This window comes from Trichoplax adhaerens, genomic scaffold (assembly GCF_000150275.1).
Source record: "Trichoplax adhaerens TRIADscaffold_3 genomic scaffold, whole genome shotgun sequence".
In the NCBI taxonomy this organism is placed as follows: domain Eukaryota; kingdom Metazoa; phylum Placozoa; class Uniplacotomia; order Trichoplacea; family Trichoplacidae; genus Trichoplax; species Trichoplax adhaerens.
The window spans coordinates 4,764,292-4,886,246 of record NW_002060945.1 but is presented as its reverse complement, the minus strand read 5'-3'; the positions used below and the strand labels follow the sequence as shown (position 1 = coordinate 4,886,246).

The following is a 121,955-nucleotide window of genomic DNA, read 5'->3' as shown; positions in this document are numbered from 1 at the left end:
TCTTGAAAGTTTGTTAACGAATCGCCTCAAGTCGTCCTGGTATCATTTGGTACTATATTAGACAGTCTATCTGACGAAAAAATTGCTATATTGCTTGAAGCTTTCAATAAACTACCCTATAAGATCTTATGGAAAAGTAAGAATGTTGATTTAAAAACTGGTAAAAACGTTAAAATCGTCAAATGGTTTCCTCAAAATGATTTACTTGGTCATAACAATGTTGTCGCTTTCGTAACACATTGTGGTCATAATAGCATGTACGAAGCTGCGTATCATGGCGTTCCAGTTATTGGTATGCCAGTATTTGGTGATCAACCCGATAATTTACAGCAACTGTTACGAAGAGGAGTAGCAGTCGGATTAAATACTGGTAATTTGACTGTCGATGGAGTTATAAATGCTATTAAAACAGTCGTTACAGACGATCGGTAAGCATTTATGATAAGCATTGTTAAGTGTGATTTATTATGTAATTATTTATGGATTGAATTATAATAGAAATTTTTATTAGCTTATTAACAATATTTTTGTTAGTTAAAAACTAAAAACTATGATTCATTATCTTCATGTAGATATAGTCGGAAAATGAAGGAACTATCGGTGGTAATTAAGAGTCGTCCTAGAACACCTTTACAGACAGCAGCAGATTGGATCGACTACGTATTAATTAGCAATGGTGCTAAACATTTAAGAGTAGAGAAATATAATCTCAATTTTATACAATACTACTTAATCGACGTTTGTTTTGTTATTTTATCTATAGTATACATTATTTTTAAGATATTTCAGTTTATTTGTCGTAAATGTTGTAGACGACAGTCAAAAAGTAAAAAGGATTAACAATGTAATTGTAATATTATAATTTGTGACTGTATTAGATAGATTAATATCTAGATTTATACATTATATGTAGATTTTATGATAGTTTCAAATATATTTGTTATAAGTACGCATAGATACGATTCTTGTAATCTTCGAGTTGTATTTTAGTATTTGATAGATTAAGTAATAGCCAAGTTATATAAACTAATGCACATCACGAATAGTGACTATAGTACATAACATAATACAATATACTATAAACCATAGCATAACATAATCGAAACCCATTTGAAGGAGGTTTTAAATCCTAATCCTAGCCCTATTTGATAGACTGTGTGATAAATAAAGTTCACTATGAAATAAATATTAAGGATTAAATAGAGTAATAGTAACATAGCCTTCAACCTCTTACATACGTAATTATAATACATTTCTTCGTATTTCTATTCTAACTTCACAGAAGTAAACAAATTTTATGATGATCTTGTTAGAACACCCAATGCTATCTGTTTCTCTAACACAAATATTACTTGGAAGTAGGGATTTTTAATCTTTTTTAGCTGTCCCTGATTGTAGTTTATTCTCAAATCTAACAATAGTACTTATCGATACGCTTTAAAGCTTTATATGAGCGAATATTAAATAGTTGTAACTCCTTTTTAAGTCTCATTAGACGTCTACAAGCCTCCTTTCATTTCACGAGAACTGATACCGTGTCATTATATACGAAGACAAAATTGCATTTAGTACAACTCTTACCGCTTATACAGCGATCAGAATACCGTATATCGTTATGCTAGACACAATAGATAGAATTAAATATTGCAATCTCCTGGCCGTATAATAGGTTGTCAGAACTTCTAAAATACAGTATTTACTTAAAACACCAATTCCATTAAGTACTGTGATTACATATTTAAGGAATGTTTACAACTACAATGATTACTCAATTTTACTTTACTATAATATCACATTTAATATGTCCACCACAATAATTATAATTTAAAACTTTAAAACTGGCATTAGACTGTATATTACATTGAATAATGAATGATTTTCCATTCCGTACAAATTTACAAGCCAGTGATAAGGTATAAACAACCCTAAAATCACATATTTTCCATTTAACATACAGTTGATTAGTAGCTAGATTTTAGTCAACAAACGGTAAAATTTTCGCAGTCAAAATACTCGTATTTCTATCACCGTGTCAAATTTGATAAAAGAATAGAATCAATAGCATTCTAATACGATGCAGTCATGTTACAATTCACTTTTAAGATTTTCTGTAAGAGGTACTAATACTGTAGCAACAGCACATGGGTTAACTGGAAAGTATAATTTCTAGAATATTCGATATAGTGAAAATTACGAATAAATGACAAAATTATTACTACAGTAAACTGTTGTTTAAGTTGATTAAAAGACTTAATAAAGATTATCCAAAATTTCTAGCTTTCTATGATATGATAGAAAATATCGTATTAATTTACAACGAATCAGGCATGATGCCTTAATTATTTACTAAGCCTGGGCATCAGTGTTACAAATCACCATCTCCAATATCAGCCAATGCACTCGGCTTCGTTAGTTTTTTAGCTGAGGGCTTTTCAGACGCAGTAACAGCAGCAACGTTCTCCGTAGGCTTAACATCAATTTGCTATAATACAGATATAAAGTGTAACAATTTAAGTTTTTTTCTTTGATGTTTAGGTTTTCATCACACGTATTTATCGACAGTTAACCTCTCTTTCCCATTCCAGTTCTGCTATAACTCGATCAAAGCATTCTTTCATATACATGTCCTAAGCATTTATTAGAAGTATTACAAATAGGTTAATCAGCTAGAATGAAGGACTCAAATATTCTAAAATCGAAGTAAGGTACTTCATCCACTTACATAATCTGTATAAAGTTTGACTAGTCTAGGAGGCATATTTTCACGATTATATCGAAAATTAAATGATGCCTCATCTTCGTCTGTTTCCCATTCAATGATACTATCCCAATTAAATTTATGTTCTTGTTCCTATTTGATTCAGAGTTTACATTATCTATAGCAAAGTTGCTTAATAAGATATAGTTTATGAGTATTACAACCGCATACCTCTAATTCCCCAGTATTTGTACAAGCTGTTAAAGCTAAGCCTGATTTAGAAATGCTAACAATTACATTGCCATTTTTACGGACATTGGAAGCACAGTGCGGAAATACTACTGTATTATATCCACGTAATGTTTGAGCTAGTTCCACAAACTGAAATTAAGTGACAAGTTAGCACAGACGAATTTTCAGTTGAATAAATTGATGACTAAAGAAATAAATATACCAGAGCCTTCTTGCCAGAATTTTGCGCCGCCTTCAGATCATTTATTTTTTCTTGCGATGATAACTTTCCAGATTTTATTTCGTTGGCAGCCTATAATAGGATTAAGTATTTACTTATTGATGAATTTAGCGATTATGCTTTTCGTTGCAACTATCGCGTTTGTTACCGATAGTACTGTATAAATAGTAGCACTTTCAGCATTTCAGTAAAATACCGTAAATTCATAATTTAGAAGATACCTCATGATATATATAGTTTAAGACGGTATCATCGGATACAAGGGTTTTCTCCTATAAATAACAATGGAAATTGACATTATAATTGTCTATCCATTCCTGAAAGAACTTAATAAATGTCACGATATCTAAATTGGCTGACCTTATCTTCAGAAAATGTCCATTTCTTGATTGCCAAATTTCTATTAGAAGATGATCTGTAAATTACAGCGTACGGCATTTCATTGTCTTGTAGTTTTCTCCCTAGATCGTTTGTAAATCACTAGTCATTAAAGTCTGCTTAAAAGCGTATTATAGGTTTGACGCTAGCTTACGTTCAATGAGTATATAATTAGCTGTCAAAGTGCTGAAAGTCTACTCACAAAAGTTTTCACTAATATGTTCAAACATTGCAAAATACTTCATATTGGATTTGCCAATTCCAGCTTTCTTAGCAGCAATCTAGTAGAGGAGAGATTTAACGAAATATCACTTATAAGTTACAGCAAATATGGCGTATTCGATATCATTACTTGTCCAATAAGCATAAGTATAATTTTTACCTGGTAAACATCTTCCACGATATCACTCTTACGAATTGATATTGCTATCGTCTTCGCATCTGGTAACGATATTTCGATCGAGGTGTTGTTGTCATCTGTAGGTTCTGTATTAGTTTTCTAATAAAATATAGGTATTAATTCGAATGTTGGCTTAGCCAGCATTTCTAATATAGTATAAAAGAAAGCAACGAGATGGTACACTTCGTATAAATCGACATATGAGTATGTCATAGTCTTCAACAGGAGATTGGTTAATTATTTCTATAATGACAGCGACTGCAGAAAATACTGTATATTATGATCTGATACAGACGATTAAAAACAGTAACACTATACCTTGCTTTCATCGTTTATACATAAAAATTCTTGGATAGTTTTTGAGTCGTAAATGGCACAGACAGAAGTTACTTCAAGAAAACAAAAAGAAAACCTTTCAAATCTATGCTATTAGGGTATTTTTTAATCGCGATTATAACAGGGTTATTAAAGAGAACTGGTTAGGGTCAAGATATGGTATCATTTTATAAAATATTACGATATTTAAAGTTGCATATAGGTAATCTTGCTTTAAAAAATACATCTGGTACAGTATAAGCTCTTTTAATATTTCGATCCCTGAATCAGTACTACTAAAATTGAGAAGACCAGGATTTCTATTTAAGTATTCTTTCTACCTTGACATAAGTAGGACTCCAAACTGCGTCTTCTTTGATCGATTTGTGGTTCAGATAAGCTAAATGGCCACTTGCCGGGAAATTTTGGAAAGTTGTATTCTCTGTGCTCTCTTTTAAGCTGCGGATTATGGAATTACAATATCGAAATTAATAGATATTTCATTTATGAACAATAAGACATGATTTTCGATTGCATACAGGCGTTATAAATACTTAAGAAAGTTTTCTAACTATTCCGTATATTATGATAATTTTTACCGCGCTATGGAGTGTGGAGAATTCACTGTATCTTTTGGAACACAACAGCTTCTTACTCATGTAGACATTGTACGCCTATTTGTAAAATTAAAGGCTTCAGAATGAACAGCGATATTTTTAGGAGGATTACTTCATTATTTGGTAACAAGCAAGTGTAATTGTAAGGTCGCTAAAAGGAGCATTAAAAGTATATGCAAAATTTACTGTGTAGCGTTCGCCATTTCGATCGATATTTGTCCAATCTGGTATAGTTATAGGTAAAGCGTTCTTTTCTGTATAATCAGGTGGATAGTCATGGTGTGCAGATCCTCTGCCACGACCATCCAATCTTTTGGCTTCGTCATCTGTTACTGGTAATAACAATAATTCACATACTTGGCTATTTTGTTTAATCAGGTCGACTACAGCTTGATGAGAGGATCCTTCGACGCTAATTCCATTTCTATTAGATAAATGTAATACACAAACAGTTAACGATACAGAAGGTTAGAAAACTTATAGCCATCCATTCTGTTCATCTACTAGCTATTGAGATAGCAATATTTGAAAGCTAGCTCAATGCGTTATTAAATCGAAAGTAGATTACAATTACGTATGTATTTTGATAGTATTTCATTTAAAACAACAAAGGCAGTTTTAAGCTCAGGATATATCTGATTGTATTTAAAGGAGTTACACGCAGAAAATCTGTTATTTAGAATAATATTGTAAAAGATTTAATAACTTTTAATTACAGTAACCAGTCAGTACAGCACCGCTAGCTCACAAAGCAACACACGCGCTTTGCACAGTTTGCGAGTTTATACTACCGCATATGTACAATCGATAACGAACTAGGCCCGTGTAAATTTATAGCACTAACTAATATCACGAGAATAAATTTATGTAACAGGGCATCCAAAATAAAGGCTTTAAAACAGTAATATGCAATTTATGCTAAATGTAGACTAATCTACTGATATACTAAGTACGATGGGATGAAGTCCTAGTGTTGTTTGACATCATTAATTCAAGCGTGTTTTATTACATTCATACATGATTTGGTGTGACAACAGTAAAAATAAATTGTATACTGTGTTTAGCAGTATACTTAACTCTAAATATCACGGAATGAAAGCAATGTGTTATTTACGTATAATGAAAGCTGAAAGCTGGGAATCGACTGAAGTAAGAAGATAACCTCTGTATTCCTGCCTCTCATTTCCTTGGTGTTAGCTGTAGGATACCGTGTTAATAGTAACATCTTACAGGAATATGTGAAATACGAATATATAGGCTGACAGTATCATTAGTTTATATTACAGTATAGTATTCGTAATTTAAGTACTGTAAAGTTATAAATTTTTTGACTTACTGTTTCTATAATCTATTGTCACTTGTCATAGCTGTAAATTAGCTAGTCATTGAAGTGACCACCAAGATCGAAAATTGTAGTCAAAAACATTTCAACATAGCAATCCCTACTCGTAACAACGTACTGTATTGAAATAGCGTACTAAATAGCCCGTTGTGGTATAGACTATGAAGTACAGTAATTCAGGTTTATGGTTGCTGTTAGATACAAGTGAATAGAACGGACACTTGCTGAATTTTGATAATATAATTGATAAATTTACGGTAGTTTTATAATTTATAAAGTACTGTACGAACAGCAGATATTAATTATTTACGTTTTATTGTAGCTCATATACTACAGTACATCATATCATTTACGCACAATTGTTAATACCATGTACACTGAGTGAATAATTTCACATTTATAGTCTACACAAAATTCTAGCATTAATCATCACTAGGCTACGAGATTAATATGAAAGTACATTTATTAGTGCGTATTGAGTGCAGTTCACACTAACATCACATTAAGAATTTAGATGGTAAGATTCAGGATGAAAATCCGGTGCGAATTACATTAATAAACCGTGACTATTGCCTGTTGATCAATACGGACTAATGCACCGAGTCGTTGAGATAGTGGTATTTTTGCGCGAGTACATAGTTAATACAGTAAGTCCATAATAAATATTAAGGGAATTTAAATTATCCACGTACAGTATTTCAATAAATCATAAGCTATGGCGAGTGAAGAAGGGTCTTAGGAAAAGTAGAATTACAGTATCAAATTATGTCAAGAAGATTTTTGTTCGGTATGGCACAATAAGTATTTTTAAGTACTAGTTCAAGAGTGTACAGTAGATTGTAGGTTGATTAATATTGATAATAGATATCCCAAATTTATTGATGAAATGTCTCAAATAATGGTACTAATTTAGTACTTCCTTCCATCATGTCAAGGCTTTAATCAACTTAATTAACGTGAAGGTGCATGACAGCTGCAATAAATAAGTTGTATAATTCGAGTAGGGGTACATTTAAGACGTTTCATCAATACATCATTTTAACAGATTACTGCAGTGTTATACAGTAAGTACTATATACGTAAATACGAGTTTGCATATTGCCGTTTACTTTTCAGTTAGTTGTGCCACCATGTTGCCTGTGACATTATAGGTAAGTAGTCCTTCGTAAGTTGCAATTGCAGAGGTTTCCAGATACTGTACAAGTGTACAGTACAGTACATACAGTATCGTCAAGGGATCAATAAAGATCTTGAAAGATCTTTGATAGACTAAGCAACCCAGTGTCGTGATCGTGACTGCAGATTGGGGTGAAAACGGTTAATCGAGTGTGCTAATCCGAAAGTAGTACAAAAGCAGTCACGGCAGTACAGTACAGTATATTGTATTACAGTACTGTATGTAAATACTGTAAATTGTACGGTGCTGCCGATACTACAGTACTGTACTGTAATAACAGGTTTACAGTAAAGTGACTGGTTCATTCGTACAGCACTGTAGAGTGACGTATAGTTCGAGTGTAATAACCGTACTAAACGATACTGCATCAGGCAATGAGCAACGAGCACTTTCTTGGGATCGGTAGGCTTAGGCAAGTGGCCTTAAGCATAGGTGTGTTTCTTGTTTCTTGCGTAGGTTTTTACTTTGTTCGTGTTATTAATGTACACACACAAAAACTGTAATGTAATTACAATAAAAGTATAACACTACATCTCGAAATCACAAATTAGTCTTTAGTGGCAGATAATTTGAATACATATTGCATGCGATGCCGGTCAGTTGAACAGAGTTCTCAACTTTGAATCAGTTCTATAGTAAGAATCTTTCTTCTCAGCAGGGTCAATTTTTGCATTGAAAGCAGAAAAGTTGAGCACCATCATTTTATCACGACTGGAACTGCATTCAGTACACAGATCACGCGTTTAATCAGTTTTAACAGAATTTTAGATTTAACTTTGAAAAGCAGTACTGGAACAGCAAATGTTTGAAATATTCTAGTTTGTTGTCAATACTACAGTGTGGTTAAATGTAAATAATGTGACGAAAAGTTGCCCTATATAGCAGATTCTTTTTAACTTACACAGCTAATATTCTGTCTCCAACTCGCACACCCGCTTGCTTGGCTGAACCACCGTCAATAACAGCACTAACATGTTGGAGTGGTGGATATAGCTTTCCATTAATAGCTCTTAACTGGCCACCTTCACTGACTTGGCCTCTGACATTAAAGCCGAAGCCTTTCTGACTTTTGCGAATTGTAACCGATTTGCTGTTTTCGACAGAAAGTGATTGGGCGTCCGATTCAGTGTGTCTATCACCATTAGTGGTTTTAGGACTATCAACTGTTTCTTCTCCATCCGACATATTTTTTTAGAACTATTAAACTTTCACGTCTACAATGTGATGTATCTGTGAAGCAACGAGATTACGTATGTTAACTTCAAGTTCAGCCTTGTGATTCTTGTAAGGAGTTTACTTTTCCAGTGCTGAAGTTTATTACTGTACTCAACGTACTGTACTGTACTGCACCGTACTCGATGCCAACGAACTCCACGCAGTCACACGGTAGTAATCACTGTAAGATACTGTGGTGCGCATGTACAGTACTACAGTACATTGTACAGTACAGCGCGTTACGATTGTGATCCTAAAATCACAATGTCATTAGCAGAGATGACGTCACTCATAACGCTTCTCACAAATTTGCGGTGGTGAGTACTCTACTGTACGCACTCTCGTACTGATGCTGGTAGTCTGATACTCTCTCAGGCCTTTATTTTAAGGAGAAAAGGTTAAAAGTTTGTATTGCTTTGTTTTTACTATTCAGCGCTCAGCCCTGGTTGCATCTACTGTATATTTTAGATCCTTTCCATATTGCCGTGTTGCAATGGCGAATGATTTAATTTTAGTGACAGGTAAGAAAGATATAAGCATCATCGTTAATGATTTACCCATGATTAGCAATATGTAGACTAGCCAATTAACGTACTGTACAATAATTTAATTCTATTCTAGTACAATAAGATTACATACCGTAGAGGGCTAATGTTAGTTAGTTTTACATTTCTATAGCATATATATATATATGTATGTATTTTTTTTTGGACGATTTCGTTTCATTACAAGCTAGAAGTGAGACTTTTCCATTAAAAATTAGTTTTAGAATCGTTGACATTACAATTTCCTTAATAATATATTGCATGATTCATTGGTGCACATCATTTGTCATCGAGTATTGTTTATAAATTAATCAAGCGTTTAGTATCATCGATCATTCATTTATCATTGATTATATATATATATTATTTTATAATTATATGAGATGAGTGATTGAGATTAATACATGACTACAATATGAGCACAACAGCAGTAATCGATATAAATTAACAAGATATTATTTTTGTTTCGAATTGAAGAATTAAATTTGATATTTCCAACTTTACGAAAACAATAAAGTGAAACGTAGGACCATATCTATGCTGACTGTACGACCTACTGTATATTTTTGCTACTATAGTGATAATTTCATTAATTAATGGAAAAATTTGATTAGATCTTGTCAATTATTACAATTTTATTTTATATCGGATTCACTAAATATGAATCACTATAATACTGTAGTTCATAAGACGGATCACTGATGTGTTATCGAGGAATATATCCTGTATACAGTACTGTAGTACAGTATTACTTCTCAGTAAATTTGCGAATAAATCATATTGATGCCCAGAATTGAATTAATTAAATAGACATTGATTTTAGATCGATAAGGGTAATAACTCTTCAGTTTCCTAATGTAATTGTAATGCTAAGATATCATTTACTATTCAATAATTTTTTGTAGGTTTTGGTCCATTCGCTCATTTTCATACCAATGCCAGCTGGGAGGCAGTGAAGGTACCGATTGTCTTTATTCGCTTATTATATTCTACAATGCATCGCTACCAGACTACGATATTAAATTTAAATTTAATTTAACTTTAATCTAATAGTTGCTCCAAAATTTCAATGATAAAAACGCTATTACAAGAACTGCACAGAGTAGCAAGTGTAGTGTACTGTATTTGTTGATTTAATGTAGAGATAGAAAGCGTAGAAGTTTAGAGATAATATCGCATGTTTTACTGTTTTGCTGTTGTAGACTAGCTTACACGGACCTTTTAAATATTGTAATAAAGTAGATTTTTATCTTAAGTTTTCGTAGGCCTAAATTTATTACGATTTAGTAAAGTTATACATAGTAAGATATAGTCTGCTGTATTACATGACTGTGAACAAAGTTATTTATGAGCCCCAAATACTTATTGTTATAGATTAGTAACTTATTATAATCGCTATCCTATCAGCTATTCTGATATTAAAATAAATCCTCATTTACTCAAAATATCATTGACGCCTAGAAATGACTGTATTAGTTTAGCTTATAAAACTATAAATCCTGATTTAATCAATTTTTTGTTAGTAATAATAACAGAAAGTGGGTACAGTACAGCAGGGGTACTCATTTTACCGATTAGTAACCCATAAACGCGTGTATATCCTGCATCGTATACTGATAAATACGTAGAATCAAGGGATTAACATCTATCGTACGTATTTCAATAAATTTGGGCTTTACGTAAATTTCAAATCATGTCAAGTTTCATGCTGTCTTTACAAAATAAATCCATATCTGAGACTAACCTTAATATCTTGTACTGTACAGTACTGTATAAGAATTATGTTAACTTTGATAAAATTTTCTAGATGGTATTTCTATGATTATCAAATCTTTTCAAATAGCAGTTTCTAGTAGTTCCCTTTACTAAAATCGTATTCGTGTTTGTTCTCTATTTAATGTTGGGGATCGATAGAATCTGGCTCATGACGATTTTCAGAATAAACAAGTAGAATTGGACGTGAGACAGCTATCCGTTGACTATAATTTCATCTCGGAGACATTGCCAGGAATCCTTCAAAGTGAAAATCTATTGGTAAGTTTATTCAATGTATGTACCATCACAAGAACTTATTTCTGTTAATCATAATGTCTCCGAATACCAACTGATTCTAATTCGCAATGTAATTGATGCATTACATTATGTTCACACTCATAATATCGACTTTAAATCTGATGTATATCTTTCATATCGTAGCTTTACAATGTAGGTAGAATTCACTATTATTAACTTAACTGCAACGCAATTTCATTGAAACGCATAAATTTGATTTTTCTACAGTAGAAAGGGAAAAAACTGATCTGCGTTGCTTTAGCCTGCACTTTTGTTATATTCGATTCAGGCTTTAAGCCGTTGACAGTTTAGTGTCGCTTAAAATTATCATGCCAGCAGTTCACGATAGTTAACTACTTGGAATCTTTATTGTTCCGTCACAGCCCATTTTAAACGTTAAAAAAGAACGTGATAAAAATTTTTAATTGCTTACGCATAATGCTTACTTACTTATTTAACGGCAGAGCTGCAATGTTATAGTGCCATGAATAGGTTACTATATCGTAGACAAGTCAAGGAAATAAGGTCTATAGTAAACAACCTGTATTTTAATTACGTAACATGCCGACGTTATTTATAATTATATTTACCTTTCTATTAAACAATGACAAAGTTGTATTCTACTTTATACGCTTTTAGATCTTTAATTCTATAGAATTTTATTTGATAGCTTTGTGTCTACGTTGGAGTCCATGGTACCGCTGAGACCATTTTATTAGAGAGTCGCGCTTTTTGTAACAATTACGTACTTCCAGATGTTTCAGGCCGTTGTCCAGCTGATAACTGCTGTATAGATAAAGGTATCTAATTGGGCTATTCGTATGTTACTGATTAAGATAACCTCGAATTTTTCGCGTTAATTTTCACTGCCGGTAATAACTTTTGTTAAAATTATACCGCTATATTGTAAGCCTACCTTAAGTTATGTCTAATAATACTTTTATTCTGATTAAGCTACTGTTGATAATATAATTAATTATCACCTTAGATGGCCCAGCAGAGTTAAATACAAGTTTGAATCTCAAGGCTGTTGCCGATGAGGTCAATAAGTCCCTTACTGATGGAAAAGTCGAGCTTTCTGATGACCCTGGAAGGTAAGACAATGTCAGCACGACTGGTTAGGCAGTTTAGGCTTCATATCAGCAGCTACTGTAGGGATAATTGATTTATTTAAACATCTTGTTATTCTTAGAACGTGTGTATCTTCTAATAAATAAATATTCATATTATTTTTACTAAATGCTGTTAATCATTTAATATACGGGCAGGTATCTTTGCGGATTCACCTATTATACTTCTCTCAAACTTGCAAAATGTCCATCAATATTTATCCACGCTCCAGTTACGGAAATTTACGACAGCAATACAACAGCTGCCGCCATAAAATTAATAATGCCCCATTTGATTGATCAAGCACGAAAGCTTAAAAATATTTAAATATTGTAGAACTCAAGATTCGAACAGCTAATTTACTCGAGACTGCGTTTATTTTAGAAATTATTCCCTTATTTAAGTGACAGATCTCTATGATTAAGATAAATTCTAACTACATTTATTAGCGAAATAGAAGTATCATGTATAACCCAATATTAATCAATTTTGCGGAAATGATCAGTATATAATGCTCTAATTATAACTATTAACCCAGTAATAAAAAATTCATCATTGGTAAAAGTATGATGTTATTGAAAAGGAAACCAATAAACTAGAAATTTGATTTTTCAATACCATGACAAAATTTAACCTATCAGTGCAATCTCTCCATTATATTAGAGGACGGTATTCCAAATAGGAATTTTGTTATTATTCAACCGAAGGGAGTTGATAGATCAGCCAGCGTTACAGGGTACACCTGCCTGTGTTCGGGTATCAATGTCAGCTTCAACCAATCAAAAAACTTGATAGATCAGCCAGCGTTCAACCAATCAAAAGCTAATGATCGGCCTTCGGTCGATCACTGCTCACTATGTTACTTTTATTATACCTCCGTATATTTGTACAAGACATGATGAAATTTTCTTCTTTGCTTCAGGACTATATAATGTCTGATACACGTACGTATGAGTGCGTATGGTATCTATTGCTGTTATATTTTACTATAACCCTTACGTCTTTGCAGTGTTCTATCCTAATTCTTCAAGAAGTATTTTCGAAGCATATCTGCTTGCGTTTAAGCAATATGTTAATTCGAGGGCAGTAGATTAATTATGCTTAGCCAAGAAGTATGATGCCATAAATGATTTTATTGTAATTAAACTGTGCGTTAAATTGATAAAAGATCGAAAAAACCAGAAGATTAAAGGAAATCGACCAGGCAACTTAACTTCTACCTAACCTTAAACAGATTATGTTATCCACATAAAGTTATCTGCAATGTATTTTCTATTTTTCACTACACTAGGCATGTCTCATATACTTTGATTGTACGTTAACTTAGCACCTAGGGTTGTATTAGCATCTCGTTAATTTACTGCAGTTTATTATATGATTACATTATTGAAAAATTTTTCATTTCTCTTTCATAATTCATAGTAGATTTCGAAGCAAAATTATGCTAGATTCTACGTTTATTTATTCTTAGTTGTTACAAATCAGAAAGATATCTCGATCGCAGTCATCATACTGTAGTGTGTAGCGTATATTACGTTCTAATTTTATTATTTAAATAAAAATTGTGCCATCTTACATACATTAACCATTTCATTCATTTGCCAATTTTAGTTCATTGTGGATATCTGCACTGTATATACAAGCAATTTACCGCAGGTATACAAAAATACCGTTTAAGATGTTACACTATCTTTTCTGACAGTAATATATATATGAGATCATAACTACACATAGATAGCAAATGTCTAGGCGCGGCGCACATAGCCTTTATATACGGTTTTCAACTATAGCAATTAGATTTTATTAAAGTAAACAATAATCTAGCTATCATACCCACGAAGAAGATGCTTGCATAGCAAATTCTAATACTCTCCATGCTGAATGGGCATCATAGATTGATTGATCTCTACACATCGCCCAAACATACTGAACATTTTCAATATGATTCTCATCTCCTTCAACAACTTTACCTGAGCTATCTCGTAAAACTAGAATTTGCTGCGCCTGGAAGGTCATCACTAATACAGGTCCTTGTTCCATAATTTTTGCCATCGCAATCTAATTATTTATGATAATTAAGTTAATATCAGGTAAAAGATAATTAATTACGCTATTACTTAATCATAGCTGAGATTAAGGTCGATATCGAATGCTTACATCTATATCTCTGACATCTAGTACTTTAAAATCTAGTTTTCGGCCCATTCCAGTCAACTGCTTTATTCTAGCCTCCAAAACGCTATAAGCCTATGAAATAATTAAAATCTATCACATTACGGCAACCCATGTAGAGTAAAAAGATCCGCAAAACGCGCCAATAGCAAGCTACAAATTGTATCGGCATACCGATTCGTGGCACCAATCTTTAAGAATAGGTAAATCGCCTCTTAGAAAAGCCTAACACGTACAAATTGTGATCGTAAATATTAGATAGTATGCTACTAATTCTGGATTCCAGTAGAGGTAGTAAATAAGTATATTTATCTTCTGCTAGATAATTTTTAAAGTATTACTTCTAATACAGAGGGCATAATTCGATGTTGGAAATGTAAAAGAAATTTTTCTTTGCTAAAGTTAGGATCAATTTTTGATATTTCGGCTAACGTTTGAGACATTTCCGATGGTGAAAAAATGCCACCTATTGAAATAATTTCGATATGAAATTAATCTATGACATATCAAAAATCCAAGGTAGTAACGTACCACAGTATCATAGACTTACTAAAGGCATCCGATAATCTATCTGTTACAACTCGTGTAGCTCTAATGACGACATTGTCACTTTCATCATACTTCATTTTTAGGTTAAACAGACCTGAATAGAGCAACGCTTACAGGCTATTAGTAATTGATAACGATAATTTAATTCTTGTGAAGTATATATATAGATTATTATCACTTGACTAACCGTTAACGACAGGATTATTATCTTTAAACTGCTTCCATTGCTGATACCACCTAGAATCTTTATGTAGAACAACGCCAGTAGTGTCTCTGTACAAAACGTTCAAATAGGTCGATTACTTTGATACTGGTTTAGCAGAGGCTATGAGAGAATACTGCGATAGAATGCATTTTAAGTGGGGCTTCACGCAGTGTTAAATTAAAATATGATATTTACGTGTCTTCCTGTATTTGTTGCTCATCTTTCATTTTACTTTGTAGATCAGATTCCGTACGTTTATGTAATTTTTCTATAAAGTAATATCCAATGATATTAGCTAGCACGATATAAAAATGAAGAATTTTAAATTTTAATTCTATATTACGGCTATCTGGCTAACCTGGTGATCGATACGGTTGCGCTCTGTTTAAGCCCTCCTCAAATAAATCTTCTTTTATAGTTTTTACACCCTAGCATCACAATAGGCTTTTAAGACTTTGATCATAATAAGAACATTTGTCAAAATACTACAAGTATAACGATCATAAAAATAGATATATCGGACTCGGCTTTACTATTCTTTAAAATGCAATCGTTTAGCTGGTGCATAAGTGTTTATTTTTTATTCCTATTCATAATCACAGTACTAACCTCTGAAAAAGTCTTAAAGGTTTGCGTTTCGCCTACTGATTTACTAGAATCAGAAACCTTCTTAGCAGCTTCCGATGCAACATTTGACAACTATTTGAGAATATTGGAAGTGATAGGACAGAAAAACTAAGTCTATATACATTACAGAAATTGACTTAAAAGCACAACACAATATAACGGGATACTGACATCTTCAGAGACTTCTTTTCCTTTCTTAACGAAATCACTAGAAGAAACATCCTCGTACAGCTAAAAATTGCAATCACAGTATATCAGAACGCGATATCATCCATAGCGTGAATTACCGCTAATTTCTTGATGAAAATGAAGTAATGAAGAAATGTGATCGTATCATCACCTTGCCAGCAGATGTTCTGAATTTGCTAAGAAACGTTCCTAATTTAGCTTTCCGGTCAGCAGCGCCAGATCCCAGATCTTCCTAGTTTGATATAAACGCATAAATTATTTAGCCGGATTGTAGAAATGAAATTTTGTAATTATTATTACAATAATTATAACATAACGACGTAATAGTTCAGCAAGATGAACCGTTATTACACTTCACAAAAATTGAAGAGGTTTGTACATGCACATGTGGTAGGATATTTTAATCTTTTCAGACTACATCTCAATAACCCTAGAAGTCTAAGTACGTAAAATCGGACGTGTTCGATCGTTCACACAAGTACTTCATTCATATAATTTAACGATTGCTATATTATTGGCGAATCATGTCTTTAACTTGTTAAAAAATGTCAGTTATAATATATATTCTATCAGTAGTAGAGCATACCATAATCATAAAGTTGATGTACTAGTAAGGCTCTAGTAATTAATTTAAAATCATACAGTATTTGTATGCATCAAATTTCATATTTCTATTACTATATTGCAGTGTGAGCGATTACAATCGTCATAGCTATTGGTAAAGTACCTTTGAGCTATGTAAATCACTTAAGAAAGCTAGATATTTTATCAATATTCGATTACATTAATAGACGTATCCTATAAATGCATGAGAATTCGTTTTATTAGCAACTTATACGTGAAGTGTCGCATTTTCGTATTCAGAGATTGTAAAACACCAGTAATAGTCAAAATATGTACATGCATGGTAGGATGTTTGTATACTGAGAGAACTTTCAGGGTAAGCGTAGATACGTGCTTATCACAGGTACGAGTATTTGGCATGCTCGTAACCAATACTGTACAGCGTACAACTACACTGATAGAAGAGAACGAATGTTTGCTCAAATGAGAAGGAAAGTGTTATCAATCAATGGGTAAATGAAATTACCCTGTATGATAATAAGCAGGCTGAAGTTTATCAGTTACGTAGGAGAAGGAAAGTACTATAAATCAATGGACAAATGAAGATACCTTGTTTGATAGTAAGCAAATTGAAGTTTATCAGTTATGTACCGTAATGATGGTATTTAAGGTTAAAGAAATAAATTACAAGATAAGCAAGATTATGTTGATCTGCTAAAGTAAACTAATGATATTTCGAAGCCAACTTACTGTTGCATCAGAAATCTTTTTATATGCTTCAGATTGTTCCAATTTAGCAGCCTCTTCTCGGAATTTTTTTATGTTTTCCTAGGATATATTTAGCGCGTTTAGAAATTTTATCTAGTATAATTAGGAAACAAATCACTAGCAGAAGAAATGAGTATTATATTGTACTGTATATTGGATATATTTCACAGTGATTTATAAATATGATCGAGATGATGATTTATTAAGATCATATCATTGGACCGATCTATTATCACCTAAGTAGTACAGCTCAATATTAAATCTTTATGTTAGATAGAATGTACCTGTAATTCTTTATTTTTCGCAAAACCTTCTTTGATATTATCGAAAACTTTACTGAATAATCCTTTCTCTTTTTGGCCTTGATTCGAGAAATTACGACGTATCTGTAAGAGTAAATGGTAGGTTTTAAAACTTTGCTACAGGGTATAGAAAATGTCACATGAGCATGATCGCATATAGACCATTTAGGTTCGAACTCGGAGGAACTGTCTAATACATGAATATCTAATCGAAGAATCCATAACTACCTTAGTACCTTGCAGTTTACTTGCTATATTGATTCATTGCGGCTTACTGAAGTTGAATGCTTCTAATTAATTACCCATCACTAACGTACTGTGCCTCTAATATTGTTATTCCACGATTGAAAAGTGGAATGACCAACTAATTTTAGTGCATGGTGCTGAGCAATGAAAGCATCATGCTGGATTATGAGGATGTATTCGCTATAATATTACTAGGAATATACCAGACTTTTCTCTTGCACCCACCTGAACTGAGTAAGGTAAGATTTTGCTTTGAATATGTGAGCGTTGGATAAATGGAGCAGAAATGGGAATAAGTCTTGATCGCGTCGGCTGTGCCCGATTGGTCAGGCCAATAAGCTAAAAAATGATCGATCACATATTAAATACAAGATTATGCTTTGTTAATCCTTATCTAAGACTATTATAGAATAATAAGAATGGACATGGTTCTTGACAAGCATCTAATTGAAGAAATGACTTTATGTACCAAGCTAATAATTGAGATTAATAAGAAGATCGAAGAGAATAGTTAGCATACCTGGCGAATTGCGGCCATATTCGTATTTTACTCGTACAGTACTACGAATCATTCAAATGGAAATTTCTTGATGTCTGCCCGTAACAGATTACTGTACTGTACTAATACCAATGTGCGCGTGCTTGCGTTTCGCCTGACATGCAGGGACTTTAGCCGGCACGATGCACATACGGTAGTATAGTAACGCATACCAGAACAGATATAACTTGACTTGACCGGTGTTGTTGGCACATTATTCGAACTTCCTTCACTAATACTTGACCTTGGTTTTGCTTATTGGACATTATGCAATGCTGCCTGGTTGTTACGTAGGATCTGTCTGCGCATGCTCGTAGCTTGATGCATGTGTAATTTTGTAACCATGTGTGCATTTTTATTACTAGGGAGGGGATCGCTGGAAAGGTTTTTGGATAGCAAGAGAGTACAATGACTCTAGTACAAAATGTACATCGTACAGTAAAAAGCCCGTTCATTATAACCATCATTACTAGATACTTAGCATAAATACTGTTAGAATAATGAATGCATTATGGTTTAATTAAGCTGTTTACCCTGAGTATCTGAGTAATCAGGGTTATTATGAACGGGCCCCTATTGTACACTCAATAAATGTACAGTACAGTAGTTGTAGCCTAATAATTGTACAGGTATATATCCATAATCTAGAGGAATTTGAACGGAATACAACTTTGATTTTTGAACCAAGGGGTGCCATCGAAAATAATCAGACTGTACTAGTGTACTATACAGTATACAGTATGTAAAAACTTTGTGAATACTGTATGTACTTTACTATCCAACCTACAAATTGCAGATTCTCAGTATAGTACATGTACACTATTGTACAGTACAACAAGTACATACTGTACGTCAATCACGGCGCCATACAGCATGTAAAACGCAACGGGGTTGGAATACGGTAGAGTTTTGTTTTGACTGCAAATGCGTTGATCGTCCAGATCACTAGTCGACACGGAGCTAACTCGCTTTCAGCTACAGGTGGAACTGAATGGCTGAAAGAAAACGGATCGGTTACATTAAGCGAATTGAATCATTCAGTGCAGCTCACAGACTACATAGGTTTGTCCAAAGTTGCTAAGCATAAAATTTAGTATACTGTACTACAGTACTCTGCAAGAGTAACTTTACATTCATGACAGTAATTAAAAGGACGGTGTGGTGGATTTGCTGACAGTCATGAACTATTATGGATTTCAAATACTTTATTGCAGCCAGCTAGTTAGCGTATGAAGTTAACGCATGAACGATGCGAAAATAGACGTAGTTAAGTTCTACTTTAATGGGTATTGATGGATACGACATCATGCTCTTCAATGCGGTAGATACTTGAAGTTTTCCGATATTTACTGTATACTTACGAAATAGAGTCAAATTTCTACCTCTTGAGGTAGACTTATGTATGCGAAATACCTTCCATTCATTTCGCCTGTTTTACGAAGTGACATGCTTTAGAAAATTATTTATTAATGAAGTTGACTTTTATCGCTTATTCTATTCCTACAGTCCATTCTTTACTGATGAAGAGAATCGCGCTTTGTATGGAAAATGCAATCACGAAAATGGACATGGCCACAATTATAAACGTACGTCATGCAGAAAATGGACCACAACGATTTATGTGATCACTTACTTCTTGTCTTTAAATGTGTGCAGTCTTATGGGTTACCAATTATAAAATATTATATTTAGTTCTAAATTATGCGTGTAATAGTGATTGCATGTCATATTATATATAGTAATCAGTATATCCATCGTAATTAAATAATTTTAATTCGTTAAAGCTTTAGTTGATAACATCCAACAGTAGTATATTTACATTCTGTAAATGTTCGGTGTAGTCGTATCCAGTATATTTGTAAACAATTAGGCACTGTATCTTCTCTTATGCTTGATGTGCAATGCTGATTGCTTTTTATTGCATTGTAAATTAATATTCTTTCTGTTACCCCTAGTTGAAGTAACATTGAAAGGAGAGGTAAGGGTTATTGTAGGTTGATTAATGTGTAGTAAATATAAAAATTCAATTGCAGAAAGTAGTAGCCCTAACTATTAGCATTACTTCTGCATACAGTATATTAAATTCTGTTTATCAATGAACCCTGGCAGGTATCTTACCTTCAATTTTGCCTTTGCTGTAGATCGATCTCAAAACAGGAATGGTCATGAATATCGCTGATTTGAAAGTGATTATTAACGAAGTCATTATGAAACAACTAGATCATAAGAATTTGGATAAGGACGTTCCGTACTTTGCAAACTATCCGAGGTAATTCAATACTGTATTAAGCAACTATTAAGATTATATATCGCTATACAGCTTTAATTTTAATTTTGCTGCTACTTTCTATTTGTGATAGCACTGCAGAGAATATTGCTGTCTATATTTGGGATTGTCTAATTGAACATCTTCCAATTCTCTACGAAGTTCTGTTATACGAAACCGATAAAAACGTAGCCATTTACCGAGGCGAAACTAATAACTAATTATAACTATATCTAGACAATTGAAGGAAAGTAGACAGGTTTACATAAGAAAAATTGTTAACACAACAGTTTTATTCACTTTTTTTCTGGAATAACTCTAGCAATAATGGCTAAAATAGTTGCACTCAGTGCTCACATCTGTTCAGTCGACATATATCACTCGCAATAGATAAAAATTTATTACCTAAAGACTTATGGCTTTTTTCCTTGTAAATGGATCACACTGCTTCTAAACATCTTCATAGATAAATACATTTCTATTTCAATTTTTTTCTACCGTGCAGATCAACTTAAATTTTGACAGCGGAGTAAAAATTGATTGATCGTAAACTGCAATGTATTTAGATGTCACTGTAGTCTTACCATATTCTTAATCATGGACATTTTGTACTGTAACTGAATATAGATAGCCTTACAGTCTATTTCTACTATAATCAAAGATAGCTGTTATGTTTAGTTATTTATAGCACTTACAGTCTTCGCTGTTTCCTTTAATCATTTGCTATTACTTTGTCTGTTTATGAATATCTAATTCTACAATCCTGCTCTCTGAATGTGTTCTATCTCTTAATCTATAAATACTGATAATTTCTGCCTCAGATTTGTCAGTTGCATTAGTCGCAGTAGCAGCACTTCCTCACGATCCTTCCACGACAGCTTACACGCTGATCTATCGTAACTACCGCATTGTACCTCCGTTACTACCTACAATAAAATATCCACTGATATTCAAACCCCTTGCATAATTTCTGTGAATGGGCTACTAAGTCCGCAGCCGTTGACCCTTCGAACCCTCCGTCACATAAAACCAAATAAATTTTCTGCTCCAATTTTTTATTATACTAATCAGCTTAAACTTCCGATTGTACAGTAGAATAAAATTGATTACTTCCAGTATACTATATACATTTTTATTATGAAATCAAGTGCGATGATACATTTTTGGTCATAATAAGCACGGATATATTTCACCTCAACGTAGCTACATTTCTACCTTAATATAATGCAAAGCGTTGGATAATATCTCCAAATTTTAATACATTTCGACATAATACTATTCTAATGGTAGTGTGTATTATTTGATCGCAAAAATTAATGACTAATCGATTGCGTCCAAAGGTAACCTTAAAATTTAATTTAACTTAGGGAGCATTAGTAAATAGATTTATTTATTCGTATTTAGGTATTCTACAATGCGGTACGTATTATTTTTATAACTTGCAACGAGACCAGCATTTTTATTCAACTAATGGATAGGGTAGAAATATCGCTACGGGTACTGCAGTAATGCAACTGTTAGATAATATTTCATTTATAAGTACCATCATAGTGTTATATCTTTTTCAGCATGATGCACTGAAAAGTCACAGCTCTTATGATTATATAAAAGTATTATCTACAAAAATCACGTATCAAAACCAAAACAATAATGGAAATTTTTCCTTTTTATTTTAGCAATTTAATTTTAGAAGCATTTCAGCATTGTTATTTGTTTCACAGGTTGAACATTTGTTAATTTGCAAAGGCAATTCATTAGGTATATAGCAAAGATTGAAATTATAAAAGTTCTTAACTTATTCCTGAAATGAATTTATCTAAAATTATAAGTAAATTGCATTTTATATCAGAACAGATAGGTTATAAGGAATCCATGTTCGATGTTACCTGTAGTATTGTAGACGAATTTAAACAAGATATTTATGGAGAATTAATACAATTTCAGCTGTAATTATTATCAAAGAGTGCGTAGGCATAGTTTCTGTATTAATAAAGCATGATATAAAATTCTTACGTAAAAATTTTTGTATTATCCCAGGAACCATTTCATACTCATTTCATAACAGTGCAAATAATATTTTAAATAATTCTTCTATTAAGCTAATTACACACATTGAATTCTTGGAAAGTGATGTTAATGAAAGCCATAATGTAGTATGTTCTCACGAATTTGTTGCGAATAGTGAAAACAACGAATGTTAATCTGTTATGATGATAAAATTAACTGTGACAGCATTGACGAAGTAAAAATAATTCTATCATAAGTTATTTCTACCACCTTCGCTCTGTTTCTACAGCAATACAATATCGCATTTTGTCGTTTGGACTCAAAAATAAAGGTACGTATTGTAAAAAGTATTTCAAAAATTTAGTAATACGGCAAAGTAACTAAAAGATTTGCGATAAAGAAGGTTTTAAGTAAAAACTTTCACATGTATTTCAATTATATGTTCAGAAGATTGCTTTTCACCAATTTGGTTCAATTTTTCCATCTTTTTCAGTAAGGTCAAACAGATATTTTAAGTTAACTGGAGTCATAATATGTATGAAAGAGAAGTTGTATGGGATTATGGATGAAATTATGGAAAACGATGTCGATAATCAAATAACAATATTATTGTAATTACTGTATTACCGAAAATATGACTTCCTAATTGTATGCATATTAATTCCAAAGTGTAGTCAGGTGTATAGTTAATAAAGTTATAAAAGCAAGAATTGTCTCAAAGTTCCTTTGACTATTAAATTAAATTATATTATATTAAATAGCAAGTTTTGGTATGGCCAGGCTTAATTTCCTATATATATACTAAAATTTGTTGTCGTACTGTGTTATTAATTGATGTATGGCAGATTGACGGGATATGATACCCGTTTTAGTAATAAGTGTATCTTACGTATGACAATCTACGCAATTCTGTGATTCGAATAAATAATATTAAAAATGTACATAGTAATTCTTGTTGAAGAATAAATAAATTACTGATATAGATAATTTGCATATGCTATACTAAATTCGATAACGACCGTCTACAACAACAAGCAGCATTGCTTATAAATTTAGTAATTAACGACAACTTGACGTTATTTATCTTCTTGAAGGCAGGGTAATATGGCATAAATTCAAAGATGATTTCTACATATATCAGATTTCCTGTTAATAATAGAATCACAAATAAGAACCTGTATCCTATCCAATAAGCATCTCTTTCATTGCACAATGCTTATAATAATATTTTTGTAATTTTAAAATAGATATATTCAGCTGACGAAAGACTAGTCAGTATAAAACTAAGAATATTTATCTTTGATAGATATTTGTAACAAGTCTTTCGTTATTGGCTATTAAGCTATTATTATAACAAATTAGCAAGAAAAATATGACTTGAATATATGGTATCTATTTTTGATACACTTACATTTCATGTTGTATATTTCATCGTGTTGGTAGCCGCAAATTAATATCAATACGGAGATGATGGAGTTGGAGATTCTACGGGTTCATTTTGATTGGAATTATTAAAGTATGTGTAGTACAGATAGTAAAGTACAGGGGCAACGATGCCAATTATAACAACAACGACCAAAACCCCAACCCAACTTAATCCACAATCTGCGCCTAGTGACTTTTTATCTTCTTTCTTGGGTGTATTACCCAACATTAAAGGTGCTTCAGGATCATCGTCATCCATTTTTTTGATAGTGTTCTGTGTTGCTTCCTTTAATTTTTCTACTTCGATATCTTTTTCTTTAAAGAATTTTTCAGCTTTCTCATCAGGATTAGCTAAATCGCCTTCAATATCATCTGTCTCACTAGTTCCAGGTTCAGCTTCAGTTCCTGCGGAACGATTAAGTTTAAGTTGGGTTTCCTCTTCTGCTTCAGCTAAAACGCCATATTTTTTAATAGGTATTTTTATTGTTTTTAAAGCGTAAAATCCTGCATCGGTATAGAGGTTATTTATCTTCTTTAAATCCGCAACCTAAAATCACAATAGAAAGATCTATGCATTATACTATGCATTATACTTTGTAATTATCAACTTTAAGCATTAATTCTCCAAGTACTATTATGATAATGACGATAAGGATTACGAATTACTGCATATATAAGTGAATTCTATTAATCGATTATATTTTTAATGAAATAATATTAAGTGGTAACATTTCTTAGCAAATTGATATCTATAAACACTTAGCGTGAAGAAATTAAACCAATTATTACAATATTATGCCTTATAACTCTGCATTAATTAATATGGGATTGATCTTAGTAAATATCCGTATAGACCTGATTCACGTCTACAGTATGTAGCCATATTAATAAAAGGTTGGTTAAAATTTAACTTTGTTGCAAGTCTACTTTCAACGGTCATATTTGTTATTATAATGTATTTAAGATTCTTACTTCGTAAGTTATAATAATAGCAACGAACAGACTATCTGTATACAGTAATGAACTGTATAACCTTCTATTCGGAAGTTTCGACTGTAGCATGGTGTTGTTCACCGTTGAGATAGAACTAATAACACGTTTACTCAATAATCAATTTATCTGACTAAATTTTTAGATAGATAGCGTCTGTACCACAGTTATAGCAACGTTATCTAAAAATTTGCTCCAGCAATCCTTAAGGGCTATATGAAGTAGACAAAGCGTTACTGCTGCCTTAACATGGCTAGCTCGTCTAGTAAAATTTAGGATATAACTGTATTTCTTAATGTAGAAATTTAGTGAATGATACAGAACTTTAATTCGAAGCGATGAACTGTTACTACAATACTAATGCCTAGTAATTTCGCACAAGGTACAATCGTATGGCAAAGATGGCAATATGTCACTGTGACAACGTGACAAGGCAACAATGGCGATCATTATGACCTCATTGGAATCGCAATCAAGACGAAGAGATGGTTGAAAAATAGTCTGTGTGGATACCTTCATGTACTACACGAACATAAACTATATTTTCTTTACATCAGTGATACTTTTCATCTGTCATATCATGATTGTAATTAAATGATTTAATTCGTGATTGTAAACACTTCTATAAATTTATCAGTATGGTAATTATTAATGAAATAGCAAGTATGATTTGCAATTGCCATTGTAAAAGTTAGTGTAGCTATGAACATACAGTATAAAGTTAGATATAAATTAATATGAGCTATTACTTTTAAAAGCTTACTAAAACAAAAATAGGAAAATGGTACTTGGAAGTACACAGCATGTGAGCAAAATGACCATTTCTGATGATGTTGGAAGTTATTAGACTTAAAAAATTCAATATGTTGTTAACCACACTTTAAGGTAGTGTACTATCGTGTATTGCTTTTCTTATTTTAAATGGCCAGTACAATAAGGAAATGAATTAAATATTATATGTATACTAGTGTCAATTTCTATCAGCTTGAATGTAGTGTTATTATTGATCGGTTAGGATTATTGAAATCAAATTAACCACATTTTTATACTTGTGGTATGACAATTTTTAATAGGTATTCACATTTATAAATTACACATGAATGGGATATAAGATTTACCGTACAACCGTATTGCAATGCAAAACTTCTTAATGAATCTTCCGGTCGTATCTGGCGTTGGATCACTTTGATGTTATCGTCATCATCAGGACTTTTACCAAACCTTGTTCTAAGCTCTGATGCTTCCGATTCATCATCGCCACCAATACTTGCATCGGTAGCTCCACGATCGCCAAATAAATAAGTTCGGCGTTTACTTCGCACAAATTGAGTCTTACTGCTGCGAGCAGCTTTTCTTTGACCGCTACCATCGGTGATTAATCGCGATTTTTCATCGGTATTGTCTGATTCACCCATTAGGTAAATTTAGTAGTTTTTCCAATTTGCAATTATCAAGTGGTTTAGTCCAATAGATAGATTTTAACAAAATTGCAAATCGAAGGTAATACTGCAAAAGTTTATGATTTTGAGTTAGAAAGACCGTGGCTATATTACTAGTATTCGGCTACCACGGTGGGCTATGATCGTAATAATTAATGATAGCAACTTTTAACTTTTATTATACTGTAGGTTTAGTACCCTGCAGTACCTTATTAGAGTTTAAAAAATCAATTTTTTCTACAGTCTACCAACAATGTGCTATGACAGTAGTCGATAAGTTCAACGTACAAGTTCAATATGTTACTGAGTTTAAAACATTACATCAGTAATGAAAGAAGTGTTCCTTGATTTTGCCAATACATTTATTGTGCTTAATGTTGAATCGATTGTAATCTAAATCAAGGACTTTTCCTACTCGTTGCTGAGATTAGTTAAAGTAAATTGTGAATGAATTTTCCTATATTACTTGCACGATCGATCGAACGTATGCGTCTATCAATAAAGATGTCCTAACACTGTTCTACTGTGTAGTATCACTAGTATGTAATACAAGCTATCGTCTGGTGTCCCAAGTGATCAAGGTATCCGAAGCTCTACGTTTACCGTATGACGTGCAGTATAGTCGATATGAAGCAGATTAGTTTAAAACGTATCTTCTTTTGCAATCCTGTACCAACTTAGTCGATATAGAGGAAAGACTACCAACAGGTAGATGACATTGGATGTTTCTAAAGCCAGTGAGTGATGAGAATAATACAATACATTACAGGATATTTAGTAGAGTATATATATATAACATATACATATACGTACATATAACTATCTTAGAAATCATCTTCAATCGTTGCAACCCGATGAAGTAACAGATTAACATTGCAATTTATGGTATTCATTTCAATATTGATCATAATTGAATCATATCGTATCAATAAGCAAAATTATCTTACTTTACCTCTTTACGTTCACAAAGTAGACGATAAGGCAACTAGTTGTGAATTCAACGTCGACAGCAAAACTAGCAACGATTGAGTAAAGGCATCGATGTTGCACACTACAGTAGAGCACTAAAATGAGTACGATAGCCGCTCTGATAGTATACAGTACTCACTTCAAGGGGGACTTTTGCGCAATAATATACGCAACCTGATTCATGGGGCTGTTAGTAGACAGCCTTCACCATACGCACTGATCAACGATAATTATAGAATTTTATCCAGACAAGGATTGTATAACATAAGGTGAAATGGAAACGTCATTTAGAATCGGATTAAAAAGACGAAAATATTAACTGTGTGGGCTGGTGTGCCGGTTACTGTACTGTACAATAAATTGTATGTACATTCGTTCGCTTTCACCTGCCCCTGTTTGTTCAAACGATAGCACGACAGTGTAATAGCTTTTGCCTGAGTGCTGTTAGATAAGTATACAGACGGACAGAGCTGTCAGATGACTACTGTGGCTACTGGACACTATATTGTACAGTGTATAGTACTCTAAAATACAGTAGTGACTGTACAGTACAGTACTGTACTGTACTGTATGTACTGTATAAGACCACGATTATAGGGGCGTGGCAAGCCCTCGAAAATATTTGAAAGATGTTCAGCTATAGTGTTGCCTTAAATTATATCTTTAAATTGTGAAGAAATATACTTTAAATTGGGCTCAAATTCCATGAAAACAGATTAGTACAACCTTGAGCAATTGGCACTTCATGTATTTATTGCTTTTTATCACAGTATTGAATAATTATATTTCTTTAAAGTTTCTAATACAAAACGATCAGTCACTGTTCGGTCGCTCCAACCATTTTACAAGTCACGTCGTAATAACCGGTCTATACTACTGTACTGCTAACGGTGTGCGTAAAAGCAGTATCAATGATCGAAATTAAATTGCCTATCGTATTAAGTCATAAATTGAACAGATCAAGTCAATTGTAAACATTCATTCATCAATTTACAGCTAAGGACCTATATCAGGGCGTTAGCATTATTGAATAATAACAGAGCTACATTAAAATGTACCCGTATTGCGTCGATTATACTATCGTTCTAACAAGTTATTAAACAACATAGAATAACTAAAAATTCGCCTATAGTGAGTATTGTTACAAATAGCGTAGATATCTGTTCACTATATATATCGTGTACTGTATATTATACAGTATATGCATATAGGTATAGGGACACAGTAAATAATTATCATAAATATACACTGTACGCGTGCTTACATAAAACATAAAAATGATTGATATATTGTACTTTATTATGTTATATATATGTATACACGTACTTATATGAAAAATTTCTAAGATTAATGAATTTTGTAAAATTTAAAGGCTCTATTTATATGTATAATGTACGAGACCTTGCGGAGCAACTTGTATTTTTCTAATTATTATATCTGTACAAAATGCCATATACGATCGAAGATTATTAATTAAATAAAATTGATATTAAACCTTAGGAATTACAATATTCATCTAAAATGCTGTAGATTTTAGTTGAGTAGTTTCTACTACAGCAATAGCACACAGATATCACAGACTTTTATATGTCCTAATCACATCAACATTTGGAGTATATACAATGTTGCGGAAGGTTTGACTAGCATAACCCGCAAGTTTTCATCGATCCGTTTACTGTATAATATAATTTAAATGGATACTATATGCTATATACTAGGTGTATGGATATATTCAAAAGATTAATTGCTTATTTACTTTTGTAAATATATATATGCGCATGCAGTGCACTTTGGATCGCGCACATGTAAGTAAATTTTCTATTTGTGTGCTTTAATATTATAATATATCATATTCTGATATGATTTATAAACTGTACAAAGCGTATTTGCATGTATATAAAGAGAATATCGTAGACTATAATTCAGCATTAAATTATTACAGTACATTGCTTATTTATAAGTGGATATTATATACTTGACAGTTTATGAAGATCTCGCTTATCTTGAGGGTCCTTTATTGATTGGCTTATTATTTCTAGATAACTGATTTTCTATATCCTTATCTTTACAATATACAGGATGCGGTAATAGTATATGAACGGCAGCACCAAGATGATCAAATCAGGAATGAATAAAACATAACAATAAACGACTAAATTATGCGCAACTTCATGATTTGCATAATCTAATCCTTGACCTTTTTGGATTTTACAGATAGAACTACAAGCATTCCTCACTCGATAAATTTCATTCATTTAAATTATTTGAATAAATTATGCACATCTCTATGACGGAATGTAGCATATGTCTATAGATTCTACTATTCGTGCGCATATGTTACATAGATAATAGCATATGTCATACGCAATTACATACAATATACCAATGTGCATTCGTAAGAAAGTACTGATCAATTCATTAATTGTTTGTTGACAATTAGATGATGTAATGATTTAAGACTATTTAATGATATAATCATTGTCGGTCAAAATGTACAGTAGATATTGAATTTGAAGTATGAAATTAATTGTTTAAACATGATATTACGTGAGACTGTGGCAACAAGTAAACATTATTACTACAACTTAGAAATTGAATGGTACAGATTACGATATTTTGCATTAATTTTAACAAAAGGTTGTCATTGACTTAGCACGTATCTTTCTCAGGGTCTCTACCTTGCACACAATGGTAATTTTTATGTAAACGACGAAAGTATAATAGTTTATATGGTATAAGCTATACTGAACTGTAAAGTAGTAATGTCAGTTTAAAGACCAACAAAATAAATATCAAGACTCAAGAGCATTGATAATACAGTATAATTATTATGAGCAATGTAGAATTTGTAGCTTGCTAGTGAAGATATCCCGTGGTTCCATCTTCAAAATAATTCTTCTTTACTTGATTATAAAGTCAATAGTACAACATTTAACGTGTTACTGGTTATGCTCGATATTCAAATCATAGCAATTTTCTACTGAGTACGTCCATATAGTATGTAGTACATTCGTGCATTTTGCATGCTTAAACAAGGATAATCAAGTGTGAAATTACAGACCAGTAATTTCCATTTTAGTCCTTCTATTAGTCAGTCGTATATACAAGTGCGTAACATGAGGATAAAGCAGTTTATCTTAAAATACAATTTTATATTAATGTGACCGTGTATGCGATACAAAAAAGCGAAAAAGACTTGTATACGATAATTTTATGGTACTGTATATTAGCATTAGCAAAAACTTTGCTATCTACTGTATCTTACACTATGAACACTATAAAAGATTGAATATAAAAGGCTCAAAGCCTATGAACATAGTTGCGCATGTTTGTCGTATACCAGTTAGTGTACGTACCTCGTACGTACTGCTATATCATAATGAAGTTATGATATCGAGCCTAAATCGTGCAATATTGTATTGAAATCACTATATTTCACAGCTTAAAGAAATGAAGTCATATTTTATTCGTTAATCAGGCTATTACAGTATTACTATACATAAAAGGCCATAATCTTGCTATCGAAATAAAAATATCTACTGAATGCAAATAAAGCTGATCAGAACCGACAAAAAACTTAGCATTAATTAGGATCACTGTTATGTATAGTACGACATTTGTAGCTTGTATTAGTGTATCTTTGGTATGCGGACCAGGTACAATAAAGGAGTTCTTAATCACCTAAGCTTGTGCGCGTCACTATTCGTAAAGGTTCTACTAGCCTGAGACATAACAATCACATGCACGGAAAGTCTAAGTGTATTATCTCGTACAACATACCTACTCCTAGTTTATAAGCATACAAGTAGGATTGAAAACCTTTCCCACACAGATGAATATTAGTAATCGTGTAATATTACATAGGACAAGGTATTGTGATGGTATAATGTTGAAACGTATACAGAATATACGTATAACCTGATCGTAGGAACGCAATGTTATCAACATTATAGGTGCTGCAATTTCGAAATTTCGGAAAAATTATGCTAGTGTATTTTATTATATCCAATTCCAGAAATAAAAATACGATTACTGTATGGATGTGCTTTCGTCCAACTGATTACATACAGAATTTTCTGATTCAAGAAAATCAGCAGGGGTTGATTATATAATACATTGCCTGTATGTGCTAAAACGCATATGAAATATTGTATAGCATTTATAATTGTTTAGATATGCATATATTAATAAGAATATCATGGCAATTAAATGTTTTATGAATCATAGTTAAGTTGTTATTTTACAATTTATACAGTAACTAGTTGCATATTTTAGTAAGTAGCTTCATTATCCAGATCATCATCTTCCTGGAAACCGTAGTCCTCACCGTTATCAAAGTATGTTAAATTATAATCGGTTTCCTACAACGCAATAGGAATAAATTAATTGTTGAGAAGTAATCTTAAAGTACTAAGCTAGCAAATGCAATACATTTAAGGAAACATTTAATTACATATCGATTCGAATAGAAGGTTGCAGATCGAAAATTTTACTGCAAGCTCTTTTTAAGTTAGTTAAAATAAGGTTACATCAATAGCAATTACTTCGTCTTGGTCTTCTTCCTCCCATTCATCTTCTAACTCTTGTTGTTTCTCATGGTCCTCTTCTTCCTCTTTCTCCAACATTTCCTCAATTTTGGTTAATTTCTATTCAAAGTTGAGGTACATTATGTTATAGATTACTTAATATTATAAAATATGAATAGAATAATACAACGCATTCAATTGTCCTATATGTAATGGGTTAACCTCTAAATGATCTATCTCATTTCTACTAAGTCTAGATTTCATGGAAGGATGGCGTACAGAAATTGGAGCTAGACAGATATGAAATAAAGCCTTTTAAATACTGAGTGATATAAACACGGAACAATTTAAAGGTGTTACCTGCAAAGACCTTCTTGATTCTGCGGCTGATTCTTAGCTCTTTCGGTACATCTTTCCAACCTAGTTAAAGATATGCCAAATTATTGCAATACTGACTTATATGAGTACTAATGTGTTTCATAGTACTAGAATGTTAAGATCTTATTGTCATCATAGCATTTACGTGGTATATTTGAAATAGAATATAACGTATCCATAATACTTCTGCTGATAATAATTGATTGCTCATAAAGATTACAGTATATACAGTAATAAAAATACAATTTTTACATATCTTAACGGCAACTCTCAATTTCAGACGCAATGTCTGAAGGTAATTATACTAAACAGGCTATACGACTCTTTCTGTCCTTACAACATTTTAGGTAAAAAATTTTGCTTTAAATTTTTCAAGTAATTTCGTAAAGTCTTATATAACGTTAGATCATTCATAGCAATACTGTCTATTCTAACTATAGCTATCTATACGGTTTTGCAAGATGAATGTTTTAGTACTTACATAGTTTAAAAGGAATAGCAGAGATGTTTTCGCAATTTTGTCTATACCTGTCGGAGTACCTTCTAATATCTATTTGATTAAAAAGCAATTTGACATTTATTAATATTTGTAATCATTATATACGCCTATATAATTATAATTATCATCAGTGTGTTTAGAATAATGGAGTGATGGTTGCATTTGGTAAACTAAGCACTGTATATCTGATTGAAGCTATAGCATCATAAAATTGATTACTTAAAATTGCAATACGAATAAAAATGCAGTATTCAAGAATATGCAGAATAAATCACTGTTCTAACCATTTGCACGATTTCGGGCCCTTATATAGTAAGGTGACTCTCTTAACGTTTCTCTAAACTCGTTCTTTAATGCATTGATATAAATATCGATCTTGGTCTTATTGCAGGGAACAGGAAGACATTCAAGTTTCTAAAACAAGAGTAACAGTTGAACAATTAGGACATTACTTCGATGAATTACAGTATACAACAATTTGAAATCTAAGATAGTCCTCTATTGCTAATTACAGGCAAGATCCAGCTTCGATTCTGAATTGGAATGACACGATATATTTTACTGCATTATCATTATTAAAAATGGAATTTAAAATAAATTTAATATACACTTAGACTTGATAAAGCGTGCTCAATATAATTTTCTCATAACATGTGTTATTCGTAAGTTCTAGAATTGCCTTATACTGCAATTAATCATGATTTTTGCCTAAAGACACGTGTAGAGTATATGTTAAAGAACAATTTTTTGCTATACTCTACACTAGTCTACAGTGTACAGTATACTTGTACACTTAACATGCGTGTTGCTCCAATTTGTTGAATCACCTCAGGAATATGATATACTAGTAATACAAGCTTACTTTTATGAAATTTAGTCACTTACGTTGTCTATGTAACTATAATCACTATCAACGCTGGCTCCAACTAATTACGACCTGGATTAATTTAATTCTAGGATTCTATAAGCGGCTGCAACCGGTACTTTAGGATCTTTGCATTAGTTAAATACTTTTGTTAAGTGAGTAGTTATTTTCATGCAGTAGTAAAAGCATTTGAATAGACTGTAAGAGTACTGTGCTGAACACTGCGAACAGAGTGCGTTATCACACTGTACAATCCATTTCTTACCGGGTATAAAGGTGGAGGCTGTACTAAAACATCGTCTTTTCTGTTGCCTTTACTAGATACTGGTATGGCTTCCTTCGAAAGATTGCTTAGGATCCTCGGGCCGTTTCGCTTCGACATTATTTTACTGCCCTGCCTACCTCTCTATCTTTGAAACGATTAGGGCTAGACTGCCAGAGCAGAATTATTTACTGTTCCACACGTTACTGCAACCAGGTATGTACTGTACTGTACAGTACAGTACGAGTATTTAGCATAATGTACTGTGCACAGTACGGTATGTTTCTAGTAGCGTACAGTACTTACTGTACAGTGTACAGTCCTTCATTGGGCTTCCTATCGTCACATAACGACTGGGCTGGTTTGGCCAACTCATACCCATACAGTACAGTATATCATATGCGATTCCAGCTGATTTGTACTGTGTGAGTGTTGGTAAGTAGCTGGGAATCTGCTGGGAAAGGCCTTTTCTTCCTTAATTATCACTAACTTACTTTGCTTCAAAAAGTTGCCTAATGAATCGTGGAGAAATTTTATCAATACAGATTGGTCATTATTCCAATTTTGTTGGTGCACACTGGTGGAATTTGCAGGTCGTAAAGAATCCTATCATTCTTGCCGATGCAATGTTATTCATTGATTTGATTGTAAACATTCTAGAAGATGCAAAGAATTGTTTAGTTAAACGTAGAAAATATACAGTACTTTACATTTTTAGATTACTAAAATGAATTTTTCAATGTTATATACTAGGAAGGATCATTTATTTATGATCCATCTAAAGTTACAACGTCGGACATTGATCATGATGTTCTGTTTAGAGAAGGCATGACAAGAAATGTAAGATAGCTAGCTGCACATTTCAATTACTCTGCAGCATGAGGGAATGAATCGTGCAAATCTCAACATGTTGTTATCATCTTTGTAGGGTCAAGTAACTTATACACCAAGATTAATAGCTTTTGACTTGAAAGGTAAAAATAGATATCTATAAATTTATATTAATTCTTATATACTATAAACGGCACCACATCCGATATCCGTTAGCTATGCATAATGACGATATACTGTACTGTTCCCTCCCTTTCTGAAATTGATTGCATTGAAGATGTATAAGATTAGTCTTACATAATTACCTTACAGAAATTGAGCTATATTGTCTACAACCTACTACATATTTCTAAAATGTGTTCTCGTTCATAGTTATCATGCACTACGTACATTATTGCCAGTGTCATTTCATGACTTACACTAGGTTTACACCCTTCGGTATACTGTACGCGGGTGTTTTATTTCATACCAGTGAAAACATTCTTTTCAAATAGTTATAATTTATCATAAGATAAAATAGAAAATGCTGTAGAACGTCTATTGTATTTGTACTTAATCTTTGAGTATAAAGGCATTATTAGAAATAAAGTAAAATGATACTGATTCTTTTGCAAATAAATAAATACAAAATTACTAATTATAATAGACTAATATGAATGGAACATCTATTCCTAATAACGTTGATTATACGGTTATGCTATTATCTGCGCATATAGGTAGCTTGAATAGCTTAAAAGAAGAAGGCAATCTTTATAATACAAAGGAATCTGACTCACAGAATCAATTACCTTCATGGTATGATTCATATTTGAGTAAAAACTAATTGTCGATTTCGATTGAGAAATTAGCCATTACGTTGTGGTATTGCGAAACTTATTATGCCATTTTAGTAATTTTTATAACTGCACTAATAATATTTGAGGATTCCACGAAAAGTAATATGATGCTAATAATAATGTACTCGAAATGAATTGCTTATCCGTACATTACACTACTTAGGTCCGGTTCAACAGAGCAACATTACACAGAACCTGCCTTAAAAAATCAATTTTTGCAAGATTTAGAATATGAAGATAACGTAAGCAGAGTGAATCAATAGGTGTAATTCATACAAGACTTAAACAATTTATAACGCTGTACAGTATTAAACAGCACTTGATAGTTTACTTCAAATAAATCAAAGTAAGTTCAACTAAAATCTCCTGCAACTTAAACGTTATTGATTTTTATTAAACATTGCGATCTTTATGTGATGGATAGTAGGCAGAGGGTACCTTTATTATTTTCGCTATTCAAAACATTTGATTCTTACTACTAGTTAAAACATATAATAAATTTTACTAATAAACTTGACACAGTAGCTGTTATGCAGAATAAAATAAGCAATTTGTAATGAGTTTGTGATAGCTGTTATAGAATATACTGTAGAAGTTTTAATTTTGGGAATGGCATACGAAGGTTAATATTGTATGTTCTTATATGTAGGAAGCTTTGAACTCTGCAAAGGACAAGGATACACTGGGTCAAGCAGAGAATTCGAAGGGTAGTAGTAGTCACAGCAATACTTCTCGAGTTAATCGAGACAGAATATACAATAACTTAGATAGCGAAATATCAGTTTGGTCTGACTTTCTTCGTATACACTGGCACCCCAAGTCATTATGTATTGTGCCACAATTCATGCATAATGCTACATTTGCTCCGTTCGATACCTTCACTTACGGTTTGAATGTTTATGATAAGGTATAGGAAGTCATCTTGCGATGGTCGTTTGGATGTTATTCATTTCATCAATTATAGGGTAAAAATATCTGATAGAAATTATCATTCATTATGCAGATGGCTGAAGAATATGAAGATAAGCTACATTTTTTTACTGAGGAGTGCGATCATCTCCAAGTAATTAGACTTTACTTTAGTTTATTGCAAAAATGATATACTACTATACTACATCAGATTTGCAATTAGTAACTATTGTCTTCTTTCTATTTTGTTCTTTATTAGGGATTTCATATACTTACAGATATTTATGATGGATTTGGTGGACTAGGATACAAAATTATAGAAGACCTTCGAAGCGAATTCCGGTCGAAAGCAATAATAAATATTAACCCATTCCCTGTAGTAAACCATGCAATGGTAAATCCTGCTTATGACTATATCGTGTATTTGGTAAATTATGGTTGATAATTATCAATTTAATACTTAGGACGCATCAACTGATCTTACTATTATAAACACTGTGTTGTCACTGTGCAACTACCACGAATATTGTAATGCAACCCTACCATTGTCACTAAATACATCAGCAGCAGTCGGTTGTATTGAACCAGTAAAATTTAATAGCATAAAATATGATGTAAGTTAATGATATAAAAATTGTATAATCGTTGTATGTATGTATATAATAACAGTAACATTCATTTGTGATATGTAATTATTACAACTCTAATGCATCTTACCTGATTTAAATTTATAGCCATTTTCGATGTATCACACTAGTAGTATCATTGCTGCCTCTTTGGATACCGCTACACTACCCTATCGGTTAGAAAATGATCAAATTATTGAATAAGTAAAAGATATATGCATGATTTCTTCGATTATAATTATACTAAAAAAGAAGATTTGTAGTTCTCTGTCTAGCAATTTTACTGCCGATCATCTTTACGATGCTCTAACGGAAGCTGAGCGCAAGGTTTGAATGATAATATACGTATTAAAATTGAAAAATTTTAATAAAGTATGTGCGATTAGTATTTTAAATTTGATTTTAACCAGCTTATGTGGTAATCTTTCCAAGTGCTCAATTATTACCTTCCATGTTTTAACTATAAACGCGTATATACAGATATTATCGTTATCTACCGGCTTTCCACTGCCGATTGACAATGGTGCTAGCTCGGGTACTTTTTTTGAAAGTCTTAATGGAGATTTGGATTCTATTTTATCGTGCATATCTCCTGAACATAAAGAAAGAGTAAGCATTTACATTGCAATTTAAATACATCGCTTACCGTGACTACCGCTAATAGAATTTTAACTAATTAATATAAACCATTCTTTAGAATGTATCCTTTTCTCGTTATGTTACCTTACGTGGCATTACTACTTCTCCTTTTGAGTAAGTGATGTGATATAGTTTCTTTATACAAGCAACTACAGTTATCATAAAGTATATTTCACTGCTAAATATTAGAGGGAATAGGAGTGTACCATCTCGAGAGATGTCCGAAAGTTTGCAACATAATAATACTCCAAAAACGATGTTACAGAAATTGTTATTTAAATCATATCCTAATTCGTTGAGGTATGTAACAACGAACTAATGAAATTTTACTGTTATATTGGGAAAACGTATAAATATACTTATATCTATGGTAATACATCTATAAGAAGTTAAATATTATTTGCTTATGTGCAGCTTGTGCTCGATTGTTAATGATGCGTGCAACGTCAGTGCACCTTTTCCGTCAATATTTTCAAAGAATAGCACAAAAGAATTCTATAAAAAGGCTAGGTATGATAGCATAGGTTTTGCCTAACTTTCCAATATTTATGAGAATGTTACATTCAATTACTGTATCTTAATTCTTAATTTGGTAGTAAGTACCGCAATGATAGCTAATGCAGCCTTCCTACTTTGACCACTTAACTATTATTATTGCTTACTATCATTTTATTCTTTTTATTCTGATTAGTAACGAAAAAGAGCTACAAAACTTAGGTAATCCTGCACTGTCATATTGCTAGTATAATTATGACGTAGGCATACTTTTTCGAATTAATAAATTAGATGGATGGAAGGTGATCAGAAGTGATATCCTAGATCCTATCTATATCTAAAAATTTATCTTTATATAATTTTCATAGATGCTTGCAATATGGCGGCTATAGCAAGTTTGGAATCGACTTGTGCTAGTCAACATTACCTAAAATCTCTACTCAATCAAGCCGAAAAAGTCGCTTTTCGTCGTTATCATCAGTTTAAAGAAACTGGTATGGAAGAAGACACGTACTCAGAAGCTTTAGATAATCTAGCTAATCTTGCAGAAGCTTATAGCGTTGATAGAAGTATATAAGTTTGTAGAAAAAATCTACATTCTTGCTCTTTACGAAGTAACATTTTAATTGCTAGTGATTATCCACTAGATGTTTTGAATAATACCAACCAGATTGTAATGAATAGTAACCCAATGGTAACGAAGGTTTTAGTAATCTGATTTTTGTTTAAAATACTTTTTGTATCTGATACGACTTTACAACACACGTATAACTGCGAATCAACATATAATTGTAATTATTTGTATTAATAGCCGCTTCTTCGACCTTAATGAAATTTCGTTGCCAAATTTTATTGGATAATGTTCTGTTGACTTAACAGTAGAATTTTAAATTTATGTAGGATACGCATTCGTATTCAAAGTTATTACTAAAGTTAATATATTCTATTTGCATAGACAGTACGGTATCATTTATGAACCTGCATGTTTTACATTTGTAATTTTAAGTGTATTATTGCTATTTATAATAATACAATGAAATTTGTTAAGCCAAATGATTGGCACTGTATAATTACAATTTATGGTTAAAGTTACGAAGTTATGATAATTTTAATAATTATAATTAATCAGAGACTGCAATCCACAATGTATTGATGTGTTGATGCAGAAATCGTTGATACAGAATAGTAGCCGTACAAAGCTATAAATACATTTATCAGATCTGCTATTTAACCTTTTCTCTTATAAGGATCTTGTATGCTAACTGACTAGTTCTTCTATAGACAGCAGTATGACAACTAACCTACTATGTTTTAATTCCTTAGTAAAATACCGACGATACACATATTTAATAACATTTTATAATTTCAATAATTAACAATAAATTGCTAGTGATTCATCACGTCAATGATGGCTGTTTGTGGGAATATTTGTGGAACCTATAGGATTATTGTCCGTTCTAATAAACTTATGCAATTCATAAATTTAGTATTGCCGCATTGGCTACCTTCTTAAGTTTATATCTTAGTAAATATCTGCTATACATTCGGCAATATAAAGTAAAATTATTGCGCTTAAGCCATATTTTGTTGTTAGGAAAAAAGTAAGTCAAAGTTCAACATTTTAAATACTGTTACTAGTGAGGAAATTAAGCAAAGCATCTAAAATAATTCAAATATTAGTTCGAGACAGATGAACAATACGATATTAAATAACAAATGTCAATTTTATATAAATAGCTTATCATTGACATAAACAATGCTGTAGTCTATATCTTTGATGGAAGCCCTGAGTAAAATTTTTTATATTTGAAACCGTGACAAATTAAATAATGCTTATTATATGTTCCCTTCAGTTTCGATGAGCGATTCAATAACTGAATCTGAACCCTTTAAGTTTATTTGAGTTTCGATTATTGCTTCAGCAGTTTCTCTGGCTGAAGCTATTAAATTTTCTAGTGCTTTTCTGTACTCTCCAGCTAAAACGGATGTTGCTATAGCAACAATTTCGTGCAGACTTAATCCAAAAATTTCTTCGTGCCAATCTCCGTCAATATCACGATCAGCCCTAATCAGATGCCCACAAGTTACAGCTAATCCTGACCATCTCAAAGGGTAATCATCAGGTGTTTGCTCTTGTGCTTTCAAAACATATTCAGTAGGAATTCTGGAAGCCTGAGAGAAAGTCTCTAAACAAATATCATGCGCGATATCTTCAAGGGCTACACATGTTATCTCGAACCAACTGTTAAAAAAAGAAAATACTCCTAATTAACATAATTATTCAAAGTATCAGACATTAAGTTATAATCTTTTCAGTTTGTACTGTATACAGCAATATTATCGTTATTGGCCAGTTAATGACCATTATTAATTAAAGGTATGCGTGGCTTCATTTCGTAATAATAAAAAGATTCGGATGTATTTACTGTACTGTAGGTATATAAATAACTGCGATTTAAAAATAAATTTATATTTCACCTTCCGGGTACCACTTCAGCAATAAAGATTGAGACACCAACATACACTATGTCAGGACGATTATTGTTAACATCTTTAGTACGAGCAATCATTTGTTTTGCAGCTTTAAGACCTGCGGAAAAGCCAACCGGTTGTGGTGCCATATTTAAAACGGTTTCTAAAGGTTGATAACTTACAGTGGCATAATAAAAGACTTCCTTAAACGAGTCGTGCACTGCCTGCACGACATAGCCTTTCCTTGCGGACACAATAACCTCGACGGGTAGATTGTCAACATCTAGATTTTTAGTAGAGCATATTGATAGGGTGTTTTTAATAACGCAGTACTACGTAAATTTGCTTCAAGGCTCAATATAATATAGTAGTATAAGAATTAGTATCACTGTAATACTGCCTTATCTATTTTACTAATTGCTTATAGCAATGCAATAACACACATACTTTGATTAGCAGAAAGTCCAGGATCTAATGTCGACATCATCATATCTACTGATTTCTAGAATCCATACATAATTAATTCATAAATTGTTAGAGTATACCGCTGCAAATCAAGAACTTCAACAGCTATAACAATCTTTTTTCTTACATCACTATTGACTTATCACACATGGTACCTCTAGCATGCTCATCAGATAATAAGCAATAGCTTTCTCACCTTTGTAGTTTCAACAACATTGCGCCCGATCGCTTGAGCACCTTCAACTGCACTGCCTTTAACATTAGATAAATTTTCTTTGGCAGTTTTGACAAGACTACTTGCATTGAGTCCTATACTACTTTCAACAGCAGTAGAAATCCAATTCCATACACCTTTATTATTTTCGTTGGTAGCTACCTGCGAATCGGCTAAATTTTGAAAAGTATAACAATTTTTTAAATTAAAGGAAATTAAAGGATAACTCGTTGATCTAGGTACGCGTCAAATGGCTCGCCTACTTTTTTTATCTTATTATAGTGACACGCCTGTACACCGTTATTGAAATCTAAGACAGCTAATTATATAATTATTGCAGGATATACTGTATTTTGCAAGTAGAAATTTTTGAAAGGTGTATTTCTAAACATTTTACGGGTCGATTTGTTTAAGTACACTATTTCAGGTCACTGGTATTAGGTAGTTGGTTAATGAGATGTTTCGATTGAATTTATGTGTGGATCTATGCTGTATAATGCATGCTGTATGTAGAGTACAGTATCATAGAGCGTACGAAATTTCTGAGGATTTCTACCAAACTGTGCTGTGCATATGTCATACATTAAGCTGGCCATAGTGTAATTCAACCCAAGTTGGAGCTGAGATCATCGTATCTGTATGTCAATGTACAGCCATAGTGCTTTACTGGTTGTTCATGAGTAAAGTATAAGTGAACCAAGTTGCTAGAGAAGTCATTTATGAATACATCGTATTGAATCTTAGTCTTTAACCGGCAAATACTGCATGCGTAAGTCTGGCACTACAGTAGGTCAAATTAGTTGAATTACATTATCGTCAAGCTGTGACTAATAACGACATTATACTGTAGTAATTACTGTAGCAAATGCAGTGCCTACTTCTCACAGTATTATTGATCATTAGCTAATGGGTTATTTTCCTAGTTGATCACTTTAAATTGAAAGTGTAAGTAAAATTCAACGTAGTGTACACGAAAATAGCATCTATTTTTTAGGAAAGAGGGGCTGATCATCAGTATATTACCAGCGATTTTTTACTACGATATTGCGTATTACTAATAAAGTTTGTTGAAATGCAGTATATAATGTATACAGTGCAGTGTACGTATGGTGTAAGAGTATCGATGTCACAACATAAATTATCATCGAGAATTTTATTATTACTTGAACATCATTTTTTTGCAAACTAGACTACCTAAAGGTTCTTTCGAATTATCTTGTTCATCCATTGTTTCTGGTTGATTGCTAACAGCATTACCAGAAATTAGATTTCTGTTTCGAATCTGAGCCGCTTCATCCACTGGAGTTGCATTGTTGTGTGGCATCTCTTTTTGGGGAGTATTAAAGGCGTCTTGTGCTTCTGCCATTATTGATCTTGAACTTGAAGTAGACTAGATTAGAACACTCACTGTATTACTCTTCTACAATAACAATAATTAATCTTTAATCTTCGTTGTAGCAAAACGGACTTTTACTTTACTCTATCTTCTATTTTTAGCTAGTCAGGCACTTTGTGCAGAGTGCAGTATTCAAAATTTGGAAACATACGTGGTCTTAAAATGATACTGTTTTCACTTGCTACATTTACAGTACACAGTACAGTAGTGTCCATTTCACAGTACACCGTACTGTACTTTACAGTACATTGTACAGTACAGCTGGCAGTATTGACAAATATTGAATTAGGTGATTTCGTACCGTTGGTAGTTGATAGTGGAAAGCAATGGCCTCCAATTGCTTTTCTTTCTATAGACTGTATCAGTACGTACAGTACTGTACTGTACTGTATACTATACAGTCCAGTTTATCCGTACGGTACGCGTAAGCCAGTAATTGTACCTGTCACGTAAATCTGCACACTCATAGTAAAATGCTTGAGTTACCAGATTGAATGTCGTCATTTTCCGATCGTACTGCACAGACTCCTTGGATAAACTCCCTGATGGATCGGATCGGATCCGATTGGAGTGATGAAGTTACGTAACCATTAAGGACCGTGGTCCACCCGTGATACTGCATGATACACCTACATATCGTGTACTGTACATTGTACAGTGGACAATACCCCAATTTTCCGTCAGTAACCTTTACCAAATTGATCAGTCTCTCTGCAGTAATCCACCATTACCAAGCAGCATGGCCGAACGCGAACAACCTCCACCGGATCTTGATAGTAACAACTCGGATGAAGAAACCACCCAACCAACTAATGTCTCCGATACTAACGATGAATATAGCAATCTAAGCTTTGAACAACCTGAACTAGAAGAGGAGCCTATATTTCTTAATGATCGTCAAGACGCTGATGTCGGTATTAAAACGACTTTAGAAATCCAAGAACCGATTGGCGCTGCTGCTGCAATCGCTGACGCCACTACCACTGAAGTTAAGCAAGAACATCATGAAGAAACCCAAGCAAGTCCACAGATTGCTGCTATTGCAGAACAGGAGGTAGATCATCATGTAGAGATGGAGGAGGATAATCACAGCCAACAGAATCCAGATATTTCTGAGGTAATTATATATAGCCTTTACATTAATGGATATCGAAATACTGTACTCTACTGTTTTGTAACATAGCACTGTACTGGACGAGTGTTCAATATATGGTCATAATAGATACGACAGTCTTTGCTCTTGCTATGAATTATACAAATTGAAGACAGATTTGATTCTACTTTTACTGACTGGAAACATGATAAGTGCGATATTGGATTGTCATATTATGACTTGTTGATAAATTATTTGCTTATTGTTAGTAACTTATCATCGATAGCCTAATTGAACGATCATCTGATATCCGATCTGATCCAAATACGCGCATAGATGCTGGCCACGATCATCAGCATACGTTCTACTACCAGTTTACCATACCACATTCTCCCTTTCGCGTACATCTACAAAGTACGCTCACATGCAAGCAGTTTCGCTATTGATTTTTTCATTTTTCACTTTAGAGATACTATATCGGCCACACTTTCAACATGATTAAATCGTTTCATATAGGGGTAACTCAATACTTTACATTAGTTGAAGTACCGTTGCCATTAAAACTACCATAACAAGAAAGCAACAGTTATGTATCAGCATAGTTATGTTTAAAATCAATTACTTAACCTAATTAATTAATCTACAGTATGTATACGCGTAATTATAATCTTTAGTTAAAAAAACGGGTCGATTAAATAACTAACATATTTCATATCATCAGCCCGAACACACAAAGATAGTAAAGTGTTATCTATCCGCTAGCAATTATACTGTACAGTGCTGTACAGTATTGTATAATTTTATTTTATCAAATGGATGATTACAAAATGCGCAATACGACGATAGAGTCTTTGCGACCACTAGTCTATTGAAAATACACATTCTTTGCCAATGAGATCAAACATAAAATTACTGATTATAATTTTCGAATTACAGCTACAGTAACTACTGTATCTATGCTACTTGGATTATACTGAATGTACTGTACACTATACTGCACAGTAGAGACGAGAGTGTTTGGGTTATTAGATAATTCATTTCTCTCTCTTATAAGATCTCTAGCGCACATTAAATTGTACAATATTGAAAGATGATTTTACGCATAACTATTGGTAGAGCTGCAATCTGAGGGCGAGTCCGTAGACACATAAAAATTGAGCTTACTCGATTGTAGTATTTACAAATTATCGTTTAACTGTAGTTTATGATTGTTAATAATCCCTATTGTAGAATGGTTTACGGCAATGTACTGTACTAAAGATCTCTTTCTAAAATTCTTGATATTACCTTTGTAAAGTTGATAGCAAAAGTAAAACTATGGTGATCGTACTATTTTGGATAGTTAGTACGATTTAATATGCTGCTTTTTCTGAAGTAGTTTTCTCATTTTAAATTGTTTTGCTGCTGTAATTCTCCCTGAATTAAATCTATGAAGGTTCACATTATGGCTGTCTTAGTATTTCACTATGATCTTCAGATAAATGATGCACAATTGTCTATCGGAATCTCAATTGCTTGAATATTTAAACAATCTGGTCACTCTATAGACCTCTAAGGAAGATCAAGATGAAAGTAACGACACTGACCAAGATGCAACTATCGAAATATCGGTTTCGGATCCGGAGAAAGTTGGTCAGTGAATTGCGTCATTGTTTTAGTTTTATAATATTTTATAGTAAGCTGTTCGTCTGTAACGATAGTAATCACATCTAAGTATCTTAAGTATACAATTAGGTTCTATTTGCATTCGGTAGCACATTGCACTAGTGTAATATAACTTTAACTCCATGACTGTTATATTGTTATGCTATCTTTATGGGTTCTATTGAAACGCATTATCAAAATATTGTTTCATACAGGTGACGGAATGAGTTCATATTATAAGTATACCATAACGACAAAGGTATTACTTTTAACGTTAACACTTATTTTTAACCAGATGTTAACTTCTTAGTGTAATTCGACATTCAGTATAGCAATTTGTATCCGTATCCTCCAACCATCCATATCAACAGTAAAAGCTAAATTACTACTTGCAATGACATAACTATTATCGAGTGGCAATTAATTGTATAACACATTTATGCACCATACTGAAAATAAAATATGGCAATCCTTATATTTTTACTCATCCTTATGTACGTGTATAGTAGCAGTCGCGGTGGAGTTACTTAGTTACTTAGTTAATAAAAAGTTTACAGTTCTTTAGAGTTTTATGCTTAAAAGGACTGCTGCATCTGTAACGCTAAGTAATTAATCTATTTGGAATGTATTCCGTATTACTTCCAAATGTTAAACTTTCTGTATTATATACGTGATATCGTGTATATATACCTTACATTTTAGACAAACTTGCCGCTCTTCAAGAAACGCGAATCGAAAGTTAAACGTCGCTTTAGCGACTTTCTAGCCCTATATTCTCGACTCAGCGAGAAGTATACACCGAAAGGAGTGATAGTTCCACCAGCACCGGAAAAGAGTATGATAGGTAAAGTACAACAAAATAGCATACTTTCCTACTAATTTAGAATGATGCTGATAGTACCAGTCATTTACTTTGTATGAATATTCTTATAAAGGTAATACAAAAGCCAAATTCAGTGAAGGAGGCGGTGCTTCGGATTTTGTTGGAAAACGAAGAGCTGCATTGGAGAGGTATTTGCCTTCTACTTCTATTTACAAATTGGACAGAATATCTTTTCTAAAATGCCGCATCACTCTTTATTAAATTATTAGATACATACTGCGTACAGCTTCGCATCCAGTCCTAAGGAAAGATACGGAACTGCGCGAGTTTCTAGAGAACGAGCAAGATGTAAGGCAAATGCCGTAATTTTTACTTGGAAATCTCTTAAGACTTTAACTGTAAGGGGTCTTCATTATAGTTACCACATGCTACGAATATGTCGGCATTAAGCGTTGGAGGATTGAAGCGTTTTGCCAAAACACTTGGCCATCAAGTAGAAAAAATTACGTCTAAATCTCTAGAATCCGATAGAGTATGCAATCTTTCTACTAAGTAGTCTTATATATCTAAGCATAAAATAATATTTTGCGTAATTTATTATGTATTAGTGGTTCGAAGAAAAGTCACATCAATTTGAAAATTTGGAATTACAATTAAAAAAGCTGTATGAATGCGTCATGTCTCTTGTAAATGCCAGAAAAGGTCTTTATTTTAATTATCCTTATTCGAATTATAATACCACTTCAGTAACCTTAAGCTGTTACAGCTATTGTTGCAATACATTGACAGTATGTTTAAATTTCATATGCGATTATCTCATGAAATAGATTCCGCTAAAAATACGGGTGAATTTGCAAAAGCTTGTGCTATGCTTAGTAACGCTGAGGAAAATACAGGTCTATCCCATGCTCTCGTGAAATTAGCAGATGTAGAAGAGAAAATTGATCAGCTAATGCAAAAACAGGTCAGGCTAAAAGTATTTGTTTTGCTAGCTTTAATATTTGCTATCACTAAAAAAAATCATTATGTATTGTGCCACTTGTAGACCCAAAGTGACTTTTTTCTTTTGGCGGAATTACTTAGCGACTACATTCGATTACTAACTCCTGTAAAGGTTAGATTAGATTAGATTCTGCAATTAAACTAATATTCTGCTATCTAAAATAACTATCCTAACCTGTTATTTAAACTACTGGAATTAATATCATTTGCTATGCAGAATGTTTTTCATGAGCGCGTGAAGGTATTTAGTCATTGGCAAAATTGCCAGAATACGCTTACGAAGAAGAGAGAAACTGAAGCTAAGACGCAAGCTGGAGGAAAAACGGAGAAACTGCAACAAATTAGACAAGAAATCAAGGAGGTTAAATATGATAATAGATTTATATTTTACGTGGTTATGGCCAAAGTTTAGTATAATGTGTTGATTCGTAAAATAGTGGGAAACAAAGGTTGAAAATGGACAAAAAGCATTCGAAAAGATTTCTGATGACATTAAAGATGAAATTGAAAGATTTGAGGTAAAGTTACCATTGCTCCTAAATTTATTGTTAAAGAAATGAACAAGCCCAATGTAAGTAACATTTTTGATCCAATGATATCTTCATTACTGTTACAGAAAGTACGAGTGAAAGAATTCCGTGATATAATTATCCGTTATGTTGAATCTTTATTGCATACGCAGGAGGAAGTAAGTGGCATCTTCAAGTTTATGTTTTAAAGTATTATGTCTGATTGATAACAATAACGAAAATCTTTTATTAATAGTTGATCACTTACTGGGAAGGATTTATTCCGGAAGTTCAATCGATTGCCTAAACCTTACTTATGTTATAATTTGCCTATTTCAATATCTTCAAAGTTGTGAGCACGAAATTCCTTATAATGAAAGTATTAGTAGTATTTTTGATGGATCCATATGATAATTCTATAACTCATCTTGATACAGGATATTTCATTATCAATGCATCAGTTTAGATTAATTGAAACAAAGGAAAGATAGGCATTTGATATCATAATTTGATTATACCAATCAGAAATTCGTTATGCTTGGTACAGTATGTCTTCATTATGATAAGCTTTGATATTACTGTAGTTATTAAATTGTGATTGTAAATGTATAATCTTGCACGCAATTTTGTTGGCTATTATTATTCAGTTACTTGGATTCGTTCAGATTCTTTATAATCACTGACATTTCTCATCGTAAAAATAGCGTATTAAACTTAATATCTGATATAAGGTAATGTTTTTTGTTTCTAATTAATTATGAATAGTCTCCAACGGGTAAAGTTTAGATAGAGCAAACTATATCATCGTAGTTCGTTAAGTAAATAGCAGTACAATATAAGTTATATCTTACGGCAAATAGACATTGGCCTCGATAACCGTAGATTTATTTAGTAATGCTATATATTAATGATATGCTGTTTTTATGCTTTATTGTATCCGAATATATAAATAAAAAAAATAAAATGATATTTTCAATGTTATATCTACCGTAAATTTTAATTTATTACGGTAAATACTAGATTCTAATATATGTAGAGACGGTTGAAGGTACTTTATTGAAAGTCAGAAAACTGAGTCTTCTAGGTATTCAGAAAACGGTGCGTTGCATCATATGATCATTCAATCAGCAAATTGCTATGCTATAATACCAATGATAAAATTGTAATCCTCACTTATTTGAATGAATTACAGTATGGATGAACACAAGTGTCACAGATACACCTCCGAGAGTTCCGGTTTCAGTTTGAACCAAAATACTGTAGTACAGTGCAGTAGTATTGTAATGTACAGTACTATTCTGTACCGTACTGTTCAAACTCGCCACGCCCGAGAACCTGTAATTTGTTGTACTGTAGACTATGACGGTTTACTACGGTTTACGGTACTTTATCTGGAAATGATACAGTATAGTGTTCACTCACTGTTCAGTAAACTACGGTATGATACAGTATGTACCAAAGGTGCAATCATATGCAGTACAGTACTACAGCAATAATTAAATTGTAGAAACAAACATTAATACTGTACTGTGTCTAATAATAAATTACGATTGTGCGTGGTTGCTGAGGAACCGTTGGAAGTTGATTTGTTGCCATAGATACGCACTGGGCACAAACAACTCTTTGGAGAAAATTGTTTTATACTGTAGATGATATCTTACATCCAATATAAGCATCGTATCATTCTGGGACTCGAAACTCTCGACTCCCCGTAATATAACACGAATTAGTTTCTAGGTGGCAATCACAAACGTACTCATTTGAAGCAGGCCGTTACTACTTGTCCTCACTAGATAAAAAAACTTCATTATTGTGCGTTGAGTACACATTCTACATTGCAAAGTCAGAAGAACGTTGCAAAGATCGTAAATTTGACAGTTAAGCCGCTTATATTTTGGAGATTACTTAACCCTATTACTACAAAATAATTAAAGCATCGCAGGTATCGAAAACTACTTATTGAATATAATCGCGATGGCAGCAACTACGAATAGATCCAGAGGGCTTCGTGAAATAACAGGACCTACACCTCATAGCGTAGCATTGGTAAGTGAGAAAATTTTTAGAGCGATATATCAGTCATTATTTATCAGTTCCATTCAAAATTTAAAATTTTGTCACGATGTCGTACACTATATTATGATATAATGTATATCAGCTAAATCAGCTATATAAAATGGGATAACGCTAATAAATTGGAACCCTCAATTACTATAAAAATAATCATTACGTTTCCACGTATTAACGTTAGGTCGCTCGTCCTCGCCCTTTTCGTTCATCAGATCATATCGTAATGGCATCACAAAGACGAGAAAACATACGCAATGATGCTTTAGAAATCTTGGCTACTACTAAGAAAACAGATATGAAGGTAACATTGAAAGTTGATTGTATTGGTGGACTTAAGGAATCAGATGTTAACATTCAACCCTTGCCTCTAGCTAGAATTTATAACTGTTATGTTAACTTTATTATTTCGAATTCTAAAATTTCAATTAAATGAGAATGTTGATATTTAACATCAGGCTAACTGGGAAAACAGCACACAAAAGAAGATCATGCGAAATCACATCAATAGAAAAATGGATGAAGCTAGTCAAGAAAGACGCCTTGCTTTAGAGGAAAGACGAGATCACTTACGCGAACTACTTTATTGCGAGGAACAGCAATATTTACAAGAATTAGCTTCATTGGAAGAAACTACAATAGAAAGACAAGCTAAAATGAGGGAAAGAGCCAAATATTTAAGAGAAAAGAGAGAAATAGAAAGGCAAAAGCTGGTTGAAGAAAAATTGGACCAACAATTCAGGTTAGAGAAGAAGTGTGTTAAGCAAACACAGCTGTAAGAGGATCAACTAATATTTATCATTAATGGTCTATTAACACTATTCGGAATTATAGAGAACAGTGCCAAGAACTGAGAACCTTACAGTCCAAGCGAATTGAAGTGGAAGTTGCCAAAGAGAGGCAGTATCAAATAAATGTTAAGGAATTACAAACACAAGAACACAAGAACGGTAAATACTAATGTAAAGTTTCTACTTTTATGTCTAACTAAGTAAACTTTTCATTGAATCTTTGCCTTCCGCTATCTCATATCAACAAATTTTTATATAACAGAAGAAAAAATATACGCGGATTTATGGGAGAAGGACCGTTTAGCTAAATTACAACGAGAAGAAAATGAAGCTATGGAGCTTCATAAGCGAAATAAGCAAATTTTGGAGGTGAGATTGAAAAATCAGCTTTTTTACTTTCAATAATTATAATAAATACACAGAATTACTGAAATTAAACGAAACAGAATACAGTCGTACAATATTTAATTGCTTACGTCAATCATGTTTACTCCAATTTCGTATATGCAATATTTCTTACAATACTATATCACTCTTCAACTCGATGCACAAATAGTTCCATGATTAATACTCACTAATTCTTCGACCATGACAGACTCAAACTATGCAGATGGGAGCATTAGAAGCACGTAAGAAAGAACTGCTTAAACTGAAAGAAGATGAAGCGAAACTGATGGTAAATGCAGCAATATAATTACGTATTCTAAAATATTTTAATTGCTGTTTTGTTGTATGAGGGTTATAATGTTTACATGAATCCATACTTAATGCTTGATACACAATGTTGCTTCGACTTCCTAACGAAATATTTACATAAAACAGGCGGAAGAAGCTAAACTACGAGCCCTAGAAGAAAAAAGAATGTTGCAAGAAAAAATAGCTCGCCAAGCCGAAACTAGGAAGATTCATGAGCAATCATTAAGACTGAAAATGAGAAAACAAGCTAAAGAATTACAGGAAGAGTTAGATACAGACATGAAAATTTTAGAACAATTAATGCAAGAAACAAGAACTGAAGAAAAGCAAGAAAGGGAAAGAAAGGTATGTTAAATATATCTACAACAAAGTATAAGATTGGCTTTCGGTACATACCTCTAAGATCAATATAGCTAACATTAATTTTCTTATATAAAAGTTTCATTCGTAAAAATAACTAATTACTATTTCTCTTGTTGTATTATTTCCTAAAAGACTGCTTTACGCGAAGAAACTATGAGATATCACGAATATCTTAAACAACAAAAATTAGAAGAACAACGAAGAGAGAAGGAATTGGACACATTAGTAAATACTGAGGTAATCATAAAAGATGCTAAAATTCTATTATTGGTTGTCATTTATAAATAGAATTTCTATAAGACATCGGGCTTTGTAGCAAGATTTGCTACTCATAACAATCGTAGATTCGTTGATTTAGAGTATATATGTAGATTAACCATTTGACGTTTTGAAATTTCGACGAAACTTCGTATAATAATATTATAACATGAAAAAATGACGAACTTAATAAAAAAATCTAACTTGTTAGTTATCTAGTAAGCTTCGAACTAAACTTTGATATTCATGTTAGACGAATAACGCCAAAGAAATAAATGAGATAAATATTTTTCTCCGATATTTTCAATTCTCCCTATCATAAGTTATTTCCCACCAGTTAATAAAATTTAATCCTGTAACTTATTCAATTATGGTGTAACTAATCAATCCTGCAACTTATTCAATTAGATTGAAAAACAATGGCAGAAACGAGATCAGCAAAGGCGACGAGAAACTGAAGCTCGTAATAAATTGATGGCTGAAGTATTCGAAACCAGAAGACAACAATTACAAATTAAATGTAAGCTTCTCAAGTATTTACGGATGAACTAATGTTCACTATTCGGTTTATACAGAAGTCATACCATAACCATACGCATGTAGCTCTACAACTGGTAGAACACCTATATCATTGTCTACCATGCCGTACTTACACCACAATTGTAACTAATTAATCAATAATAGTACAAGAAAACCGAGAACGCCAGGCTAAAGAAGCAATTGCCCGTCAGGAGCTACTGGACAGTATGGAGGAGCACAAACGCTTGGAATTACACCAAAAATTAGAAAGAAAAGAGGTATTATTTAATTATCATATGAAGTTTACTACCGCTACTTCGCTATTTATTAATCCGCACTACTGTATTTTTGGTAATACGAATATGTGCTGGGTATGATAATTGTTGGCAATAATGTATATTTTTCGATTTTCCTTTAACAGCATGATTTAGCCTACAGACGTGATTTAGAAATGCAAATCAATTATCAAAGCCGTATCAAAGATACTGAAAGATTACGACAGCGAAAACATGATCAAATTGAAGTTGTAAGTTAATTGTAATGTCTAATCATGTTAAAATTATATAGAGTTGCCTTCCAAGTATTGATAAAATTAAATTCTAAGCAGTTATCTTGATGCACTCAGCGAAAATCTCCGCGTGTATGCAATCTGTACTTCTACATTAAATTTCTATTTTCTATAAAGTTAAAGTAGTTTATAATTACTGTATGTCTAGTAAATCAATGACTTCGCCCGAGATCTTTATATGCTGATTTCGATTCTATGTACCTAGACGGCAGAGGAAAACTATCAACGCAAATTAAACTACGCATTAGACAACGTGCGCCTAGAAAATGAGCATCCTTGGAGAACGATGCTCAGGAATCAATCAAAAGCTACCTAATTTACAGCAAGGCAAAAATTGGCAGATTATGAATTGACTACACAAATAGACTTCATCTTAGCTGACTTGCAACTGAAATAAATATGCAATAAGTATAAGGATCAAAAGAATAACTAATTAAATCAACATGCCGTGTAATGTATATAGTAAATACAAATCTTTCCATATTGTCTGGCTTGCGAACATGTCTTACAGCTAAAGATTGTTAGACTAATGGTTGAAAATAATTATTACTGTACATAATGTAAAAGGATTTCGTTCTTTTGCATCACATGATATCTATTGATTTAACAATAGCCTACAGCCACTTGCTGGATTCGTAAACAGGATATCGATAACATTTTCATACACGCCAAAAGGAAATTCCTTATTGTAAACTATGTCCATGTATCATAGGTGATACGCGTATTGTCGACAAAGCGAAAGCTATTGTTACAGTAGTAATTAATATTTCTTAGCTGGTCACCATGTTAGCTATTAATATTTTTGAAACATTGATAAAATAAATAAATAATCATGGTCATTTGGAGTGCTGTTTGAGTTAATGCATTGAACTTAAATAACTTCTATACTTCAGATGCTAAAAATCTTCGTATGAACTACGACGTTGAAATTTTTACCAACTACATAAACATATATAGGACAAGCGTCTAGCGCTCTACCGTATATGGTGACATCAGCAAAATACTGCAATTAAATATATGTAGTATCCGCATGATATACAATATATCATATTGTACATAACGGTATTTGCCAAGCGAACCAGCTGAATTATCTACATTGCCTTCTGTTCGACTGTAGAGCAGAACGATGTATGATAATCTAATACGATACCCTTTGCGCATACCATTTGTGATTTGCAAAAATATTATACCAACACATAGTATTAACAAACACAAAGCGTTGAATCGCTTTAATATTGATCATTTGCGAAGGTATATAGCGTAGGTGATACTGTACTATCTGTATTAAAACTCGTATTATGATACAAAGCTACACCGTTTACATTAAGTCATTGATATTTATAGGTTACAAAAATAGATGAGTAAACCATCGCCACCAGCGATTATTGTCGAGATAAATAACTATAATGAACAGCAGCAACTAATAAAAACTTGACCGTATTTAAGATCAATAAAAATACTATTTAAAATCGAAAGATTAGACAACGTTATCATAACTAATTATACATCACAATTCCTTTCCAGGATACAATCACCTTCGTGCATAATCATTAGAACAGAGATTAAAGATTCTAAAATATCTACTGCAAACAGCAAACGGGTAGAAAAAGAACTAGTAGCATAATGGCGCTAAAAGTCAGCCGTAGTAACTGCTACGATAAAAATTAGGTTGTTTTAATGTTAACTTCGAATGAAATTAATATAACTATAATGTGAATGTTATACGAGTAAATTGCTCACATACTACTCATTTCAAATCAATTTAGTCGTTAAATAAGTAAAAATATTTTTGACCAAATTGCATGGTATTAGCTAACTGCACTATATTTGCATAAGTGAGAATATATATGATCAGATGAATGAATATTTCTAGTAAGTCTGACAACAACTATATCTGCATATCTGATAGTATTTAAAGTATATCTCCGTTATACTGGTACCGGTGTGGAACGCGTATTTGGGTTATCCGCACAAATAACACTACTAATACCAGGTTCTTGTGAAAAGGCGAAGCCAGAGTGAGTTGATCTTCTACGTTTTACAGTAGCCGAATGTAAAGAGCCATCATCGATGTCTCCATGATTAATTTGTTGCCATCGTATCCGCTCCGTTAACGAAGGCCGAATAGTTGTATTGTAATATTCTTGTAAGACACTTGGTGTTAGAATAAAGACCGTTGCAACTGCAGTAACAAACCAAGCATAAGGATTGGAGAATACTTGAAAGTGAATTCGAACGTAGTTGAATTGTGAAGCGGATAGCGAAAAGAACGCATAGGAATAAAATATAAACGCATACACTACGAATGATAACATGCTGACCCATATAAAAACGTGCATAATAACGTTCCAGTGCTTCGTATACAAAGCAATCTACAAAAATTAAAGCAAGGCTATCAATATACCACTAGTTCTTTAGCAATAGGCACATAATTTTGAGAATATCTTTATTATATTGATTTACCTGTAAATTCACGACTATTACCAATGTAAACGCAATTACAGTTCCAAGAAACTGCAAATTATCTAATGTAATACCATTATAATCAACGCCTCCCATATATAATGCTAGATATGGAATAAAAAATAGCGCCAACGAAGCGCAAACCCCTTGAAATAGAGACGCCATAAATATTTTCTCGTTGAAGAGGACATTTTGTTGGCCTGGGACGTACATTTGAGGATGTCGAATGCTGTATTTATCGTTAACATCCTATTAAGGTAAAATGGTTACATCACAACCGTCAATTTCGAAGTAACTACAACGGCGAATCTATCAATCGTGATGAAAAATCTTAGTAAAAATGCAAGATTTTTTTACCTGCTCAAGAATAGCAAGACCAATGACCGGCAATGATGTAAATACCACGTTATACAATGTAACAAACCAGCTATCATATATAGCCTATAAAATAGATGGTAATATTAGAAATACATGAAATCATATCAATAAATGCAAGTTAAGAATAAACCAGTATGCTACTAGAATGTATAAACTTTTGATTTCTTCGCAAAATACCTGAGCTGAAAAGCCACTGAAAATACCGAACCAGAAATGGCAAAGCGTGAAGGCAAAGTTCTTGTAGAAGAAATAATTCAAAAATTTGCACATTCGCATATAATCCCAACGACCATGAACGAGTAAAAGACGCTCAAGAAATTTAAAATTGTCGTTAAAGAAAAGATCGAAATGTAATGTTTTGAATTTAATATGAAAAAATATAGCTTTTACATCTAAATGAAGTTATTTCAAGGATATCTAAATTGCGCTAATGAATAATCACTCGACATTACAGCTTGCATGCCCTCTTGACCACTGATTCCAACACCAATATGAGCCTCTAAAAATTAGAAGTTGGCCATTAGTTGTAATGGTGACTATCAAACAACGAAGTAGAAGCGACTCAGTACTAACCTTTTATCATGCTGACATCATTTGCACCGTCACCAATAGCTAATGTAACAGCATTTTTATTATCCTTGACAAGCTTTACTACAAGGGCCTACAGTATGCGTTAAAATATTTGCAAAGATCTCAGCGAAGTAGACTTCAAGAAGTAATTAAAATATTCGATAGCTGTCAAACCTTCTGTAAGGGAGTAACTCGACAGCAAATTATTGCATTGCATTGACTTGCTAGATTTAAAAAGGTCAATTTTAAATCGTCTGCTAAAGCGTACGCCTAGGTAATCATAACGAAGGATATATTTTATAGATTGAGATACACTGGATTTTCATGTATGTGAGAATATAACAGAAAAATATTTACCAAACTATCACCGTTGATTACTAATCCAAATACATCCCGCTGAAAATTTTGATAATAGCATTAATAATGCAGTAAAATTTGAAAAAATAGAGATATATCTTGATTAAACAGGTAGCATACATCTTCCTGAGAAGTTTGTGCATTGTTTTCATTTCGCGGTTGCCCTTTGATATCAGTTATTCGCTGCTGAAAATTTTCAATAGATGATCTTACAGAGTCCAAATTATTTCCATTAATAATAAAAACTTCGTCCATGCTCTCCGTCAGTAATCGACAGGAATAACCGATATTTATAGCCGTTTCTGATATTGATAGTCACGAGGTGCAAATTTGAAATGATAAAGAGATTAAAAGATGTTCTATGATTACATTATCACTAAAGTAATGTCTACGATAGATAGGTATCTCCGCAAATGAAATGACTTTATTACAATAATTCGTAATATGCAGTACTGTACCTTGTTTATCTCCAGTCAGGACCCAAATCTTAATATTTGCCTAATAATTTATTTATATTAGTCTGGCAAATACTGTACAAAGCTTACTTATGCTAAAATATCGTATTCAACATTTTTACTTGTGTAAGGTTTGCTATTGTCTCTGGAACGCCATCTTGAAGTTTGTCTTCAATGGCAGTAGCTCCAATTAGAGTTAAGTTTTGCTCAATCTCTTCGTACACCTACGTTGAAAAATTTCGTCGTTAATGTAGTCACAATATTTACAATGCTGCTGGTAGCATCTAATTGCGCCAATTCATCATACTAACCGCGTCTAATTTCTCATCTCTGTCGATAGTCGCAGTGCTAGGATAGTAATAAAATCGAAATCATATTTAATCAGACCTGGTCCGTTCTATTCTGACAAGGTTTACCATTATCTACGCATATTTAAGTTAGTTAAAAATCTATAAATTCTTACTTGGCAGCGTGGTGTCTAACTTTCCACTCAGTGTAAAATTTTGGATCAATTATTTTCTTTGCCAAGCACAAAGTACGGAGACCCTCACCAGCAAAGGACTTAGAATTTAAGCAATAAAGATACGTAAATTAAAAGAATATAAAATGGTTATGATACTAATTTGTAGTAGCATATGTAAGAGATATTGCATTACATTTAAATGATCAGTGGTTTTACTCTGCACGTCAGGACTGGAACCTTCGAGGCGTTCATATATGACAGTATCTACATTGGAGGATTTGAATAAATTAATACATAAGCAGACAAAGTATGAATGTATGATATTCGTCTACTTCTTACCTGCTCCTTTACAATACAACACAATTTCGTTTCCGTGGCGTACGATAACCTAAAAATTTTAATATAGATTTAATATCCTTGAAGAGAAATTATTGGTACTATAGTATCAATTAATTAATAAAGATTGTCATACCGACATTCGCTTTCGAACGTTGTTAAAATCTAATGTACACAAAAGTTCGTATTGTTCCTATGGTGGAAAGATTTTGGTATATAAAATATAAGCCTTATCACATTTTAAATTTTATAATCTAATTTAATCAGAACCTCTTGTCCTAGGCATTCCAAAATCACCATCGAGGAAGATCGTTTCTATAGAAAAATTTCACGGTTACTATTTTATGATATCCTTATAACATTACCAAACTCTCGCACAAGATTGTGAAACTTATAGATACAAGTGACAAAACCTAACTCATTTTTGAAAACTCAAGAATAAGATACATGACATTCAGACAGCGTTGTATAGAAAGAGATTAGCACATCTTGTAACATGGCTCATAAGAATTGATATCATATTAAGACAAAATATTGATTATATTATTAAAATAGATCGATTTAGATTTCCAAGGATCATTTCATTGAATAATAAATAAATCGCGTATTATTTGCAAAGAAGTCGCTATAAATCTTAATATTAAGTCTGCAAAAAACCAAACAATAACTCATAAGTATCGAGCTGCATATAAGCTATAACAAAATTTGAATATCTAGGGCTATTCTAAAGTACCAATAATCGTCATATTATTATCAATGCGTTCTAGTCAGTCAATGTGTCCCATTGGCATTTTCTATATGCCGTTTTAATAAACTAAACCCTAACCTTCCCCTACCTGCCCCAAACTAACCTAACATAAGAGCATCACAAGTCCATCTCGGAATTATTAAAACTACTAACTTAAGAAAAATTAAGTCACGGATAATACTTTGCGTATCAAAATAGTGATCATACCGAAAAATTAAGACATATAGACGGTGACAGTTATATGATATCCCAAAATATCTTAAGTGCCGTATAACATATCGTTGACACAGTCCGCTAGCAGAGCATTACTGGTAAAATGGCAGTACTGTATACACGAAACTCACTACAACGATTGTATGCAGTCAAGCCATATCTGAAGTTATAATGTTTAAGACGAAAGAAAACTGTTGCAGCATAAACAATAAGTTAGACTAAGTTGCTGTATAAACACTAATATGATATACGCAAATATTTACCGTGAAAACAAAGCCGAAATTTCTTGCTGCTTCGACTAAAGCCGCTTCATCTGGTGATTGAGATTTATACACCAATTCTCCTAAACATCGAGCCAAAACATTAGTTGAATCAATATAGATAGTTAGGGATATCACATTTAGCTAAAATTAAAGCAAATGATCATTACCTTCTGACTCCTCAGCCATTACCGTATGGCATAACGCAAGCAAACGAAAAAATTCTTGAACGTCCTACAAAATATGCAACGATACAATCAATACCAGTCAAAAATATTTTCATGTACATGCTAAATTGTTGCATAACATGTATTCGCTAACTTGTGATAGACCACATTACCTTAATACCATCATGACAATCTTGCAACAAATTTTGATCGAAAAATTCAAATTTTGGAGTGCAAAAGCGATTTGCAGAAAAATCAACCTTCTAGAATATTTATGATACCAGTCATAATTAATCGTATTCTACGTTTTAACTGTCATATACAGTAACATTCATATCACACACTAATTAAGTAAATTCTAAAATCTTACTTTATTGGTTGAAAATGATCGCTCAGATAATTCCTGATCACCTAAAATGTAGTAAATTAAGTAAAATGTAAAAAAAAATAACCATCTTCTTTAGTAAATATAACTATAGCTATTAACTGACCATAGACTGTTCCAAGGATAGAGCATCTATTGAATGTCATGACATTTTGCGTTAAAGTACCAGTCTATTAAAGATGAAGAATATCTTTCATTAAAGCCTAAATTAAAAAAGTACAGGCTATTCGATGAATAAACTTACCTTATCCGAAAAAATGTATTCAATCTGCCCTAACTCTTCATTTAAAGTCGTAGTCCTGACGTAGTATTATAATATTTAATATCTTAAATTTTACTATGTTATATCACGTGAATGTAATATGGATATAAACATAAATTAATATTAAAATGTCACTAATTTTAGTTTTTCCAATATTTTTTACCTAGCTTTCGCAGGCGTATCAGTCTTTTCATGATACATCTTAATATCCCAATCAATAGTCCAGCTTTGACCCAATCTGATGATCTCAACACTGTGAAATAGTAATAATATAATTGAGTAAACTGATACGTACTCTAGTATGAGTATAGCAAACAGAGTACAGGTTAATACTTGCCTGACATACAATGATATTGGCACTAAAGTATTCAATAGTATAATGTAAGATAGAAACAACAAAGCTCCGATGCTGGCAGGGTCATGAGTATAAGTTTCCCACGGGAGGTAACGCCTGAAATACTATATAAACGACCCAGCTAAATATTCTATCTTATTTTGCTTTACGCAGTTTATTTCTACTTTTCATTTGCTAGACAACGTACTTGGCCTGTGCTACCTTCCCATAAACCTCCAAGAATTGCACCAATAAGAGAAAAGCAACAAAGTATGACAAAAATCTGCAGAAGTACATTCGTTACATAATAACAAAGCAGGATTAATAATTATTAATGGTAAATAACGTACAAGAAATGGCACAATGTACATGTTATATATAGGTATTAATGTTTGAAATTTCAGCAAGTTTTTACCAGTAAGACTAATGAATTCATGACTCTATCTAAACGGGTGCGCTTGAAACGCGGCGAACCTAGTAATATGAAATACTTAAATTCGTATTCAAATCGAAAAAATATAATACAATGGTTACAACATCACCATTCGATCAGTTGTACGTACCACTGTTTTGCATCAGCTTCGTATCTTTTCCAGTAAACACTACAGTACCATATATCTGCTTTGTATTACGTAAAACACATCCTCTCAATAGTATTTTGTCATTATCAATCGCATAGGTTTCACCATTGTATTCAAGTGTCCCTTGATATTTATTTAGTCGATTATTTGGTAACTCTGATTGCAATGTTGCAGTAAAGTTGACATAAGAGCCTTCGTTTACTCCTATTTTTCCAGTAACGGCAAGTGGTTGACGAATTTTTAAGTTGGTTTCGCTGTATAACACGTAAATGAAGTTAATTTTTGCAAGGCAGATATTATATAACCTACTGAAATACCGCACTTTCAATTACCCACTATCAAATGATCCGTTACGCATGTCAGTGAAAACAGATCGTTTCTATTTATCATTAATGTAGTAGACAGAGTTTTACAGTACTAATTTAAGATGTTTTAAATGATGTTACAATATCTGGACATCAGTAAAGTCGAAATCGGCCCTACAGCCAAATGATAGCTACAGAGCGGAGCTTACTACATAAAGTTCTAAAATGTACCCGTCAAGATCAGCGGTTTCAATAAAGCAGAACATGCTTGCCTCACTTGTCGACAATAATAGTATATCCGCCTAAACAGTTAGAAAATGAATTTAGAAATGTACATACCAAAGCTAGCAAGATATAGTATTATATGCCATTCTACTTACTGGAACGTGCTGATTGTTTTCTATCCGAACAATATCGCCAACTTTTACATCTTTCCATTTTATAGGTTGAAAGCTGTATTTAAAAGAAGCTAAAATTAACTGAAGAGTAATGAGGACACCGACTTAAGTAATTTACTTCAAGTTTTGTAATAAGTAGAAATAACCTTCCATTTTGCAATACTGTTGCTTCTCTATTATTAATTTTCCTATCACTTTGATGCCGCTTCTATTTAGTGAACAGTACAAATACATAACATTTCGATTTTAGTGTTTAAATAAGAAATTGTAAATAAATGACTAATGTAAAGAATCGTAAAATTTTAGTCAGCTTACATAGTCATCTACACCGTCTTTGGCAGCAGTGATTCCTAGCACTATAACCAATGGCACTGCCGTCGATATCGGGTTCAGAGCATTAATTTGTGGTATACACTGTTATTGCAAGTGAGAATGAATGGCATATATATAAGTACATCGAACAAATGTGTATAGCCGATATACAGTTGCAAAGGTCATAATATGTGCTCTAGTAAAATTTAATGACCGTACTAATAAAGATGTCACAGAATCCAGATAATATATCACTCTAAATTGCATTTTTAATAATTTTATCTACAGAACAATTTTAATAGCATTTTTGTCGATTAATATTTGGTATAGCGTTGTTATGCGTAGACACGATATAATATACTACTGCATTGTATGTGATTCTACGGATACAAAATTTTTCGTAATGAACACGTACACCGTAAAAAACATTCAGTACTGCAAAATACTACGAGTTTTTAATAGTCACTTGTTAGATTATAGAGATAATAACATCTTTTTATGGCACTTATGCGATCGTTACTTATTAATATTTATACATTATTTTATAATGACTATTAGTATAACTCACTAGATACGTATTGACACCGACTTAGTAAAAATGTATTTTAACGCAAGACTTACCTGTAAAATTAGTAGAAAAAGAAAATAGGCATTAGCTACACGTCGAAATTGTTCAAACAGGTTGATCGGAAGGAATGTCAATATCGTATACTTCGATGTTGTAATGTCATTTCTCTGCATAGAAGACACCAGAATTAGTAAAAAGCATCATTTCCAATTCCATTATCAGATTTAGCTAACCAATGCTACGATTATCATTGAATTACGTCGATAAAAGGGTAATAGCAATGTGTTGCTGACAGTGAGAGTTAATATGTGTTTGTGTAGATAGTGTGTACGAAATTAAAATAGTCATAAATGGGATAAAGTTATCTTAACAAACAATAAATCTAAATTATAAATATTTAACTACTGCTTGGTTATGTTGTTGAAGACTCTTCTTCAATTGACGTAAATATACGAGAATATATACATATATCAACCTAACATTAACTAGTAACGTCACATCACTGTACTATTATATACAGTTATCCTGGAAATGAACAATGCAATAAAATATAATCTTCCATCTATTAATATCATAATTCTGTCGTATTCAAATTTCACATAACAGCAGAAAGTATACTGGATGAAGTACAAAATTTATGGTTTGCTACTGATTAGTGAATCCAGATATTCTTGATTGGGTTTTACTAAGAACAATAAAAATATTTCCTCCGACTTTGGTTATTACAAGGGTAAGTTACATTTTTTATTCTCTATTAAACAGTTCTGTAGATTTGTTACTTCTAAATCAAGCAAGAAGCAAGCGAAAAGCTACATTAATCAAATCGTAGCTACTTATTCTGTCATAAGCATTGACATATATCTAGTAATTTAATACCTTGTAATAGTAAAGTAATTCTAGTGATCGAGCAATAATATAATCGAACATTTTCCGGCAATAAAAACTAAAGTGCTTACATTGTGTTTACTTTTAATTGCGAAAATTAATTCTGCCCGGATTACCATCAGTTACAGTATATTTACAGAATATGTCACATCTAGTGTTAAAATGTGCTTCTATGAAGAATCTGGTGTTACTTCCAGTAGTCCATAACTATACTAATTGCAGCGTTCAAAGATTAATCATATTATGGTGTTACTTCCAGTAGTCTATAACTAACTATACTAACTGCAGCTTCAAAAGATTAATCACATTATACGTGTAAAGGACATCCTGATCGTCCAAAAAATATATTGTACTGTATAATATTGTAAAATGAATACTGACTGTACTGTAAACAGTATGTAACACACAATATAGTTATGTTATACATTCAACTTCGTCTAGCTTTACGTTTAGGCTATTACTACAATGATTTATAATTCAGACAGAGATTATTCAGTAAGCAGGGTAAACGGAAGCTATTATAATTTACTATATTAAATTGTAATGATCTTCCAAATTGATGTTCTACAGCACTTTTATTACAGGTAACGAATAGTGCCATATATATACTCGTATTACTGTACTGCAAAGGAAAGCAATACCTATAAAATGGATTCATAATTAAATCTCAATTCCCAGGTATGATTACAATTGTGTCTGATAATACAGTCCTATGAATTCTAGTTCATTGTACATTAAATCGATTGAAAAGCCGGAAGATTATACACGTATAATCCTAGGCAAAATCATAACATATGATAAATTAACTATACTTTCAATTTTACAATTTAATATATGTATATCCGCAATGCAATGTAATAACTAATAAAATAAAATATTTAACCAACTAATCGTTTTATCTGTCAGTAATACGGTGACAATGCTATAGAAAATTAAAAAGAAAAAAATTGAATAGTCGTAAATAATCTTTTGTTTGACTGTAGAGAATACGAATTATTTGATCGTATTGTGGTAAGAAAAATAAATCGTTTACAAGATTAAAATTTGAACAATTTTTAATTCTTAAAATGAGAAATTGAATATCCGATATTATTATTATCGGTTTCACTAGCGAATACGAGCACACGTATATTTTAAAAGTCAGTTGAAAGTAATACATTTTAACAGCAAACTAAGTATCTTGGATCATCATCATCAATCAGAGGCACTTTTTGTTCCATGTACGTCGTACGTATAATATTTAATAGAATGTGTACTACACGTATAGCTATCGTCTGTATTAGAAGGGCAAAGTATCAATAAGTGTTAGGTAATAAAAATTAGTAAAGAATAAAGGGATAAATTATAGGCGTAGTTTTCAGAAAATCTCTAATTTCATATTACGTTATGCATTATTATCGAGTCGTTAGCATATTGAAGTGATCACAAATCGACAACAAAACTCTGTCAAATCAGACAGCAACATGGCAGTCGTTGCACTTATTTTTCGCATTGATGACTGGATTATTATCGTCCAACATTACTACCCTAAATCTATCTCTGTGTAATTAGGCATTCGGTACTCGTGTATAAATTTATTTATGAAATAGTATTTTATTTATTTATTTATTACTCAATATGGCTGGCAGCCCGCTTGTGGCCGATTGGAATGAAGATCTAGATATACAGTATGATTTTGTCTATCAATCTGAGAATCTCATGTCATTACGAGTATCTACTGTTGCACTAGACGTAAAATAATAAATATTTTGTCATTATGCATTCAATACTACCCGACTGCAATGTCATCAACATATAAAAGGACAAAGACAATTAAATTATCAAGGCACATAATAATGATCGTACTGGACTCGTCCATTCGCGTGCAAAAACTATATATGCATCAAGGTATTTATTTCCAAGCATACTACATTCAAAATACTGTAATTTAGCAGAGGGTACCACCAATAGATGTACAGTATAGCGAAATAGCGTGGAATCATATGAACAAAATTAATCCCTAATCGTGGTGATAAAATAGAATAAGACACCACCTTAACCTTCATATCAATTTCAATAACGATATCATCAAGACTTTTGCTAGTGCCGTAACGAAAGTGAGAATTTGATATAATAAATCATAATAGTATCGTCTACAAAAGTAATACATCCTAACTATATTAATTAATTCAACATGAAGACTACCGAATGTTAAACAACAAAATAATACGTGTACAGTCGATTAGAATATACCTACTCTGTACTATGATTAAAGTATAGAAATAAGTTTAAGACATTTCTCTATCTTCGAATTCCGGAGTAAATTTCAGAAATTACCGACAAAACTGTAGTTCCAATGAGAACTTTGTAGTTTAGCAAACCATTAGGTATCACCCATGTATTGTAACACTTAACAAGAAAGAAAGAAATCATCGGGTGTGCTGAATTAAAGAAGCCATAAATTATTTAGAAAACACATAGAGCGAGCGGCCTGCTGTAACTCACCAATTAATTTATCAATGTTGCCATGCTAGTACTACCCTCAGTATCACCGAGATAAAATGCAGTAAGAACAATTCTAATGCAACTAGCTGTCAATAAATACCCAGTAAAAACTCATCAATAAGAAGCAATACCATGTCAATGCTAAGTATCCAGGCGCATACTATGCAAATAAAGTCCAGATGGCTATCTATTAAAATATGCAGCTGGTCTACTGTAATTTTATGTTTAGAACTCTCTGCATCAGTAAAACCATTAAAAAGTAATAAAGCTCTTTCTTTCAATTTCCATACACTTCATGCACTATATAGTATGTATTTATCTTCACATAATATCCAAGCCATAGTAAAATTGTACCTTGCTGACTACTAACCGTATGCATATTCTCGCATTCGTATATTAGTAATTTATCATGGATCCATTTCAATCCAATCTACTTATAACAATTATACATGTTAATTATCGATTGATTCAGTGAATTCAGCGTTACTATACTGTACTTGTACGAAATCCTAGAATTTGTTGATTTCATTTCATGACGTAGAATCACATTTTCTACTCAATTGCACATGTAGTAAGTCTATAAATATCTGCAAATTAGATTATTCTTCACAAGGGTCACAACCCATGACTTATAAAGCCTAGAGATCGAATGTTCTAAGAATTACCCTTGCTTGATTTGATGATATTGTACAATATATTATTACTCCTACGTACTGCATAGGTACAGTAATAACTAGGAACAATAAAAAAGCGTCATTGGAAGTTGTCCTAGAACGATAATGTTTGTTATATATATCATAAACTCATCAGAGTATATCACTCGATCCAGTGTACGGTATAATGGCGCAGATGCAACTGTCAAACACTTTCAGAATAGTCAACCAGAATTGAAAGAGAACGACGGGACTAAGATTTAGAATCTATTGTATATGTCATCTATTACTGTATATACCCGCAATATTTATACGTATACTGTTCAATAAATAGTATTTTACTTGCACGTTGCTCTGTTGTACCGAATATGAAATATGGTAGGAAAGTTATCGCAAGGAAATAGCATTTCAAGTCTAAGGTGCTGTGCTATACACACCATTTACTAGAGGTAAAAGGGTTACCCATCATCAGACATATGCGTATAGCCAGTAAGGCAATATAAGAGCTTTTTAAGTACATGTATATTAACTTGAAAAACTATCATTTTTAAAAACAAAAGGACTAACGATAATAAGCGTATTTCAATAGTTTTTTAGTTCCAAATGAACTTAAAAATTATCGAGTCATTAAGTAATTATATATACTGTATATATTTATCGTTGAAATAGACTTTCAGAAGATACAACATACGTATATGCATAGTGCTTTTAACCTTGAAGGTTTATTTCTCCTGCTTCTATGGTAATGTTGATACTTTCTAGCTTTATACTACATGAGCTGTAGTATGCACCAGGCTGTATCTACAATCTAGTCAATGTTAAAATACGGTACATTGTATAAACTACAGATCGATGGAAAAAAATAGTTTCCGATGTCTTATGTGCCGCTATAGTTTTGATCAAATACAGCCACATCTTTATGTATCTAAGCCAATTCGACATTTTAAAGGTACAGTACATAAAACAGATATAAACGATCTGTCCAATCTTTAAAATTGCCTTGTAATTGAGCACAAAGTCTGCAAGGCTAATTATAATTAGTTATTCTACTGTACTTTACAAAGTACAGTAGAGGTATAGTAAGCGAGAAGGATAATGCCTAAGAATGCTGTCGATTAATGAAATACCCATAATCTAGTTTAGCTTATGTAAGCATTTTCTACAGGGAAATACATACAATCAACGCTCGCCATGTGTGTGCATCTCAAATTATAGTTGACTTGTGTGCACCGTCCGTGATCTAGCATAGCGCGAAGACTTTCACTTAATCAGTTCCATAAGTGAAGCGGTAAAATACTAATAACAACCGAAAGATGCGGTTTGAAAAATTATCGAAAAATCAAAAACAAAAACAATTCAACAATAACGATGGGATGTTACTGTATTTTGCAATGAATAAAAGCAGTAAAAGTTTTTGGATACGTTAATTATTCAAATTAAAGAATTGAGACTAAACCTAAATATAGACAAGGAAATTCCAGCAATAAACAATACTGATGTTGTAATGTCGAAAGAAGAGTTCAGAATCGATGCGATATATTTCCATAAAATACACGTAATGACCAATTAATACAAGAAAGATTGAAAGTTAGAGCTGATTTACCGCAAATTTTTGATCCAAATTTCTTGTCCTGTCGTTGATATAGATCGTTCGCACAAAATTATCATCTAACAGATAGATAAATATTGCTGTAGCTTGAATCAAATTTAGCCATTACACTAAAAGATCATCAGGACAGACAGAGCAGTAACGTAATTACGTATTAACTTAAAAGTTATTCTACGATGGATTGTAGTGTGATTGAATTTAGAAATTGTACGCATTAACTGAATATATCCTGGACGCCATTTTCTGATTATTCGAACTAACAGTAATCCTATGCAGACTAGCCAAACGTTAAGTGCTGACATGTTACGCCCATTGGGCTGTATTAAGCAACGCGTTGAAGTTTCAAAACCATGTACAATCCATCGATCACGTAAAAGTTCGCTAACAAAGCGCTAACTCTACTACGTTGTGCATGCTAATTAATGGATAAGATGCCAATCTATCCAGTGAACACCACAAATGAATACTACTTTAAAGCTAACAATGTGTCAAAATAGAGTCGCAGAGTAGGAGAGAATAGTCGATTGATGATGTTGCTGCTGTAAGATATAGTATAGGTACACAGTAGACCAATATAGTGGCAAGCTTTTATTCTACTCTATGCTTTTAAAGCGTTGCCTTAGCGCGCAATATTGTACATGGAAATCATTCGACGAAAAGATACAAGTACACCACAGCGTGCTCGTCTAGTTTAAATTCTAATTCTAGTTATCAATATGATCCACACATCATTTAATTTACAATACAATTCATATATTAAAAAATGGGAGTATTCCACGCGTACCTTCAGTTTGGGCATTCGTAGTTCCATTTTTGCCACTCTTGGTCTCTTCCAGAGGTACTTGTTCTGCACCTTGAGAAGGTACTGACATTCTCGTAAAAATGATGTATAGCTATTTCAACAGTACGATATGAAAAATCTAAGTACACATTGACTGTACTGAAAGCGCAATCGAATCAACACGATCGATGATAAAAGATAGATACAGTTATGCAGGATAAATTTGTCGAAGCGATATTATCGTCAGATTGATTATAAAAATGCCAGACTTCAATGTTATGGATAAAAAATCAATGTTTGACAATCAATACGGTGACATCTACTCAATTGTACACAATTTACTATCGCTATTGGTATATACTACCGGAGCGATTTAACCTTTCCGCTTTCAACTCCACTACTGTACTAGAAAACAACAAGTAAATTGCCTATCGAGATCAATTCTCAACGTGTATCGCGGGTAGTGTGGTTGGATAATATACAGTAGGGTGGAATACTGTAGAATGAGTCAAATAGATATACAGTATAGTGGCATACAGTACCACCGATGCATACAAAGTTGCTATGGCCAACTTTTGATTTGACTAGAATAGTCAAGAACTGGGCTGTTGTTACCTTTGATACCTGCCCATTACTGCCCATGGTGTATCGGGTCCGATCCGTTCCGATCCGTACCGTACCCAACCACAGTACTAGAGGGAAAAAACAATCATCGTTCCTCATACTGAAACACATCGTAAAATACCAGGGACTTGGAAGAGAGTATTTCTCGCCTGACACTCCCTTTAACAGTAACATACTGGATATGGTAATACAGCCACAGCCCGAACGGGAAAAAATGACCCCTATGCACTAACTCGATTCGTAACACGGGGCCCATATTAGCCCATGCAAATAACCCTGTGGTACACAGCAGTGAACTAGTGTGGTGGATAGTACCATAAGACTAGGATGACCCTATTTTACGCCTCCTTGACAACGCCTTAGTTACTTCATCATTGACGTACGTATTTATTTCTTACTAAATGAAATGTAGTTTACTGACTGGGATTCTTTCGTCGAATGGAATAAGCTCAGTAAAGAAAGGGAGCTTATAAAGTCTTCTTTACTACTGTACCACCAATAATTTTGTCCCTGATTGTACTGACTAAACCAAAGCATATTATAGAGAATTATAGTCCTATACAATCAAGGCCTGTAAAAACGCAAACGATATCAATTTGTTGTAAAAACTAACTAATCCATACAATTTAGCCACTTGGCCATACGTCAAATAGTCATTGATCATACTGTCATACTGTATAGAGAGAATCTCCTATACTACAGTGGTAATATTAAACAATTCATATTGTGACTCACTAGTTCATACATTTGTGGTCACTGTGCATCATTTACTACTATTTATTATCAGTCGTAGAGCAGTAGAAATACTCGGCTAATAGCTACCATGAATGCGTGAATTATAATGCCACTCAGTTACAGCAGAATCGTATAACTATCATACAATACATACTCGTATACAGATTAACTGTATATGAAGACTACCTGAGTGAAAATTGTACTATACAGTCCATTGCACTAGCGGAAACTGAATTATGTCATACAACATAACAGGAAAGGATGTTATGAAACACATTATGGTTAAACTTATTTATGATTTACTATAAAATTTGAACTTAGTCATGATCAAGATGTCTCAAAAATTTCAAAACTAGCTCATCTTATTCTTACGTTCTTCCACGATCAAACCCAACGTTACGTTCTTTCGGCCTAGGAGGTAAAACCGGAGATTGCGGAGTACAAACTGCAACTAGTTCTAGTAGCGAATTTATAGATAGATTTAGATTAAGGCTAAAGTTTCCTACTACGATAAAAAGTCAATCGGCAGTTGCAATGGTAAAATTAAACTCGTATGTCTTGCTTCATGTGGATGGAGTAGAGTTGTAGTATGAAGAATATGTAACTATTACTATCGCAATGAAAGTTAATACTCACTGTCAGTAGTCTCAGTACTCTCTAGATTACATCGCTATTGTAATTAAATATAAAATTACATGAATAATTAACCAGTTAATTAAATTAACAGTAAATATTTAAATAAATATAAATAAAATAAGGTGAATAGGAAGCAATGCCACTCCTTTATTAGTCTCTTGTACCGCCCTCACATGGAGGCAACTAGCAGCAAGGACCAGACGTACATACAATCTAGTACATGAGTTTCACTATCTAGTAGTACTGTACGCGTATAACATAAAGTACAGTCGCAATAGCTGGAGGCCATGAAGTTATAGCATAGACTACAGTGCTATATTTTGATTCATTTACTGGTATATACCGCACAAGTATAACAGAATTACAGGCTGCTCGATCAACAAAATTTAAAATTCCATGATAAAGTTAATTTTTGCCTTACTTACTAAGACAATATAACATCATATGTACGTGTATTACGCCTTAAACTTACGACTTATTTGTGAATATTATGTTGTATAGTCCACGATGATCTACAAAATTTGACGTATATCCACTGAACATTAAATTCTCGTTCACGGCCACGATTGAACTCGGTTGTGTGACTTGTGTCAACGAACGGTAAAGTACTGTATTTAGCACATTGTGAACTACTACAAGTCCAATAACGCTGAGCTACCGAGGGGAACTTACCTTTTATTAAATTATGCATTATAAGATTATTAGTCTGCATTACTATCCGGCTATATGTATGCATGCTGCCTACTTCGATTTCAATTAAGAGTATAGATTGCCTATTAAAAACGCTAGAAATAACGAAATTTTTGTTTGAATGTACTTACAGTTGAACTAATTGCATTATCTGCATATTCATCTTGCGACTCCAAATAACAGTGTAAAAGAGTACACAGTCAAATTCTTCTTCTACTAAAGAGCACATTACATATGATCGTAAGATCGTTACAATAAGTAGTAGCGAATATTTATTGAATTTTATACAGAAGCTAATTGCATTAAATATAAACGCAATTTTAGACATGTAAAAGTGCAATATTATAAAATTATAAGAGACAATCCATAACCTTCGTTATGATAAACTATTAACAAATTAATTCGCAAGCTACAATCTTCTTGGATGAACATGTCATTGGTATCCCATATGATATCGTCATAAAATAATAATTTATCGATCGATAGCAGTTAAATTACATTTACTTTATATTATAAAGACTTTCATGATGTAGTTTAGTAACATAAAATTCGCTTTTCTTCGGTTTACTTTCAGCATATACATTTATTAAGAGTATATGTTTACGGCAAGCATTAAATTCAATCAACAAAATCAAGGTATGCATATACTAATATTCTATACGGCTAGCTACATAGTAGCTTTAAATTTTCGCTGATATCCACTCTAAGTTATACAAAACGATTTCACGATAAACCGCAATTATCAACCAAAAGAATCAATTGAACTGACTAAGTTAGTAATACAAATGTTATCACTTTTACTAACATTGATCCATATAAGAAGTCGATCAAATCAATTGTACCAACAGTAAATACTATTTACTGAGCAAGTTACTCCATTAAATATCATCATAAGTCTATTCAAGGAATAATCTTAGTCTTTAATTCATAAATCAGCTTCCTTCTTTTGTACTATCATGAAATCTACGCTTTAAGCTTGAATCGCATCAGCGCTTTTCCTTACGTAGTTTTCGCTCACAATATCATCTGAAAATTGATTATCAGATTCTTCCGTTGAAGGCTTTGAAGCTTGCGAAGAATCGCTTATATACACGGGACTTTTTCTACCGTTGACAACGTCTTCATCAATAATTATCTCTACAATATCCGATCCAGGTACTTCAAACATTGAATCCAAAAGTAGACGTTCCTAAAGAAAAATAAACATGAAATTAGATACTAACATATTCAAACCAGTACTGAAATTAAAACTAAAAATCTTTCTGATTTACCATGATAGAACGAAGACCACGCGCTCCAGTTTTCTTTTGTAGTGCCATTTTGGCGATTGCTAGGCACGCCCCATCTGTAATAGCCAGTTGCACCTACCAAATTAAAGATACAATCAAGATTACAACAGTATTCCAGAATATCTAGCCATATTAAAAACTCCAATAAGATATGCTAAATTACATATATCGCATTAACATAATCTAAGTTATGTAATAGAATAGAGTAAACCTTATCCATTTCAAAAAGAGCCTTGTACTGTCGTAAAAGTGCATTTTCAGGCTCTGTTAAAATTCGCATAAGGGCTTCTTCATCTAGGCTTTCTATGTGACAAAGCACGGGAAAACGTCCAACAAACTCAGGTATTAGCCCAAAATCAATCATATCTTGTGCTTCAACATCAGACAGTAGTAAATCTCTTTCTTTCAAGTCTTCAATCGAACTTTCGATAGGATCAGAAGCAAGACTTGCTTCTGCAGCAGCACGCCTACCAAGTTTCTGTAGCGATGGGGCGCCGAAGCCTAAAAACTATCGCATAAAGTAGATAATGTTTCAGTTATTTATCAATAATTTAGCAGCTGTACCTTCAAAGCACTATCAAATAATTCGTAGCATATTAACCTTTTTATGCTTCCTACGAGAAACTACACGGTCTAAACCATTAAAAGCTCCAGAGGCAACAAACAGGATATGAGTAGTATCGACAGCAAAACTATTAGCATCACCCCTCATCTTTCTTAAACTTTTTTCAGGAACGTTAACGATCGAACCTTCTAACATCTTCAGTAACCCCTAATATTGTAAGATAAAAAAATGGTTATAATTTAATGTTGTCGTAGTCAAAAGTGATTACAGCTTATTGTTCACATATAACTGTATCCAAACATGATATACATAATAGATAACTCAATTTTTGAAGGTGTATTTTCGACTCCTATTATAACAGTACCTGCTGGACACCTTCTCCACCAACATCACGTAACTGATGTATTCCGGGAACACAGCCTATTTTGTCTACTTCATCTAAAAAAACTATACCCTGTTGAGCCCTACTAACGTTATAGTTTGCATCCTAAGAAATTGATAGACAATCGTTAACCATAGTAATAAAGCTATGAATTCATACCTAATACAGTCCATGCAATTAAAATGCACAATGAAATAACCTGTAATAGTTTTCCTATAACTGATTCTATGTCTTCTCCTACGTATCCAGCCTGTGTTAGAGTAGTACAATCACAAATAGCAAAAGGCACATCTAGACATCTAGCCAGAGTCTGAGCTAATAATGTTTTTCCTATCAAAGAGAACGTTAAACACATTCATAAGCTACGAAATTCAATCTAAATAGACAAAAATATTCTTCGTTCCGGAAAATATAACAAGTTCTAAATGAAAATAAGGAGCGTGCATAAACATGCCTGAACCAGTAGGTCCAAATAGAACAATATTACTCTTCTCAAGCTTTAGTGCAGATATATTGTTATCTAATAAATCTGTTCCATTAATTGGAGTCTCTTGTTGTAGCTGATTAGTCTGAGTGGCATTACGTCCTTGTGAAGTATGTTGCATTAAGAAGTTGATGTCTACAAGCAAACGGTAAGGAATTAATGCTAGCTTAAATCCTTCTAAAAATTGAATTCAATGCTAAAAAATAAGCGTGAAGCAATACCTCTAATTTGCATCAAGTTGCCTTGATCTTTAGTTCCGTCAGTTTTTTGCTTCCAGTTTTGTTTATCGAATGCGGGCTTACTTAGTACAGGCAAATTATTGAAATATAAACGCTTGTAATGATTGTAAACTGCTACAGATAATATTCTCTTTGCTCTTTCTTGACCAACAATGTATCGACACAAATAATCATAAATCTGTAGTAAAGCATGTAAGCATATATTACTAGCTAATCTAGTAATCACAATACCGGTATTTTTATTAAAATAACTAAAGGAATTAGTATAAAAATTTTCACTTAACGACGATAATCTACAGCTTCATGACACACTCACACACCTTTCTCGGAGGTGGCGGCTTTTTTAGCATTTCCTCTGGCGGTTTAGCTTTAGCGCGTTCATCATTCACTTTCTGCTGCTGCTGACTATCATTTTGCAGTAAAAACAAATGATTACAGCTGTTGCACTTGACAAATCTATTGGAATCTAAATATAACGATAACGTTGACGAACATCAATAGTAGAAAACCAATTATTAATACAAAAATGTCAAGATCTTATAGATCTGTCTATTAAGTTACTATTATAGCTAGCGCACTCACAACAGTATTTTAATATCACAAAAATCTATCGCTTAATATTTTATGGCTGAAATATGTCGAAAGTGATTATTTCACTTACTGTACTAGATACAGTATTTGAAAATATTGCTATAGCGTATAGCAAATGCCTGTTGACATTTAGAATGAGCTTATCATCATGATTGGTATAGATGAACTATTATACAGTACAAGCTCATAGCTTTTTAGCAACTATAGAGCGCTTTAACAAATCTTACTCCTACTGCTGTAAGCTCCGGAAGGAAATGTATAATGCAATATGTTATAAACGTATTAGAATGTAATACTAAAACAATCATACTAATTTATAGTATATTTGATCTTAAAAAGCCTTTCTTACATATAATGATGTTTTTACAATTGTTGTACATACGTGCATCTATTAAAGCATCTTATCATTGACAGATTACAATCATAAAAGGTGAGATGGTAACACTACGATACAACAGACATCAGGCACTCTAACATCACTTACATGCAAAAGGTTGCATAACTAAGCAAGGATCACCACACTTGGGGCATGTCGTTGTAGTTTTGCCAGAGCCATTGCGACTGTCACTGTTACCTCCGCCACTGCCAGAATGAGAGGAAGACTTGCCAATATTTTCATTGTTTCCACCATCTGTTGCACTCGTCGACTTAGCCGATGTACCCGATAGGAAAAGACGCTGATATTTTGGCAGATCAGTGCTTATGGTGATGTTGCTCTTAAAACCTAAAGTAAGAAGTCATTGGATAAGTATCTACCGTATCGCTAAAAGCTTTTAGCAATGGCATAATGCCTAGTTAATCCAGCCTGATAAAAGCTATCATTTCATTTATTATAAAGTGAACATAGGTAATAATTAATACAATCTTAACCGCTACAAATAAGTTGAATCAAGTCAAATAATATCATACAGTAATTTGTTATTATCATTACTTGACAGCAACGATACGGTAATTCGTAGACGGTTTATTTTAGAGAGAGGGATGGTTCTAGTTCGTACGTATTAACTTCGCAAAAAAATTCTATAATTCAATTCAGTGGGTATTCGTACTTTTCGAATGATTATAAGCATGCAAGGTGAATCAATCATTCACAATATTCGGTAACAACTAAAGTATGGTGGATAGAGCTATCATAGCTTGTGGACAATATCTATAAGCACAGTTTTTAAAGTACATACTTATTGCTAATACACTATTGCATACGTATACTGCAGTAGTCATCCACATAGAAAAATTTTTAGCTTTTAACTCTTAATTCATTCAGCACATGAACCAAGAAATTTTAGTCCATATTAGTATTTAATAAATACAAAGCTTCTAACGATCTAAATGTAATAATTTATATATACAATACAAATTTTATAAGTTATATTGTATTGTTACAGTATCACTCTTAAATCAATAAGAAAACTAATAAACAATTAATTATAAAACTGTAAAATCTCTTGTGCTTTGCTATAGTACTGTATCTTATCGTCACGATTTGCAAAGTACAGTGTTTCGCCATGCCTACTGACTCCGCATATACTGTATATCACCATCATTTATACAGTAGTAAACAACAGATTAGTACAATAAAAACATAGGATTTCGAAAGACGCTGATAAAAGACTTTGGTACGGTGAGTAGTACAGTGTCGTCTTGTTGCCCAGAAAATATGCTTTTAACTGCTATAGCGGCAGAATAGAATATTTTTATCACTGCCACACTTCTTAAATCGCAATATACTGTACCTGTAGTAGAAATTTTAAGGATTATTATTATGATGTGTAAGTAAATCGCAAAGCTACTACCTGCGTAGTGTGAGGAACTGAGGCACGACAACCAATAGTCGTCTGCCTGTCATAACATAACGACAGAACTAGCCAGCTGTACTGTAGATACATCAGTGAAATCAAATCGTTCAACTGTGTGCATGTAATTCCACATTACACATGAACGAGCATGATACAATATAGCTCTAGCTATCTACGGTAGTCCATGCGTATCTTATTCAAATCCGAAACTGCCTGATTCAAACGTCCGTACAGTACTGTATACTATTTCAACTGGCATACAGCTCTTATACTGTAAATTTGTACTTCTGACAGGAATTAATTAATGCATTATTAACTATTATCATCAACATCTCCTACTCTTAGTCTTAGGTTCAATATCCATGTTGACCCTTAGGTTCGATAGATTGTTAGGAGCTAGTTCAAACATTTTACGTAGTCGTTATAAAGATATAGTGCTACTACAATCAGAAATGCTTACTAAGCGCGCGACCCTACGTTAGTTAGTACAGTGCAACCGTTGTGACAAATCGATATTCGTCGATATAAGTTTCTCCGTGCTATATTAATACTTTCTTGGGATCAACTTCTTGTACTACAGTTATGTTATCAACTCACATTAAACTAGATATGTAATTATAATATGGTTACAGAGAATCGAAACATTACTTTGATAGAAATTGCGTAGTCTACAAGATCCGAACTAGGATCACATCGAGTTGTCTGAAAATCATCACTGTACAGTACAGTACTGTACTGAGAACAATATAATAAAGTAGAATACTATTGTATACAGTTCCACAACTTCATCTCTGCATAAACAAGAATCTTAGTAAATAAATTATAAGCTATGGGTAAATCATAATTAAACTTATATATGCTTTCACAGACATCAGCACCGACATTATAAACCAACCTATACGCAATCGATGATGAACAACAGCCGATAGCGTTAAGGATCGTCGAATGATCGAAGAAGTCAACGAAAATTGTTGCATCATACCGCCTTGGCATCTTGCAATCATTAAAATCATACTTTGAGTAGTTTATAGATAATTTTCCTTGTGGTGGCGATTTTCCCTAATAGTATCTTTCGTCCTACTAATAAGAGGATTATAATTTAGCAGAATCGAACTACTTTGTAGTTGACTATATGACTTAAATTAAAAACACTACTAACGACTAAACAGTGCAGAGTATAAATCAAAGTATGACATGAGCGCCAGTGACTATAAACACTGTACAGTACTACTGAATGCTATTTTATCGTGTGCATGCAGCAGTACAGTACTGCACATACAGTATAGTGTACTGTACATGTACTTGGCTAACAAATAACAATAGAAAAAATAATAATAACAAAACTCCACTGTATTGTACAGTACCACGTACTGTACTGTACAGTGTACAGTACAGTGGGACATGGGATAGGTAGCGTCTGCTGCTTCCGGTTCTTGCACACAATGCAGAATCGTAAGCACGCTACTTTCCATAGTTGATATACAAGTATAAAGTGCTGTATGTGCACGTGTACTAATAACATCCATAGAACACCTGGTACAAATAGCTCAGCAAAAGCAGTGTACAGTACAGTACTGTACACTCGTAGACAGTGCTTCGCTGACTGTAAAGTACAGTATAATACAGTATCCTCCATGACGCAAACCATGAACTCTCGTCTCCTTTCATCCAAACAGCCTGCTTAGCACAAGAGATCACAGTTCTTATTCGTGCTCAGCAAAAAGCAGAAGCAGGCTTTACCCTTTCTTCAGATAGCCATATTGTCACGCTCTATCACAACGTCATAAATGCTGACACGATCTCAGTCGAATTCTCCGATGGCACGATTTGTGTACAGCACTCTGTATGACTCGGTGTCGATTTCGGATTGTACAGAAAATCCACAGTGCTGTACAGTACTGTACTGTACTGTACGAGAAGAATAACACAGACAGGATACTCCTTTGGACGGACGGACGTTTAGTCAACAGATTGTGTCCAACGCTTGGTTATGACAGTACAGTACTTTACAGTAGTATGCAGATAGTCCATTCTGAATTAACTGATTTTTTCTAAGTAAAGTAATATTACAGTACATTGTATTCCATTGGCTGTTACTAAGCTCTACAGTATAGTACTGTATTGTAATTGGAACTTTAGATTATAAATGTTATTAAATTAACTTACTGTAACACTGCACGAGTGATTTAGAAAACAGACTCGGAAAATCCACACTGAGTGACTATTTTTTAACATTTTTTAGTACCATTTACTGTACTGTAATATGCATGGTCCGTCCGTCTGAGGAGCGTTCCAGTTCTAGTGGTCCAGTGGATCACCAAGCCAACTTAGGCCAACTTACGGTACAGTACAGTATTACAGACATTTACTGTAAATTTAATACAGTACGGTATAGTGATGCCTGTAATGGCTGCTGGTCGATTCTCCATTAGATTATGGCGAAATTATCAAACGCGCCAATCGCGCGTTCCTCTTATAAAATTTCCTGATCGAAGAAGGCTAATCGCTGATGAAGGTATACAATGTAACTATATGTAAATAATATTTACTGCATATACGCTTGCATGCGTATTTCCTGAATAAAATCTACCTCTGTTGACTGCAACATTCCTGCTTACGTAGGTTGCTATGTGATGGGTAGCACGTTAAGTTAACTTCATCTTGTGTACTGGACAATGCCAAGTTGGCGTGTACTTGATTTAAACGCTTATAAATAAAATCTATTATATTTACTGCGATATAATAACTGTAAAACAATCATTATACATTTGCATACCACTAAAACTGATGACAGTAACTGAACAAATTTCTTTTTACAACACAGATTAAGATTTATACGTACTGTTGTGATCGTCATGAAACCAACCATGATTGCCTATGATATACAGTACAGTACCGTACACCATACAATACAATAGTATGTACAGTATAACACTACAGTGCATTTTTATCAGGATCAAATCTTCGGATAAACTGATCCAAAATATCATTTAACCCTAACGGAATAATCTTCCTGACTTTTACCATTACCAATACATTAATCTTGTAATCTGACATATTTTAATACTTAGCCTCAGGTCAAACAATGAGCAGTATGGTAATGTTATTAGCACTTAGCTGAATAATTAATAATAACTATAATTACATAGTTACAGGAACGTTCACATCGACACAATCATTCGAACATATTGCATACACAGTATTGCATCACCTGTAGGAATGTATGCTCGCTGCTTAAATGTTCCAATTATGCATAAGCATATCATCATAATATTATAGTCCACATTCTGCTGTATATCTCTGGATTACATCTATAATTACAATAGCTACTATAGTAGATATAAGGTACGCGTGCTGTAATTAAACCTACCATTAGAAAAAAGAAGGTACTGGACAGAATATCTGTTACTCAATTACTATACTTGTACTAGAAAGAGATTCCTAGTAGTACTAGCACGATAAAATCCAGGGGTGTCAATAATTCTTATCAAACTAATGGTAGTAAAAATGAAATTTGCTGTAGCATAATGATTCGAAATATACAGAACATATAGAGTGGAACATTTTTCTATCATACATGTGTAATACTTCTGTGAATAAACTGTGCAAATACGGTATACGCGTATCAGTCCCGAAGTATCATATTGTACATTACGCAGCAGACAGGAATACTATTACTAGACTATGACTTTGAAAAGAAGGTCATTACTTCAGCATCCTAGTACTAATTAGTTAAAACGAAGAAACCACGATTTTTCATGTAGCAACAAACATCCAGATATATCATATACCGGTTCATATTTTATCCCAAAGTGTACTCAATCGACCTTACTTGCCATCAGCATCATACCGATTCAACATTAGAACGAGACAAACATTAATTAATTAATGATTAAGAAAGCGCTTGCTTTTTACTGTTAATAGGTAAAACTACTGTAAAAATATCCAACGGTAACAAACCATCGGCAGCTATCTCCCCTTCAGTCACTCCTTCTTCAAGTAGGACTTTAGCGTCAACCATCAGTGTTGATGCAACTTATTCAAGGAAGTTATTGACAGAGGAAGAAATCGACGCAATTGAGGTAATGACGTTCTATCTTAATTATGAAATCTAAGTATATATAAAACTCATTCTCTCATTAATAATTGATTAATCAACAAAAGGAATTATCTAAGCAATGTAACAAACTAGTCATTACAATGACCGTAACCAATTTTGTGGTAAACTTACAGAGCGGAGGTTCCTCTACCGTTTACTAGATGGCAAAAGAAACAAAATCAACTGTTATTAATCATGGTACCCCTCCGAATGTGCAGCAGTCTAAATTCGAGAACAGCAAGCTTTTTATTAATGCGATCACTTCGAATTTTTTGCTCTCAAACTTGATTGTGATACGTATTAAAAATTATGTAGTAATAGTAGAAATAATAAATTATTTGCTACGTTTATGAAGTAATATTTAAAATATAACTAGCGGTATGCGCGTATAGTATAGCCATTGATGCCCAGAGGTAACAAGGTGACCTCAGAAGTGTTTATTTTATATTGTCTTGAAATTTCTATTGTTGTTTATGGATAACCGTAATGTGGAGGATACTGAAACCAATCATATTCGCAGACAACGAAAACTTACGGAAGATCTTATTATTTTTATTAATGCAAACAGTGCAATTTTAAATATCTTCGTACGCTATACAAGCATTCGCCAAAATACGTAGAGCATAAATTTTTATATATCACGATAATAAAGTCTTTAAAATACATTACACAAGAGCTCGTCGCTTCCTATATGCCCTAAACGAGAGCATCAACCGTTTATATTAAAATTTCTATCACCTACTGCAGCATAAGATAATAAAGCAGCTAGGATTATGATCGTTTTTGCATCCACAATAAAACAACTGCAACTATTCTTCGATCAGAAGTATTCATAACATCTATGATAGAGTATCGCTGATGTTCAACCTATATTAAGCTTCGCTTATTTCATTAACTAGACATCTTAAAAGCCCAAGCATGCTAGCTGAGACTTTCATTACATTATACGTATCAGTACAGTCCGTAATATAAACGCTTAATAATTGCTTAATACGCTGTATTACTTTTGTAATTATCATTATTTAAGATAAGATAAATCCTATTAGAAGACGAAGAAGCTACATAATTTTTGATAAATCTAAGCTAGTTTTTTCAGAATCATGCTTACAAATGAGATAAAGCTCTAACGTTACAGTCGGAAAAACCAATTGTTGCTATTAATAATCATTAAATTGATATACACTTATTATAGACAGTATTTTATCAGTACTTAATCGCGACTGAATAGTATACTTATAGTAAAAGATTAGCTGTGAGACGTGCCGGAACCGTCGGAAAAGCCTGTACAGGATTAGTAGCTAAAACTTCAATAGGAAGGTCCCATATTAATGACTCCGTTTCAACTTCACTAGGCCCTTGCCATGCTTCGTCTGGTAAGTGTTTTCTACCATTGTATTCACTGTTAGCTAGGTCATGTACACTGATAATGAATTCGAACCGCAACCTCCAGCGTAAAGTTACTAAAATTGATATGTAAGTAGTCAACACTTTAGTTAGATAATTACCAATAGTAATGATTATGCAATAATATGTGATACTTTACCAAGACTACTATCGAATCCAGGGGTTACGGTCAGAGGAACTGGCAGAATAAAATGTGTATTTACAGTAGATATACAGGCTTCGGAAAATCTAGAGTATGAGGCGTTTACGGATCGACTCTGAGAACTATGCTTTAAACACTCTTTCCTGACCTCCTCCAAACTTTGTAAAACGACGGTATACTGAAAGTACATAGGGTTTGATTGATCAGATAACATTTCAGAGAGTATTGACTAATTATCACATATAATATCAACTTCAAACCTGTAAACAGCTGACTTGAGCCTCAGCAAAATCAAAATAGCCTACAATGTCTTCTCCCAATCGATAAGCTACTTTATAGAGGATAAATTTACCAACCAAACCACTTTTACTAGTTATAGAATAGCATCCTAAAGAGATGATAATTCAATAAAATGAGCAATCAAGATAAAGTAATATCATGGAAATATAAAAAAACAATAAATACATCATAAATTGTCAAATGCAGACTGAAAAATCTAAACGTCCTACCTAAATTTCGTCTAGAAGCTTGAATTGAGAGTACTTCTAGAGCATTATCAAGAAAGGAACTCTCCTTCTTAAGGTGGCTAAGAAATGGATTTGTAGGTATTTCCGTAGGTTCTGTTTCCATGTATTGTTGCATATCATCTACGCCTATGGGATAGTGATAGCCAAAGAATAAGTTTATGGTAATGTAGCCAACACTAACTAGCTCATGTACGTTTTCGGAATACTTATGATCAACTTAAAATATCACTATCACTATAATGATACCACTTGTACCTTTTAATATGACATTACACTACAGTACTAGGTAAGCAACTACCTTACGTATTCATAATATTTACCGTTGATATTTATAACTCTCATAGGTATTCTCAACAATTTCATAGATGAATGTAATTTCTGGAATCCAATGCTCAGTTTGTATGCGTATTTAACATTGTTACCACGATAAGACGGAGGACAATTATAAGGTAATGTTTCTACGTAATGAACTACATACAAAGTCAAGATAGCCATGAGTGATATCAAGTATTACTATTGGTTAAATGAAATAGTCACTTGCTACTTACATGTTTTTGAAACACCTGGTCCCAGGATCAAGTCACAACATAACACCTGTGGTTTACTTAAGTAAGCAGAATGGCCAGCATCACCTACAGAAATTAGTCAGCTACTGTTTAGGTATGCACACCATGAATATAACACTGTACAATCGAATTACACTTTAACGAAATTCGAAATATGACAGCTTATGCAGCACACGCACACAACCACTGGAAGCGTTTAATTACTGTAAGCCAAAGAATTCCATGAATGGAATACTGAAAGCTATATTTAATTAAGGAGTAATAGCTAGCGGAAGCCAAGCTAGAGCTGTAATATAGGCGTTCTTGTGAATGAAGGAAGCGAAATACTTCAGGAATAAATATTCATCTGCTAACTCGTTTCTTATAGTTACTAAACGTAATATCTACCGTACTGTTATCATACTTCAGATTTATCACGTTTTCACTACAATATTAGTATAGTATATAGTTATAAAGAAAGTCAGCCAATAGTAAACTTACTTGAAAATAGCGCATGAAAATCTGTAATGAAACAGCTAAGAATAGAGCAAATTGAATTTGCAGTGTTCAGCGTAAATTATTATGCTTTACTATTATAGTATACTACTACTTATAGCAAGTGGCATGCGATACAGAGATAGAAAATTACGTAGTTAAATTAATGTATGATGGATCAGGCATAATCTGCGTTCCTCTTCATCGCTTTTGTTGCGGTGAAAGCAAGCTACATTGTAATGTTACTGTTGCACTAGTCATAGTGTTGCAGTTCAAACAATACCTTTAGGCAATAACAACTTCCATATGGATGAGCCTTTGGTATTGGAATTAATAAATTAATAAAATCAAGCATTAGATAGGGGAACATCATCATTATTATTGTACCGTATCTGTCAAAAAACTATTACAAAAGTTCGTAGAAACGGTATAAGTAACGCAATTATATTTGGTTAAATCGATGATTCGATCAATTATATAATTCACAGCAAAGTTATCGTACTGTATGAAGTAGCAAAAGTAAGATGTAACACCTACTCAAATGTACAGTATGTAAATAGTACAATGCATGGTGGGCATAGTAAAAATAAAAGTAGTCCTCATTTAGTGCAGACTAAACAAGTGCTTCATAGTTAAATGAATCAAATAGCTGTTGAAGTAATAGTATGGTGTCTTAAGATATCTTATAAGAATCTGTGCTCTCTACCTAAGATTTATTTATTATTATTGCATAGTATAAATGAAGACAAACAGGGATTGCTAAAAAATGCGAGGGACGAAAGCCTGAACAATGCCATACGGTAATTCATACTGTACTGTACAATCATTCAGGTCTCATGCTGAAAATGTCATTGTAAAATACTGCAACAGGAACAGCATCTATTAATAAATACGGCTTTAGGCTTCGTTTTTACGTACTAATGAAACAATTAGCGGTGAATCGGTGTATATGAAACAGTGTAGAATATACAGCATTCATAGGTATGCTGATAAAAATGTATACGTATGGCTTCAAATAACTAGATGTACAGTATTCGTTTGAAGATAGTTATCGTACAATAATGAATTCACCACCTCATAAATCAGCAGCTGTTAAGTAAAGTCACCGTGCCTTATTCAGTCATACAGTATTAATGACATTAAGAGCGTTTGTAAATGTCTTACAATTTACGTCTATACTGTAGAACCAATATCCAATATTGTGCTACACCTTGATTAACAAATGTAGACTAGTCCACAATAAAGCTTACCGCACAGTGTAGTTATTGCTTCTTCTTTGAGTAAGTAGTATAGTACAGTGCAATACCACTATATTTTACACTCACGCTCTTTAATTAATATAGAGAGCATTAGGGCGATTACCTCACTTAGTAGTTTAAAAATAACGTTTCAATTGCTATAATTACTATTTTCTACGTAAAAGGCAATCCTATTTCCTGTGTACGGTAAATGTGCATAAAGCCGTAAACAAAAAGTCCCTTCATCCCAAACTTACGCACTATTTTAAAGGGAGTATCACAGTACAACACGCAACCTTGATCCTTGCAATGCAATATCAACTACTTAAGCAATGCAAGCTGAACTACAATGTAACATACAAATATACGCGTACGTACGTTTTAGTCAAGTAGATCAAAAAATTTACCTCGGTTTGGTGCAAAGTAAGTACCAATATCTACTGCTTGATCTGAATTACGCTGAGTATTTTTGTATTCTTGGGGTACATTAATCCGAGATTCATTAACAACACACTGACAATGAATTTGAGCAGTTGACCAAGCTAATCTTTCAACTCCAGTATCATCCTTATTATCGTTATTGAACAAGTTGATAGTACTTTTAACATTGTCCGATTGAGCCACATTTGTCAAGGTTATAATGCAATGCAACTGCTCTCCAGCTACATACACGTTTCGACCGATCAGAGACGCTTTGACTTCGATCATCTCGTTTCAGGGAAGACGACGTAAATCAACCACAGGAGACATTTTCTACAGTAGCAAAACTAAGCCAAGTTTAAGTATGCTGTAATACCGCTTTACCAAGTCTTCCATACCGAGAAAAAGGAATCAATCCAGTCAAAAAAATTCAGAGATCCCAAGATCCCTGTAAATTAAATTGAATTAATTTTTTCAAAACTGATGCTATACCACGCTACAGTGAAAGAGTTTACAGTTTGTAGCATTAAGGTACAACAACGTAGCCTGTATGTACTTCACCGGCAGTAATATTAAAGCGATTTTACAGATAATATGATAATCACCAGTATACAGCACAGTATACTATATAATGTATATCTACGGTATATGTTACGTATATACTATATAATTAGTGTTTGTTCACTGATTGCTCACTCCTTACGAATCAATCACTCAAGCGAATGCTGTACTATTTCAGTATTTGGCTACTACACTAGTAGAACGAGTCAGTAATGGTAAAATAGTATCAGAAATACGTCTGGAAACCTTCATTAATAATACTGTATACAGTACAGTAAAAGTCTAATGAGAATGGAAAAATAGCTAGACGATCACTGGACCCAGAGTTTTTGTCTTCTTTACTAGTAAGCAAAATCCCAAATAAAATGGAATTCTTTAACCTTGACAACGAGCAAAAATCCACGGATCCGCGCAGCAAAACCTTCTCAATGTCTGATTTATACCGTAGTGATTGACCAACTTTTAGTTTTAGAAATGCAGTCTTTCAAAGACTTTGACTAGGAAAGCACTGTCACTGTGTAAGAGACCCTGAGTCTAGTCTGTGTAAGTACTGTAGGTTTGCCCAATAGACCGACTAACTGTACAGTACTATGCACTGTAGGCCCGCTATTTCCCTCATACAGTACTGCCATGGTCAGTAGAAGACAATCTGTCGAAAGTAGCCTTGATCAGTGTACTGTACTGTACAGTACAGTACAGTATAATACTACTGTACTCCGCCCCATAGGACTTGCATTATTCGATCCATCGGAAATCAGAAACTAGGACCATCTTTGGGCTGGTTGCTGAAAATTATGTTCGTATATTTAAGGATGACTAGTACATATTTATGCTATTTGATAACTAAATTATAAAATGCACCAATAGAATACCGTACCCTATGCTGTCTATGCAGTACTGTTCATGATCTACTAATGTCGTAACAGACTAACAGCTAGAACCGTATCCCATTTGCATTGTTGTAGTTGTAATTGATACAAAAGATACAAAGCTATAGATGAACCTGTTCTACTGTCCTATAGACTGCATGGTATTGTCGAATGAGTCCTTATTTCTACTATCTTGATTCAATTTACTGTTAATAATAAAGATACAGCATTCTTATTACGTATGAATGTAATAAAATAGCTTAGAAACAGCTAATATTTCAATCGTACAGTAATATACGAAATTATTCTGCGACCGAATTTACAAATCAGTCTGTCGACGCGTATAGCTTCCGCCACTCTTTAAAATCCTGCATGAATGTTATTAATTGTAATTAATTATAGAAAAGCTGTAAACTGTCTGTACACAGTAGTATGGCATAGAAGCTACATGCATACTTTGCAAAAGGTACTTTGTGCTTAAAAGTAATGGTATACTGACTGTACTATATACTCGTAAATCACATTGCTGCACGAGTATGAAACTACGAGCTCATACACCCGTACAACAGGTCTTGGACGAAATAGAATGGGCTATGTAGCACTGTAATGCTACCTTGAAATTCTCATCCAGTATCTTCATAAAAGATATACTTTTACCAATTTGTAAACAGTGCTGTATCCTTATCCATCACTGCATAAATACTATACTTATCCGAAAGAGATTTGAATCCTATATCTGAAAAGGAATCATAATAAAGTCCTAATTAAATTATTACATGCCTATCGTTAATGCAATTATTATAATGAATTAATTGTATACTGACTTAAGGTACTGTATACCGATAAAATGATAACAATATTATTCCTATGTTTATACGCAGATTAGTTAATGCAGAAAAATGACGAAAAGACCGAGGACAATGGCTGGCCATTATGGCTGGAAAGTCAACTTAGATCATAAATTTAAGCAAGACGCTTTCCGGTTCGGTGATGTCCGACCGAAACAAGTATTAGTAAGCCTCAAAATGGGTCTCAGGTAGCGATAGTAAAATCAATAACCATACCGTTCGAATGTAAAATTAATTACAATTATTTGCTTAGCCAGCATCGATTGATATACCCCATGTATTTCTTTATAATATTAATTAATTGATTATGACTGTGCTACGAATTATTCGTTAAATTCTGATCGAACTTACATATACGAGTAAATATGCCATGTATTGTACGTATTAGCGAATATTACCGAGAGCGTTGTCTTTACAGTATTAATAATAGATAAGAATAAATAATAAAATTATCTATCTACATTGTTGCTCTAAATGGCAGTACTGTACTTCGGCCTAGCGCGTGTAATTTAAATACATTATCATTTTTGCGTTACAAATATCGATTTAACTTGAGACAAGTAGACATCCTAGAAAGAAGAATATTTTAATGTGCGCGCGCATTAAGTTAGCATATCGGATCATACTAATTACTTGAAAATAAAACAAAACTTTTGTATAGTTAGACGCTAAACCCTGATTCATAATATTATTCAACAGCGTATCGAAAATAAGCTATTATAATTATTAGAGCTAGCCATTACCATATAAATATTTCTGACCCAAACAGCTAGTTTCTATCTGCAGTTTCTCTATTCGATAGCATATTATTTATAATTATCGACTAAATAAGAAAAGCTTGTCTCGCAATCAATTGCATTAGAATGAACCCCAATCTTATTGCGTAGAGTACCATAATTCGGTCTAAACTAAAATCTAAGCTGTCTGCTAATTTTCTTTACTCGGAAAAAGGTATGGTATGTACATTTTACATAACCGATTTCACTCTCGTGAGCCCTTCATCGACTTATTTGGGAAACGCCAAGTCGATCGTTTATACGGTACGTATGTACATGAGATGCAATCATAAAATCCTTAAAGGCTGACACCAATTAGCAATTCATCACAAAGCAATAAATTAAAAGAAAGTTCACAGCTAGATTATCTTGATATAAACTTGGTAACTTAAACAACTAGTTTTGTATATATGTACAATCATACCTTAAGATATGTTTACACCTGCTGCTGTAGAGTTTCACTATTAGTCTAGATTAGAGTGTAAACAGTATGGTATGGATATCACTTACTGACAGAAACCAAACTAAAACTACTGTACAGTATGAGGATACAATCTTATCATTGCTGTGCAGAACATCGTTTACATCTTAAATTCAATTATGCATTTCTACAACTATCTTGTAAATGCATCATGTGAAAGAATGGATCAACTGTTTGAGACAAAATCATTAAACCAATTAAGCAATACTGGCTAGCTAGATAGAGCTTTTTATATTAAACCGATATCGTATACTGGTAAAGTTATACCGGAGTAATATCTCCATAGAATTGCATGCTATTGATGAGTAGGTATTTAAAACAACTGAAGTATTGCATTTTACTCTGCACTAGTACTTATTTAGCCGTTCCTAGTGTGCTGTGTAATTTATTAATTACTCGTAGATGATCTTGCTTATTATTTCTAATAACCTTTAAGGAGTGCCAATTGGCGGCCTTGGATGTGGAACTATCATGCGAGGTTGGAATGGGCAATTTTGCAGATGGCAGCTAAGACCGGGGTGGTATACTTATGATATTGTACATGCTGATCAAGTAAGCAGTAAATTTCAAGAAGAAATTCTTATACTGTACATTAATAGTGATAATTTTATGCAATGCAAATTTATAATTATCGTTGTTAGGTTTATGGATTGTAGTGCATGTATAAACGATTTGTTGCTTCAATGATGTTTCATTACCAAAGGATATTTCTGGTCGTTCTATAGATTTGTAAACATAATAGCAGCTATAAAAATTATCACATGACTAGTTTGATGTAACTGCTACGATTTTTATCTTACTGATAAAAGTTCTATTCTATAAACATTTTACCAGATATTAGTAATATTAATTTGCAATATTTCGTATAATAATATAATGCTTAGGTATAGTAGATTCGTTATGACCATCTAAGGAGCACTACTTAAAATAATCTCTTGTATTTCAGTTCACAGTATCTATTCGTAAAAATGGCGAACCTTCCTATCAGGTTATAATGCAATATTTGATGTACAAACGCTATACCTTTGTAGACTTGTTTGTGAAAGCTACAGTGTGCATCTCGTTACCAGTCAATTCATGCTATGTGTACATATGCATATTTATATACAGCAAGTCTTATCACCATGCCGTCCGTCGTCAGCTCAACTGGGTGACTGGTTTTGGGGATACCATGGATCTCAAGCTACTTATCGTGCCTTGTATCCACGAGCTTGGACAACATACAATTTACCGGGCCAGAATGTGACTTTAACTTGTCGTCAAATATCTCCTATCATACCACACAATTATAAAGTACGTTACTCGAGGACCTTCAATAAAATTTAACAATTTTCACATTCTATTAATCTATTTTATTATGCAAATTATATTACAATACGTTTTATAGGATAGTTGCTTACCAGTTGGTTGCTTTATTTGGGAAATTGACAATCAAAGTGATGACGAGATTGAAGTATCCATCATGTTCACTTTTCAAAATGGAGATGGAAGCGAACACGATAGCGCTGGAGGACATCAGAATGAAACATTCACAAGATCTAGCAATGAAAATATGAATAATTCAAAGATATCTGGAGTGCTTTTACATCATCGTGCCTCTCTCCAACCATGCACTTTTACAATATGCGCTAAAGAATGCCCTGAGGTAAACGAATAAAGATTATCGGATAAATAAATTTTGTAAATTAATTTAAGATCTGATGGTAGACTGGAGACTACCCCGCAGTATCTGTATCAAATTCGGTATCTTTCGATCCGAAAGGATCTGGAAGGGAAATCTCTAGACAGTTATTATCTCATGGTAAATTGGAGAACTCTTCCAATACGAAAGGTAAATAACTTCTGTTATGTAAAGATTGTAAGGTAACTATTTACTCTGTGGCAAATTAGATTATAAATATTCTACTTTCTATGACCGTTTTACTACAATTAGCAACGCAATCGCCAGTATCAAAAAAGGGTGAAATTATTGGAGCTGCTGTAGCTACAACTGCTATTGTTAAACCGCAAGGTAAAGCGAAAATGGAATTTGCTTTAACATGGGATCAACCAGAGGTTTATTTCGATGCGAAAGAAATCAAGTATCGGAGGTACAGAGATTACGCTATATTTGTAGATTGTGTTTGTCTTATAGCCTTATCACCGTGTTATGCTAATGTCTTCTTCTAGAAGGTATACTCGCTTCTTTAATCCAAATGGCAGCCATAGAGCTGCCGATCTAGCGGTTTACGCTCTACAAAACGTTAAAAGTTGGGAAGAAAAAATCGATCAGTGGCAGTCTCCTATACTGGAGAATGAGTTAGCTATAATCTTAGCACTAACACTTTATTGAATCATAACACTAATCATAAGACTAAAGGTGTTGCAATATGTTAGAAAATACCTTAAGACTCTTTCTTCTATTTCTATAGATCCTATCCAGATTGGTATAAATCCGCTATTTTCAATGAATTATATTATATGAGTGACAGTGGATCAATTTGGGCAGAAACGGACGGAGATGAAGATGATGAAACCAATTTAGCAAGTTGCTTGAAGGAAGTACCAGGCAAAGGGAAGCAAATACATAAAGAATATGGACGCTTTGCTTACCTAGAAGGTAGAATATAACTAAAGTATGATACTGAGAATTACTACTTACGCAATGTGATTATATCTGTGAATTTGAGCTATACACTTTACTTAGTAATTCTAGAAACCCTCACTTTTACAGGACATGAATATCTTATGTATAATACCTACGATGTACATTTCTATGCATCATTTGCACTGGCTCAATTGTGGCCTATGATAGAGCTAAGCATACAGTACGATTTCGGTTAGTGCTTTAATAATTATACATATATAATCAAACGGCTAGCGAAGTAAATTACCTAATTGTCGCAATATACGCTAGAATATTTTTATTTTTAATTATAAAACTTATCACCTTACCAGCTGCCTCAATAATGCATGAAGACCCCGAATTAAGATTAATTATGTGGACTGGACTAAGAAAGCCGCGAAAATCATACGGATTTGTTCCTCATGACATTGGCGAGCCATGTAAAAAATCTACATACCTCCTAAACTTGATAGTGGTTTCACTTGACTTGCATTTTTCCATTTTTATTCCAATATCTACTAGGCGATGAACCTTGGAAACGAATTAACGCTTATTGTATATCTGATGTGCAAGATTGGACTGATTTAAATACCAAATTTGTGCTTCAGGTCGATAGATATTAAGTATTTTATCAGCTCATTGCAGTACTTTGGAATACTTTGGAATAGCACTCTTCAAAAATAGTTAACGTATGATTTATTTGTCTATTTGATACCGATTAGATTTATAGAGATTACTGTGCTACTGGAAATTTAGAATTCCTTAAAGACATGTGGCCATGTGCAAAGGTAGTTTCAGATTGATCATTTAAACTGTACCATTCAATAACCAATATGTTCATACCACTTTACCCTTACTATATAGCACGTAATGGAAACCGCAATATCTCAAGATACAGATGGCGATGGTATCATCGACAATAATGGTGCAGACCAAACATACGATGTATGGCGAATGTATGGTGCTAGGTTAGTTCCCATATTTAATAGCTGTTAACATTATAATTAAAATACGTACTCGTATACGACGCATAAATATTTATTGTATAAAAAATATAAAAATTTAGTCTTAAAGAATGCTTATTTTGTCACTAGCGCGTATTGCGGAGGGATCTTTCTGGCTGCTTTATATATCATGTATAAAATAGCTGACTTGATTGGTTGTAAAGAAGATAAAGCCAAATATTCTAAAATTTTACTCCGTGGTCGCGATTCCTTTCAACAGAAGTTATGGAACGGTAAAAAATTGTAATCTGCTGTTTTGAATTTATTAAATACAATTGTATGCTTGGCTGCAACTAAAACTTGCATTGCTGAGATTATACATTAAATATATTTTTCTAATATTCCTTAAACGTAAAGGGGACTACTACCTTTACGATAGTAGTAAAGGTAATCACTCTGATAGCATTATGGCTGATCAAATGTGCGGACATTGGTATCTTCAAGCTTGCGGTTTAGTTAACAATAATGAAGATGATGTAAGTTCTTAATGAATAATTAACTGAAATAACTCACAAGATAGTTATTGAATACACCAATAGCTTATATCATATTGCGGCTGGTATATAAAATTCTCTACTATAACGATCATACACCACATGATCAAAATTTTTTTAACTAGATCTTTCCAAAAAGTCAAGTTGATAAAGCTCTACGAAAGGTTTTCGACTATAACGTTATGAAGTTCATGAATGGAACTTGGGGAGCCGTTAATGGCATGAAACCTAACGGCGAAGTAACTATTAATAATTAAAATTAATTATAATTTTTACTAACTGCTTACGCCTAGTAAATACACTGCTTTTTATCATAAATTGGAGCTATTCAGAAAATGTTACCAATCAGCTACTGTATTAAATAAAATTGCGACTTCACGTCATTAATAAGTGATATTGCGATGCAAGTATTAGCAAATAACGTACCGTCTTTAAAGTCTTTCATAAATCCTTTTCATAAGCGCATTAATAACTGTAACATTCTCATAGATCGATACCTCAAGTGTGCAATCCGAAGAAGTTTGGACAGGAGTTACTTATGCGTTAGCTGCAAATCTTATTCAACAGGTAGCTATCTTAACTAGAAACCCGTGATATTATCGTAATAGTACCATATGATGTATGAAATTAATCAAAGACATGCATACATTTACTCTTTATATACGCAGGGAATGATTAAGGAAGGTTTCAAAGTCGCTGAAGGGATGTACGATACCACATTTAATGTAATGGGCCTTGGATTTCAAACACCAGAAGCGTACTATAAAATAAATCGTTACCGCTGTACCGGATATATGAGGCCTTTGTCCATCTGGGCAATTGAATGGGCTTTCAATCACGTTTTTAAAAAAAATACTAAAAAAATCACGAAATAACTTATTAGTTTCCTCTTGGCAGCCTTAGAAATTGATATTACGATGATTGCCTAAATAGTGAAATTACCCAGTGTTACGTATCGCCAGAGATTTTTAAGACCCTGATATTGCATGTAACATACTAGCTCTCTTATTGAAATCTACAATGTAAGCGTATCTGAGATCACGGAACTACTTCTATTTTTGTATCTTCATTTACCATATTTACCCTATAATACTTGAAAGTGCTGGTCACGTTAGATTTATATTGTTTCATGAAAAACTGATAGATACCTTATTGTAGTCTCGGCCGGTAAATATTACACCATCGTGATAAGAAGCAAGCATAATAACATTGCATTTATCTACAATTGTTAGACTTGGAATCAAAAAATTCGCCTTAATTTTTTGTTATCTTTCCGATTACTCAACCGCAAGATCTGTAACGATGAGAAATATAATAGCCTCCTGTATTGTTATGATAGTAATCTCTTAGACTCTTACTAGCTGAAATATTAGACATTTAATAAATGGCTCTGCAATACTAGTCCGTCATAGTTTACTAAACGTTATTGCTCATGATATCTTCTTAAACTCACAAGTATAGTCTTTTATTTGTTCATGATTTAACATCGTGCATATGGACAGAATAAGAGAATAAATGGACAAAGAGACTTACAGTGTTCCATTAAAATGGTATGCAAGCTGATATAACACGAACCTTATTACTGTACTGTACGCTCGTATGTACTGTTAATCAGTGAACATAATTCGATGAATTTGTAACGAGTTATTGATAGTATATTGTAAAGATAAAAGGTAGACATATAATCCTATCTTTAAATGCATAAAATATATTTACCGTCAGTAATACAGTGGATAAAAAAATGTGTTAATTTGTATAAAAGCTGTTACAAATATAAACACCATCGTACTCGTTTCGAATATTTTCAAATACGCAAAAATTATTGCAAAGTCATTATAAACATCCGACTTTACTCTAGTAGTAAGGTATTTTTAAGCTGTCTACTAAAATTTAAATATATACGCATAACTAGGATATGTGATAAAGCCTCTTGAGTAGCATAGTGTCAATTAAAGATTTTTACTAGTTTACTTCTTACGTATAACATATAAAGATTAGTAATACATGAATGCTATGGTGCAACGTTTAAATATATTGTATGTGAGAAAAACGTAAATTTCTGTTATAATTGAATCCAATTTGAAGGAATCTCAAATTCACTATTGCACAACATTATTTGTTACGACATCATTTTAACAGAACAAAACTGTATCATTGAAGAGAATCGCTCGTATACTATAGCTATAGTAAACGTTCAAGTGTCGACTTCAATCCCTATAACATTAAGTATTTGATTCCAGGCTTTAGAGATGAAACTTAGAGCCATATTTCATCCTATATAGTACTTATTGATACATCAAATCAATTAATATTTTACAAAGCTAATATTGAAAAGGTGCTTCCAGCTATATTTAATAAGACTAGCGAAACAGAATATAACACTGCAGTAATTCTATCACGACAAAAAAGTGATTAATTCAGGATATATGAAAAGTAGCCATGTAAAACTTTATAGTACGAGTATATGCATATTTTACTGTCTAAATAATTTGGATCAATGGAATTTGTAAGTGAATCTATCTAAACTCTGTGTGAATTTAAAACACTATGACGTAAAATATTGAACGATTGATTGATGAAGTAGTCATTAAGAGGTATGAGACATAACTCGAAGATAAACAGAATTCTTGGGTGCTAGCGTGGTTGCTGCTGTAACTTGAATTGGGATTTCTGTCTCTGTACATGTTGCAAATTTAAAACGGCGTAAATTTTGATCAATAATAGCTTAACTTGTAGCATTGCAAAACGCATACCAATACAATTGCGTGGGCCTAAACCGAAAGGCATGTATGCACAAGGATGACGAGCTTCAACGAGGTCTTTGTTAAACCTTTCTGGATTAAACCGATACGGCTCTGGCCAGATATCATTATCATGATGAAGAGCATAAGCAGGAATGAATATGGGAATGCCCTTAGGAAAAGTGTAGCCATTACACTGAAAAGTAGTTGTTGCTTCGCGTAACAGTATGTAACCGGGAGGATACATACGTAGCGATTCATGAATAACCTTATTTAAATAGGTCATTTGGCCGAGCATGTCATACGTAACTTCTTGCTTACCACAAACTTTTGCTATCTCGTGAATTAATTTATCTTGAACCTCGCTATTGTTAGCTAACAAATAAGCCGTAAAAGTAGCACAGCTACTTGTAGTTTCGTAACCAGCCAGCATGATTGTACTCGATTGGGCAATAATTTCGTTATCTGTCAGGCTCTTGTTACTTTCAGCAGCAGCGCTAGCATCTATCATCAGCTGCAATAGATCTTTATAATTTGCTCCGGTAGCACCTTCCTGACGTCGCATCTTGATAATACTAGCAACCGCTTTATCAATGTACTTGACACCATTCATAAATGATTTATCGAAAGCAGCAAATAATGGAGCTAATCTAGGCATCATGAATGACAACGCGATGACAGTAGGATTCATTTTGAAAATTGCCGTTGCACTATTTATTAAACGATCATGTCCACCATTTTGAACGTTACACTTTGCACCAAAAGCACTAGCAGTTATAATTTCTAAGCTAAGTTGTTTCAACCAATCCGATACATCGATTGATTGATTCTTATCAGCTACCCTTTCCATTTTTCTTATGAAAGTATCGACGGAATCATTTACTAAAGGAAACATCTGTTTCATTTTGGACGTTGTATATGTAGGATTCAATACAGTTCTAATGCGTTTCCAATCAGTATCACGTAAATTAGCAAGACTTTTCTCTAACCCAGGAGTTTTAAAGAACATAGCACGATTGGAGAATGCAGGAAACTCTTTAATCAGTATATTCTTAATAATATCTAAATCACCTACAACGTAAGCTGGCATCGATCCAACGAAAAATCCATAAACTCTGCCATACTTCTCCAAGTGAATCTGCTGCACTTCATGATTGCCTTTTCCATCTTTGGTATCAGCTGCTAAAGTGCCAATGATTGGGATAGGAGATGGCCCAGGTATACCCAGACGTTTAAAATATCGTAATGGCACAATAAATTTGACATAAAACCAAAATATTATCAATGCGATAACTGTACACCAAAAAAACGAAACCATGGTAGTATTGAATTGCAGTTTATTTGATTCAATGTAATGTAGGTTGCGCACGATCAGTAAAGAATTAATTTAATTATTTAATTAACAGTGTGCAAAGGTAAAACGTTTTTCTGCAATGTCTTGTGTACAAATATAAGAGTAGTCTAAATTGTAGTACCTTCAAATCGTAATGAACTGTTTAATGATGACTAACTATAATGCAGTGAAGTTGAGAATAAAAACATGATAGAATTGTGCATGACATCATTAATATATACTGTATTCATCCAGCAAATGCCTTTGGTTAGTTACTAATAAACACCATAACGGACTATCGTCTTAGTGGTACGGTACATTATATGATGTCGACGTAGACTATTAGTTTAAAAATGAACTCGTGTACACGTATAAGTATGATGTGCTTTTTATGGGTTGAAATGACGTGATCGGATATTATATATTGCATTATGATGCAATGCTTTGTAACTCGGTACCCATGAATTAATTTATTTATACTTTTTGACAGTTACTAAACAAAAAAAATGAAGTATTTTAATATTTTCTATGTGTAGTAAACACTATAACAGAAAGGGCTGTTATGTCAGTAATCATTATTCATGACTGCACCAATTCGGTCTATTGTAAACACGATTGTAGGCTCGATCCAATCATTAAATGTTACGTTTCCATTTACAGAGAGAAAATGAGATGATATCGATCAATTAACCATTTAACAAATTTACACAAAACCCGTAAACTATATGTATTTATTGAATGCATAGACTACTAGAAAAATATTATTTTTTTCTCGTAGTCCATGTTGAATGCTTGTTACACCTACAATCCTACATGTGTGCGAATACAACAGAGTATCACTGACAGTGGCTACGTTTACTTATATACCTTTACTTCACATTTTGCCTATATAACTACTAGTCTTGATTGCCAGTTTCGCTGTGAGCTAGCCTATTATTCATTTGTGCAATAGTAAATGTAAAGAGATAAAGACAGGTAGTAAATCAATCAACAGAGTCAGAACATGGACTACGTACTAGACATTTTACAGCCATGATCAGAATGTAGCTATCGGCCTAGCCCGACTCGATTAATAAGTTCAACTCTAGGCTGAACGCTGGTCGAGGCTGCCCCTTGAATCTTGAGCTCGAATCGATAGCTGCTCCAGCCACCCAACTCGACACGCAGCCAACTCAAGAGCTTCGACTCAAATTACAGTAAAAGCTTGTCTAGCGTTAATGAGGTGAATCGTTTTAAATTTATTGCGAATATTTTAAGAAAACAAGGTAGCTACACAGTTTAGTTGGCCATTTTACAATGATCATAAATCAATTACGTTATCGAGTGTTGTAAACCAGAGTCAGTCTAGAGTCTTCCTGCAATGTTTTTGAAACTTGAGATATCTGTACTAACAGTATCAATTTTCGAAACTAAAAAAAGAGCGCTTACAACGATTTACGGTTTTACGCATTGCATATTGAGATAGTACAGTATACAAGTAGTACTGTAATTTTAATAAATGTAGACATGGACTACTACGCTGTAGAAGAAGACCTAGTAGTGAATCTTCTTTGAGTCGTCTATGCTGTAGAACTAGGTACATTTTTACAGTCAGTAAAGACTTTCTAGAAATATTAATACGTACATTAGTATACTTATTTGTGTCATTACTAGAATTCTTATTTACTGTATTTTTACTATAGGCCGCTGTGATACCGCCACTAATCAATGTAGACATGGACTACTACGCTGTAGAAGAAGACCTAGTAGTGAATCTTCTTCGAATCGACTATGCTGTAGAACTAGGTACATTCTTACAGTCAGTAAAGACTTTCTAGAAATATTAATACGTATATTAGTATACTTATTTGTGTCATTACTAGAATTCTTATTTACTGTATTTTTACTATAGGCCGCTGTGACACCGCCACTAATAAATGTAGACATGGACTACTACGCTGTAGAAGAAGACCTAGTAGTGAATCTTCTTCGAATCGACTATGCTGTAGAACTAGGTACATTCTTACAGTCAGTAAAGACTTTCTAGAAATATTAATACGTATATTAGACTTATTAGTATACTTATTTGTGTCATTACTAGAGTTCTTATTTAGTGTATTTTTACTACAGACCGGTGTGAAACCGCCACAGTTACGAAGTCGCCATACTGTATAAATGAATCATCTTGCGCATAGTTAGTAAATACTATACTATAAATAAGCTTACAGTATTTCGCGGGCTTTAAATTTTGACTACAGTACACTGTACTGTAGCCAAAATGCAATTCACTGCCCTATACAGCACTGTACACTGTACAGTACAGTATGTACAGTACAGTATGGGAACAGACCAGCCCCGATAAAGTGAAGTCAGCGACTTCTAAGATTAAATACTGTACTGTACAGTACAGTGTACAGTACAGTCCTTGGTATAGTACTGTTTAAATCTACCGAGATAGGTGCAGTCAGTCATTGCCAAGGGAGCTTGCAGTTCTACCAGAATATTATTCGAAGAAAGTACAGTTATTGGTAAAACTTTTCCTTTAAATTTCAATTTAAGAATATTACCATCTCGTCGTATCTTTCTCTTTTGCTACTTATTGCCCTACGCAATCGCCAAATGTTCATGGTTTGTTTAGTCATTCACTTATCAAGCAAAATAACAACAATCACGCTTATTCAAGATCGACCAAAGTATTTAAGAAGGCAATCAGGCAAATGGTGCTTGCGTAAGTAATATCCGTATTATCGGTAACCAACGCTAATCTTTAAACGATGTAACTGTTAAGCAAGACCAAGACTTGCGTTATCCTAGTGAACGTACTGGACACTGTAGCGAGCAGTGTAGTACATAACTGCATTTCAAATACCTTTTCGATCGGAAAGCCGTTCAATCAATTACTGAAATTGACTATACTGACATCGTGGATGGAAACTAAAAGGAAACGAGACGACAACGAATTCGATATCTTAGCGAAAAAGAGAAAAGAAGATCAACCTGAAGGCAGCCCAGTCAATCATTTACAAATTGATGCTGAAGATCAGTTAGACAAACTCAATAATCAGATAAACCAAGCTTTAGAAAATTTCCTTGAAGACAATGCTAGTAGAAGTAACTTGACTGCCCTGAATGTGAAAAGTATTATACGTGTACGTCTGATAACATTCAATCTGTACTCTTATACTTTAAAATAATAATTGTGCTAACTAATATAGATAGCTTCCATAGAACCAGTGACTAGTCAATTCTTACACAACCTATAAGATAAAATTACTACAGTACTGTATATGGTATATGTATAGTGCACCAAAGTAATAAATTTTACTATGAGTCAGCCAATACTTATTTATATTCCTCCCTTAGAATGTAATTGCTGATGAAAGGGTTGTGAAATATGTCCAACAAGCAACCGCTGATAACGGATCAAATGCTACAAAGCCTCTTTCAGAATGTGTAAGTTTATGCATGTATGGCAATAACGTATGTGGATATGAGTATACTTAGTTGAACAAGTCCACTCGACAATATTCACTCTCAAAACAATCTCTAGTCATCAAGAATGACGTATCCGTCACTTCACCAAATTGATAATCTATTGGAATACGCTCTACAATGATTAAAATGTTGTATGATTACGCAATCTCTTTAATAGACATGTGCGTATCGATATGTGTTGCTGCTAACGGGCTTCCGTTATTCATCATGAGCTACTCAATCGATAATAATGATCAACGAAGGAAATCAATTAAAGAAAGAATGTATAGTACTGTAAACAGTACTGAAATCCTTATCATTGCTGTGGTTGAAATGATATTGACTTTTACATTACATGTGTGCTACAAAATAGATATTATAGAACAGTTCTGCAACTATAAATAAGCAGCATAAGTTTTAATAAAGTGCAGATCTACTTTGGTCAAACAGGCTGTTGGTACAGCCCTTAACACATTGTATTGCCGTCAGCAAATCATTGTTCACGTACTTGTTTGTTAGAGCGGTACCGTACTCTGTGCCAACTGCACTTGCCTGTCAATTTGTAGCTTTGATCTATAACAACCTCATATTGGTTTAGATGTTGTGGTACATTGTTCAAAGACTTATAACTCTTTTACTTAATTACTATTAAGTTAGGTTGAAGTAACAGAAATAGAAAGACACCTAGATAACCCTAGTAAACCTTGACATTATATTTCACAATTATTAATAAATAATATTAGTTGTTGCTAAATAAAGTAAGGCAGGTATAATGGCAATAAATGTTCTTCTATAGTAATAAATAAAATTATATTCTTCACGTAGATACTTGTTGAGAATGTTTCGTATTTCTCATCTACGCTATTTTTCTATGTAATTTACGGAATAAATACCCTAATCTGTAAGCTCTTAAACAATACGAAGTTGCTGCAGTAAAGAGTTTTTTTATGTCTTAATTCTGGATCGAGTAAAATATATCTAATGGCATTTATGACTTATTAATTACAGCCAAAATTAACCCGCTCAAAATTGAAAGAATACCTAAGGAGATCCTCTTCACCGGAAATATTGAAACAATATCCAGCTGCTGTTATGCTTGTAAGCCTAATTACCCTATAATACTCCTAAAAGCTTTCAAAGTAGTTGCTTATTGACTAAAATTTTAAAATTCTCAATGGCTACTGCGTCAATATCGATCAACTTTATGATGGGCTTGTATACGATGTCTGATTTGTATTTTTATAAATATCGTATAATAAATTATCTTTTGTAAATATTATTGTATAATTAAAATCTTACAGCATAAAAACTTTTATTCATGGAGTTTTATTTAAGAATCGACTTACCTAAACGGCATAATATTAATGTAATGTTCTAGGCGAAAGAAATTGATATTTTGAAACCGATGGTAAGATACATGTCTTATGTAACATATGTGGTGCATGATTAAATTCTTTGATAAAGTTATGACCAGCTTAATGATTACAATTTTAAATGTGGTAAATACTGCTACACATCGTGTTTTATTTCATGCAATTATGTATACCTGTATAGATCGATTTTAATGAATGGCCTGATAGCTCTTCTGACGAGGATTATAAACCAGATCGAGTCTCAGTCGAAGATGATGAAAATTATGTATGCTACTAGTCGCTTTTCTTGATGATAATTACAATTTAAAAGTACTGTTGGTCACTATCAAAGTCTAAAGTTATGCATTTTTTAATGTTTAGGGTGGCGATAGTAGTGATGAAGAAATGGAAGATTCCTCGCAGAAATTGTGCGATTCCTATAATATGCCATTATATCAAATTATATTGTATCAAATCATTATTATAAGCTGTAGTTAACACATTGTAGTTATAAAAACATTGCAGTATTTTACTAATCTTAAATTACTAAAGAATTTTATTATATATACGGGACGCATTAGCAATCGTACTAATTATGGAAACAACGCACTCAAAAAGATCAATTTATATCATAGGATGGGAGATGATAGCACTATCATGGAAAATGAAGATATCAATTCAAATTCCAATCTCACGAGTATGGAAAATTATGATGGAAATGATGACATGTCACTCTCTCTAGCCGCTCTAGTTCGAGAACATGAACGTGTTACGAAACAGCTACGAGCTGAAAAAGAATGTCCGAAATATTTAAATGATGAAAACAATTCATTCAGAAGTTTAAGTGATAACGATAATTGTAATGAAGATACAATCGCTAAAAGAACTAGATCGCAATGTCCATTAGACGATCTTAGCTTAGAGGAATTGGATGGTAAGAGATTACGGCAAAATTGCTTGATACAGTATACTCGTTATGTTATAGTACACCTTTCCATAACTTTCATCATTTATTAGCTAGCACTGACACACCCGATACTACGCCGGAATTGCCTGTTGTTTACAGCTCCCGAATAAAGGATGAATCTGATGAAGATGACACTTATTGGAGGGAATGGCTGAAAGGAGCAGTTTACCATAACGGTAATCTCATATTTCAGAAGCATTAGGACACTATACTTGCGTACTACGGGCTAATATTAACGAACGGTGATAGTCTGAAAATACGACACATTTTAAATAGTTAATTGTTATAACGTTATATTTTTTATCACCCATTTCTTAGATGATTACCTCATGGATGACAATGAACTGGATGATGTTGAGTATAATTTCCTTACAGAACAAGAGCCAGAGGAAATAGAGGAATTTCGCAACGATAAGGCTGTTCGAATTTCTCGTAAGTCTGATTGTATCACTAGTATACTATATTCCCTTTCAAAAATTTTATCTAACAACGGAAAGAATATAATTTTAAAGAATCTGAACATACATTGTAGAACGAGAAATTGCTGAACTTTTTGACAACTTAGAAGAATTGGTAAGTCAATTGATATCGTAACAGTAAATTTCGATATGCTCGATTTATTTGTAATTGTTTTTTTTTTAGTATGAAATTTCTAATGTACCTGATGTCAGCCTGGTCAATAACAATAGTGAAACTGAACCAATCACGACGTAAGTTCGTTTTTAATTTGCAATTCGACAGAATTTAATTAATCTACATCTCCATACTATCTTTATGCAACTAGTAGTCTATAGTTATTCCCTGTTCTCGTGCTAAACATAGACGTATTGTTAATTATAACGGCACTAACAAATAAATTTTTGTCCAAACAAGAAATTTGAATGAACACGAAATAAAATATTCGGACGAAGCTATTCCAACGCCGATATCTTCAGAATCTATAACTACACGTTCTGCTTTGACAATTCAGCAACGATCTAGACTACAACAACAGCTAAACCAGGTCTGTTCGATACCTATTCTTTAATTGTAATTGTTAGCGCAGCTTAACTTACGTTTTTTCATCCACTAGCATGCTCAGCTATTGCTTCAAAGTTATCTATTATCATCATTCGAGGTTAGTCTAGCTCCTGTCGCAAAGGACTGCCGAAAGCTTCTTGTAAGTAATGTTTCCTGTTTATCATATTTGGAATCAAATAATCTGTTTATATATTCTAATAAGAGCTTTTAACTTTAAGTTGGAACTTGAAGACGGAAAAAGAAAGTCCTATGGTTCGTCCTTAATCATGATTTATTGCTCATTACCTATTTATTCCAAATAATTTTACAATCTTGTAATTGGACAGAACTACATGAAAAGCATGGGTTGAATATTACCGAATCTATTTTCAATAACGAATATTCAAATGAAATAGTACGAATCGGTAACATTCCTTTAGAACCATCAGGTATAGATGGAGTCGCAGATCGTGATCAATCCGATGATGGTAAATCATTTAGATGACAGTGCTAATATAACAAGTGAATAAAGTTTTAATAAATTTTTTTGATTATTCTAAAGGCGAAAATCGAAAAAAGAAGAAGCATTATGATAGTAAGTTTTATAATGCATAATAGAGAATTTTTTGTATCCTAACATCGCCACCTTTTATTAGCTTTGCAACCGGTCCCAAATGAAGTCAAAGAAATAATTCATACTTCCTTCGTATTTTCTCTCAATCCTCATCTAATACCCCAGTGTGGTTTCCGTAAGTGAAGCTTACGTCATTTCTTATATGATAATTTAATAAAGATTTCAGTTTCCAATTGTCTCATCTTTCAATCCCAGTATCAACTGATGAAGTTATGAAACAACAAGAAAAATTTCGTGTTAAGTTTACTACAGCAGAAGATAGGTAGCTGTTATAACAATTAAATACCCATACTTGTCAATAAATATTAATTTTTGCAATGATCGTTTATATTTTATCAGCCTACTAGCAATCGGGTTGTCCAAATTTAACAAGAAATGGAATTTAATACATGAACATCTACTACCAACTAAAACAGCTAAACAAGTAACTACGTTAAATAGAACAACATAATGCTTATGATTTACTCTTTGTTAACCTAAAAACTATCCCAAAAACATAGATTAGGATACGGTGTAAAAACTTAGCTTCTGGACGATCGCCTGATAACATCGTTAAGGTATTAAAAATTAATCAAATCATGCAGTCGTTCCAGAACTACTATTTTTAGAAGTTTTATGTTGAATATTTTTAAATGATCTTGACAGCACTACTACAAGAAAAAGGAATTATTGCCCTTACCAGGTAATTATTAAGTACATTTGAGATTTTTATATAGGAATTTATTACATGCTATTTATTCTTTCTACATTATTAAATGAATAGACGTTCCCACATGTACTAAAAATTTAATACCACAATGGTATCAGGTACGTAGTTCATTTTTATAAAAATATGCAGAGTTGTAACACGAATTTCGTTGCCTATGATTTTTTTTCTCATATAAATATCGTGATGAAGCCAACAAGAATTGCAATATTTATCTTAAAAATTAATACTTGATATTATCGTGATATATATTATAGCAAAAGAATCTAAACATGCAGTGCACTAGAATTCGACGGTTGATGCCATTGTATTCAGATAATGAAGACAACAACACGGTTAATGGCAACAGTTCTGAACCAAATTCGTTAGCAAAACAGAATCATTTGTCTCAGAGAACCATTTCTGACAGTTGCCTATCTGACGATCAAAGAAAATTGAACGATAAGGCACAATCTCTACATGATCAACATAATACACAATCAGTCATCGAAAAGAAGCAACAATCATTGAAATCGAATAAAACGTACGTATCTTAATTAAAGATCACTATTTATGAGCGGTAACAGGATATAGCCTTATTATATCATTACCTGACGTTAATTCCGAAAACCATTTAGGGAAGAAATTCAGATACAGGATAGTAATCTGCTAATCAGTCAAGCTAAGCCTGCCACACAGACCTTTCAAGAGAACGCGTTAAACCTTGGTATGTTGCTATATATCTCATGTAACCTTTTGTTATCTGGTATACGAATGTGCCTTCTAATATTACACCTTTTACATTTACGATATCTGACCTGCATTAAGTAAATAGTAGAATAGTGAAGAATAAACGATAATATATCCGAGTTAACGTAAACACGCCTGTATTTTTAGTCTCTATAGGTACTGCTAAGCCACGATCGCACTATCGTGTCAGTACCACTGGGAATGGTAATCGAAGAGTATCCAACTTAACCGGTGTAATTCAATTGCAACCTGATCCACTGGTAACTTAGTGTTACTGTGTAACAAACTGTTTTTTCAAGTAGTATCTGATTGCTTCAATCTTTCTAGCGAAAACAACGTACGGACAGCTTTGCTTCAGCTTACTTGACTAAAGTCAAGGTATGTAGCATAATAGTACTTTTTTAATGTAGCTATTAATACATTGATAAACTTGCTTTATAACTTGTACAATGTGCAGGCTACCTTACAAAACGATAAGGATTTATACCTACAGTTCTTGGAAACGCTTACAGGATTTACTAGCAGAAATTTATCGCCTAAAGAGGTAAGGAATGCCGTACGTAAAATTCAAATGTATTTTTTTAAAATCATTTTTAACAATAATTTTTAATAGTTATATGATGAAGTGCAATCCCTGTTGCATAAGTACCCGGAACTTTTACAAGATTTTATTGGTTTCCTAGAACCACAAGATGCAAAGGCTGTCGGCATGGTTAGCTTCTAAGTATAATAATATTAAACCAACATTTAATCCATGATAACTATTTTACTCTTTTTTACATGCTTGTAAAGTTTATGGAAAATCTAGACTTTAGCATGGCGCGAAACTTTCTTAGAAAAGTGGAGGTATGGCGCTAAGTAGCTATTAATTTACTTCAAAGCCCAGAAATCAGCGTCTATTTTCTAGAAACAAAATATCTGAATTTGTATATCGCATAATCCATAATAAAAATACACATACATGGTATCTTATGTATCTTATTTTAGATACACTTCGAAAAGAACCCCGTCCACTTTCAAAAAATTATAAAGTGTTTCTCAACTTGGTTACAAAGTGATCAAAATCCATCTAAGGTGACCTTAATCGGATACCTCCTTATTATTATGTAGAATAACACTTAAACTCACACGAATTAGTTAGACGATAATAACATTTTTTACAACTTTGTGAACCACTTCTAGCTACATCAATCAATAATTAATATGTTGAAAGGTCAAAAGTACTTGATAGATGAATTTAACAGATTTTTCAAAGATACATTCCCTCCAGCCAACAATTACAGCGATTTTGAAGAGACAGAAATACTAGATACGTTAAAGGACGAGGAGGTTATTAGTTATAAAATAGAAAATTAAATATTGCCTTAACTTTGGCTTACTCCTTGATGGTAGTACCAAGTTATTTACATTCTTATTGATAACAGGGCGCTTTCACTAATTTGACTTTTCAACTTTTTTTAAATAAAGGATTATTTCGAAGAAGTAGACTTGACGGATGGCCGAGAAGGTGTAAATAAAAATCAAACTATTTGTAATCAGTGTAACCATAGAATTATGGAAAAAAATGGGGTAAAACCTAAATTCAAACAATGCAAGTGCAATTGCCACCGTCAGAATATAGAAAGAAAAAAACAGTCGTATGCCTCTACTGGCAATTATAACTCTATAAAAAATATAACTATAGAATTAAAGAGTACAAATGATGACTGTTTCTGCAATAAATCATCAAAATCAGCTGCGACATCTCCATCAACAAAAATTACTAATAATCATCCACTTGAAATTACGGTCACCGAAAAATCCACTACTGATGAGCGCAACAGTTTTCTCAACGCTGATAAAATTTGTAATTCATCTCAAGAAGTTCATAATCATGATGATGGAAATAATACCGCAACTAAGAATCTTAAAGCCAGTAAATCTAACGGTAATGAATGTGTACAGCGCGAAAATTCGATTAGTTCTGATGAACAAAATACCTCCCAACCAGAAAACAATACGGATGAAACTGATGAAGAAAATCTTATTAATGAAAAACTACATGCCCAAAATCATACTACAACCTCTAATGGAGACATAGTGGTCATGTGGACAAAGTACGTACCTTTACGAAATACTGTTAATTCAAATATTCTCATCCTTATGCACATTATAGCACTCTCGTAAATCCTCTGCTACTTTGTTACGCATATTTAGGGATTGCGATCGAGAAATTTTACGCGCTTGTCAAGGTGGCTTTTCACCAGATATTTTTAACACTCTTGCAATGAAACTCAATCGAACAGAATCTGATGTAAGTAGCGAGTCCCGATAATGTATAGTTTATGTTACTAATGATTTTGACCATGTTAATTTCTAGGTGAAAGACCGATTTAAAGCCCTAATTTCCCTGTATCAGCACAGCTTAAAATGAAGTACTGTATATTGAACATAAATTAACATTTGTATTACATTAATTTGCAATACCAAATACTCTAATCGTTAACAATTTCTGTATATAGACGCACTAATAAAGACTGTGCAGTCCAGTATAAAGAGTATTTGTAAGCCTAATTAAAATTGTTAATTTATTGTAAATATTTATTTACTATAGCTACTGTTGAAGCAACAACTTCAACTTTAAATATAAATTAATGACATGCTGATCCAATTCCAAAGGGATTAAATATATTATTCGATGCAATAAAGATAACTATTTATTAAGACTGATCATGCAGAAGCTACAATAAAAATTTTAACGCAAGGGATTGACTATAAAACTATATGATATTTGTAAATTCTAAATTCTATAATTAATATTGAAATACATATTTCGTTGACTTCTGAAGATATAAATTAACAATAGGTTCAGTATGCAACATTCAAATCTTCTATTCATATCTAAAATTTAATTCACAATCCATAAATCTACAGTATTCCACTTTGCTGCAATCGTTTTACTGCACCATTCATAAAGGCAAGAAATTACGCGTATATGTATGAAGGAGCTTGCAAATAAAAACTAAAGTACTAACTCAGACACTATCCAGATACACTTTATAGCATGATTCATAAACATGAAAGGTAACATTCTCTGCCCAAAAGCTAGGATCACGATAATTTCTAAGCTTTCATTTTCTTTGTTAATTCACTAACCAAATTTCTCCCTAATATCGAGCAAGAACATCCTAATCCGCTCATTAGTGCACCAGTAAAACCATCGATGAAAATATCTTGTCCGGTTAAATAAAGCCCAGGTATGTCAGTTTTAGATCTTAATGACGTTGTGCTCTCCAAAGTAAAGCGACTAATGTCGTGATCAATGCCATAACAGTCGCCTCTATCAGCATTTAAGTAATACTTATGTGTAAGCGGCGAGCTGATATCAAAGTAGTCAACACAATCGCGAAGTTGTGGAAAAAATCTGCATGCCTATAACAACCGAAAAAGAATACATCATTAGAATAAATATATCGATTACACTATAAAATATTTTAATTTTGACTATAGCTATTAATCATTAATTGCTGCACAATTGTTTTAATGAAATAACCTTGTCCCAAATATTTCTACCGAATTCTTCTTTCAAGGAATCGTAATCTTCACCACGATGCATAACCCTTTCCTGTTCCCATTGTTCGAACCACTCGTAATTAGCTAGAGTCACAATTACACAGGCTGACTTATTGGGAAAACGCTCTTGCCATGAAGTATCTTTTGCGGAAGGAAAAGAGACGAACATCATAGGAACATTGCTTGCAGCCTCAGCAGCACTCATTGATAAATACTCTTCCATATCTTCGCTAAGATTATTGCTATCATACGCCCATAAGTTACTATTTGGTAAATTAAGCGTCTTACTGTCTCCCTTTAATCCTACAAATACCGACATGTAGCTGACGCCATGCTTCGCATAATGTAGATGCCCAAATTTTTCTCTAGATCTATCTGTTATAGATTGGGGTAAAAGCTTCTCGAAAGTATTGTAGACACCAGCATCTGCAATTATTTAACATCGAAACAAACTTGGTAAAACATGTACAGTACAGTAGCAAAAACTAAAACATATAAAACTTTATCTCACCCGATACAATGCAAGGTGCATATATACAATGACTTTCTCCTCCTTTAACGACACGAACGCCAACAGCTTTCTGGTTATCATCGAGCAAGATTTCTGATACTTTCGCTCTGACTAGGACTTTACCATGACTTTTATTAATGAACGAAACCATATGATATGTTATCTCCGCAGGACCTCCAAGTGGATAAAACGCTCCCTTCATATAGTGATTAACTAACAGGCCATGTATTGCAAAACTCGAATTTTTAGGCGCAGTACCTGATGATGTAAAAGAATCATTTAATCTAATGTAACTACCAGTAACTTCTAACAATACCATGTCTAAAAACTGACTGCAATTGTAAAAATTGTTACTTTATATCTGATACTTATTAGCAAGAATCTCCTACTCTAGTACCACTATTATGCAGTTTAATAACTATCACTATCATAGATTTGAAAGCTGTCAAGGATTAATATTGTTATCTTACCATAATCGCCATAAATATAACTGAAGACGGCTTGTAGGTCTTTGTTCTTAGTCAATCCTGATACAACTTCCAAAGTGCTCCGATTCGAAGACTTAAAAAATTTTGTAATTACGCCCAACAATCCAGTCGCTGAGAGACCTGATATTACCCATTTTGGAAGTAATTTAACTATAAACATACCAGCACTATTTCTGCTTGTTTCCTATAATCATAACAAAAGACAGTAAGCGATAAAATGTTACAGCGTTTGTAAATTTCATCGATAAAATTTCTACTACTTTTGCAGTAATCATACAAAAAACCACTTCAGTTGAATTATAATTAGAAATATTTCGTTAATGTTTGTCATTTTTATCATTGTAACCGCCCGATTCAACACATATAATTGCTACCTTTACGAGCTGTACATATTTCTCAATAGCATCTTTCTCCTCGGGAAAATACTCTGAGAGCTGTTTCTTGTAAGACTCTACATCTGACAAAATTCGATACTTTCGGCTCTCTTCCGGTTTACCAAAAGATGCGATATCGAATGCTTGATCCATTGGACACCAACCGATTTGACCATCGCTACACTGATCCAAATAGAACTTGCTTAAGCTCTTATTGGAATGCATTTGACCAATGTAATGAATACCGGTATCGAATTCATACCCTAGTTATAAAATGCATCAGCAATAAATAATTATAATTATTAAATCAATATATAGCACTAAATTTTATGTAAATCGTAGAACTGTAAAAATTACAAGCTCAAGGAAGTAACCTTTTTCGTAGAAAGTGTGACAACAACCGCCAGCTTGATCGTGTTGCTCTAATACTAAGACTTTCTTCCCAGCTCGAGCTAAAGTTGCTGCAACAGATAAACCACCAACACCACTACCAATAACAATTGCATCTAAATTTTCGGGTACTTTCTTCAAAGCGAAACCATTCTTTATAAGCTATAAAATATATAATTATCGAAATTCAGAGAATAAAAATACATCTTAATATATGCAGTACGTGTATATACAACTTCCATGTACCTGTATCGAGTACTAAGACTATCACAAACAAGTGAATAAGTTAACTATACAGTAATGTATAATAATTTATATTTGTTTCACGGCAATACCATTACACATCATTGACAAACGACCACAGTACTGTACGAGTATATGAAATTTATCGTTAAACGCAGACGTAAACACAAACTTTTTGATACTTATAATTCACCGTAGTAATGTACTGTAAGTATATTACAATTTTTTCTCTACTTCTTTTACTGATCCGAACAAATACACTTTATAATTTCTAAAATAGTAACAGTATAATATGTAGATAACATGACAAGCTTAATCCACCACACGCCTAACCACTGCCATAGCGATAGATAAACAAGTGTTTCGATACGAACCTTGTCTTTAATCTCTTTCGGAACATGGCGGTATTCGCTAGGGTACGGAAGATTCGCGCTAAACACGTCTTGACTACTGCCACGACGAAGTAAAAGGAAAAATACAACCGGGATTAAAATAAATACCCCGATGGCAATGCTAATTGTAAAGTTGCTCAATATCAAGTTGTCAAGTATCGCTGCCATTGATAGTTTAAAATGAAAGTGTCACCAGCTATCCTCTTGACGTAATACTGTATTCTATTCTATTTAAAACAGCACATATAACAACGTAATTTTAATTGCCTATTAAAAATACGCGTAGTAAGTGACTTTGAAGGCAATTTTAACCAATAGTAACGACAGACTATGAGTACTGATGGTTTAGTCGAGCCTTTCACTGTAATATTTGAGCTTTAACCGGTTTTGCACGTGTTGTTAAACCTCAATTTTAGGCTAGGTCGAATCTAAAACAGCTCCTATCAATCTCGACGGCGAATTAAAGCGTACAGAATGTTGGTAAATACTGGGGATACTGTCGGACCGTACTGTAGAAATGACTGATGACCCCTACAATACAGTATACTGTAGTTGGGTACAGTACTGTACACTGTACCCAACTCGGAGGTACTGTACGGTACAGTACAGTGCTGTACTGTATGTACTGTAGTGAATTACGGAACACTTATTACAGTACAGTACAATAAAAATACTGTAGGAACCAGTGACCCCAGATAAGTAGGCGGTCCTACACATGCAAGAAACAATACGAGCCTATCCAATTAGCGATCATGACGGTGTACTGTACACTATACAGTACAGTACTGTACTGCAGCGTTTCATCATCATTGTACAGTACTGCGGATTGAAAATTAATTTCGTGCAAAATAATTCAGCTTAATTTAAAGTTACAACAAAAAAATGTACCAACGTAAAGTGTGTTGATGTTGTTCTATTAATTATTTATTAATTATAGCAAAGTTATTTTAAAATGCAATAATATTGGTTAAATTAAACGAACGATTGAACCGCATCGAAAATGGCTAGCAAAATTAAAAATTTTTATTTATAGTTAATTTCCCCTTATATTTACACCTGCAAACCCAATGGGACTGATACAAAAGTATGTGATAGAATCATTTCCTTGACAGAAAGTACTTACTTTTACCAATCATGTCAGAAATTTTTGAACGAATCTGTTAACCTTTAGAGGTTTACAATATTGATTTTGACTGGAATGGCCAATTTTGAATATTGTACATGTGTCAGCGTAAATGCTATTACGTACGTATTAAGTATTGCTAACGAATGTGTTTACCTGTTTACTGGAATACTGCTTTATCATATTAGTGTATCATAATCTTATACAATTATGTAATCCGTATTTTAGTATTACACCGCACTATACTGCACAGTATATCACAGTGCAATCGTATGCAAGCGTGTGTTGTTGTTGTTATCGTCGTCCGATCATAGCTGGATATCTTCCACAGTTCTCGATCTAATAAAGTATCTTAAACTACGAGACATTGTACATTATTGCGAGCTACCATAAACTACGAATACCATGCTATAATCGTAAAGTAATATTCATATTGCCAATCTATGACATTGTGTATAAGCAATACTGCTCTTACTTATTTTAATCTAACATCATTAATATTTTACATGTCTCCAACTTTCGATACCCTACGGTAATTTTTAATCTTATAATCTTATCTATTTTAGCTATAGCAGAATATTTATCATTTTCTAAACAATGCATCAAATTCTTCCAACCCAATAAAAAAATCATCTGCTGTAGTTTGTTAGCTAGTAAGCTATTCCGCTAAAAACAATTTCATGATAAAAAGAACAAATTTATTAAATTCCTATTTAGTTCTGTTTTATAACAAAACTTATAGGGCTGTCCTTTAATTCCTCCTTCGCTGTAGCTCGATATATTTAGTAATCCAATATCCATCATACACGTAAGGTATTTATTAATCCTTCAAAGCATACTTACAATATTATACAATAATATCACATGCTGTAGAAATATTTTTTACTATTAGCAGAGTTGACATAGCCATTTTCGCATACATTTGGTGATAAACACATTATCAACATTAATATAAACTTATATCGTATTAACTATAACCTCAGAAATAGTTATAAAAAAATATTAATAAAGATTTATAGTTGACCGGAGCTTGACTTTATGCAACTTTCAGATAATTCTCTTCTTCTATCATGATGAATACATACGAATAGGCTAATTATGTGTATGATAATAAATCACATTTCAGTTTGATTCAATGTAGATGACTCAGTTGATAGCTTAAATTTAAAGAGAAGGCAAAGATTTTTAGGAAATTAGCTATTAAAATTCAGTCAAATTTTTAGAAATAGCTTGCATTTTAAATAGATTACTTGTACGTCGCTAAAATTTTATATGCCATGACTATCTAACGGCACCTTGAACCTTTACTTTGGAAATTAACAGAAAATTAATGAGTGTCGAATCAGCGCTTAGCCTAAAATAGCCATAAAATTTTGTAGGAAAGCATCCTATGAAATAAACTTCTAAAAATCTTCCGATAAGAATTTGTTGTACCCATCGAACATCAGATATATGTTTTACAATACAGTATAAATGCATCTCCTGTTTTTTTAAACGTGATATTCACCGTGCACATGAATAGTTATCAAAATTGAATTATTTATCTTTCGATCTGTCAGGTGCCGAAGTGTGAACTTTACTTCGCTAAATCTACTTACAGCTCGCAGAAAACTATTTGAGATTTTTTGATTGACATTAATGATATAAAGTTGTTTCTATTATCATCGATAAAAACTGCAACTAAAGACTAACATTCTCCATCTAAGCACTGAAAATTGTAATATAATTTACAAATTCAATCTATAGAACTTAATGTAGCTGATAACAATGTTGGTTTCTTTCACTCCCTTAACTATAATGATCTCTTATACGTACATCCATGCCCTAAATGCGTATTAAATATTCTATTTACTAGATAATTCAAACTCTACAGATACTAATGTGTTCCTTTTAAGATATTATCGTTGTTACTCAAGTAACACTAATCTAAATCAATAACCTAAATAGCTGACCGTATTTCTCCTATAAAATTGGATATTTGCTAGTACTCTCATTAAATAATGCCTTCATAAAATAATTCATGCATAAAGCAATCAGAAACTCATTATGTTTGTTTGACTAGTATGAAATAATATAAGTTAATATGATTTGCATGACTTTCTAATAAGCAAAATTTTAATATTAACCCGTAGATCTAACTGAAATTGTCAACATATCATCTACTGACTACAATCTACTGTGCTACTAGAAAATAATAAAGAATAAATAAAAGCTATTGATACGTTTTCTTAATTTAAGTGCAAAAAATCCATAGTTTCACTACAGAATAATATTAAAACCGTATTGAAAAGAAAGGCCGTTCTTATTATAATGATGCCTACATTCTATTATATCTACAAAATGATTAGCTATGGATCAGTTCAGAAATGGTAATTAGATAAAACCCTTTATTGCCGTGATGTTTTGCACGTCTGTTTCAATAGCCTTTTGTTTTAATATTAATAAATAGATGATATTTAACAGATACTTGTAGTTACCGCAATTAAATCTAGATCATAAGCAGACTATTGTTTATTCAAAAAGTGACAATTGTTAAACTATATAATTGAGATGCCGACGCCTAGGATGCCCTATCGTATTTAATAACTCTGCTCTTTCTTTTCAGCGCTTAATGGAATAGTATCGTATATAGCTTTTATTGTTTATTAGCAGTAACCAAATCGTATTTTATCAGAAACTAGACGTTTCAGCAAATCAGTTTGCATCTATCGATTGCAAGCGGAGTGCTAAGTACGCTTATAGTAGAAGATTTTAGTTTTCTTAGTGTTCGATTAAGGTATCTACTAGTCAACCAGAATTGATTAGTTGCCGTTACTTATTTCCTGCGTTACTATTTCATTACTGATTAGTTATATAAAATAGCTTAGAGTTCCAACTTAATAAGGTAAGAAAGAATAAGTATCTGAATTTTCTTTTATCTTCCATTTTAGCTACGGATCATATAACTGATCAACATAGGCTAACAATTATGTTACTTGAAACTTTTACTTCTTACTTAGGAATATTTTCTAAGCGAAGGCATTGGCTATTACCAGCGTAAAAAACTCTCAAACATCATAAAACTTTCTAATAATTATCTCTCCTACTAACAAGCTAAAAAAGAAAATCCTATAATTCGCTTACGCCAGGACTTAAAATTCCAAAGGTAAACTGAGTAAGAACAATCACTTAACAAACTTAAATGTTACCCTTATACCACTACAAAGTATGTTATAGTTGTAAGACCATCAGTCACTGAATCCATCTTTCGCAAGATCCGTGTAAATTAATGAAACAAAATTTTCACTATATCGATTTATATACCAAATGTCAACATTTAATACAACGGTATATATTTGCAAAATTGAATACAAAGTTTTTCTAAGCAGCACTTGATTATAGGAATGCCCCAACTTTTTAATCGATTATATTCGTGATTTTAATACATACAGTCTTTACTAGTGGTTATCGCCCACTGATATGTCTTTGCATTACTTCTTTCGATTTTGACTTGAATACTAACAGTTTTAATAATTAGATATGACATTAATCAACACCTGCTTAGATAGATTTTTGAATAATTATGAATAGAAGCAGCAGGATATACGCGTATATTTGCACAGCGCTAAAATTATATTTTCATATGGTAAGAGAGAAAGTTAATTATTTTTCACACTGCGCTTACATATTAACGGAAACAAAACTTCAGTGGGTACCGATCCGGTATCCCACAGAGTAAATAACTGATCAAACTGCTAAAATTTCTAACTTCGATCGAACAAGAAGAATTTTTAAAATATTCCAGAGTAGATAACTAGAACCATGGAAAAATATTGGTTAACATCATGCACACTATTACATAGTAAATAAATAATCGTGGAAAATTCTAATAGCTCTCACACTTCAATATTGTACTCTCATCTGCACTGCATAATTTTATGTCCTATCTGCTCTATATCATCAATATTCTATCTCGAATGCTTTAGCAATTGATGCATACGTAACATAAAATTTTATAGTACTACAATGACTAATCGCTTGCAATTTTGGCTGGAGTACGCCCAGACCAGAATTATGGTATTGTGTGTGTAACAAGAACGATAATATAGTAATAGATTCCTTAGTTTAATTATTATCCCAATCACTCAAGTACTACTTACGTATTTACTGTGACAGTAGTTGACAACTTTTGTCTTCACTTATCGAATTTCTTCTTACACTGCTATCATTAAAATTAGTTTGATATTGACATTACAATCATTGGCCCGCCAACCTAAACTTCATTACTATGCTGTCATAACTTAAATGAAACTGAGCTTCGCAAAATAAGGTGCTCAGCCAATAGTTTTATTATACGGTCCATATCTATACTGCTCTGCTGTATGTTCAATCAATCATATGGTTATAAAACATGAAATTAATCATGATCGCTAAAAAAATCTAGATTCCTTTAATCAACATATTATCTTAGACAAAGGATATTAATACTTTATTTTTGATACTTATCCATCCACTCCAGGATATTAAAAAACTCCCAACGTTTAATTTCACTGATGTTTGTCAATTCTTCCGCTCCCGTCACTTATTTATTTAACACTATTTTACTGCAGCTGTTAACTATTAAGGAACGGAGTTCTTTTTATCTATACCAGTATCGAACCCTTCAAATTACTTTAAAAATCATAACTAGTTGAGATTATGTACATAAATTTCGTCTCAATTGCTTACAGTGTATTTTAACTATCTGGTCAACGACTAACATTGCTATCTTTTGTATCCTGTTAAAATCATTGAAATCAGCATTGGTGGACATTGTATTCTTAATCTATGGTTATACCAATTAATAATCTCGTTTAAGATCTATAAATGCTAATTGCATTGACATTGACTATATACAGCTGCTGTACTTCATTATCCTCGCTATAATTGCAGATTTTGAATCTTTTCTATTAGATTCTGATCCAAAAAATAGTCCCTGATCCCGCAATCAATCTAAGCTAAAATTAAACGACTTTATGAATGCTAGTTCTAATTAGTCTTATGGTCCGAAATAGATAAATTATTTAAAAGAATCTTTATCTTTTGATTAATAAAACACCATATATTCAAATCTATCGTTATTAACGAATTTAAAATAAAATAAGATAAAGAAGATTTAAACTAAAAATTAACCGAATTTCTGTTCGAAGTGACGTATGCTTTATTTACCACGAAGGTGATAAGCAGCATCGTAAGTGCCAGAAAAAGTGTAAAATAGATTGCAGTAACTGATAATATAAGATACGAGATACAAGTATAGCATGTTGGTGCACGAATTATATCGAGCGAAGGATTGATTTATAATGTATAGAAAAAATAGTTTTTAACACTAATTATCAGTAAATTAAATAATGTATCAAGGGAAGCAATATTTGATAAACAGAATTAGCGGAATTAATTTTTATAACTCTTATTACCTTACCGTTTCTTATTTCATTAAACTATCGTTGTCAAGGTATCATCTGTTCTATTCATTAAATATGTAAATAAATTATTGTACTATAGCATTCCTTAACATCTTCCACTGCACCATTGTTACTTACGTCATTTATGATAGAACATCAGTAGTGCCTCTAGTACCGTTTGTTTAGGAGCGAGTGTTAGAAGACAAATGTTCGTGCTGTTTTGATACAGGATTGTCCGATAAGCAACTTCACCGCAGCGAATAGCCGTAGAGATTTTCTTAATCATACAAATCAATTGTTAACTTTTCCTTAATTTTTTTTTCTTCATTCCATTTACAGTTATTTAGCATAAAAATAGGCTATGAAATAGAAAAATAAACTTTTGCGAACGAATTCTATCGACTTTTTCCTTATCGGCCATAATTAATTATAAATTAAATATCATTTAAAGTAATAAAAAGTGTAAATATGCCGCGCTAACATCACTAAAAATAGCAAAGTAACGTTATACAGACTATTAAAATAATTAAGTCTTAACGCGAAATCTTTACTTCGAGGAAGAATAGTAGGAGTGTAGTCTAATTTTTATATTTATATGCATTTTTTTTACGTTATTGCTAATGATATATTAATTTCTTTAATACGTATTGTATAGAAGAACTAGACGTTGTAGTCGAGAAAGATCCATATTAAATTATTTCGTGCATTTTCTAAAACCAATCCGTTTTTTGCTTTACTCTACTCTCTGCTTTTAAAGCAGCTGTAGTAGTATCTGACAAAAATTCGGGTATAATTCAGAGATAATTAAAACAAAACCATACCGATGTTTTTAGAGTGCCTACATCATAATAATTTTGTACTCTTCTATTGCCGTATCTTTTCGTTAAGATTTGTACGGTACGTGCATCACGATTAGAATCTAGTGTTATTTGAGAGATATTTGGCAAGATAGCATAAAACATACCGTACTTTAATAAGATCAATGATGGAAGTCATTCTATTCTATATAAAATAAGTTGGACAGAAGTGCTATTCTGAATAAAGCATATTAAAATCCAAATCAGACAACTAGATCATAGAATTAGTCATGCTTTGGCTGAAGTCGGAAAAGATCTTAGAAACAAATATGTCTATTTACTTGGATTAATCCTATTTTTTCTAATTTCCGCTCTCATTTGTCTCTGACAAAATTATAAAAATTGTCATGTATTGATTAATTTCACTTTCGCTCTAAATAGAGAAGTCAAAGTTTTTCTCCCTTTATGGCTGTTTCTTCCCATAAAATGTTATTTTTTGCTCGTTCACTATACTGCTATGAATTATCTCAGTTGATAATAGCACAATTTTTAGGCACTTCCAATTAAAAGTGAAATAAGTACCGCTACAATCGTTACGATGTGAGAGTGCCAGTTATCTTTTCTAGCTAATTCTGATAGAAATTATGCAAATTTTAAATGTGGTACTCTACAAAAATGGTTGCCAGGGACTACGTTAACATTCCTAAGATACCTAGCCAACATAATTAGATCATTTCATAAAAATTCCGTATTGACTTATAAATCATCTAAATATTTTGAAGTTTTATGAAACTGATTCTATAAAAATTAGACTGACTAGTAATCAATCATCATGCAATACGAGGGAAATTTTCATTCAAGAAAGCTGCAACTCAAAAATCAAGAAAGATGCCTTTCTGTATTACATATAGTATTTGAGAAATTACTGTATACAGTAATCTATATACATAAAGTAAGAGCAATTTTTTTGTAATACCATCACGGCCAAATGAAGAATATTCTTTTACTGTACAGTACAGCACAGCACTTCCAAATTTAGGGCGAAAATGTCAGGCTACGCAGACTGTACATATAAAAATTTTTGTGTTCAGTAATACATATTAAACATTTTGTATAAAAAGCCCTTCATAGCTAGATTTTCTGCCCGGTTCATTCGTAAATTATCAAAGTTACACGAATCCTGAAAATAAATCTGTATAGTCTGTAACTGCTATACATACAAAGTCAATATATTACTGTACCTCTCATTTAAGAGAAAAAATAGTAGTGGATGGTGCAAATATTACAATGAAATCCATTAAATACCTCGAAAAGACAAAATTCATTACTAGTATCTTTATTCGTCATTACCTTTTAAATAGTCGATTACATAGCTTGATATATCAAATTTTCACCAGTCACGAGAATATATTTTCTTTAATCCATGTGGGATTGGCATTTATTGGATGAAGAACATGCTCTCACAAGATTAGATACACCGCTGTATTTTACTATTAATAAACAGTACCCCTTGTCACAAATCAGCTTCGTGACAAGAATCACGTAAAAATACTCTAAGTTACTAAAATCTCCAGGATTCAGTATCCCTTAACTACCTCACAAAATTTAGACGCCTTTGCTTCTACATTGAACGACTAAAGAATTCCTATTTTATTCAGCTATCTGCCGAGCTTAATACCCTTCGGCAGCAGCTATCGTGTCATAAGATTATGAAATTTAGTTCATATTGAATTACCAAACTAATACAGAGATATTCATAATCGTAGACATGTACCGAATGATTCTATATAATTAAACTACAGTATGTCTATTCACAAAATTATTCATGGTATCATCTATAAGTGAATATCTTCAAGATATTAATCACAAGCGTTACAAGACATAGTAAAATAATCAATTAACATCAGTTACTATATAAG

General features: G+C 32.9%; 18 protein-coding genes across 18 annotated transcripts; 8 read left to right on the top strand and 10 right to left on the bottom strand.

Moving 5' to 3' along the window:
- Positions 1-2,365: 2,365 nt before the first annotated feature.
- TRIADDRAFT_54558 (uncharacterized protein) lies at positions 2,366-8,584 on the bottom strand (the record flags this gene model as incomplete). The annotated part of the gene is made up of 14 exons (XM_002110455.1): positions 2,366-2,482; positions 2,568-2,627; positions 2,723-2,851; positions 2,930-3,079; positions 3,153-3,242; positions 3,392-3,442; positions 3,531-3,631; positions 3,751-3,829; positions 3,931-4,047; positions 4,267-4,374; positions 4,605-4,722; positions 4,919-5,031; positions 5,067-5,304; positions 8,301-8,584. 14 exons carry the CDS (start codon positions 8,582-8,584, stop codon positions 2,366-2,368), a joined length of 1,755 nt encoding a protein of 584 aa, XP_002110491.1.
- A 523-nt stretch (positions 8,585-9,107) lies between these two features.
- TRIADDRAFT_63763 (expressed hypothetical protein) lies at positions 9,108-12,654 on the top strand (the record flags this gene model as incomplete). Its single annotated transcript, XM_002110995.1, has 6 exons — positions 9,108-9,135; positions 10,065-10,117; positions 11,074-11,193; positions 11,882-12,011; positions 12,200-12,305; positions 12,480-12,654. 6 exons carry the CDS (start codon positions 9,108-9,110, stop codon positions 12,646-12,648), a joined length of 606 nt encoding a protein of 201 aa, XP_002111031.1. The 3' UTR covers positions 12,649-12,654.
- Positions 12,655-14,066: 1,412 nt separating this feature from the next.
- On the bottom strand, positions 14,067-18,481 carry TRIADDRAFT_54556 (uncharacterized protein; the record flags this gene model as incomplete). The annotated part of the gene is made up of 16 exons (XM_002110454.1): positions 14,067-14,105; positions 14,155-14,379; positions 14,479-14,568; positions 14,668-14,718; positions 14,835-14,959; positions 15,044-15,136; positions 15,230-15,315; positions 15,443-15,542; positions 15,606-15,675; positions 15,857-15,946; positions 16,046-16,105; positions 16,215-16,295; positions 17,378-17,455; positions 17,680-17,781; positions 18,169-18,282; positions 18,464-18,481. The coding sequence occupies 16 exons, from the start codon at positions 18,479-18,481 to the stop codon at positions 14,067-14,069; spliced, it is 1,422 nt and encodes a 473-aa protein (XP_002110490.1).
- A 943-nt stretch (positions 18,482-19,424) lies between these two features.
- TRIADDRAFT_63103 (expressed hypothetical protein) lies at positions 19,425-20,975 on the top strand. Its single transcript, XM_002110994.1, has 5 exons — positions 19,425-19,543; positions 19,988-20,067; positions 20,437-20,459; positions 20,623-20,750; positions 20,842-20,975. Exons 1-5 carry the CDS (start codon positions 19,473-19,475, stop codon positions 20,966-20,968), a joined length of 429 nt encoding a protein of 142 aa, XP_002111030.1. The 5' UTR covers positions 19,425-19,472; the 3' UTR covers positions 20,969-20,975.
- Positions 20,976-24,210: 3,235 nt separating this feature from the next.
- Positions 24,211-26,584, bottom strand: TRIADDRAFT_54554 (uncharacterized protein; the record flags this gene model as incomplete). The annotated part of the gene is made up of 2 exons (XM_002110453.1): positions 24,211-24,726; positions 26,288-26,584. 2 exons carry the CDS (start codon positions 26,582-26,584, stop codon positions 24,211-24,213), a joined length of 813 nt encoding a protein of 270 aa, XP_002110489.1.
- Positions 26,585-31,848: 5,264 nt separating this feature from the next.
- On the bottom strand, positions 31,849-34,227 carry TRIADDRAFT_54553 (uncharacterized protein; the record flags this gene model as incomplete). The annotated part of the gene is made up of 7 exons (XM_002110452.1): positions 31,849-31,938; positions 32,122-32,223; positions 32,326-32,393; positions 32,464-32,523; positions 32,963-33,031; positions 33,265-33,394; positions 34,111-34,227. 7 exons carry the CDS (start codon positions 34,225-34,227, stop codon positions 31,849-31,851), a joined length of 636 nt encoding a protein of 211 aa, XP_002110488.1.
- Positions 34,228-35,590: 1,363 nt separating this feature from the next.
- On the top strand, positions 35,591-39,020 carry TRIADDRAFT_54552 (uncharacterized protein; the record flags this gene model as incomplete). The annotated part of the gene is made up of 13 exons (XM_002110993.1): positions 35,591-35,733; positions 35,938-36,016; positions 36,424-36,681; positions 36,778-36,837; positions 36,943-37,077; positions 37,148-37,297; positions 37,562-37,636; positions 37,790-37,918; positions 38,007-38,062; positions 38,138-38,248; positions 38,363-38,458; positions 38,640-38,665; positions 38,812-39,020. 13 exons carry the CDS (start codon positions 35,591-35,593, stop codon positions 39,018-39,020), a joined length of 1,527 nt encoding a protein of 508 aa, XP_002111029.1.
- Positions 39,021-40,279: 1,259 nt separating this feature from the next.
- On the bottom strand, positions 40,280-42,960 carry TRIADDRAFT_54551 (uncharacterized protein; the record flags this gene model as incomplete). Its single annotated transcript, XM_002110451.1, has 5 exons — positions 40,280-40,685; positions 40,922-41,198; positions 41,363-41,417; positions 41,577-41,767; positions 42,789-42,960. The coding sequence occupies 5 exons, from the start codon at positions 42,958-42,960 to the stop codon at positions 40,280-40,282; spliced, it is 1,101 nt and encodes a 366-aa protein (XP_002110487.1).
- A 2,721-nt stretch (positions 42,961-45,681) lies between these two features.
- TRIADDRAFT_22154 (uncharacterized protein) lies at positions 45,682-48,368 on the top strand (the record flags this gene model as incomplete). The annotated part of the gene is made up of 13 exons (XM_002110992.1): positions 45,682-45,715; positions 45,943-45,986; positions 46,430-46,571; positions 46,663-46,738; positions 46,820-46,898; positions 46,969-47,082; positions 47,159-47,252; positions 47,378-47,514; positions 47,596-47,664; positions 47,770-47,913; positions 47,990-48,070; positions 48,169-48,240; positions 48,318-48,368. Coding segments are annotated over 13 exons (1,137 nt in total), but the record flags the coding sequence as incomplete, so codon positions are not given.
- Positions 48,369-50,035: 1,667 nt separating this feature from the next.
- On the top strand, positions 50,036-53,840 carry TRIADDRAFT_63249 (uncharacterized protein; the record flags this gene model as incomplete). Its single annotated transcript, XM_002110991.1, has 12 exons — positions 50,036-50,107; positions 50,313-50,432; positions 50,587-50,870; positions 50,963-51,078; positions 51,182-51,288; positions 51,515-51,595; positions 51,742-51,960; positions 52,111-52,215; positions 52,645-52,756; positions 52,921-53,033; positions 53,177-53,281; positions 53,529-53,840. The coding sequence occupies 12 exons, from the start codon at positions 50,036-50,038 to the stop codon at positions 53,637-53,639; spliced, it is 1,545 nt and encodes a 514-aa protein (XP_002111027.1). The 3' UTR covers positions 53,640-53,840.
- A 1,411-nt stretch (positions 53,841-55,251) lies between these two features.
- Positions 55,252-63,051, bottom strand: TRIADDRAFT_23045 (uncharacterized protein; the record flags this gene model as incomplete). The annotated part of the gene is made up of 33 exons (XM_002110450.1): positions 55,252-55,695; positions 55,787-56,035; positions 56,144-56,227; positions 56,342-56,547; positions 56,607-56,663; positions 56,738-56,825; positions 56,909-57,004; positions 57,092-57,130; positions 57,212-57,393; positions 57,550-57,589; positions 57,669-57,770; positions 57,858-57,894; positions 58,010-58,107; positions 58,203-58,273; positions 58,349-58,397; positions 58,482-58,538; positions 58,616-58,660; positions 59,570-59,649; positions 59,737-59,800; positions 59,907-59,996; positions 60,104-60,136; positions 60,208-60,288; positions 60,363-60,417; positions 60,544-60,626; positions 60,714-60,839; positions 60,923-60,997; positions 61,130-61,188; positions 61,278-61,549; positions 61,832-61,902; positions 61,981-62,053; positions 62,145-62,206; positions 62,314-62,412; positions 62,932-63,051. 33 exons carry the CDS (start codon positions 63,049-63,051, stop codon positions 55,252-55,254), a joined length of 3,387 nt encoding a protein of 1,128 aa, XP_002110486.1.
- Positions 63,052-72,945: 9,894 nt separating this feature from the next.
- Positions 72,946-77,032, bottom strand: TRIADDRAFT_50037 (uncharacterized protein; the record flags this gene model as incomplete). The annotated part of the gene is made up of 11 exons (XM_002110449.1): positions 72,946-73,164; positions 73,247-73,339; positions 73,476-73,772; positions 73,866-74,036; positions 74,194-74,316; positions 74,411-74,541; positions 74,672-74,797; positions 74,917-75,112; positions 75,255-75,400; positions 76,010-76,156; positions 76,990-77,032. The coding sequence occupies 11 exons, from the start codon at positions 77,030-77,032 to the stop codon at positions 72,946-72,948; spliced, it is 1,692 nt and encodes a 563-aa protein (XP_002110485.1).
- Positions 77,033-82,478: 5,446 nt separating this feature from the next.
- TRIADDRAFT_54544 (uncharacterized protein) lies at positions 82,479-86,479 on the bottom strand (the record flags this gene model as incomplete). The annotated part of the gene is made up of 6 exons (XM_002110448.1): positions 82,479-82,574; positions 83,227-83,354; positions 83,476-83,619; positions 83,814-83,963; positions 84,042-84,125; positions 86,179-86,479. 6 exons carry the CDS (start codon positions 86,477-86,479, stop codon positions 82,479-82,481), a joined length of 903 nt encoding a protein of 300 aa, XP_002110484.1.
- A 2,062-nt stretch (positions 86,480-88,541) lies between these two features.
- Positions 88,542-94,704, top strand: TRIADDRAFT_54543 (uncharacterized protein; the record flags this gene model as incomplete). The annotated part of the gene is made up of 20 exons (XM_002110990.1): positions 88,542-88,657; positions 89,421-89,509; positions 90,163-90,278; positions 90,673-90,714; positions 90,837-91,019; positions 91,114-91,371; positions 91,434-91,557; positions 91,660-91,816; positions 91,896-92,024; positions 92,138-92,325; positions 92,440-92,544; positions 92,664-92,771; positions 92,854-92,939; positions 93,054-93,119; positions 93,196-93,299; positions 93,426-93,568; positions 93,693-93,811; positions 93,955-94,068; positions 94,319-94,396; positions 94,498-94,704. 20 exons carry the CDS (start codon positions 88,542-88,544, stop codon positions 94,702-94,704), a joined length of 2,532 nt encoding a protein of 843 aa, XP_002111026.1.
- Positions 94,705-96,416: 1,712 nt separating this feature from the next.
- TRIADDRAFT_54542 (uncharacterized protein) lies at positions 96,417-97,888 on the bottom strand (the record flags this gene model as incomplete). Its single annotated transcript, XM_002110447.1, has 2 exons — positions 96,417-96,505; positions 96,583-97,888. The coding sequence occupies 2 exons, from the start codon at positions 97,886-97,888 to the stop codon at positions 96,417-96,419; spliced, it is 1,395 nt and encodes a 464-aa protein (XP_002110483.1).
- A 1,730-nt stretch (positions 97,889-99,618) lies between these two features.
- On the top strand, positions 99,619-103,206 carry TRIADDRAFT_54541 (uncharacterized protein; the record flags this gene model as incomplete). The annotated part of the gene is made up of 8 exons (XM_002110989.1): positions 99,619-99,688; positions 99,795-99,897; positions 100,824-101,031; positions 101,246-101,335; positions 102,365-102,454; positions 102,735-102,764; positions 102,911-102,994; positions 103,090-103,206. 8 exons carry the CDS (start codon positions 99,619-99,621, stop codon positions 103,204-103,206), a joined length of 792 nt encoding a protein of 263 aa, XP_002111025.1.
- A 138-nt stretch (positions 103,207-103,344) lies between these two features.
- TRIADDRAFT_54540 (uncharacterized protein) lies at positions 103,345-109,156 on the top strand (the record flags this gene model as incomplete). The annotated part of the gene is made up of 27 exons (XM_002110988.1): positions 103,345-103,642; positions 103,726-103,851; positions 103,994-104,107; positions 104,208-104,248; positions 104,318-104,385; positions 104,549-104,678; positions 104,716-104,792; positions 104,898-104,947; positions 105,022-105,123; positions 105,237-105,269; positions 105,468-105,570; positions 105,648-105,732; positions 105,809-105,865; positions 105,954-105,990; positions 106,072-106,115; positions 106,272-106,537; positions 106,632-106,720; positions 106,900-107,003; positions 107,071-107,121; positions 107,201-107,287; positions 107,357-107,455; positions 107,536-107,589; positions 107,731-107,817; positions 107,926-108,072; positions 108,211-108,839; positions 108,940-109,036; positions 109,103-109,156. 27 exons carry the CDS (start codon positions 103,345-103,347, stop codon positions 109,154-109,156), a joined length of 3,129 nt encoding a protein of 1,042 aa, XP_002111024.1.
- Positions 109,157-109,845: 689 nt separating this feature from the next.
- On the bottom strand, positions 109,846-112,220 carry TRIADDRAFT_22982 (uncharacterized protein; the record flags this gene model as incomplete). Its single annotated transcript, XM_002110446.1, has 6 exons — positions 109,846-110,154; positions 110,276-110,721; positions 110,807-111,064; positions 111,277-111,478; positions 111,669-111,931; positions 112,043-112,220. Coding segments are annotated over 6 exons (1,656 nt in total), but the record flags the coding sequence as incomplete, so codon positions are not given.
- Between the last annotated feature and the right edge of the window lie 9,735 nt (positions 112,221-121,955).

Coding starts and splice junctions, on each gene's coding strand:
- TRIADDRAFT_63103 (XM_002110994.1), top strand. CDS start 19,473: ATGGCTGAAAGAAAACGGATCGGTTACATTAAGCGAATTGAATCATTC. Junction 19,544..19,987: donor GCAGCTCACAGACTACATAG/GTTTGTCCAAAG, acceptor CTATTCCTACAG/TCCATTCTTTACTGATGAAG. Junction 20,751..20,841: donor TACTTTGCAAACTATCCGAG/GTAATTCAATAC, acceptor TATTTGTGATAG/CACTGCAGAGAATATTGCTG.